The sequence below is a fragment of the Pseudomyrmex gracilis genome, unplaced genomic scaffold, assembly GCF_002006095.1.
Source record: "Pseudomyrmex gracilis isolate BER0280 unplaced genomic scaffold, ASM200609v1 scaffold_35, whole genome shotgun sequence".
NCBI classification, from domain to species: Eukaryota; Metazoa; Arthropoda; class Insecta; order Hymenoptera; family Formicidae; genus Pseudomyrmex; species Pseudomyrmex gracilis.
The window spans coordinates 1-118,793 of NW_018020619.1; the positions used below are offsets into that span (position 1 = coordinate 1).

At 35.8% G+C, this 118,793-nt stretch overlaps 7 protein-coding genes and 1 long non-coding RNA gene across 15 annotated transcripts; 5 read left to right on the forward strand and 3 right to left on the reverse strand.

Moving 5' to 3' along the window:
* Positions 1-544: 544 nt before the first annotated feature.
* Positions 545-49,610, forward strand: LOC109852778 (neuronal acetylcholine receptor subunit alpha-7-like; the record flags this gene model as incomplete). The annotated part of the gene is made up of 10 exons (XM_020424259.1): positions 545-619; positions 21,551-21,660; positions 39,078-39,258; positions 40,865-40,940; positions 42,332-42,526; positions 45,095-45,181; positions 46,079-46,188; positions 46,681-46,789; positions 47,828-48,234; positions 48,416-49,610. Coding segments are annotated over 10 exons (1,518 nt in total), but the record flags the coding sequence as incomplete, so codon positions are not given.
* On the forward strand, positions 27,273-28,205 carry LOC109852779. The gene is made up of 3 exons (XR_002250032.1): positions 27,273-27,360; positions 27,486-27,785; positions 27,882-28,205. It is a non-coding gene; the product is annotated as an uncharacterized LOC109852779 (long non-coding RNA).
* Positions 49,611-60,894: 11,284 nt separating the features above from the next.
* On the reverse strand, positions 60,895-64,973 carry LOC109852750 (acetylcholine receptor subunit beta-like 1). Its single transcript, XM_020424198.1, has 7 exons — positions 64,620-64,973; positions 64,107-64,243; positions 63,816-63,970; positions 63,400-63,738; positions 62,899-63,276; positions 62,457-62,787; positions 60,895-61,605 (listed from the first exon to the last, which is right to left on the reverse strand). The coding sequence occupies exons 1-7, from the start codon at positions 64,675-64,677 to the stop codon at positions 61,441-61,443; spliced, it is 1,563 nt and encodes a 520-aa protein (XP_020279787.1). The 5' UTR covers positions 64,678-64,973; the 3' UTR covers positions 60,895-61,440.
* Positions 64,974-69,037: 4,064 nt separating this feature from the next.
* LOC109852749 (homeobox protein Hox-D10-like) lies at positions 69,038-73,206 on the reverse strand. 3 transcript variants are annotated; one of them, XM_020424196.1, is made up of 5 exons: positions 73,149-73,206; positions 72,609-72,909; positions 71,721-72,019; positions 69,221-69,378; positions 69,038-69,123 (listed from the first exon to the last, which is right to left on the reverse strand). In XM_020424196.1, exons 2-5 carry the CDS (start codon positions 72,887-72,889, stop codon positions 69,052-69,054), a joined length of 810 nt encoding a protein of 269 aa, XP_020279785.1. In that variant the 5' UTR covers positions 72,890-72,909; positions 73,149-73,206; the 3' UTR covers positions 69,038-69,051. The 3 variants fall into 3 exon arrangements, with proteins under 3 accessions (XP_020279785.1, XP_020279783.1, XP_020279784.1); XM_020424194.1 differs by having other exon boundaries at positions 69,046-69,141; XM_020424195.1 differs by lacking the exon at positions 73,149-73,206 and having other exon boundaries at positions 69,046-69,141; positions 72,609-72,971.
* A 128-nt stretch (positions 73,207-73,334) lies between these two features.
* On the forward strand, positions 73,335-85,179 carry LOC109852745 (thyrotropin-releasing hormone-degrading ectoenzyme-like). Of its 3 annotated transcripts, none has more exons than XM_020424186.1 (16): positions 73,335-73,413; positions 75,571-75,944; positions 76,074-76,287; positions 77,375-77,713; positions 77,816-77,971; positions 78,124-78,432; positions 78,573-78,762; positions 78,901-79,332; positions 80,218-80,422; positions 80,668-80,921; positions 82,094-82,284; positions 82,515-82,679; positions 82,798-82,953; positions 84,381-84,453; positions 84,604-84,708; positions 85,018-85,179. In XM_020424186.1, the coding sequence occupies exons 2-16, from the start codon at positions 75,773-75,775 to the stop codon at positions 85,078-85,080; spliced, it is 3,024 nt and encodes a 1,007-aa protein (XP_020279775.1). In that variant the 5' UTR covers positions 73,335-73,413; positions 75,571-75,772; the 3' UTR covers positions 85,081-85,179. The 3 variants fall into 3 exon arrangements, with proteins under 3 accessions (XP_020279775.1, XP_020279777.1, XP_020279776.1); XM_020424188.1 differs by having other exon boundaries at positions 84,384-84,453; XM_020424187.1 differs by lacking the exon at positions 73,335-73,413 and having other exon boundaries at positions 74,084-75,944.
* A 1,700-nt stretch (positions 85,180-86,879) lies between these two features.
* LOC109852746 (anosmin-1) lies at positions 86,880-100,338 on the forward strand. Of its 3 annotated transcripts, XM_020424189.1 has the most exons (8): positions 86,880-87,258; positions 89,558-89,682; positions 97,473-97,665; positions 97,804-98,133; positions 98,871-99,067; positions 99,160-99,304; positions 99,425-99,633; positions 99,721-100,338. In XM_020424189.1, the coding sequence occupies exons 1-8, from the start codon at positions 87,198-87,200 to the stop codon at positions 99,904-99,906; spliced, it is 1,446 nt and encodes a 481-aa protein (XP_020279778.1). In that variant the 5' UTR covers positions 86,880-87,197; the 3' UTR covers positions 99,907-100,338. The 3 variants fall into 3 exon arrangements, with proteins under 3 accessions (XP_020279778.1, XP_020279780.1, XP_020279779.1); XM_020424191.1 differs by lacking the exon at positions 99,721-100,338 and having other exon boundaries at positions 99,409-99,492; XM_020424190.1 differs by lacking the exon at positions 99,721-100,338 and having other exon boundaries at positions 99,362-99,489.
* A 777-nt stretch (positions 100,339-101,115) lies between these two features.
* Positions 101,116-107,984, reverse strand: LOC109852747 (carbonic anhydrase 1-like). 2 transcript variants are annotated; one of them, XM_020424192.1, is made up of 6 exons: positions 107,889-107,984; positions 105,181-105,228; positions 104,283-104,438; positions 102,462-102,694; positions 102,129-102,359; positions 101,116-101,367 (listed from the first exon to the last, which is right to left on the reverse strand). In XM_020424192.1, the coding sequence occupies exons 1-6, from the start codon at positions 107,935-107,937 to the stop codon at positions 101,185-101,187; spliced, it is 900 nt and encodes a 299-aa protein (XP_020279781.1). In that variant the 5' UTR covers positions 107,938-107,984; the 3' UTR covers positions 101,116-101,184. The 2 variants fall into 2 exon arrangements, with proteins under 2 accessions (XP_020279781.1, XP_020279782.1); XM_020424193.1 differs by lacking the exon at positions 107,889-107,984 and adding an exon at positions 106,639-106,744.
* A 1,687-nt stretch (positions 107,985-109,671) lies between these two features.
* LOC109852763 (potassium channel subfamily K member 15) lies at positions 109,672-111,983 on the forward strand. The gene has a single exon (XM_020424227.1). The coding sequence runs from the start codon at positions 109,689-109,691 to the stop codon at positions 110,712-110,714; it is 1,026 nt and encodes a 341-aa protein (XP_020279816.1). The 5' UTR covers positions 109,672-109,688; the 3' UTR covers positions 110,715-111,983.
* The last annotated feature ends 6,810 nt before the right edge of the window (positions 111,984-118,793 follow it).

A 118,793-nucleotide genomic window follows, 5' to 3' on the forward strand; every position in this document is an offset into this window, starting at 1 on the left:
TGTGAGATTATCGCCGTTACATCCAAAATTCACGCAAATAGAATTGAATATTATACACATACAAAATATAAGAATTATAGATACACACACAAATATAAATTACAATGTATATAAGAATTAGACTTTTTACACTTTGATTTTCCTTACACTACTATATAAAAAACCTGCTCGCTATATTTTCAATAAAAGCTATTTTGTACGCGACCAAAACGATAATAGCGCAATCTACATTATAAAGAATAGTTTTTTAGTGAGTAAGATATTAGCTATGTTACTGCTAATCCAGTGACAAGTAGCTCCCGTTTTTGTTTATAAGATATCTCGAATAAAAAAACTTTGTAATATTTATATTTTTATTTATCGGAATAGAATTTTTCGGATATTTGTAGACAAAAGCCTGTTTATTGACATCAAATGTGCCATAGTAAAAACATGCGTTTCATAAAAGGTGGACAACTATTCAATAACTATTTTCAAAGAAATCAACTATTACTTTTTGGAATTAACAATTACGTTATAAGTTTGACTACTCGTTTAACTAACTTTAACTAACATTATCGAATTATCATTACAGGACGAGAAAAACCAGTTGCTCATCACGAACCTTTGGCTGAAATTGGTGAGTGTCATTAATTCTTCTTGAGAATCTCGTTTTTTTTTTGTGTCAAATAAAACGAGCCGCGACGTTTTCCCAATTGATCGCTGCCACTTATACGAACAAAACAAGACTTGTTGAATTTGTCTCAGTTATTTTTCAAAAGATCTTTAATGTTCGATCAATTAACCGGAATCTTGATTGATTTCAAGTTATTTTCAAGAGTGCGTCCTGCCACGATTCAGTTATTGTGTTACACATTACTCGCTTTTATATTCGACGCGCCTTATCGTTCTTGCAGAATGGTCGCGTCATGTAAATCAGGCATTTACCGTGTCGTGATGCAAAAAGGTGGGAAACAAAAATATCGTCATAAACTGCACGTGACGTTACTTCATTTACATATGATTGCGTTCTACCGTTACTCTGTTTATCACTCTGTTTATAGCTGTGTTTTATCGTAAATTCATCACGATGTATACGAGTTAGCGATTTTTTTTCCTCCCGCAATATATATCGCAGAAATCTTTCATAATTTGATATCTATTATATGAGGAGAACGTTGCTCGTTACACATTTATGTGTGTTTATATTTCGCGTTTGCAACTTTATTGTCGGATCGTCAATGTTCTCAAAGATGTATGATAGAAAAGTGACGACGACGCGGCGGCGAAGTATCCGTGACGAGAAAGGTCGGATCGGATTTTTATCGGGACCCGAACTATTAATAGGACAGCCGCAACAGGTTACTCCCAGAGCAGCACGAGGGAGTAAAAGACGCGCCCTTATTAGGTTCGCGACGGTGTTTTCTTCCAGAAAGCCGGCGTCCGATCCGCTCGGAAGCGCTTGTTGGTGTTCATTTGTCGCGGCTTATGAAGCAGCTTTGGATGAAATCCCGCGCGAGTTCACACGAGAGATTTGCGTTGACCTGAATTCGACGTCATCGATGACCGATCGTTCTCGACGATTGATTGACGGATTGGACACACACAGACCGCGCCCTTCGACGCAGCTGACAATCCAAACGGCGAAGGTCGTGTGATCTACGTTACGTCGCCATACCGGTTGGCCCTAATTTTGCCTCCTGTGTTCTTAATCTTTTACGACGGCTACAAGTTGATATTCGAGGGATTTGCGCGATGATAAATATTTCATTAAATTTTATCTCGACTTTATTATCATCGTTCAATTAACCAAGATCATCTTTTCGTTCTACAGAGTTTCTGTAGGACGAAAACTACTACATATCTTTGCACTAAGAATAATTTTGGCTTTTTACTTTTAATGTTATCTGTTTCGAACTCTTTCTCTCAACGTTATTTCGTCAATATCACATCGGATAAGTGTGATGTATTTGCAATTTTAAAAATACACTATCATGCGGAGAATATAGAAACGTCAATTTTCTTCCTTCGCTATTTAATCTTTTCCATATTCCGTGAACACGATGACGGCCAATGCATACGGAAGTAACACGCAGCTGCATTTGACTTAAAAAGTCGATACGTTTGCAAAATATAAATCATATCGATATTCAAGGAACATTCGACATTCTCGTGTATTGATGTACACTTTCCGGTGGCATTGCTATCAGATGCACTTGTGCGTCGAATGCACAAGAAAGGGGCCGAAAAATTAAATCTGTTCTCTACGAATAAGAACGATATACCTACACGTTTCTTTTTACCATACTAAGAAGACGATATATTTTTAAAATATGTTTTTGACTTGAGAAATATTTTTCTCGTATTTCTCGAAAAACATAAGGATTCGCGGAATAATTTTCTTGTTAAGCACGTTTTGAATAACGGCTTCGCCGAAACATCAAAATTTAACTTGCGATGTTAATTCAATGTTAATGGCTCACGCGATATGTATTATTTTCGAAAAAGCGCAAATGCTGCAAACGCATTCGACATTTGTATATAATTACGTTCGTTCGAAATTATTAACTTAATCCTTGCGGGTTGTTCATTAAATCACGCACACAACATGCGATATTCAATTTCATATGTCGCGGCCATGACATCACTATTATATGTCCGCCGCTGCATGTAAATTGACGAAATACAAGACGCGATCAAAAACTTGTATTTATATACCGGATCTCTGCCTATATTTTTGTGAACAATTGCGCTTAGTATTCGACGTTTGCACATAAATCCATTTCGCGAATCGCGCATATCAATTTGATAGATCTGTGTTTTATTAACATTTGGTTTGCAAACTGAACGATGAATTTACATTTGAAGACTTGTCAATTTTTACATGTGATGTTTCGCAAACAAAAAATCGAACAATGCTTTATATCTATGTGGCGCGATATCAAAATTATGAAATTCGATTTAATTTTTTTATACAAAAAAAATAAGATTCATCGATAATGCTCGCATTGCATATAACAATAAATAAATTATTAAAACAGGTCTATGGCGAACAATAAGGTTCCTTAATGTAAATGAAAATAAAAAAAAAAAAAATAACAATAATGAATGCGAAACGTTTCGATTCTAACTTGAAGCTTCTTCAGTCGCAAAATTACAGAAATAGCGTGCAAATACAAATTAAAAAAGAAAATTACAAAAAGATGTCAGAGTTGATAAAAACGTGTGAGATCTCATGAGGTATGCTCATATCTTAATGTGTAAAGAAAATTAGGTCCAAAGCGGGAGAACTGGTCGGCGTAACAGTCAAATGCATTAAGTTTTTATCTGAATGTTTCTTTTGTTATGTTGCGAATCGATGTTATTCTTGTTGTATAAATTTTAACTGACCAATAAGAATGATTAAAAACCATGTGATGTTCGAACATTATGTAACAGGTGTGCGTATTTTCGACCGGTGGTTAGTTTACTCGTTGCGCTTGTACCGCCTAAGGCCGTACAGATCTCTGTCGAGAATACACATTATCTTGTTATTTGTGTCTGAACGCCGAAAATGATTGAGTGCTGAAATTTATGTAAACATAGAAGTGTAGCGCGCGTGCGGAAATCTCTCGCTCGCAGAAATGCAATGCGATTCGAAACCGGTGCAGCGACGAGACGGCGCTGTATAAAGTTTCGTTACTTCGGTCTCATCGTCTCTATGTGCAGCGGGACGCAAGAAGGAAACGCATTTACATAATTTTCGCCCGAGCTGATGGAACAGGGAATCCGAAGTAGCGCAACGATACCGCAAACTTGCCCGAGCAACATCACGTGCGAAATACATGCACGAAAATACACACACGTACGCGAAACGCAACACGTACCGGGTGTCTCGTAGTCTGTAGACGCGATTATCCCAAGGCGTCTGTTAATTTCTTCCAATGAATGTGGTAGTTGCGGAAAACTGGCGAAATGGCCGCCTAGGGATTCCATAGACCTTCGGTTAATGGAGATACCGTGTTCAGATCATTTGGGTATCTTCCTCCGAACGGTTCGAAAAGGTAAGCTTTCGCGCTATATGTACGTTGTACATATTACTGCACGTGAAGGCCTTGCTTATTTTTATTTTTATTTTTTTTTAATTTGCACGCGTCGTTGCAATGGCGTTTTTTTTCAATAAATAAAGATGTTCCAGAGTTTTCTTTTGTGGCAAAGTGAACACATTTCGTATAAAATATACATGTAATAAGACTGTTAGTTTTTGAAACAAGATCCTGGAAAGGTGCCAGCAATGTTTTATTGTGTTCGTCAACCATTTTTAATTTGATTGCGTCATTAATCAAATCCTGAGCCAGCGAATCTTCAAACGTGTAGTTGATAGGAGAAAATTTTATGTTATTGACGGAAATATCTTGAAAGATTTAAATGGAACGATCTTTTACACGCGCCACTCTCGAGACATAATACTGGTAGATCGAGAGAGTTTTGGCTGAGTCGTCGCGGCAAGCGATATGTACCGCGAAAGACTGTTTCCGAAAATATACGATCTTTTATTGTACAGCATTTATAACGGGTTCATTAATATTTTTGTGCCGTGTGTTTCCTCATCATTACTGCGAACGCCTCTTCAAGGTGGACGCGCAAGAAAGTCTACGATTGTGATGAAGAAATTTTCTGCACCCGGTGTAACTTCTCGACCGACTCCAGAGGAAAGGATACTCGAGCAGGTAGAACAATATAGCGAGTTTCACGAGTCTCGGCAAGCTTTAATGGGCCGAGCAGTATTATGAGCGAGTCAAAGCTTCCGTTCCATCTATGTATATAGCGAGAGCTATTTCGTTTTTCTTCTTCTCTCTTGAGTATTGCATTCTCCATTTTCCGCGCTATAGTCGCGTCTCACGATATCTTCACTTTGTACATACACTTAGAGACGAAACAGACATGCTCACTTGAAATTTATGAACGCAGGAGAGCAATAATTTACACTCATGCAATTTCGAGATAAAAAAAATTTAGATATATATATACATATATTATAGAATCTATAGATATATAAAATTTTTGTATTTCATTCTTTGACTGAATTATTTACCAACAAAATTGTACCATATGATTTTTTTCGAACAGGTTTTTATCAAACGTCATCTGACTGTGACGTTATCTGGCTTAGATTTCAGCAAACTCAATTTCTCCATATTTGTTGGCTATGCACGATAGATTTAAAATTGGAAAATTGAAAAACACCACCAGAAATCGAAAAAAATTTTTTCGCGCGTTAACACAGAGTGTTCCTTCGATGATAAAAAAATAGAACAATTTTTTAAACGCGAATAGATTAAGTTAAAACACAACACGAAGCGAGATGCGAGCAGCATGAGAATGCAATTTTTGTTTGTAACTTCCTGATGCAAGAATGTTGTGAAAAAGCACTACCGGCGGCGACAGCTTGCAACTGACCTTTTTAGAGATCCGAAACTTTTAACGACGAATTTCAAATAAAAGCGAAAGAAAGAAATACGAGAAAAAAGAAGCGCACGATAAGCATTCGATTAAGATTCGAGTTAGCCATTAACGAGAGTATCTTTTCATTTGAAAAGATCGTAAATAATCCAGTCGCGATATTTATAGAATGAAGTTTGCGATAACGTAATTAAGCGCGCGCATGGACTTTAAATTACAATACTATTTTACGTGCGTGTTAATTACGAGGACTTTCAAATTTGATACGCTGCTATTAATCCATTAGATATAATTGCTCAATTAGGCGTGCAAGAGATAGAGCGATCATCTGATATCAATTTCACGCCACTTTAATTTTCAACGCCTCCTCTCGATACGTCTTATCTTTCCTTTTTGGCACAGGCGAGGATTCGTTTATGGAAGAGTACAATATTGTTATCAAAGAGCCTTTCTCTTCCTTGTCAGATTGGGGGCGACGATACGGGGGGAGGAAGTGAAACAATGCAAAAGAAAGAAATCGATACGCGTGATATTACGCGGATCGCTTTTCAGTGGCCTTTGCATACTGATTAGAAACGGATTTCCCGTTGCATTGTGTGACAATACAACTGACAAACGAACGATCACAAAAACTTACGATCTCTAGTAAGACGCGGCATTATGCGATTCGATACGAATCTTACAATGGGAAGGATCTCTGTTACATATAAAAAATAAATATCAGTAACACACTAGATAGTTTTGATCGGTAATTCATGCGAATTGCAAATAACACCGTCACGTGATATATATATATATATATATATATATATATATATATAGATTTACTTTTAATTCCATCACTTGCCTTAATCGATACCACGTCGTATCTCCGCAAAATTAATTGCAGCGCTCACAATATTGGAACGCGCCGTCGCTTTATTGCTCTTTTTTTTAGCGCTCTTTCATATCGGCAGGAAAAAGCGTGATTTGAAAGGTTCGCATCTTTATTGAGGTATTAATTAGGTCGCTGTAAAATTCATCAAGCTTTCGTCTCTGCCTCTCAGAATATGAAAATTGACGTTATAAATATATCATATTAAAATACACACACAGTAATAATACTACAATAAATAAATTAACAATATAATAATTGACAATATATTTTCAATTATATTTTTACTCGTATATTTACTGTCAGCTTGTTAAACACACGAGCGCATTTCCATAATTTTTCTCAAAACGTTCGTGTTTTTTTTTTACTTCTTTTCATCGTTTTAAACATAGAAGTATATGAATTACAGGATGAGCGTCAATTTCACTCGTTATTTCTTCGCAATTACAGTCATTTCTCTATTGACAAGAGCGCTCTCTTTTTCTCAACGAAGACATTTTTGTGCCTGGACAATAAAGGCGCATACATTTTCTCAAATTTCTGTGCAAATCTGAACCCCGACTGGCTGAAAACGACGATTCGTTTATTTCTATCGCACAGGCTTTGAGCACATCGGAGAACAACCGGCGAGCGCCGGAATATTTGCCGAAGTCGAGGTTAAGCTCGTGTATAGTGTTCCGGTCTATTCTATACCTCTTGCGAACAATTTCAATTATCTTTTGTGTGCAATTCGCCAGTAACAATCTGGAGAGGTCCCAGCAAAAAGACATAAAAGAGCGAACATTTTTTGATCGGAATGTTAAAAAATAGTAAGTTTTATTTTTCAGTGCACTTTATCTGATCATTTTATTAGAATACTTTCTAATATTGATTTTTTAATTGACTTTATAAATTTTTGGATTAAAAAATCTTATATAACTTTAACGTGGAAATAATAAATGGAGAGAAAACTCGCAACAATTTATTATATTTTCTAAGACTGCAAAAAGAGAGAGAGAGAGAGAGAGAGAGAGAGAGAGAGGAATTGTTTTTACCATTGCACAGTCGCTGCGTATCTATATATTGAATGAATTTAATTCAATATAAGTTTGCCGTCGATTGCGTTTGACCGTGCCGATTTGCAGATTTAATGCGCGCTTGCTCATGCGAGATGTGGACGAGGTGAACAATTTTAATAATATCAGTGACTGTGAAAGCAACTGCATAAAAAAATAAGTGATATTTTATTTATCTTTCTTGGTGATATGTATTTTTATTGAATATGTAGGTTTATGTATTATGTATCTATTTTGTAATTAGTATACCCTAAATAATAGCGAAAAACAGCGGAGAATAATTTATGTACGTAGCGTAAAAAATGGCTAAAAATTTTTTTTTTTTTCAATAAAAATTGTCGGTCCTTTTCTTGTTTGAGTTTTATTTTCTGACTAAAACGTTTCTTGAGAACATTTCTTTGCAAGAACACAACGTTTCTTTGAGAGATGTATACGCGATCGGGGACGAATTAGCCAATTTTCTAAAAGTTGGGTAGCTTCTTCGAAGGATCCTCGTTAAAACCTCGCAGTGCAACGGCATATTTAATGCGCACTATGAATTATTTATACTCTACGAGTAGTCACGGCTGAACAAATTAAATCAGCAATGATGTATAGTTCGTAAATATTTTCTGAGCGCATTTAAAAGTATTGCCTAAGCATTTAAGTACTTAAGTGTACACAAAATTCGTGAATTATTAACTATTTTCTAAATTATTTTACAAAGAAGTAGCATAAGAGCGCATTAATTTAGGAAACTCTGTGTGCTGTCACAACACTGATATCTTTAATAGCGCATGAACCAATTTATGTGAGACATTCCAAATGCTGCAGTCAGCAATTTTATTCGGAGGATTAATTACGACGGATTATGTATCCATAAAGTATTTACCTCTCATTATTTCATTACGAAAGAATAGAGTCTCGCAGCAATACTACGTTATGTGCATCAAAAGCGGTTAATTAAAAAACGGCGAAAGAAATAGAGTTGGTTTTCCGTTCCTGAGTCTCGTGGTTCTTCTTTTTACGTTGCGCGTAACGAAATGAAGAAACAGATACGAGTGTTAATTAATATAAATACGAAAGTTAATTAGCTCGGGAAGCACGTTTTTGTCAGCAAGTCAGAAGTTCTGCAATAGAAAACTTTCTGCAGCCAAGCCGTTGAATTCTTCTCAATAAGAGTAAGCAGAAGCTTCTTTGTTTGCTAATCTTGTTCGCCAATTTTTCAGTTAACAAATTGAAACGCGACATTCCGATACAATTTCCTTGCAGCTCTGACAAAATTTGTCTTGATTCCAATTTGCAAAATAAATATTGCCTCAAAATCGAAGAACATATTTTAGTAATGCAAATATAAACTCACGAAGCGAAAATATGTCAAAGAAATTATTTTCTGTCTTTCTCTCTCTTTCTCTCTCTATGTTACATACAGCCTGTTAAAATGGAACATGTCTATTTAAACAAGTGACCGGCAAAATAATTCGTTTAATGTTAACGGGACACGAGTTTGAAGTTTGCTCACGTCGGCGCATACGCGTCCGAAATTTGCACTTGCATCACGCGATATCGGAGAACAGAAACGTTGATTACGCTGTTATCGTCGTTGGTCACAGTTACATACTAGTTTACTATCACAGATCCAGCTCGCATGTCCGCCGAGGCAAGAACGGTCTCCTTACACGAGGGTACCTGTTTTCCAATAGATCCAGATCGCTGAGTTAATCGAGAGTGCATTAACTGACTCTAGAAAATTGAGTTACGCCACTAGCTGCTGGACTTCTTTCTGATCAAAGGATGCCGATATGCTTATAAGCTGTAGGTATAAAATCTCTTGCTGGCTTCGGTTGTACAAACGTACATTGTCATGCTGCGTGACGAGCGTCGAGAAGTTTCATCGAGGATCTCCGATTATCTTTTTGCTTGCCGAAATCAGCGGTGATGTACGTACCGAGTGTGTTTCAAAGCGTAAAATAAAAAAAATTGAAACTAGTTCAGAACGAGTGAAAAAAAGCGCGAGGAAGGGGAGCGTTCAGCTTTTTTTTTTTGAAAAAGTACAAAAAAGAAGGAATTCAGATGACTTTTCTTCTCTTTCTCGGATTTTGTTTGATTTCCAAGGCCGGGATCAAATAGGACAGAAACTATTCGATTCTAGTGAATTCCGCGATCATTCGTCAAGGTCTAGCTCTCTGACAAGCTGTAAATTCAGAAAGTGCGAAGCGCTCGATCTTCACGTGCCAAGCTCGATTTCACTTCAGCGTGCTTTATATTGGTCCCGAGTTACTCAGCGCTTTTATAAGTCTTCATTTACTTTTCTCTTTTCTCTTTCTCTGTCTCTTGTTTGTGTCGTTTGCGCTTACGCGTGTGTGTCGTATAGTGATAAGCCTCTTTTTCTCCGTGTACTCACGGAGCGGGAATCGTTCATCCTGATTGCTCTGAATAACCGTCTCGTTGTTTGCGCGGGATCAAGGTTTTTTGCGAGAGCACGCGATGTAAAAAGAATCTAATAAAGTTTCTTCTCTGCTCGCGTTTTCTCTGATGGCACGAGTTGCGCGTAGATACCTACTTTGATGGACTTCGGCAAGAACGATGGAGCAATCTCGTAACTTCATTTTATTAACTTTATTAACTTTGTATTACATTTAAATTTAGATAATGTAACTTACATAGTGCGCGGTTAATTTCCGAACCTAACAAATAAGATACATATGCGATAACGATGGATGTGAAGCGATTTCAACATAAAGTCTTTCGTTATTTGTGTTTACAAAGAAAAATATGTAAATAAAAATTCAAAATATATTAACAAATTGACTCACATTTGATTAATTTCTTTATGTATACCGCTTTAATTTATTTTATTGTTTTTCGACTCAGTTTCAACTTTCGTATATTGCACTTGACGCTCGCAACCGATGACGTTCTGATTGTTGATTTTCATTGTAATAAAAAAGATAACAACTTATATTGATTAATTTGTTATTAACTTTTTGATTCATGTTGGTAATTTTTTGAAGTTTTATTCAGCAAGTCCACTGAAGAAGATCCTATGCTAGGATCAAAAAGGCTATTTGCATTATAACATTGTGCAGAATATAATTAAAAATATAATTACACCCACTAAAAGAAGAATGACATGAAAGAGCCAGTTTTAAGAAAAGACCAAACAAACTATTTAAAAAAAACAATTAAACATAACGCTTATTGTTCTAATTTGTTGTTTATTTATTCATTTATGTAATGTAATAAACAAAAAAACAAAAAACAACAAGATTAATAGACATATGTCTACTAAAAAAAATGTAAAATTTGGCTCTTTCATATCGTGGTGAGCATTGAAAGAACCATCTAAATTATTTTTGTCAACATTGCTTTTAAAAATTGAGTTTTCTTCTCAGTTGTAATTTTAAAAGTTCCTTTAAAAGTCTGATTAAGAAAATAAAAGTTACTTAGTAAAGTAAAAAAAAATATAGAATTTACGTTGATGTTGGGTTTGTTAATTTTGAAGAGATTGTTTAACGAAATTAGTTTTACATTTTTGTTAACAATTGGTTACTAATGTCTATTAACAATTTGTTTATTAATTTTTTTTTATTAACATTCAAAGTTCTTGTTATAAGGAGTCGGCTCTTTCATATCATTTCTTCTTAGAAATCTCAAAATACAGTAGAATCTCGCTATCTCGAACCTCTTTAACTTGAAAATCTCTATAAGACAAAATAAAATAAAAATGAATCGAAAACAAAGAAGGAAATTGCTTTTTTTGAATACATAGTAATGCTACTTCACTTTACTGTTTTCTTGATTCTAATTTTTTTTTTATATACACAGTAATAATTATTTTTGTAATAAAATATAATAAATATATCTACATTATTCTTGTAAATCGAAGTTTTGAGCCTCTATCAGTCGAAGGACATAAACCTTTATACAGAGTCTCTATAAGTCGAATTTTCGTTTGCTTGACCTCTGTTTCTCGAAAACTTCGATAAGACGAAACCTCTATAATTCGTAGGTTTTATCCTTTCCCTTTTGCGATTCGAGTTACCGAGGTTCTACTGTACACTACAAAATATAAACGCTTTGATTAATAAATATTTACATAATTAAGAGACTAAATACATACATAAAATCATGATATAATAATTTTTGTGTTATTTCTTTACATGAAAATGTTAAAAAACAATAAAATTTATACTTAAATAAAATTTAAACTTACTTTTCAATGACAAAATCTGTACTACGGTGCACCGGCGCCATTTATTTTTAATAATCTGTCAAATGTTTGTAGGTAACACACATCTAATGTTACTGTATAAAAACTCAAACTTCCGTGAGATTCGTTCAGAAACTGCCGAATAAAAAAAAATGAAAATTGCTCTTTCAAAACTTGGTTTTTTCATGTTATTTTCCTTCATATTCAATGCATTAACTTTTTCTTTCATTATTTAAAAATCTAAATATATTAAAACAAATTTCTTGTAACATATAAGGTGCAGTATTTTTGACAAAATAATTTTATAATCTCTCATAAATATAAACAAATTAATAAACTTCTATATATGTATATGGATATGTACTACATATTTTATTAAGAAATGGTACGTTTTCACCGACAGTAAAAGAAGATCGCTATTGTGCGGATCTGTCTTGATACGGATTAATCACATTTCACGTTCAATTGATGTGAAAAGGTTGAGGGACGAATGTCGCAAAACGCGCCATTGTGAGACGGGCGGACCCGGTCGAAAATCCTGCGGATAATGCGAAACTTTAACCGACCCAGTTCTATTCGCGCAGATCGCGATTAATGGGCGCGCCCCGTACGCCCGGTGCATCTCTGTACACGTTATGCGCTAAGGCGAAGTAGCGTATTTACCTCGTCGTGGGTAAATATACGATACGTGCGCCGCGAACACGATTAAGGTGCCGTCGCGCGCGCGCTATATACCTAGCAGCAGCCTTTCGCGCACGAGCCCTGTGCCACGTTACCTTCGTAAATATACTTTTCTGTTTGTCGGTCTAATCTACCGCAGTCGCAAAACGCGCACCACTCGTCGCAAATGCGACAAATCCAGCGACGTTGCGAATTTTAGAGAAAAAGCAGTGATGAAAAGGATTAACTCTGAAAGCGTTCAGCAGAGAAGTGAAGGAACTCGCGCAACGTGACTACGTTACGTTAGGATTAATATTTGTGGAATAGAATGCTGGAAGAGAGTTGTACCTTAAATATAAAAAACAAAATCTTTTTCTGAGCAAAAAAGAAAGAGAGAAAGAAAGAGAGAGAGAGAGGGAGAGAAGAGACTGCATAATTTTTATCTCGTCATATCTCTTCTCTGCTGCGCACAGCGTTGAGCTTTCTGTTTTTCACACTCTCAACAACAATAAAGCGTTTTTCTCACACCACCATGCGGGTTTAATTAAGCAGCAGTGAAAGAACGCAACTTGCGCGGCGTTCCGAATATTAAAATTAAAATAGAGCCTCGATGCCTCTTAATTACCCGCGACTTTTAGCTGCGCCGAATTACAAGAATAGTCGCGCCACGATGGCGGAGCCAACAATTAAAAGCAGTCTTAAAGGGAGATAAACGCGATCGGATGCGCGCTGTTTAGATGTAAATAATGGTTGGCTAACAATCTCTTCGCGTAATTAATTAAATGTCTAATGAAACTTTGTGGCTTCGGTAAGCAAGCGTTTTATTAACATTATTACATGAGATACTGTCATTATCACATTATTTATTGAGTTTAATAACGGCGTGATAAATGAATTACACGACACTTTATTATAATGCCATTAAAAACTACTTGAAAACATGTTTTGTAAAAAAAATACAATGTCCTAGCAATGAGAGACGAAGCGAACTAACGATTGGCGTGTGACACAATTTCTTGAAATTAGCTAATTTTCACAACGGTATAACTAAAAAAATTAAGTGATCGCAAGAAGCTGTGTCACACGCCGCTCACTCGTTTGCTCCGCCTCTTGCTGTTAAGAGATTGTATAAAATAAGCCACTTTTTTTACAACTGATAATCGTGCACGCCTATAGAGTCCGAACCATCGCTTCCCATACGCTCATTGACTTACATTCATTAATTAATATCCCAATAACTATTACAAATTTTGCAAAATGATAAATAAATTTTCTGTTTAAATTGACTCAATCTACTTCCACGCTTTGATTTTGTTATTTGTTGTCAGACACTCTGTATATAGCAATTTTATATTTCTTTATATTTATTGTGAGATGAATTGAGAAATTGAGTGATGAAAAAAAAAGGAAGTGTTAAACAAAATTAAGAAGATGCTGAAGCGACAGTAAAACTCCGATTTGACAGCCATTCAGTCGCCTACGCTATTCTTGTCTCGGTCCGACTAGAAGGCGCTCCTGCTGGACAGTGTAGTAGCTGAGCGGCTGTCAAATCGGAGTTTGACTGTCGCTTTAGCATTTTCTTAAAGTAAGATATTGAACAATGTGGAGATCTATATCAATTATCGTTTAAAATGAAATTACCGATATTGTTCAAGATGGGAATCATTGTTAGTTAGCATTAAAAGTAGATGCATTTCGTTAAAACTGAAATATTTGAGTCCAAAAAGACGAACCGATATCTGTAACAAAAAATAGATGCAGCGTAGCATGTGTCATCAGCAGTGAACTGGTTTTATATATTTGATTCGGCGCAATTGACCGTCATGCAAGATCGTTTGTGATCGATCGCAAGAGGAGTTGTCGAAAGTTCAGAGATGAATTGGAAGTAATCCACAGAATGTAAAGCAGAATAAGATTTAGTTGTTAAAGTATAGCAATTGTAGAAATTAATAAAGTATTAATAATTTTTACAAAGTGATGGTAAAACTTATTCATAAATTGAGGCAATTTTTTACATCCGCTGCTACATTTCGCGCACAACAATTGCTACACGTCTCTAGGAATACTCTTTTACTCTCTTTTATTATGCTATTTGTGGACGTATTTCTAAACGTAACCTTATCCAAGCAAGTATTCTGATCGCGTTTTCAGTTCTCTTGTAATGTGAAATAAATTCTATTTTTCCTTCTTCCGTCGGTAAAGATAAAATTGAGATAACATTAGAGAGATAATGGAGAACGAACTCCAGCACAACACAAGGTTATATGCTCAAGGAAGAAAGCGAACTTAGTGCTTCGTTTGTCAAGCGTGGCTTGAATTTCAACGTCTCGTTAAATTAAATCCAACGTCCGAAGCGGAGGCTCGATGGGTAGGCAAAGCATTGCATAAAAGAGTCGCTTATTTCTCCACGAAGGTTGACTCGCGCTGAAATTGTAATCGTGGTAAATTGTCGTCGGCTACGGCAACCGCCTAATGGCGAAATATGACAACACAAAAAAGAATAGTTTTTTCTTCTTTTTTGTCATTTTCAGCCTCTTTTATGACCAGATCTAGTTATTAATAAGATAACATACTAAGGGATGATCTCCGATTTGTAGGAGTTAATCCAATTTAACACTTACTCTGCAAACCAGGGTCATTCGTGTCTGCGCAAAATCTACTTGCGTTTATAACTTACAGACGAGGGAAGCGAGAACATGCGAAGACATGCGATTTATGCTTAAGTACATATGCATAATGAGTGCAATGTATCCACTACATTAAATGTGAGATGTATTTATGTAAAAATATATGTGTTACACACAAACATATTTATGGATTGAATCGCTATACGATTTGTTTTCATTTCTTCGTTGTAAGCATGTAGGCAGGGGGGCTGCGCCCCCCCGCAGGTGGAGGGGTTTCGCCCCTCCTTTCTGCTCCCCCCTCGAAAAAAAATAGAAAACGACTTCTGATTACAGCTTCATGTCGATAGTATGTACGTGATTTTTAACGACACTTAATCAGAAGTCGTTTTCTATTTTTTTTCGAGGGGGGAGCAAGGGGGAGGGACGAAGCTTCTCCACCTGCGGGTGGGCGCAGCCCCCCCCCCTGCCTACATGCTTTCAACACAAAAATGTACATGTTGTCGGGAAAAAAGATTTATTTATGAAACTTTTTTTGATCATAACTTTTTTATAAACAATGAGCGACGGCTGAAACTTTTAGAAACGTACTCAGGAAGGTCATATTTACAATATATGTGAACGAGTAGCCGATCGGAGGGGGCTCCCCTATTCTGTATATTTACCATTAAATAATTTAAATTTAGTACAAGAGTATATAGAAAAGAATTTTAAATATGTGGTCTCCATTTGCAATGGCTTACAATGTCTGTCAGATGTACATAAGTACACGGTCGGATGCAAGACAAACAAGTTAAGCTACAAAGAGATCTGAAATGAAACCTTTACAAAGAATAAGCTGGCACCACATTTCTTTAAGGAGCTTCTCTTCTCGAGCTTCCGTTGGCGGAGAAGAGGGAGAGAGAGGGAGAGAGAGTATATACATCGTTTTGGAAAATATCTTGTACTATATTCTTTATACGCTACCGATCTAGAATACGCTGTCAGTTGCAGCGCAACAAAAGCTCGTCGCATTCCTCTTGATAAAAGTGCTACGATGCAAACTCGTGCTACGATGCAAACTCGTGTCACACAAGTGCAACGTTTACGCATCCCGACAACGCTGTTTTGTAAAGTAACGATGTCTTCTATCATCCTTCATCATTCGCCTTTTGTAGAAGCTTCGAAAGACGCTGTAATTGCGTCCCTTGCGAGAGAAGACTGAAAACTTACTATTAGTTGCTAAGCTGACGATCCGTCTTCCTCTCCTAAGAACATTACAAAGCGCGATATTTTGGAGATGTTTCGCTTAATGAACCGAATTTCGTCTAGTTATCCTCTCTTCTCTCTCTCTCTCTCTCTCTCTCTCTTTTCTCTCCTACCTTGACGATTATTTTGTGCTAGCGTGGGCACTTTAATTTTGGCAATAATAGCACGCTTTATAAAACTTATTATCTGAACAGAATTCAGACGTTAACCTTGCTGATAAATTCTTTGGTCTAAACTTAATCTCAAAATAATACGAAAAAAAACTAGTTTGCCTACATTACTACAACAATAAAATGAGAGTAACTGACGTTTATACTATCGATTTTCGTAAGAAAATTATATTTTATTTAAAATTACATTTTAGTCTGCAATTTATGTATATTACTAACATTTTATATCCGGTTTTTGCAGTATAAGCGCATGCTAATAGAGTCAAAACATATTGTCGTAACTTAGTTTGCAATACACGTAGACACTTTAAGAGGTTTCCAATCGAGAACTCAACCGCATAGCAATGCGGTCATTAATTCCATTAGCATCTTGCGAATACAAACCGGAACGATCGCGGTCTATAGTAGGTATTATCATCTTGCTCCACAAATAATCTGCTAGAGACTTTAACGTGTTATCGATATATGTTGCACAAAATATTGTATATTTTCTTATTTTTTCTACTTTTTCCGCTTCTTTTTCGCAAACTCATGTTAAAACACTTTGGCCGGGGCATTTTTTTTTTAAGCAGAATTTGACGCGGATATTCGAAGGGAATTCGCGAAATTTTCGCTCAATTGCGTTACATTGCGTTCAAAAAACTGCTATAACTTTTTAAACAATTGATATTTTTCAAAACACTTTTGATGAAAGTGAGAGATTATTTCTTTACATGATAATTTATACTTTTTAACATGCAATTAACAGTGATTGTCTTTTTTATTTATAAAGTTAACCCTTCGTAGTCAGACGTGGATCTCCTAGACCCACTCAGAAATTGCGCATCAAGGTGGGTATCAAAATTGGCTCTTTTGTGACAAGTACGTACTGCTCACTCTCTTCTGGTCTTATACAATAAAACAGCAATCGGGATTCCGCGAATCCGAGCCACGATGGTAATCGAAATTACTAAAATTCCCGATTCGTGAGTTTAAAACATAGATGCGCGATTAAATCTTCGGAAGAACACCTTTGTCCTTGTCACCCTTGGTCTTCGTGTCGTGCCAAAAAAGCGCGGATTCCTGAAGAAAAGAATTCGCAATTGGCTTGCGATTCGATTAAGCTTCCTCGTTTGTCTTGATCCACCACTGGCTGAGTGTCTCGCGCGAGATAATACCTCGACGCTGTGTTATATCGCCCGGATAAGTAATTGTTGTTACAGAACGAATGATTGTGTGCTATTTCATGCTCAATTTTTACTGCGCCACCCGTTCGGAACGCTTCTTCTAAGACTGAGTATAGCTGTCCCGCGCAACTGGGCTGGTAATGGATGTGGATCATAAAAGATATTTCCTTCAAACTCGTAAAACGTTTCTATACGTTTGCGTTGCCTTGCAAAGACGAAGGTCATGTCAATATACGAAAATTCGCAAACGAAAAAATAAAGGTTTTATTTTCTCGGTGACAAAATGTTCTAGCGAGAAAATATAATATACAGTCGCGAGTTTCTTTAGTTGCATCGTATAAGAATTGATAATGCCATGACGAATATATAGAGAGGAAACTTAAGACTTATGAATATCGCAGTAGCAGAAATTATATAATATGCACACATATTAAACATGCAAATCACTAAGCTACACGGAAGTTTCCACTTTTCGTTTATGTAGACGTATAAATTATTGCGCAGACAAACGTACACACTTCGTGTACTTTTATGTGTTTATTTTATATAAAAGTAAGGACAAAGGGCCAATAAGAGCCTGAACACGGATGTTAGTGTGCGAAAATTAAGAGTTTATTTTAAATATTAAAATCGTTACGTTTCGATCCCAGATTTAAATCATCTTCAAACAATGCCTGTACAAAACCACCAGCAATAAAATACAAATGTATAAAAAAAGAAAAATTTAAGATTACAAAAAACAACGAACTACAAAAACTTACGAAGTTGTTAATACGTTAGATGTCAAAAGACTTTCACATGTCGAACGCAGTCCAAAATTAGTAAATTGATAAAATTAATACGACTGTTACTCTTCTATGCTGAAAGTCAAATGCTCACAAAACGGTAAATAATTTCAAACCAAACTCAGTACACACAGACAGAGACATCTGTTAACAATATTAAAACCGATCGCTCAGAATTAAAGTCTCTTAAACCGGTCGATAAGAGTATTGTATTTTATTGCTGGTGGTTTTACACCAGGTATTGTCTGAAGATGATCCACACCTGGGATCGAAACGTAACGATTTTAATATTTAAAATAAACTCCTAATTTTCACACACTAACATCCGTGTTCAGGCTCTTATTGGCCCTTTGTCCTTACTTTTATGAGATTTTATCAGAGCCTTTTTTCGTTCCTTTCTATTTGATTTATTTTATATATTATTTCCGTTTTATCTTACTATAATTCTATGTATTTTTTTTTATCTACCTTTTTTGTATTCTTACAGTTCATGTAACATCGTGCTCATAAAATGAAAAACACCGTGATGTTTGCGACACCGTTAGGTTTTATAGCTTTCCGTCGTTACCGTCACCTAGTCGTTTTACGCTCGTCTTTTATCAGAGCTACTTCTAGGTTTCAAACACGCGATTTAACAACTCGACGAATCAGTAGCAAACAGTCGCTTCTCTTACAGAGTAATTAAGATTAATTGGAAATTAATAATACAGTAAGAAATTATATTTTGTTCCAAAGGAGAATTTTTGTACGCGCATTGCGGACCGAAAAGAATTGGAATTGAAATTACATAGTAACGCGCGAATTACATAGTAACAATTTCAAGAGTACTTTTTCTTAAGACAGATAAATCGAAATGTTCTTTTTTTTCGTAAAAAATACTGCTTCTCGAAAAATAGGTCGCGTCTCAAAAGACGCGGTTTGTAAATGGCGTTCATCTCGAAAGCCGCCTCGCTTGGAATTTCCGTAACTCGCGAAATCACAGCTTCGAGAACGGAATTCCACTCGGTTCCGACCCCGTGACTTTTATTCTGTATCCGGTTACTTTTGCATCCAAGACTTACCGGCTCTCGTCGCGAGCCGCATTCTTGAGAAACGTTCGCAAAGTGCGAAATGAGATTGCCGGTATTTGTCTTGTCCGTAGAAAGACGGACGGATCATTGCATGCTTTTCATAGAACGATAAGGAAAGATATCGCGTAGAAAAATACGAGCCGTCGTCAAGTCGAATCGTTCATGGCTCGCAGGAAAACCGAGAAGGGCTCGAGCTCTGCGGTCGACAAAATGTTTTCCTTCTTCTACGTTTAGTTTTGTTTAATTTTCTTCAGAGCTATCAAAGAAAGAGTATTTTTATAATTAAAAAAAAATCAAGCTGCAGCAATCAGCAACGTCAACTTCCCGCATCTGAAGTTGATTATATAACAATAATATGCGCGGCAATTCCGCAGCAAAGCCGCTGTTTGCGCGACGCCGAGTCGCGCATACTGTTATTAATTATCTCACGACGGCGCGCTCCATCAGCAGTTAATCAATCGGGGTCAGTGACTAATCGAGTAAGTCCCAAATGTGCACAAAATAAATTGGACAGCAGGATATGTCAATTGGACACAGACTCAATCGGACACGAGTTGAAACTGATACACGACAGTTTCAATCGGACACAGCCCGAATCGGACACATCAAGCAACGGACACACGACAGTCTCAATCGGACATAGTATTGTATTAAAACAAGACTATTTTTTTTTTTTTTTTTTTTTTTTTATGTTCTTTTTGTGTTGTAAGCGTGTAGGCAGGAAGAGGGCTGCGTCCTTCCTCTGCACCTTTTCCTTCTCGCTTTGCATAGAAACCTATGTGGAACCTTGCTTCAGTTGTAGCTACGTTGCTTGTCAACGTACGCTCGCAGCGTACATAGTAATAGCGTACATTGACAAGCAACGTGGATAAACCTGAAGCAAGGTTCTACATAGGTTTCAACTTTTTACGCAAAGCGAAGGAGAGGTGCAGAGGAGAGGCTACGCTCCTCTCCTGCAGAAAGGCGAAGCCTACACTGCCTACACGCTTACAACACAAACAAAAAGTTTCAACTTGTGTCCGATTAATACTGTGTTCGATTGGAACTGTGTCCGATTGATTTTGTGCGCATCTGGGACTTACCCTAACTAATTGAGGCGAATATACAAGGCGAAAAAACCATTTGAGTCTGATACGCGCTTGCTATGTAAATAGTATTATTTGGAAATGCTATTGGGCGTCACGTGTTTCTTTTTTCTTGAAAAGAACTTTGACATGATCCGTCACGCGATCAAAATAATTTCTTCTCGGAAACGAAAAATAGATCCGGACACAAAAATACACGCGCAACGACCTGTTACGGCCAGATCGATTCTGTCTCTTTCATTTCCGCTTCGTCGAAGGAAGAGAGAAAGAATTACAGAGATTCGAAGAGTGAGGAATCCCCCGAACCACGTATACTACCAAGTTCCTAAATCGTTTTGGAGGAACCGCGTAAACTTGTAAGGGAGGTTGTTCGGAAAATGTGTTTTTTTGCGGAGAAAACTTTGGGAAGAATATTAACAAATACGTAACACGACATCATACCCAGTGACCGATTCAAATGCGTTTTCCGCTATATACTAAAGTGATCATCTGCATAATTAAGTTGCTAAAATATTAGCTAAACTTTGCATTGAAAAATGATGAATATTGGACCACCCATAAGAGTGAAGATTAACTTTTATTGGAAGCTTTTAACATTAACTTTCATAATGTATTCTTTTCTTGACGAACTATAAAAGCTACTAGACTCTTGTCAAAAGCTACGTCAAAATTACGTAGGGATAGTTTGAAAATCAAATAAAGTAATACGTAAATAAGAAAAATAATTCATTTGCGCACAAAGTGGGATGTTTGTAATAGCGTTTTGGGGGAAGCGTCTTGTGTGTACATAAGTAGTGGTGCAATAGCAAAAGGACAGGATTCGATTTGCAAAGTTTTTTGAACGAAAATTAATTTGATAGTCTGTAGTGTGCTTACGCGCAACGTAATTTAAAATATTTGTGCAAAAAAATAAAAGTTGCTAAGTATTTTGTGTTCAAAAGCGATCGATAGCGATAACATCATCTTGGAGTGAAAATAGCGAGAATGATTTGAACGTAAAAAAAATCTGAAGAGACGTACGCTAATGTCGATGATAATTGCGTAAAATGGTAGTTTTCAAGATTTTTCAACCAAAATTCATTCGATTCGGAGTTATTTCTAACTTTTAATATATTTGAGATAAAGTTTATAACATTTATTAATTGTAATTTTTGCAAAATATATTATTTAAATATTTTTATTTTGTTTTTTTAATTATAGGAATGGAACGATGTGAACATGAGATGGAATGCGTCGGATTACGGAGGCGTAAGAGATCTTAGAATACCGCCGCATCGACTGTGGAAACCTGATGTCCTTATGTACAACAGGTAATGTAAAACCGTATTTTTCTATATAGAAAATGATGTTTATTTGTTTTCATATCGTATATTAAAGTCTATTCTTAAAAAAAAGACAAAAGAATATTATTTTTAAAAATAAAGACGTATTTTTGAAACAAAACTTGGCTGCTTTATGTTTACGTTTTAAAAGACATCTGTGAAAACTATATATCATATAACATTATATTTTAAGATATATTAATAATTTAATAGTTTACATGTTTACATGCAACAATCAGAAACGAGGAAAATAAATAAAAAACAATATTTATATTTAACTCATTGAACAAATAACAAACAAAGTGATTAAGCGTTTCAATAATCTTATGCAAAATTGATTCTTGCATGTATTGGAATTTACTGCATGACCAGATTAAAATACTTTACTTACCTCGATATATTCTTTTACTTAAGGTAACGTCATGAAAATATACAAGCGTATAAAATATTTAATATAATTATTGCTTTTCAAAATTTTATGCAAAAAAGGTTTTTTTACGTATGACATAATTTTAAGCAAACATTTTGGAAAAAAGAAAAAGACACAGAGAGTCGGAGTAATTACTTGTGTATCTATTATATATCTCATGGTTTTTGTCTACGGTTTAATTAAAATTAAAATATTATCATAAATAAACAAACATACTCGCAAAAGCGGAGTATGCAATATATGAAACATTCTTTGAGTAAAAATACAGTCACAGCAAAATAAGTTAATGAGATATATACGTATAACTGTATTTTTATACAGAGAAGATTTTAAAATATTTTCCCGATTGTTTGAGATTTTGTTTATTTCTTATGATGAAATATTGTGATTGCAATACAGCACCATACAGTTGACACAAGTTTATATTTTAATACTCAATGAGAAAGATATATAAAGTTTATTGCGCAATCGCGATAATTACGACTCGGTAACACTTTATCAAATGATGTTTGCGGATGTTAAAAATTGTAGCGATAGCTTTATGTATTTTTTGTGTAACTTTTAATAAAGCATATTGTCAACACTGGCTATTGTTCGCGGAAATTCCGTATACGCTTACGCTGCTAATATGCCAAATCGCACGTATCGATTATGCGAGCGTGTTTCACATAGTTGCCCTTGCACGGCTGTAACCGCATAATATAATACTAAACTGCGGAGTCGGCTCTCTCGAAACAGTAATATATGATCGCGATGCGCCATGAAGCTAATCGATTAATCAGAGTGCAAAGTGATGTGTTTAAAACGTAACCCTTTAACTTACCGCGATGTGTGTTTTAAAATAATGCGATTATTGTGGGAAAAAATGAAAGATATCGTCGTTAAATTTCATTTTCAAGTCGAATAATATTTTGCTCTCGTTTGCGCAAGTTTGATTTATCAGAAAAACAAAAAAATGCTATAAAGCTCGCACGATATATTATCTGCGAGATACTTTCAACTCCGCGGTGTAGCAAGATAGCGCGTATCACAATTCTATTTATTTTTCAATAAAAGCGACGCCGTGGCGCGTACGTTAATTAGTTAAGTGTGAAGAAGTAGTCACGTAGCAACGTTATCATCGCTGCATCGTTTTTCATTATTTTGTATGCAATCTACCCGCGGGAACGGCGATATATAAGAGCGCAATGTGCGTGCATGCGTGAGAAAGTTTATAAACGCATCGTGCAACGTCCGTCACATAGTTTATGTGTTGCATCTACGTTAAACGCGCGGCCACATAATGTACTGCAGGTCATCGGGTCAGTTTACAAAGACAGCTCTTACACTCCGACTGAGTTGCAAATTAATCGATAAAACACGGTGTGTGTCGCTGAATTATTTTAGAGCGAGCCTAGATGTGTGTTTTCTCGCGGCGGTGCGACGCACAGATTTATTCACGCTGAAAATTATTTACCAGCTTGAGCAGAATTTTCGTTATTTAATTTTCTTATTTTTTGTACTCGCTCCACCTCCAGATAAAATAAAAAAAAAACTTTTATCACCAAAACAACTCGAAACAAAAAAAATAAACAGAGACAAAGCACGAAACATAATCCGCGTCACGTTGTGTTTAAAAAATTTTCGTTTAAAAATTGCACGCAGCTTACGGCGTCGCATACCATTTTTTTCGTAAATTCTTTAATTAACTCTGTCGCGAGAAAATAATACAATAACACGGGGAAAGACTCTACGAAAAAGACTCAATTTGCTAAAAGTGTTCGATACATATAAGTGTGTTCCGATGTGGAGAGATGCATTGCGCTCGCGTGATATATCGTCAGCTGTTGTAGCGTTGTCGAGTAGATGAACTCTTTTTATATACACGCCGAGGAGAATGTGTGTTTTGTCGGGCATGCACCCGGTCATAATCGGTCTCTAGCGCGTATGTAGACGCGGCGGCGCCTTTATGCGATGCATCCCCAACGACTACGTTATTATGTAGCACGAACCGCACAATATATAACGCGCCTCCTCCGGAAGGGGGGTCAGTCGCAAAGATGGTGCCGCACACCTAAGGACTGATCGATCACTTATACCTGCTTTGTCGCTTCGTCACGGCGTAATTCTCTCGTGTTCCACTTTTCATCCAGGTCTGTGCGTCTCCACGTGCACACACTGCCGAGGCGTTTTCCATCGCGCAATTATATTTTGTTATACATAATATAAAAAAAAGAGTATTATCTCAGATCGATCGCTGCCACTGCTTCCATTGCAAAATCAAAATCTGTAAGCGATATCGAAATAATGAAACTTGAAAAATTATACGTAGTGCGTATAATTTTATTAATTTCCATAACATGGATGGAAAAAAAACAAACAAAATGATTTATAAAATTTAAATATTTTATTTACTTTTTTAATTCGTTAATAAATTTGCGAGGCCTACGTGTACCGTGTGCAACAGACTGAATAGCTTATGAACCAATGGAAGAAAGGTGTAAAAAACACTTTCGCATTTTTGTTTACGACGATAAGTATACACATCGCGTTGTGTAGTTTAAACGCGAATTTTACTTGCGAGATGCAGTAAAACGGTTTATGGTTCGACGTTACATCGAGTCTCTCGTTAAAGAAACGCTTATATCACGCACGGAACATTCACCGTTGCTACCCCGGGATAATTGATTATTATTCGACGAAGGCACAAGAACCCGGGCTTATCCGAGCTGACGTTCGAATGATTCATTCGGGATGATAATCATGAATGCTACCGCGTAAAATTCGTTTAGAGCTATTCGTAGAATAGGTGCATTGGGTAAAGTAGAGCGCTGGGCCAACTGGGTCACGCGCATTAAAAACAAAGCCACCGCCACCATTTAAAGGGAATCAGGGAAAGTATCTCCGCCCAGCGGTAATACATTGTCGGAAAACGCTTGCGGCCACGCTATTGTCTTTAAGTAGGTAATGCATCGGGTGTCCGCCGCCGTCGTCGTATTTGTCGAATTAAAACTTCGTCTTGCGATGTGCATTAGCAGAAACGAATGGCCGGCGAACTTGCCGGCGAAGTGAACCGCTTAATGGACCGCTCTCCGCTCGGTTGCCAAGCAAGAACTTCGCTCGCCGATTTTGCGACTTTGATCGCGCGACTTTAACGTTTTTGTCCACTTTATCTTACGATGTGAAACAAATTCAGTGGCATGAGTACTTGAGTGAGTGTTTTCTGACAGTCAACATTCTATATCACAGAAATCTATACACTTTTGAAATAAAAAAATCTCTCTCTCTCTCTCTCTCTCTCTCTCTCTGTGTGTGTGTGTGTGTTGTTGCTGTATATATCTATTAAACGAGATTTTTAACAATATTATAAAACATTTGGATACGCATGGAGAGTCAAGTGTCACGGTTCCAGAGCAAATATCTCCAAGTCGCTCTCGCGGGACACCCAGTATATCCCAGAGGCAGTGTATCAAAAACTGTTCGTATCCATACTTTTTCGCATTCAGTTCACGTTCTACGCTTCATTTATTCATTCGTGCACTTCTGCGCTCATGGGCCATTTCGCTCTTTTCCAACTCTCTATTTATTCTGTTTGACTTTGTTAACGATGACCTCGACCAATACCATCACATGTTAACCATTTGTTAAGTATTATATCGTTCACATAAAAGAATCGACTATAAAAAAGAAGTTTGTGAAGTTTTGAAGTTTTGTGTTTTTTTATTTCATTTTAGAAAGTAGTTGTATATGCCTAGATTTTGCCGATTCTTGGCTGTGCCAATATTGGACTAAACGTAAGGTCGCTTCAACAATCTTGACAATTCCCGCGTGGGTTATTATCTGACGGAGGCGTGCAATTTAATATTGATGAAAGCAGGAAAACTTAGCACAGGGCTAACAGCTTGTGATGTTCTTACAATTTCTTGAAATCTTATGATCGAGGATTGACTGCTGCTCGATATTACGCTTCTTATTCGTTCGTCAATCTGTCACCTCGGCAATTTTTCATGGATTGTCACCGGTGACCGATAGCGTTTTGTGGCACGATAAACGGATGAGCAAGAGCGCACGCAATGATTTTTTTTTTTTTTTTTTCGGAAAATTGCCGGGAACGCGCATCAAAAACGACGATCCTCTGAATTTTCAGATATGCAACGTAGAAAAATATAACGGATTGCTCGGTCGCGTATCAACAGTGATAAATATGCGTGTTTATTTTCCGGGAAAAAGTTTATCAATATCTCAAAAGTGGATTTCCATAATGCGAAATGTGATTTTAGAGGCGATGGCTTTTTGTGACTACCTTTGAAGAAGTGAAGAGGAAAGAAGAAAGAGAATAATTACTCGCGATACTAGCAAAAGAAAATCTCTGAAAAAATATTTGTGTACAAATGAGATGTACCAAGATAAAGTGATTTTCACAAAGATGAAACAAAACACGGATCGCACTGACGTTAATAGAAATGTATTTGTTTACACGTTGTAAACTACGCTTGAACAACGTTTTAAAATTGAGTTTTTCTTGTGCAAACATATTTTGCAAGTCGACGTTTTCATATAAACCGCTACGCGAAAGTCACGTTGATGCGTGAGAATTTTCGCTGTGTATGCCGCGCGATGAGTTTTCGAAAAGTCATAGTCGCATCAGTGCGCGCAAATATTCATACATTTAATAAAAACAAAGATTATGCAAGAAAGAATGAAAATGATGAAACTAGACACATAACTCTTCTACAGCGACTGACGTCGCTCGAATAATTTCATTTTTGCTCGACAAACACGCTCAAACAGATCGACGTTTTGCGTGCGATGATTTATTTCGCCATTTTGTTCAAAGTGCGATCTACAAGAAATATATATTCCATCTAGAGTATATTGTGTATATATATATATATATATATATATATATATATATATATATATATAACGCTTCGCGTAAAATCCACGTACTTTATGCGCTCTCACGTGAGATCAAAGGAAAAGCGAATAGTTTAGCAGACATATTACTTCCCATGCGATCGCGCGCGTCGTGAATTAATGTTTTAGGCGAACGTATATACGCGCTCCTGTTTCCGCACTATACGTTGATGACTTCGGTGCGCATGAACTTGGCCGAAAGCGCCACGTATCTCGCGAATTTAGCTGCAAATGCAAATCACTACTCGTGTTAACCACGAGAAAACGTGACGCTCGTGGCGTTATTTCTACATAATCAAAGGAAAATTGCGTTATAAATACGACATGTAATCACGTGCACACATTGAAAACATTTACAATACGTATGTACATTTACATACATATATTTACAACACAGTGCAAAAAAAAATATTAGCATGTATCGCATTTTGTAAGAATCTTCGCAGAGGAATTGGGCGTAACTCGCAATAGGACGTCTGGTTTTTAGTGCGCTTAAAAGAAATCTTGTCCTTCATAAGTGGAATCGAACTGTGCTGTCGGCTGGCGATAAAAAAGCGCCCGTTTTGTTGTTCAGAAGACCACCGAGAGGAACGTTTGTTCTTTTCCGGCTCCGACACGTCGTAAGATACTCGAAGACGAGCAAGTCTTCTTCATAGAAATTTTATGACCCCTGCGCCACCGGCCATCTGTTCCTGCCACGGTCGTCTGCTTTGCTAGATGCTCCTGTTTTCCTTACAATCGGAAAAACGGGGAAAGAAAAATATTTGCGATATTATTCTTCGACGCGGTACGATCGATTTTAAATAAAATATACATGTATACGATAAGTGAATAACTTAATGGATCTCTTTATATATGGATCTCTTGCTATTTGTAAGAATAGCAAGAACGCGTTTTTGATAGGACGCGGAAGAGCGAGCTAATGGAATATCGGCTGGCGTTTCTCGAGTGCGAAGGTGCATGCGAAAAAGCAATTTTCGGCCGTTTTCCGGAATGGGAGTAAGCCGTGATGAGACTGATTCGGATCTAGTCAGAGCGGTGGAACAAACGATCCTAAGTATGTTAAGCGCATTTCAATACGATACCGGGATCGTCAGTAATCGAATCTTCTGTTCGTTTAAGCGATTTTCCGCCTTCCGCCGCATTCGCATCCTCGCGCAATTAGATATGTTAAGCGTCGCAAAATTATCTCTCTGCGATCTAGGGAATAACGTGCGTAAATGTCGCGAATGTCGAAAAAAATAGTGCGATTTGTTTTTTAATTATATAAATATATTATAAATATGTTACTAACACAGAGATTATACGTACGCGCGTTTATTTTATTTTGCGCATATAAAGTATGATGTTTATTTGTTATGTTTATAATGAGAAGCTGATAGGATTAATGGCAGGTCAATATTGGCAATTCGGTTAATAGAATAAATTGAATGAGCAACTACATCGATTCGTCGCATACAGTCGATCATCAGTGACCCGCGTCCGCTAAAAGACAACCGCACAGACAACCGCTGGGGGGTTGCAAACGAGCCACGAGATCGTCTGCAATTTTAGGGCATCCTCACAGACACAGGCGGTAAGAGGAACGAGAAGGATGTTATGCAGGCGCATATAAAGGAGATATTTCGATTAATATGGCATAAATATCATTTACCCGAGGAAGGACGAGGAAATGAGGATATGCGAGCGAGTTCGAGAAAGAGAGACACAGATAGACGTATCGAGGAGAGATAGGGAAGTTAACAAGGGATGAAGGGAGACGGCGACGCTTCGCGCCGTTTACTGCATGACAAAATGAGTTTACATTGGCCGCGAAGGGATGGCAGGGGTCCGTATAGTAGGGCACATACGTGTGTGGTGGGGAAGCTCGCTGAAGAACGAGGCCGCAAAAGGGGAAGAGGGGTGTTCGACTGCATAGGCGACTTGGAACGGCGCCAAAGGCAATATGCATTAGCCATCGCGTATTTTGAAATTCAAGCCAAAGCAGATTAAACTCCATGCCGATCCTCTGTCCGCCCCGTCAACCGTTCTTCACCCGCCATTCTTTCCCTCGCTTCACCCTTTCGTTACCCCTCTGTCCACCCTGTTCCGACCACTCGTGTCGTGTTTGCCGATACATAATGAATGTCGATCTGTCGACATGCTTGAGCTTTTATGGTATTTCGATCGACAAACGCACGTTTGGAATGCGGCCGCTTGGATGAGGATAATGCGCGTAAATTTTAACAGAGCGCAGTGAGCTTGATCGAAAAATAGAATAATTTTTTTCTGACAGTTAATATTATACAGATAAATTTTGCAACATAGCTTTATTTATTTACAATCTTTTATATTTATTTATTGATTTATTTATTTGCAGTCGCTCAAAATAATCGTCATTCCAATTAATGCATTTCTTTATTCAAATAAATCATATCATTAAAAATTTGTTGCCACTTTTCTTTTGATCTGCGCATGTTTGGTTTTTTATGCTGCTGCAAGCTTTTCATTGCTTGTAAATTTTTATCCTCTTAATTTGTTACGCTTTAATCTGACGTCGTAAGACCGAATTTCATCCTGTTACGAAATTACTTAGATATCTCAGAGCTCTCTATCTTTCAACATTTTCTTTGGTATCAATTCATCCTACGTGCTTTTTGGTCCTCTTTGAGTATAAGCTGGAAACTCAAAGTGATACAAATTTTCCCAACATTCAAATTTTCACAAAGAATTTTGCAAACATTTATTCGCCAAGGCTGAACTAGCTGTACGGAATGGAGCTGTACGGACTGACTCTGTTACAAAATGCGATTTTATTAGGGGAGAACAAAATCACGGCACTTAGCGGAGAGTCGGATCAATCAGCTCAATTACAAGAATTTTAAATACTAATATATATTAATATGTATTAAATATATATTAATTATATATCTTAGTATTACGTGAAGAACGCTATGTATATGTGTCTGTCATTTAAACATTTATGCACGAGAGATGTAGATACTTGTTAGTTCCTGACCGAGGAATAATAGACTTCATTAATGCAGACACTCCATGACTTCCCTCCAAGATTAACTCTTCCTTATCCTGTTCCTTAATGAATATCGCACAATTATTCAATCTGGAAGTCTTTCTTAATTAAGTTGAAAGTCTTCTTAGTTCAAGTCTTTTCCGAGAATTTAGTGGATTACAAATATCGGTTTTTACCACTTAGCAAACAAGAGAAAAAAAATACACAATAAAATGGCAAGGAGAGAGTAAAAGAATTCTGTTTTATTCGCTATTATATGAATTCTTTATTTGTAGTCGATGAGACAAATAGTCCGTTGCGCCCATAGCGCAAATCACTCTCGCGAATGCGATTGTCCACAACAGAGAATTACCAAGATCCGCGGTTGAACCGACGAGCATACCCATGTCGTCTTTTATGATATTTGAATCATCTGAACCCGCCGAACTGTGGTTATCTGTCCGCATAAAGCCAAGGGCTTGGTTACGGTTGCTCTGCCAACAGCCGATTATGCAATCCAAATCAATTTGCTGAAACGTAATAGTTGCATTTCGAACAATTAGCGCTGCTAACCACGCTGTTCCTGTCTTCCGTAACGTTACATACAACGTGATCTTTAGCTAAATCTTTATAAAGCTAAATACGGTTACGCCATATTATACATCTTTAATAATCGATTTTCATTGCATTTCATTTTCTTTGGTGTGTGTAGAATATCGCTTTAACGTATTGCAACGAAAATAGATGAAATGTTTACATATACAAATCGGGAAATGTATCAACAAAATTAAATTAAAGTAACGCTCACACGATATATATTTGAGCAACGAGATATTTATAAATCTGTATTCATGCATGCGCGATGTGTTGAATTAACGCATTCATGATGTACGTATGTTAACGTCATACTAACTTCCTATTTCACATCAGGATAGTTGGCGTCCTTCGCTTCTCTGCTTGTTTGTGCGCCAGTTCATCATGTTGCTGCAGTAGTTCCTTTGATATTTATGATGCATGTAAGCGTATTATGAAAGCATCAAAAGAAGTTACACGCCGTAATGGTACATTACAATACATCAGCGTATATCGATGGCGAAGGTGTTAAAACAAGTTATTTTGCCTATCAAAAGCGATCGATCACTCGTCCGACGAGCTTTTCTCAATTCGATTATCATCAGCAATCGCGCGTCTTCCGCGTTCAAATTGTCGAACGGGCAGAACTAACTTGATGCGCGTCTGTTCGTAGCTTATATATATATATATATATATGCGTTTGTTAGTTATTGGGATCTAAATCAGTACGGCTGTGCCGCTTAACTGGGCAGTAATTACGCATCGGAACGGATCGCGGACTTCAGCAGAATAGCGGATGATATATCGGTGGCGCGGCTCGTGCCGGAAAGTTCGATTCGCCAGTATGCAATTCCGAGAGCGCAACTGTTACTCTCTTCTTCCTCTTTCCCGCTACACTTTGCACTCTCTGTTTCTCACAAAACCCATTCACCCCTCACGTTTCCATCCGACGAAGATTAAGTGGTTTTCGGACTTAGCGAACAGCACAGCGGCGATATTGTGGATATCAGCGAGCAGCTGAAAGTCATTCTGCGAGCGAGATGGATATATGATGCGCGATAAATTATGGGGCGCGAATGACAGCGGAGTCGATGCAAGGTAGATCTTGTTGTGTGTACATGGTACGATCTTTACATCGCTCGCGGTCAGAGGTTGCCTATTATTATGATTATTGCGCAAATGTTAGTAATTTCTAAAAGTTTTGCAGTTGATTAAAATCCAAATGCTATTTGAAAAAAAGTGAAACACACTGTAAAAATATATAAGTACTTATATATAACATTACTGAAAAAATTGCTCAATAATATCTCATACATTTTAACAATTTAAATAATAAATTGCTATTTAAAAAAAAAGATGTGAAACACATTGTAAAAACATATAGATGGTTATGTATAACATTATTGAAGAAATCGATCAATATTTCATACATTTTAATAATTTGAATAATAAATTGGCCTTCAAAGGAGATTGGTCGCTTCAAAGTTATGTATATATGAGTGACATATAAGTCATCTTATTTTTTTTAGCTCTGTACTCAAACTGATTTATACATCGTTGGCTTTGGTCGTTCTGCAACATCGTGTATTGCGCACTGAGAAAAGTGGGTCGTAACAAAGAGCTTGGTGAAAATCGATGTTTTTTCGCAAGTGGGTTAAACGTTTGTACTTCGTGCTTCATTATTAGAGACTATTAGCGGTTCACGTAAGCAATTAAACGCAGGAGTGTTTAATTTCTTAAATGAACGATATGCGTTCAGAATTGCATGTTTCCCGACGATACGCGTTACTCGCAATATGTGCATTAATTGCACCTTTTTGTCGCGAACGTAACTGCAATGTGGAACCAGCATCAAAATTGATTAGTCGTCGAATACGATGCGTTCAAAATTACATTTTACATACGCCACGTTTGAGTTCATTTCTCTGTTACTAGTAGTAGTACTACATATTTATATAACGTATAATTAAAAATATTGGCATAAAAATATCAAGCACGAGTGAAAAATTGACGTTTCTATCAATGTCGTTATTAGTCGTATAAAAAACAGAATATCATTCGCAGTGGACAATTTGGTTTCCAATAACGGGACAGAAATTGGCAGTTGTGGCAATTACAAGATATTGAAAACAGACTGTTTCCATAGTACAGTCAGTACTATTTCTAGTATAGACAAGAGCTACTCTGTGGCAATTTATTGAGAAATGTGATTGCCTATCCACCAGGTTTGGCTTTGGTTAACCTTTTGCGGTCTTAGTTCTTTGCGGATTATATCTGACAATAATAACAGACAGTTTGGTACGTGTATTGTCACTTTTTGTTGTTGCATTTTGATTGTTAACAAAAGTGTGTGCCGTATTAGATTATATAGAGACTTCGTACTTAGAAGATAGTCGTTTTATACAGCAGTTTAACATTCTCTAGTATTTCTTGGAAACTTCTCACGATGATGTAACTATATTAATGATCATTGCGTATTTTGTGTCATAGTTCGTAGCGACCAGAATTAAACTTTGCGGGAGTGTTTAAAGTTTACAGCGCGGTTCTGAAAGCATCCGCTTAGATCCCGTTTTAGATTAAATGGCTCTTGTATCATGCAAAACTATGCGCCATCAAACGCATGCCTCTTTTACTTACGCTACTCTTATTTTATATCGGAGGATACTGAACCTTCAGCAGAGCGCGAATAATTCAGCTTATACGTTGAAGTCATTATTCACGGTTGAAACGTTGCGGAAATCTCAGTTATACGAAATGATCTCGCAAACATCTCCGCGAACTGTCTCGAGGAGCAGCAAGGCTTTGCCAAATGCTGGAGCGATAACGGGATTACATCGCGAAAAGAGATAACGTCTCGCGAGTAAGTCTCAGATCGACAATGGCGACTTCGCCGCCGCCGGCAGACGAAACGGCAATTTTACTTCGGAGCGCGCGCCCCCATCGTGTAATTGCCGCAATTTTGATTTAATTGTTATAGCGGATAAACAAACCACTCGCGAAAACACGAGGATTAATGAAGTACGGCGAAAGCGTAATGAAACGTTCGCTGAACGCCAACTCGAGAAAACAGAATTCTCTCGCGCAACTCGCCGTGTAGTATTTCATTTGTTTGAGAAACCATAAATTTTCTCTATTGTAATTCCTTATAATTAGTATCTACACACACATATTACACGTATTATACATATATTGGTAAATATAAAGTAATAACTAAAATATTGTAGCAACGTCGTTTTAAATAAAAATGTTTGACTCATAAATTGATCATAAATAATAATTTATTGAAGTTCTCTGCCTAATTTTTAAGCTATATATATATATTACAGGTATATATAACATATAATGATAAAACATTGAAACTGTAACTAACGATTGCTGAAGTAGAGCTAGAATTTAATTTTAATGGTTTAGTTATCTCTTTACAGTCTTTAGTTTTTTTGTGGACTTATTCACAACAGAGAAGTAGTAACATTCTGTTGAAAAATCAAAGCTTTGCAACACCGATAAACGTGCAGTGTTCCATGCAGAAAGATTGATTGCATGTAGGTGAGTGAAACGCTTGCATTGCGGAATCAATATGCTTGCTCTTAGTTTTTTACCCTATATACTATTTATTGCGCTCTTGTTTGCCATATTTGCTACCGTATGCGAGTTAAACGAACGGATACGCGCTCAAAGGAACGCGCGGCCAATTTTTCTGTCTCTCAACACTTTCCGAGGACGACGCTTTTGTGCGGAAACCAAAGTAGTAAAACTGCGCACTACGCAATCTGGTATGACGCCAGAAAAACAGGAAAAAAAATTATGTTAGCAGTAATTTGCGTGACACTACTGTTTGCAAACATAACGATGGGTCTTTTTCAAAGTTTCATGACAATGTGTATCGATTGCTCAATTGAGTTGATTGAGCTTAACCAAATAAAATGCCCGTATCATTTTTCGAACAAAGTGACAGAGAATTGTCTTAGGATGTTTATATAGCAAATCTTTTTATTGTTATATGTTAAAATATGACAAGAAAGAGAGAAAAAAGCATTAAGGAGATCCTAAAATGAGTTTTATGCACACTAATCTTTTTTGCCTACACACATTAATAAATCCTTTCTTACAATTGAAGTATATACAATAAGAAATCCGGGAAGTCCAAATTTATATAACAAAATTATTTTAAATTTAAAAAATGTTTTACAAATTTTACTTTTTTCTCACCCCCCCTCCCCCCTTAAAAAAAAAGATTAGTGTGCACAAAAAACACAGTTTTGTCGATAAAACAGATCCACTTTTAGGATCCCTTTAAGAATATTTACATTGTAGGATATTTATCCGTGGACAAAAGATTATGACGATGGGATCTGAATAAGATGTACGCGTTTCCTACGTACGCTGACTTGCGCGATTCATTCGGACAACAAAAACGAAATGAAAGGCAAAACACACAGTTCGTTAAGGATGACGATGGGTGTGGCGCTGGGGTGTACCGCGCGAGATAGTTTTGGGGGTATAGTGAGCACGAGGTGGTACAGAGGATGGATTCGAAAAGAATGAAATAACGGATTGGGTTGCAGCCAACTGGCCCTGTTCCAACCAATCCTTAGTCGCTCGGATACGACCGGGAGTGTATTATATATACTATTCAGCCGTCTTATATTCGCGGAATCGCTCCGATGCATCCCATTCAAAATCATATTTCTTCGTGAAGTCGCCCTCATCAAAAATCCAAAGAAGGAGGTATAAGGCGTGCAGAGTGGAGCGATTTGATCTCGGTATAGCTTTCTAGTGTGACGTTTTACAAATAAACTTTTGTATATAGAAATAAAATCCGTCCCGTAACATTAGATGCGACACTTCTATATGTAAAATTTCTATGTAGTACTTCTACATGGAAAAGTTTTGATAGTTCGTAAATTGATTTTACGCGATCATTTATAAAGTCTGAGAGTTTTCTACGAATTTAGATTGTGACTCAAATCTAGAATGCAATACTTGTGCATCGAGTCGACATCTGCAATATGAATATGACGTTCGTAATCGCACATTTGAACCGTTGTGTTAAACGTCTGAGCAATTTTCATTCACGATTACGATTCCCTCTCATGCGGCCGCTCTCTCTGAGGAGCGATTAGTAGAGAATAGTAAGAATGAAGAATGATTGTAACGTATATATGGGTGAATCGATTTGTAAGAACCTCGTGACTGTTTCATTAAGAATTCCGGAACGGTGCTCGAAACGTTGCATTCGCGATAACGGGTTCATTCTTACGATAAGTAATATGGTGCACGTGAGAGTATTCAGTGAACTAAATGCAGAGGAACGAACTTTGGCGAGAGATGATATCATTATGAAAAATCATTAATCTTTGAACGATAGGATTGGATTGAGAGCCTGAGAAAATCACCAGCGATTTTTTCTATGCGTACATGTCGTTGCGACAGTAGTCTTTTTTAATAAAACGGAAACGTTTCAGATCTTCTTTTGGTTGGCAAAACAACTCAAACAGTAATTCGTTGTATAATCTATTCACATGTAATTACTTTTACTCTTTGAAACAAGAGCCTGGAGAAGCCATCGACAATGTAGCTTTGATTCTCACGCATCGTTTATTTCATATAGAATATTGCAGGAACCGAAATTATCTTGCGTGTATTTTTGTCAAATTACGTTCTCGAATATTTAACGGTTGAGAATTTTCACAATACGAGATTGTATATTTGTGCGACCGTTTTATTGATAAATATGTTATTGATAAATATGTTTCTCGATTTTTTTCTACTCAATGTATGTTGACGTCGAATTCGAACAATGAAACAACGATTAACGATTAAAGACATAATGCTGAGAAAAAACAAAAGGTCCGTCGATGAGGGAAGACGAACAGATTACGCGCTCCGAAACGGACTGAGTATCGCTAACACAAATAAGTTTTTATATTTAATTAATTAAACTGAGAAAATTTTAATAAATAATTTTTTTAATATAACTAAATAAATCCGAATCCGAAAGGATCCTACAATATATATATACATATATGTATATGTATATATGTACATAAAATATTGTAAATATTGATTTGTAATTATTACTTACGATTGAGGAACTACATATATTTAAGTATTTTTACATTTTACAATATTTATAAATGTTAAAATAATATAATATATAACTTACACATTTGAAACTGATATAAATCTCATAAAAAATATGTTTTTAATATGTGTACATAAAAATATATAATACATATAATACGAAGTTTATATTACATAAGCATTTTATATGAGATAATGTAAAAAGGAAGACGCAACGTGCAAACTATACGCGCTGTGTAATGCTAAAAGACTCGATATATATAGTCACAAGAATTCCGCAAGCGAGCTTTTCTTGCACCGTTCTTGTTATCATACAAGGCACGCATTTGATGTAGAACACTATTTTGCAGAATTTTGTAGTAACGCGGTTGGAGCGCGCGTTGACCTCTTCCATCAACATTTTCTCGTCAATGTGAGCTTGTGTATGCTTGATTAAATAAATGAAGAAACGAAATATACAACGTGTTCTGTTGAAAATCTACTATATACAGCTCAGTAGAAATTGTTGTACCACTGAAAATAAAAGACTGAATTGTACTTGATCTAATTCTTTTTGGTGTGGACCAAACCACAATCTGTAGTATGAAGTAATTGTACATTAGATATTCGTCCAATTTTATAATTATTATATGATTATATTATATAATTGTTTAAACGTTATTACCACATTGAAAAACTTTCCAGTACAAGAATATATATTCAATAAAGCTTTAATTAGGAGCTGATGTACGCTAAACACGGTCTTAAGATTTCTTTTACTATTTTAAGATTGACTTAAATACGCTTGAATAGACAGCTGTTCCACGTGCAACTTTTTATGTGGTAAATTTCTTACTTGCATTATTAAGCGGAAAGCTATCATGGAAAGTCATTAAGGAATTTAAAACTTCCAACTAACTCTAAGTCGGACGAGTAATCAAGGCGTGGGTGAAGCGATATACGATAAAAAAGAATTTAAGTAAGCTATTTTATCTCGAAGATCAGAATGTATGTGTCTTGTTATTGTGTAATCGCTTTTTTCAGATCTCGCGGTGGCCAAGAGAAAACTTTCAAAAAACAGAAAATCATTGAAAAGATGTGCTTAGATAACTAATTTGAAAAAAGAATCTGTCAATTCGTCACGAAAATACATTCTAAATATTAAAATTGAGTAAAGCTATGTGTTTCTAGTAGTTTTATGAAAAAAAACTCAATTTCTCTTAACTTACGTGCAAATTGTATTTATCTTTCTACATTCCTTGTTTAAATATCCGTCATGTTAGAGCTGCGTTGAACAGAGTGTTGAACGTCTTCCCTCAAACGAGTCTGGGGAGAAGTTACAAAAATAAGTGTCGCGTCAATTGGCGTCAAGATATATGTGAAAAGTTGAAGCGTTTGTTCTGCTTGTTATAACGCAAATGGAACGGAATCGAGGGAATATAGAAAATACAGGACGTCAAAGGCCTGAGGTAGACACTCATCCATAATTAGCTTCTCCTAGTCTATTCGAGTCTACTTTAACGCTTCGGCACCTGGGAGTTAATTCCTGCGTTGCTGTAAGTTGCGACATAAACTTAAGATAGCACAAGAAAAGTAAGGATGGGTAATGCAGTCGGTAAGCGTTTTGAAAAAAGAAGACTTTTATGAAAAGAACTTTTTTATTATTCATAGATAGAAGTTAGTAACATTTACATTTGTATCTTTCTATTTGTTGTTATATTTGACAACCAATCTAAACCTCTTCTATATTTTGCGTGCAACAGTACTGACATTCGTTTTATAAATTAGAATTATATCGCTGTTTGTTAGGTACGGCATTGTTCTGTTTTATGTGAAAATGGGGTGAATTAACAAACTATTTTATTAACTGCGTCATATAGTGATTATAAAACAGTAGGCAGTCGCTCATCTTCTCGGAAAGCAGGCATTGGGGACAACCGAATTATCTCTAAATTATTGCAGGGAAGGGATAAACCGACGGGTTTACTTTGGGGATATCAGCGAGCTGGTACTAGGTTCTGTGCCCACGTGTTGTGTAATATTGTTCAGTCTCCTGAGTAAAGAAAGATGGAAGTCCCACACGTGTCTCCCGAAACATTTCAATCACGGAAACTGTCCGTTATAAGAGAACCAAATGAACAAACAAACATATAAATTGCATGCGAATTTAATTTCACTAATCAAATAAATTGCGGATAAAATTACATGAGTGACGAGAAAGATTTTTATTCGAGAGAAAAACCTCATATTTTATTCATATTTTTAAGAAAAATGCGAAGAAGATATAAAAAGATGATATTCACATATATAAAAAAGAAACGTTTAAAGTTTTATGCGGCAATTTTTTAGATTCAGGTTTTACAACGTGTCGAATACATCAGGTTATAGGACGCAATCAGCTTGCAGTATTACGCCGTCAAAAGGTTAACCCGAATGATTGTTCGTTCGTTACAGCGCCGACGAGGGCTTCGACGGCACTTATCCGACGAACGTCGTCGTAAAGAACAATGGGACTTGCTTGTACGTGCCGCCCGGTATATTCAAGAGCACTTGCAAGATAGACATTACCTGGTTTCCCTTTGACGATCAGCGTTGCGAGATGAAATTCGGCTCCTGGACATACGACGGTTTTCAGGTGAGCACAGGGGATAGGCATTACCGGAATTGGGTCAACCAATTGTCATTTTCCCGATCGGTCTCGATATGTTCGCTTTTACGCCTGGCACAGACGTCGAACTTACAAATTTTCCAATCTGTCGAAAGCACGTCGGTACGTCTCGAGATGCGGAAATAATTTAAACCGGCGCGGTGTCGAGGAGTTTGATTAGAACCTGAGAACGGATAGAGGAGAGAGTATCTGGAAAAAGAAAAAAAGAGATAGAGGAGAGAATCTTCACTGTTTGACGAGATGTGAGATTCGTTCGTTTCGTGAGCTTCCGAAAAAAGAGAGCGAACTTTGAGTAAACTCTTCCGGTCGCGTAACAACAGCGCCGCTTTTTCGTCAGCTCCGTTGAAAAGTAGCTTTCTCGGGATTGCGTCCGTTTGTCTGAACGATACTTATTGGTTATTCGCTCGGAAAATAAAAGTCTGTCGCGATTTTATGCAGGAAAATAAATATGTAAAATAATGTGATCAATATAATATACACAATATATGAATATAACTTTCCGTTTTAATATTTAATTCATCATTATTGATGATTATTTCAATAATATTTATATCACACATTGTATATAAATAATCAATAAACTATTCTGTGATCGTCAATTAATGATTTTGAAACATTTGTGCGACACGATATTGCCTAATTACTGAAACAATCATTTTCGCAGCGCAACGGTAAAAATTTTACATCTCAATGTCATATAACGCATCGGCTGCAATTTGCGCAGATCTATTTAGTGCCCAAACGTGCATTTCCGCCGTGCGAGCAATGTACCCGTCGAGGCTTCAATTGTGGAGCGTGCAACTTCGGAATAATTAAAATTGAGGATGCGAATTACACAGTGCCAGGCAATTCGAGAACGCTCGAGGGTTCATTAAGGAGGACAATAAGCAGAGAACGAAATGGAAACGCGGGACGCAAGGCGCGAGTACGACAAAGGGAATGCGCCACGATTTTCTCCGAGTCCGGTTCGATCCGTTGAATACAAACGAGATGCAAAACAGACTTTTTGGTTTGATCGGCCATTTTCACTTAACAATTCGCTCGCAGATATTAATTCGTCGTGGGTTTGAACGTTGAAATTGGCGCGAAAAAATTTTGCATCGATATTCAAACGCGCAGAAATTGCGGCAGATTTGCGAGTGAAAGAGAGCCTCATATTGGCCTGTGTAAATATGCATGAATTCGCATGAGAAGCATCCAACAGCGCTATATGAAGTCGATAAACTAACAGAGACAGCACAAAGGAAAAACAAAATTTAAGAAAGAGAGATGTTCTAAATTGTACAAATTAATTCATGTGTCACATACAGAAGCGTCGCAAGGTGACGTGCGCTTTATATATATATTATATATAAGAAATGCTTATATATATAAGAAACGCTTGCGGAATATATATATATATTCCGGAATATATATATATTTCGCAAGCGTTTCTTCGAGCAAGACGACACGACCTGTATCTTTGCCACACCCGGTAGAACAGATTTTCTCCCGTCGCTCCCAAAACAGTCGTCTTGCACGCGGCGCGGTCGCAATAACTTACCTCTAATCGAGTGTCATAAATTGTCGACAGTTGGATCTGCAGCTGCAGGACGAGTCCGGGGGTGACATCAGCAGTTTCATCACTAACGGCGAGTGGGATCTATTGGGTGAGTTTTTACAGTCCTTATCGGGGACTGCTGCCATGCTCGGATAAAGCTCTCCGTGCCGAAAGTGATTCCCCGGCCGATTAGCAATTCTAAAGTCTTGCACGGGCTACGGATGGATGATCAATCGTTTCGCAAATCGGAAACGGTATTGATCTTTCACTTTGTCCTCGTCAAAATCGCCTGCATCTGGGTCACGCGAGACGTCGCAAGCGCACGTCCAAAGTTTAGTGTTTTCTACAGCGAACACGTCGGATGATCGGTAAAGTGTCGCGAGCGAGATTGCAGCAAAGCGTCTCACTTGATTCGAAAAGCGAATGATAGTCCATCACAGTCACTGAATAATCGCGCGGAAATCTGCTGAACGATTGGAAGCGATCTCGCGCGCGCGTTACATTGAACATCCATCTCGCATTCTTCAGAATAAGGATTTGTTTTGCATGTTGTATGCATGTATGTAGATATATGCGATGCGCGAATAGCGAATCTCTGTTTACGCGAAATTTACTCAGATCTACAAGATTGCAAAATAAAACACGAGATGTATACATACAGATAAATACAATAATATATAAATAAATATAATTTATACATATATATATATACGTATAAATTATATTCTACAAAATAATTACTGACATTGTGTAATATTTATTTTGGTATATATTTATCGCGAACGTCTTTATCGTTCAATAATGTAATGTTTTGAAAATAAACACATATAATATCCGATAGTGGAATTGCGGTGCAACAGAGTACGGAAATATCCGGTCTGTATATATCACGAAAAAAACATCGTAATAATGATATATTGTTCTATTACGTGTAATTCTTTCTCTCTCGCCGTTGGTGTATTCACTGCTATAAGTGAACTCACAAGAAATACACGTAGCGTTTTTATTGTTACTCCAATAACAAGCGAGAACAGAAACATCCGCATATCTCGCGTATTTCTCGAAAAATTGTGCGATGCATTACGCGTGGGAATAACGTAGGTCGATGTGCACGTGTAATGTATGTGCCGCGGTTATGAGACTCGCGGTAGAAATGTATCTTAAGTAACTGCAGCTGCAACCGAGTGCACCAGTTTGTGGATACTCGGAGGAATAACATATAAGATAGAATCGTTCGGTTTTCTTTGTCCCGTTGCAAGGGATAATTCAGGAAAGAGAGTAAAGGAATTTTTCGCTTCCGGCAATCTTTTGTTGCGCTCGAGTGCGCACTTGTTTTTATTAGCAAAATGCATCGATTATCCGTCTAAGTGCGCGGCGTCATATTTGAGCGTTCATAGACTGAAAATATTTTATGTCAAACGTTCTATCAAACGTTTTAACATCATAGTATGACTAATATAGTATTATTGTTAATAATCTGATTTTTTTTTATCATCACAGGGGTGCCTGGTAAGAGGAATGTAATTTACTACAATTGCTGCCCAGAACCATACATTGACATCACCTTTGTCGTCATCATCCGGAGACGCACACTTTACTATTTCTTCAACTTGATCGTGCCGTGCGTCCTGATTGCCAGCATGGCCGTCCTTGGATTCACCCTGCCGCCCGATTCTGGCGAGAAACTGTCTCTCGGCAAGTTTTAACTACGATGCAAAGCTCCGATTGCCCCCGACGGCTCGTGAACGCTCCCGCGATTAGGCGCGCCCCTGTTTGCTAAAAGCATCAGACGTTTGCACGATTAGGTCGACCTACTTCCGGCCGGCGGACTCTCCTGCATATCCGGGCAAGAAACTATTTCGCTTCGCGTAGGTCGCGTCGTCGCAAATTTCTTCTGCAATCGGGGTCTTCGCGGAAGACTTTATCGAGTTTCGACGTGAAAATTAGCATCGATAAAAGTATTGCACTGTATGAGACCTCGGTTCGTTGAGTCTGAACCTCAAATGCGATTTCAAGTTGCTGCGCAATTCTGTGAAGAAAAGTTGAAAATCGCGAAAGTACAAATTGCATGTGCACCAAATATGTATAACTGAACAGTCATTCCCACATTAGATCAAGTTTATTGCGAATTTGTTAGTTTAATAGGCCATTAATTGAATTATTATATATTTTTTTCTTTAACTTTTTTTCTCTCTCTTTAAAAAGTTTTAACTAGATTTTCTTTGTTAAATATATATTATTTATTACAATATATATTTTATTACAATTAATTTTAATTACATGCAACCTTGTTAAATTTCAAAACAACATCACACTGATAAGAAAGTTTCAGTCAAAATATTATTTTTTGTCGTTCGATTATTTGTCATTTCCGTGAATTAGGAATAAAACACTTTATTTCAATCTTTCTATATCTTACTGTAGTAAGGAAATCTTAAACTGGGTCTGTTTTTTCGACAAAACTGGATTTTTTGTGCACACTAATCTTTTTTTGGCTGTATGGATTGATAAATCTTTTCTACAATTAAAATACATACAACAAGGGATCCGGGAAGTCCAAATTTATATAACAAAATAAAAAAAATAATAATAGTTTTAGAACATTATTTTAAAGTTTGTTATATACATTTGGACTTTCCGGATTCCTTATTGTATGTGCTTTAATTGTAGAAAAGGATTTATCAATCCATATAGCCAAAAAAAGATTAGTGTACACAAAAAATCCAGTTTTGTCGAAAAAACAGACCCACTTTAAGATTTTCTTACTACAGTAAGATATAGAAAGATTGAAATAAAGTGTTTTATTCCTAATTCACGGAAATGACAAATAATCGAACAATGGCCAACTAATAATATTTTGGCTGAAACTTTCTTATCAGCGTGGTGTTGTTTTGAAATTTAACAAGGTTGCACACATTGAAGAGGAAATCCTGCTTCCTAAAGCTCACAAATCGCGCTCGGCGTATAATTCCAAATCCTTGCCCGCTTCTCATCCGTAGTACTGTGTAAACGCCGTTTCTGTGATTAGAGTCCGGCACGCGAGTTCGCAAAGGGCATTTACACGATTAGATTTCGCCCCGATTTCGATTGAAACTGCGTTTCCGCCGCGCAAACTTCGCCGAGCCTTCTATTTCGATCGTCAAGTTTCTTCAAGCGTACAAGCGCGTTACTGAATCCGCACTGAATTCGGAAGCGATTGTGACAATCGGCGTCGCCGAGGCGGAGATACGACGACAATGGAATGACAATGTCGAGCAATTGGGATCGTCTCCGTCGCAAGTTCCCTCGCAGCTCATAGCTATTCATAGATCGAGACGCGATAATAATGTCTTTTCACAAAGATATGTTTCTTTAGAACGATCGTCTTAACAGGAGTGGCTTTTATTAGGAAAAAAAGAATAATCTACACAAAGCAACTTTTTATATTTCCATTTATCTCATTTATTTTGCACACTCTGTCGTTATTTTATTTAAAAAAAACTCGAATAAACATTACAATTTAATTGGACAGTTTTTTTCTAATGTAAAACTGAACCACTTTGATGTATTTCGTAGAAACCGGTATTTTCATAAACCCAGAAAACTTAGTATTTTCAACGATATCGATAAAAGTGTTCTTCGACATGATGAAAGAAATAAAAAATATTTTATTTTACAAGCGGAATACTTGAGAAAAAAAAGAAACAACACGATTCGATTGTGATTGATCTTCGCGTTTTTCAGGGAACTTTAGAACACTTCTCAACGCGTTATCGTGAGTCTCGAAGCTCGAGCCAGGTTTGATATTCAGATGAGGCTCCTGCCACGGATACAGTGGCGTTTTGAAAGTCTAAATAATTTCGAAGTACCTCTTAACGCGATACCACGGTTTGCAAATAAGCTTAAAACACAAGAAGCGATGGATAATTAGTTTCTAGGAACAAATTTTTTCTTCATTGTTTAAGATTTTAATCGTTATATGGGGGGAAAAAAAAACTTATATTAATCTTACTTGTTTTAAACACATTTTGATTTTTGCGTCAAAAAGTATCTTTTAATTATAAAAAGGACAAATAATTTTTGTAATAAGTCCGGTACTTTTGAGCGATAACAAGAAACATCACATTGTTTCTCAGGATGAGAACTGAAGGATTTTCGAGGATGCAAAGTTTTTACGCACTAAGGATCGAACTCTCGGAGTGTTCAAGGGCAAAAGATTGACCTCTTCTTGACCCCACTCGACTTTAACGATATTTAATCAATGCCAATAAACCTCTTTTACAGGTGTAACCATTCTCCTGTCCCTCACTGTGTTCCTGAATATGGTCGCCGAGACAATGCCAGCGACGTCCGATGCTGTGCCGCTTTTAGGTGAGCGCGATTTAAGTGATTTTCAATATGATTAATTTTTCAATATGAGAAAGCATCGACAGATAATTGATCATCCATATTGCGAACCGTTTGTGTGGGAAAAGGGAGGGAAGAAACGAAGGGAATGTTTACCTGTATTATTTCAGGACAATGTTTTTTGTTGAATTGATCTGTAGCAAGAAAACTCGAATTCATTAATTCAAAACTTAAACAATACACGCACATATTGGAACACAATTTATTATATTCTCTACTAGATATACACACATATAATATCTCTTATTAAAAGAAATATACAGATTTAGTTTACGAGTATGTAAACTTCGTGAAGTTAAGCATTAAGAGGATGCTGAACCGTCCTGTTTTATCCACATTTCTTATTTCTATTCTTATTTTGCATTCATTGATCGGAATAAAAAAAATATGCTAAAAAATAGAAAACTCAAAAAAAAATAAAAAAAAGTTTATCAACTGTTACTAAGTGGACTCCATTTTTGTATATAAAATTGACACTTCGTATATATAAAATTGACAGAATGAATTCAAACAAGTTAAAAATTTTCCATTCTACAGACATAGACGAATATTTTGAACGTTTCAGAAAAAAACTTTGAAGCCTGTAAAAAACAGGAGTACGGAAATAAAATTAATGCAGTTTTAGCAGAATCGCCGGAAAGACATACGCCTAACCTTGTCTCTATTATGTCATCTATTCTTGTCTTAGTTTGACTAGAGGGTGCTACCTACACCCCCTGACAGCGTAGCGGCTGAGCAGCTGTCAAATCGGAGTTTGACTGTCGCTTCAGTATCCTCTTAAACCATGTCACTTTGTTTCTTACTTATTGTTAGTTGTTAATCCAGTGCATTTGTAAGTCTTATTCTTTAATTTGTTTTCAGGGACATACTTTAACTGCATCATGTTTATGGTAGCCAGCAGCGTAGTCAGTACAATTCTCATCTTGAATTATCATCATCGAAATTCTGACACTCACGAAATGTCTCAATGGGTAATGTCTTCTAATTGAAGCAATTGCATTTATTAAGTTTACTTAAATGAATCGATTAGAATAGCATTTTTAATTTTTTAATCTTGAAATATTTTAGAGAGAGAAGAGTAATTTGTTAATTTGTTCTTGTTCGCACAAAAGGCTACGACGAAAATCAAGTGTCAAAGCTCGAATCAATCCGTTGGCTGGTATATGACTTCCGCATGTATCGGCAGATAATTATGCTTTTAATTAAATTCAACGTGCGCCATTCTCTTTTCATCATGGATAAATCCAGAATTTTGTGAATGAATAATTAAGGGCCAATGCGTACCGCGATAATAAATCATGCCGCGAAAATTGAAGTTTTTGCCAGACGGACATCACGTTAATTAGGATGTAAATTTCAAAGATTTATAATATTTTGCGCGATCGATTTTGCGAAATGTATGCACATACGCTTACTACGCTAAATTGATCAACACAACGACTATATTGACAATTGAACCGTAGGTCAAGGTAGTTTTCCTGACTTGGTTGCCCAAAATACTCCGAATGTCAAGGCCAGGACAAGAAGAGGACAAGGAAATACAAAAGTCTCAGAGACCATCTCCAGTCACAGGTAAGAAAATTTTATATAAGAGAAAGAAATAAAACAAATTTAAAAGACACACTAACTTTTTCATTTTGGCGCGCTTGTGACAAAAGTGATTGCTGTGGAACGTGTCGCTGACAACTCGACGGTGATATATAAAGTGTTTACGATGCGCTCTGTTAAGTTTTCTATAAAAGAGAAAAAATAGTGTTGTAACAAATGTCTAACAAATTATTAATAATACTAATAAGTTAACTCGCTGATTGGAGATGCGATTCAGTTCGCTTTTCAGTCGATAAACTCGACTTTAAAAGAGACCCGCCCAGAAAACTTCGACGGTGTGGATTCGAGAACTCGGGACCTTTCATTCGCAGCCCTCGCACTCAAGCCGCAAGACCACTGTATCGGTCCTGAGTTTTCTATTCTATAAACTTGTAATATAAAATGTGATATACGTATGGGCGTATACATACACCTACTCTTTTCGTATATACGTGAGCGCCTATCTGAGTGTCTCCATTTTTCGACAATATATATATGTTCTTCGAAGCAACAAAATTAACTAAGTTTGACAATTGAATTGATTTTTATAAATAAATATTATCGATCGATACGACTCTACGCTGGATGTCTTTGTATGCAAATATGTTTTTTTGGAATATATTTTTCAACTTTTCCTAAACGTATAAATTAATACACATAGAAAATCGATTTAAATTTAATTCAAAAAATTCACACAGGATGCTTGATTTGCATCACGAATATGCGAAATACTCAATTTACTCCCCCCCCTAATGAAAACTAAAAAATCCATTGCAAAAAAGACACCTCTGCCATTACTTAAATTTACTTCGAATTTCTATGTGTATTAATTTACACGTTTAGGAAAAGTTAAAAAATATATTTATATTTGCATAGACATCCAGCATGTAGGCTCGTATCGACCCTAATACTTATTTGTAAATTGTCACAAGCATTTAAATTGTTAAATTCATTTTTGTTTTACATATGTATTATAAATTATATTTTATTTAAAATGTTTGTGTTTTGGAACACGTGTTCTAGGTGCGAGCAAGTCATATGGTGACCTAGAACTCCACCAGAGGAGTAGCAGGTCGTTACTGGCGAACGTTCTGGATCTGGACGACAACGCGTTGCCGTCTCACAACAATCTGCTGAACAACGTGTACAGCACACCCGGACCGCATCAAGCTCATCCGATGGGCCACAGCTGCAGTCACATACACACGACGCCCCATCACCATCATAGCCGCGCGCCCACGACTCCGCACCATCAGCACGCGACGCCGTTGCCGCACTCGCCGTATCCTCCTCCCGCCCATGGAATCTCGCAAACGCCACATCATCATCCAATTCCACCGAACGCGTCAACGCAGCCGGTCGAGATAGTCCAGAACACGAGCTTCTGGGACGCGCGTTATGAGCTCGTGCTAATATTGAAAGAGATTAAGGTAACACGCATCGTGATCCAATGATATTCAGCGACACATATGGTCTTTCCAAGATTAAGACTGAAAACTATGTTCGAATAGCTCGCTCTTGTGCCAAAAATTGCTTTTAACACGAAAGCAAGCTATCCGAACGAAACCGAAATCGGTACAGTCATTACGAAGCAACGATCTCCGTTTTCAGATAATAACGGATCAACTGAAGAGCGGAGATGAGAACACGAAGATCTCGAACGACTGGAAGTTCGCGGCGATGGTGATCGATAGAATGTGCCTAATCATTTTTACTCTGTTCACCATCATCGCTACCATCACCGTCCTGATGTCGGCGCCGCATATTATCGTCACGTGATTCAGAAAAGCCAGTCTGCCGGCGGTAGTGCCGGGACCGACGTGGATTGCGCGCCGGTCGCCGTCGACGTCCTTATCGTTAGCCGGACTCCGCCGGACCGGGCTCGAGGTTGCACGTCTTCGGGTTCGCATGCCGCTTCGTTTTGGTGATCTGCGCGTTAGGAAGAAAGCAATACGGGGAGTAACTTTGTTTTTCTTTATAATATATACATAACAATACCAATAAAAAAAAGGGATAAAAATAATAACGCTATCGATAATGAGATAAACGATAATAGTACTAATATTAATTACGTAATAGTTACGGTAAATTTTATCGTAAAATTATTATTCTGCGTGAGGAGAAAAGCCTTAGCGAAAAACACATACACAGTTTTTAGACGGCGCGGAAAATCGCGCGAATTAGCGAAGAACGAGAAACACGTGTATATATATATATATATATATACATATATATGTATACATATATTATACACTTGGTTTTTGTTGTAACTTTGTTACACGCATCCCTAAAAGCAGTCGACATGACGAAACACCACTTTATATAAATGAAAATGACTGCTGACATTCTCGCGAACGAATTAGTGAATGGTCTTGTAAGAAAGTTCAGTTTTCACACACGAGTAATGCAGATCGAATTGAGAAAAGCGTATTTCGACTCTGTCCTCTGCGACTGCTTAGGGATGTGACGCACACATACGTACACACACACACACACACACACGCGCGCACGCGTACACACATGCACATTATGCGAGCAATGATACATACACACACACAGAAGCGTAATTTTGCGCAGTGAATTTTAAAAATATCCAAAATTAATCTCATATAGAAACCTCCGAATATATATATATATATATGTATATGTATATGTATATATATATATATGCAGGAATATTATTGTTAGGAGTAAAAGACTATTATGTGATGACTGGCAGTCCAAATAAGTCTTGCAATATTTTTACGAATTTGCATTAAGATGTATACCTATATATATGTATGTATATGTATATATGTATGTATATATATATATATATATGTATGTATATACACATATAAAATATATATAAAGCAACGTAAATTTATACAAAACAATGTAAAACCCGAAAACTCAAATGAGAAATAATACGCGCTCGGAAGTGTGGATATATATAAAATCAAAAAAAAAAAAAAAAAAAAACGTTTTAAATACTTGATTAATATTTACGGGAAAATAGAAAACCACAAACGAGTAGTGTTAAAAACAATTCGGAGATTGCTATATGCCAATCGATATTGGTTTTCTATGAGATACCGAAAGAAGCGCTCAAAAACAAAACGAGAGAAATGAAACAGTAATCGAAAGAGATAGAAAAACAACAGCAAAGAAAGAGAGAAGAACACAGGGTTGGATTTTTATGGATAAAACGCACACGTTTCATTCTCAGAACACACGACGAACTGCCAAGGTAATTATTTAAATAACCAAGAATTTTTTTATCCGTATCATTAGTATGTAAAAAAATCGACGAGGTGATTTAATAAAACGGGGGATTTGTACTCTACAATTTACGTGACGGTTATGTAACATAAATACTCTTTCGAATAAGTCGCGATGAAGATCCGAAGGACACTGTGAAAAAGAATGCGGGAGAAGTGAGCACAAAGGAGACAATGCGCACAGAACAAGCTATGTATTGGTCGATAAACTAACTTTTGTTTGCAATGGTGTGAGAAGATTCATTTTCCGAGAAGATTCTTTTATCTGTTATTCTTTTATAGCGACAAACAGTTTTTCTACAAGAAACAACAAAGTAGAAATGAGTTTTAAGCGTATTTAAAAACATTAATGTACATTATGTGTGTTCTTCGTTTCAATTCACGAAATGCTCGAGAGTTGTGGCACAAAAAAAATTGTGGATGCGACGGAGTCGCGACTAGTCATGCTAGGCAAGAAGAAAGCGATGTGGGATGGCGACCGATAAAGAATAGAAGTGTTACTCTTGCTCACGTACAGACTCGTAGACGGACACGGTCGACGAGATGTCGGAGAGATGAACTCAAATCGTATTGAACATTTTTTGCGGCAGCGAATACGCGACAACCAATCACATCGCGCGTTATCTCTTAACAAATACTATTAAAAAATTATTAAAGTATCGTTAACTTGTTGTTGATCATATTGCGTGGGCAGGATTACGCATAGACGTAAAATCGTAAAAGAACGGTGTTTTGATCTTTAATGTGCGAAGAAGAAAAACGATTAAAAAAGAAAAAAAAACAATACGCAGAATAAAAAACGTCGAGTTATATTACAATTGTATAAGGAGAGTAGAGTATATATTATTATATAGACGAGAGAAAAAAAAACGCGATTAATAATTGTGTCACTAGTTAACACGAAATCAACCAGAAATTTGCTAAAAAAAAAAAAAAAAAAGACGTATAGTTCGAAACATCGACATTTTAGTGCCGGCACAGTCCGCTCTTTGTACGATAAAAATCGCCGTATGTTCCGGCGACTTTTATCGTCGTAAGAAGACATCCGGTTCCATCGTTCCTTTTTACGTGCGTTTGCTGTAGTTCAAGTTGGTGGAAAGGTGACTAGCAACGTCGATTTATTACGATTATCGAGCACACAGTAGAAATCATTCGTCATTCGATTTTTATATACAGAGACAAATGTGGCTAAACTTCACATTCTCATTTTGTCTAATTGCAAATTTTTATTTGAAACGACGAGAGATCACTATTGACGTTCTCACAAAATCACAAAACAAGACTGTTTCTTACTGATATAAACAATTTGTTGATATTTATTGTCAGTAAGACACGTTTCGTATTCGAAGTATAGCCACATTATGTTCAAATCTTGATGAAAAATTATTTTATCGCTGTTGCGTTGAAAGTAGATATGTTTTTTCTGTTTTAAGAAAAGTCCTCGCTTGTTCGCTCGGATCTAACCGCAAATTGTTATAAGCGCGTATCAAATCGATAGCGAAATTAATTATATCGCAGATATAAAATTAATTAATATAGAAGCAGCGATATTATACATGGATTACGAGTCCTAGAAACATTACGGGTATCAAAAAAATTGTGTTAGCGAAGCAACCGCGTGATCTTAACGTAATTGAAGGGTGTGTTTAACAATTAGATAGATACAAAAATTAATAAATAAATACTTACGCGCGAGACAGTACGCGATACTGATATAAGAGACTCTATACTTGTTCTATAATTATAATTAATTGTAAATGTGTATTATCACACATATCGTAATGAAATTCACGTCGGAGACAGAAAATTGCTCACTGTAATTCGTCGCTAACGACTGCTGGTTTATTTTCCTATAAATTAAATAAGCGCATCGCGAGCGACGGCAAGAACAACAAAACGTTTTTCCCTTTGCGCGGAAGTAGCTAGAGTATCTTTATAAGATACACAAAATATATATATGTATAAATAAACAAAACAATCGCAGGATTTTTTGGTATTGTACGTATTGCAATTTCGCAAATAAAGAGGAAAAGGTTTCAGAAAACAATAGCTGATTAATCAGCAGCAATGTCCATCACGTTGAATGGTTTTGAAATCTTTTTCTCGTCATGGCGCAAATTCGCCTATTTTACGGTATAACAAAACTCGAACGCGTATGATATTACGGAAACGTGAATTATATAATTTTTAAAAGGCTTCTTTCTCACGATTTCTATGACAAAAAAATCGAAAAGAGAATTAAAAATTGCCATCGAAGAATTTTGAGAATTCAGCTCGAAGAATTTTCGAACATCAGAGAATTCTTATAAGAGTAAAATTTTTTAAATTAATAACAAGCGGAACGTGACATACACTTCACGCAAAATGTTTCCACCTCCTTGAACTCGATATTGGACAGTCCTATGAAGATAATGCAGCAAACGTACTCGGATATGGCGTGATCCGCCGCTCTCGCAGTCGAGAATAATCGTGATGAATAGTCATAAGTTCGGATAGACTCTTAGAAAGGGGGACATAATGTATGTAAACATGCCGTGCATTAAAATTAAAGCCAGCACGAATCGTTCGGTTTTAGTCTTGGCAGATTTTCAAAGCAAAGAATAAAGTTTTATTTTTAGTTAATAATAAAAAAAAAATAACATTTTCCCCCTACACATGTTTTTCAGAGAAATGTCTGTAAAAAACTTTTGACAAAGATTGATACGGAATTATCTTTTGAGTAATATAAAATTTTGCATGTGTGTGTGTGTGATGTGATATGAATTTATACATGGCTGATCTCGCTAAAATCTCTCTGGATTACATAGATCTTTCTGTCGTATTAATTAGTGGAACTTAGATGAGAGCGGCGGTGGACAATGAAATTCTCGTACAAACTTAAATACTTTAAGCAAACGAGCGAATAATAAAATATATGTAAAAAAAAACAAAAAAAAACAGAGATAGCAAAAAGAAGGGAATCAGATAAGCGGCATTATATCGTGATTTGCGCCTTTAAAAATCGACAACTTAAAACGCGCGGGGCTGTTACGTAAAGTGTACTCTTGTAATATAAACAAGAAATAATAATAATAATAATAATAATAATAATAATAATAATAATAATAAAGATAATGTTAGTGATAACGAGTAATAACAATGATAAATAATAATAGTACTATCACTCTATTAATAATAACACAATAATAATACTAAAACATATTAGATATGAGACTTCTCGCCTGTACGAAATCGTTGAAATCTCCTTTTTACGACAGTATATTATACGATTAAGTCGACTTTCGCGAATCGAATCGTTTCCGATTAAACGAGTAGTAGAGTTACGGTGGACAGAAGAAAAAAAAAGGAAAAAAGACAAAACAATTTAAACAAATATACAAGTTAAATAAACGAAGATTAATAGGTTCATAGGGATATTGCAGTAGTGTAGATGTACAGGGTGATGCGACGAAAAAAGGAACTTCGGCGAACGCGATTGAGCGATTTTTCGAACGTCTCACTTATGCGCATGTTAAAATAATTCCGTTAAAATTAATAAACGTATTTTAAAATATGAGAGTTTTGTCTCGTCGATTTTGATGCGCCGCCGCTTCCGCGTCGTGACACACGTTGAAATTAAACCCGTATATCCAAACATAAACTCTTTTTTGTTGAATAAAAAAACTATTCGTAAATATACATAATACACTCGTATTTTTGACATACGGACTTTAACGAGTTAAAGTGATAAAGCGAGTTTCTAGTCTCTTTCACTCGACTTCACGTTAATTATCCAAGTGTTGTTTTAAAGACTTACCTAAGATTTTATCTATGATAGAAGTAATTACGATTGCTCATCGATTATGCCTGTCGTTTATGTGTCAAGACAATCCCCCGATGACTCCAAGTGGCTGATGACGAGAACTACTTTTCGATATATATAATATGTACTACCTCTAATTTTAACCGCGCGCGAGAAAAAGAGAAGAATATCGACGGCGTAGACCGTTGAATGTAACTTATTGTAAGGTCTATTATACTATATAGCGTGTGCCGAAGTCTTCCGCCATTAGTCGCCTAGTGCAGCTGGACGAGTCTTCTCGGTTGTAATGCTCTCCCGCGAGATAAATCGCCATTAAGACAAATCGCGCTAAATCTCCACACTAACTGTTCCCATTTGCGCTAATATCGCGCCCAAGGGAATATAATTAAAGCTTCGGCGATTGCTCGCAAAAGTCGTTGCAACTCGGCTCTCGCAGCTGCTCAGCGTTAATAGCTCGCTGTGATGTAAATGTGTAGTCGAAGCTCTAGTGACAAATTCTACGCTTGTAGATCTAGAATTGAACTGGCCGCACGATAGGAAGCGACAGGCGACGGAAGTGAGACGAAACTCAACATAATGCATTTATATTCACGCGTTTACAACTAAAGAACCCGCCGAAATCTGAATCGCCGAGCGAAATCCGCGCGATTGCGACAACGCGTTTTTACGTATAAACGCACAAAACTTCAAAGTCGAACTGACTAAAAGTGAAGAAAGAGAGAGAGAGAGAGAGAAGAGGAAAGGAGAAAAAAAGAGAACAATGTGAAGTAAATAAATTGTTCAAACTTACGGTAGAAAAAAGTAATTGACGAAGTTATACTAACAAGTATTGGATAGTAAGATTAATACTGTTTTGTTACTAATGTAAAAAATAAAAAATCAAAACAATTATGTTTTTTAGACTTATCGTTTGATTTTGCGGAGACGTTCGAAAGATCGATGATCGCGCGCCCGTTCTTATTAAACCCGCTCTTTATACATACATGTATTATATATATTATTATACGCGATAAAGATTTTAATTATATTGACTACACGTATAGCGTGTAAGTTGCTCGAGCTCAGCCCCGTTGTTAAATTAAGTGAAATGAGATATATCGTCCGCGTAGGAATTTGCTCGTTATATGAATCGCGTCGTTCTGCTCGTCGATCATCGCGTTAAATTCTTGTAGTATAAATCTTAACAAATATGACAAAAGAAATAAATTTGTTACAAACGAAATATTCAAATATAATTAAACATAAGTTTTGATGAAAAATCAAACAATTATTAAAAAAAAAAAACGATTGTTTCTTTTCAATATCTTTGCACTTAGAGAAAAACATGCATTCTAGTTTTGCGTTAAATTGCTCTCGATGGAACAGTCGCATGAAGAGATAGAAAGCGTTTCCATTATAAAACTCCGCTGTCACACTTACGTTTAATGGCTTGTGAAGTCATCACACGACAGCCAAAACGACGCTATTCGTAACATCGCACGCAGCGCGACACGGATTTCAAGTGTCACATTCACATCGGCGAATCATTTTTTCTTGCTCGGGACGAGATTTGCGGGTAAATCCCACTGATGCACCATCGTTTGTAAAGTTACAATGCTCGACCGTCCGGAGTAATCGATTATTCAAGTGCGAGCTCATGGAAGCGAGGAAAAAAAACAAAGTAAATAAACATAGGCACGTGCAGGTATCTTTCATTACGATGGTGGTAAATTAAGTAATTACATAGACTAACTGATTAGATAAAATGTAAGTTCAAGTGCCCAATTTTTAGCTAAATCCTCAAAGCGTTGAACAGAGCGCGTTATAAGGCAAAAGTGTATGCTCTAGAACAGAAACTTGATTAACAAAAACGATCATACAAAGATAGTGCAGAGGTCACGCATGCAATTAGGATCAAATATAATTTAATTAAAAAGAAGTGGTTTTTTTATTAAAAAGATATAATAAAATAATTTTTTTAATTCAGAAAACATTTCTATCGATTTATTGTGTTGAGTTTAGTAAGCTCTATTGTTGAAATAAAATAATATTAATAGTATATGTGTAACGGTTTTATTTATTATAGTCACTATTGTGAATTGTTATTTAAGCACAAAATACGTATGATATAAAAACATTCGGTTTTAATTTTTTTTTTTGAGTCTTTAAGTAATTTGCAAATTTATTGTAAACAAAAAGAAAACACAGGGAAGAGAAAGAGAGAGAGAGAGAGAGAGAGAGAGAGAGAGAGAGAGAGAAAGAGCGAACGAAACAATTCTGAGTTTGATGTGTACATATTTTGCGTAAAAATTTTGAATACTGCAGTGAAAGAAAAAGAAATATGCAAAAATAGAAAATTACAAAATAACAGATAAGAAGAAGGAAACCACATCACAGCCAAATGAATTTAAAAATAAATTTTTACAGAGAAGCAAAACTAAGTTATTTCCGGCAGATAATACGCGTTCCTTTTCGTTTTGAATCCTCGTTCAGCTAATTCGCCACGCATGATTTCATAGAACACTGTTATCGAACAAACACAATTGAGAAAGAGATAAAAGAAACTTTGCGCTAGATAAATAACGCAGAATAATGAGGAAAAAGATTAATTTATCAAAATTTACCACAAAAAAAGAATAAAAATGCCAAAGAAATAAATAGAAAAAAAAGAACGAAACTATTAAATACATGTATTCCCTTTCTATTAAACCAAAACATAAAATTATATATATTTAAACTATTAAATGCTAAAGTCATATTCATAATAATGAATAAAAGAGATGATTAAATAATCAATTAATTGAATATTGAAATTAGCCTGTGTAATCAATAGTGATGTAGGTATATTCCAAAACAGTAATTATAGGGGCGATTCTCAGAGATAGTCTATTAGCAGCTAGGGTCGAATTTTGTCGAGATCATTTTCTCTCTAAACTAAACGGTGTGAAAAAGAAAAAGCAGTTACACCTAACTATCTCTTGATGCTAAACCCTATTGAATTTAACGGACATAAAAGCAGCGCTTCCATACAACACTGATTTTATATATATATATATATATATGTATATATATACATATATGTACATATATATACATACATATATGTATACATACATATATATATATACATATATACATATATACATATATATAAAAAGCGCGCGCAATCTCTTCTAACTCTCTTCATTTTACTTATATCTTTATTCCCTTACGTATTTTAAAGAGCAAACAAAAGAATCGTCTCGTATTGTCCACCGTTGCGCCAGTCGTTAAGATCGACAATAGTGCGCGTTATCGATCGCCATCGAGAATACAAGGGGGCGAGATATTAAAAAAAAACTAAAAAAAGTTACTATGTTTCCGTAGACCCCCGTCCTGACGGGAGGGGGTGAAGCCGATGCAATTGAGAGAACTGAACTCACTCGATCTCATTTGAATTTTAATTATGCCTCGACAACAGCCTGGTCCGAATAATAGTAAATTCATACCGTTGGAGAGTGTATGAGAGCGTTGATAAAAAAAATTTGTTATATATTTCTATGCTGGGCTCTTTATCGAGGCAACGTTGATCGATATGAGAATCCCTGTTAACTGGTGAGCACTATAATCGCCGCATTGTAATATTATTAACATTATTACGTTATTATGAAATTGTTGAAATAAATGAAATGAAAATAAACGTCTTCCACATTTCCTTTTCTTTCTCCAACTTCTTTTACGCACTAACACTTTTAATCTATTACATATGATTTAAAATCAATCCAAAATGAAGAAGTAGTATCAAAACGGCCAATGGGAACCAAATGCAGAATATTATGCAATGATAATATTCGATGAAATTCTATAAAAAATGTTTCGACTTTATTTCCAAGCTCTCTTCAGTTGAATTAAAATTAAGAATACAATATAAAGATTAATTGTCAGATGTAAGAGAGATACATACATTAGACAATGTTTATGTAAAGAATTACAAACCAGCAAGTAACAATTAGGAGCACGAAGTAGATTACATTTTTACATTATTATTTATACTGCTTATGAGTCGAGAATAACTGTCAAAAATTAAAATAATACCCTGTATTTCCATTGGCTGTTTTGATACTATTTCTTAATCTTAGATTAACCGTCAAAAAACCGGAGGTCACTCCTCTTTTTATCTCAACTTATTTATTTAAAAGTAATGTTATCGCACAACAAATTGACATGATATCAATCAAGACACGTAATAACAATACACGTAAAAGCATAAAATTTGATAAGTTTTATTGTGTTATTATTTATAAAAAGAACTATTTTTTTAGTTCTTATATTAAAATTTTTTTCTTCGTTCAACATACGGTATAATGCAGTATGTATTATATATAATTGTCATACTATTTATCATGCACCATAAAGTACAAACATTTCGGCTTAACAATATTAATTTTCGGCTCTTATACTTATATGCGCAAAATAATATTTATTCGCTGATAATTTTTCTTTTCGCAGTAGATAAAAGACATATGCATCGGTTAAAATATCGTCTATTATCACTTTTATTAAATCATTAATTTCTCTAACGAATAAAAAATGTCAGCCAAACAGAAAAATTTTTGTACAATGAGAGAATTAGATTAAAACACAGTGTGAAAAGAGAAGAGGTGCTTGATTTCTTTAAACTTTAATTATTGTCCTAAGAATAACATGAGCGTATTTTCTGATTTATCAAACGGAATATCTCTAAGATAAGCTCTTCAGGCACAAACCAAAACACAGATTAATAACTGCAAAGTAATTTTACATTTATAATTAACCAAAGTATAAATAATAGAACTTTTAATAATTTGAATTAAATATAATTCGAAAACACAAATATCATTTGCTTTTTATCATAAATATACAACTCTCAAACCTACTGTGATTTTTTATTATATTCTACTTCTCTCAAGGAAGACATGTGTGACACTGCGTTATCAATAATTAACACATTATAAAATCTTACTGAACATAATAAATTATTTTAAAAACAGAAGAACACACATAATAAAATATAATAAGAACACATATAATAAAATTTATATAAAACTTAACTTAAAAAAATCAGAAATTAAATAAATTAAATAAAATTACATTTCTGCTAGATGTGTTAAAATTTGTGCCTAACACAAATCATATTACATCTAAAGATGTTTTATTAAATGTTTTGCACTTTATTAAATACTCTATCATTATCTTGAGATAAAATTAAAATTAATTACTATTTGCTAAAACAATTACAATAATATATTTTCACAGCAGGAAACTTAAACATTTTTAAATATCGTCTTAATAACTACAACAGTGAACAAGATAAAATATTTATACGCACAATAACTTGATTCATTAAAGAGTTTGTTCGGTAAATTATAAGTCGATCTCGACACTAAAATTGGATACAGAGTTGCGTGTACAACAAAGACTATGTAGTTTGGGTCGAGTTTGGGTCCAGAGTGAACAGTCATGCGTTATATATTAATTGATAAAGAGAAGTACTCAAGAAATATAAAAAGATTTTAATTGCCAATTTAAAGTCTGGCGAATGTACGAGATCTTATTCCTCCTCAGATTTCTCTTTCTCAGAGCTTTCTATAAAAACTATTGTTGGTTGCTCTTGCTGGCATATGAATGTCTTTCATACAGTGTTAAAAAAATTTAGTATTTCTTTGTCCAACAAATGTTTACACGACTGTTTTTTAGGTACTTTCCACATGACTCACAATAAATCTTATCCAGTAGCTGCTTCGAGATGATCCCGAACCAGTTTACTCCAACTGATACATTCGCCTCTCGTTCATCTTTCCCCTTCCTTTCCAAGGCGAACTCTAGAGACATTGCTGTCATAACAACCAAATCCGAATTTCTCTTGGATGACGGCATAGATCGCGTCCAGAGACTTAGCCAGGTTAATAAAATTGTACGAAATATATATTTTAATGGTTTTGGTACTGCCGTCAACGGAAAGATGCTCTAGAGAAATTAGGAAAACCCACTAATACATAATCACAATAGCAAACTTTGCTACAAACAGCTTTAGCGCTCATTTTATAAATGTGCTTATGGAACTTTTTAAGTTTTTAATGCTTTACAATTGTAGTCGTCGTTTTAGTGCTGTTTATCCGGGACCCAAAAAACTGAACGTAATCCTTTGTGAGTTACGTGAACCGAGTATCGATAATGCAAAGTTATAAATAATATACCGTGAGATAAAAAAACTTGCAAACTGCATAAAATTCTATAAAACAGCAATTATAGTTTTACCATACATAACAAAATTTTCGAATCTTATAATCGACTTCTTTCTCCGCTGTACTAAAAACGTTTCTGTCAGAGACACATGTGATTGCTCGACACTTTCTCTATATGAGTAAAAAGTTGATTTTACTCACAACGTTTCGCGTCCCCACAAACACTGCGTCAAACTCATCGACGTGAGTGTCGAGATCGTCGGAATTTTATTAATAAATACTTATTACATAGATAATAATTATTATTATAGATATCAAACGCGAGCTCGGTTACAATGGGACTGGCAGCAGCGCGCGATTTATTATTAAAAATTATTACTTCAAATCCTATATCTAAACCTGTAATTCCGTGTACTTCATCCACATGTATGTAGATGTGCGCGCCTTGGAACACCACGATATATAGAACTTTGATATCGAAAATTTGATCGATATTGGTCGAAGCTGGCCATAAAATCGCGATCACTTAGGTCAGACAAAGAGATCGATTTATTCGTATCTGTTTATTCATATAATTGGTAAAATTTCTATTAGTGTCAAATGTATTTGGCAACTCTCAAACTGGAAAACAGAAAACACACATTTAACGATAAATTGTGTGCCGATATATGAAGTGTAATAAACTTAATAATTATTAACTATTAATAAAAAATAAGGCAATTTTTTATTTATACATAATTTTTAATGTTAAACGTGAGTTTTTGTAAACGTTTAAATAAATTTTAATATAATAATAAAGAATAATAATAAAGAATAATAGAAATATTTATTATATCATTTTTCTAGTTATTTTTTTTTAATTAGATTATGCGATTAGTAATATATTCTAAGAGATAATAGTATAGTTGACTAATTGTAAGTTAAGTTTGTGCATATCTCTCATCACCGTTATATTAGTATATTACAATCATCTCGACTCGGCGTTCCATTCATTATAGATTTATGTTTCTCTGTGTACGATATATAACACTACATAAGCGGATTTTCTCGTTCAACATTCCGCGTCGCGGTAGTATTATCGACGAGTAATGACGTCGGGGAAGACAATACAATTGCAGAAGCAGCATAAGTATAATAATGCTAAGACAATCATTATTTTCATAATGTAACGTATTTTTGATTGCTCGGATTTCTCTACAGAAAACATGCGGATTCAATTTTATTTTACAAAGAAAATTCATTGTAAAAAAATGCATAAAAAAACAAATGGTAATATTAAAAATTATTAAAAAATAACTACAACGATAAATTATTCATACAACTAACTGCATAAAATCATTTTCGATAACGATGGCACACTGTTATTGCAATTTGTGTCGAGCTTAAATCAGATTACTTTCCGCGGTAAAGTTCTATGATTTTATCCTGGTCCACGAAATCGAAAATGTGAGGTGCATCCATTAGTATACCGATTGTGCCAGCGGTTGTCACAAAAAAAAAGATTACAAGTTGCAAACGGTCGATCACCATTGCGACGTATTTCCAGTCTTCTCTCGTCTGGAAGAGAAAAGCATAAAAAAAAATTTTTTTCGAGAAATTATCACACATCATCGCGTTATACAGTGTTTCAGCGAGTTTGTTAAAAATTGTTATATTCTTTGAATAAAACTGATCAAATTGTGATTAAACTTTGCAGAAACATTACTTTTGAGATGACATTTTTTTCTTACAAGTTCAAGGTTATTCAAAGTCATTACGTTTTTTTGCTGATTTTGAGATTTGAAAAATGAGTCGGCGTGATTGAAGTTAATTGGCTAAGCGCTATGATGTTATTTCGCCGAACTTGCTTAATTTGATAATGAGTCAATTCTTAATATCTAAACTTTTTTAAACCTAAGATGCTTATTTTTGCTAATGAATTTTTTTCGTCGAATTTTTTATCACTAGCCAGATAAGCGGGAATATTGCGCAAAAATGCTCAAAAATTATTGTCAGCACAAATAAGATCAATTCTTACGATGTGTTGACTGCTATCAAGATATAATAAAAAGTCAGAGTTTTATCGAGCAATTTTCCTGTTTGTCGTGAATTTTCAGCAATGAAAAATTCTTGAGACATCAGAAATAACTCAATAGACTCAAGAGACTCTGCGAGATTCAGCATAACTTTCAAATGACCTTAAAAGTACGTCATAACCTCAAAATCAGCCAAAAACGAAATGACCTTGAATGATTTTGAAACTTGTAAGAAAAAAAATGTCATCTCAAGACTAATGTTTCTGCAAAGTTTCGTGACAATCTGATAAGTTGTTCAAAAGATATAGCGATTTTCAAGGGGTGCAAACTCTCGCTGAAATACCTTGTACAATAGCCAACTAAATTATTGCGAATGTAACAATTTATTCTTACTTGAATGTACAAATCCTCGTTCCTAAGATGTTCCGCTATGAATTCCACTGCTTCAGTGGCTTTGCTGGCTTCTGGGCTGAGTAACAGCGAATCCGAACTTTCAGACCCTCTTCTGTCGCCCATGCCTTCACCTCCACCAGCGCCGCTGGAGCTGCTAGTAGTGTGATGCACCTTACGATTAATTTTGCAATTCGGATGATGCAAATCGGATAGCTCCATCACTTCCATTTTCGATTTTGCGAGAGAAGCTGGCAAATGTTTCGGTACTTCGGTCGGACTTCCGGAGTATGTAGAAGCAGGCAGTGTTACATTCGGTATCTCCATCATCCATCTAAAGATGTTTAGTTTATTGAAAGTTGTTAAAAAATTTGACAAAAATAATATATAATAGAATCTTAATATATAATAAAATCTATATAATAAAAATAATCAGTTTGCACACCTCAGTCGTGTTTTTTTCGGCCGCCTCATGAACAGGACACATGGTAGAAATTTAAGAAAAATTACGCGTATGAACTGAGGCATTCTATGGGTTCTCGGACCACGGAAATTCCAGTTGATAATGACTACGGTCACAAGAATACTGACAGTATTCATGATGAAGGTGAAAAGCAGATATTTGGCTATCAGTGGCAGCACTAGCGAGGTCGGCGGCAGTATTTTGCTGACCAACAAGAGGAACACAACCAAAGACAGAAGAATACTGATGCCCAAAGTGACTTTTTCACCAGCCTCTGCGGGAAGATAGAAGACGAGTACGCAGAGAAAGGAAATCAAAACTGTCGGCAGTATCAAATTCACCGTATAGAAGAGAGTTTTTCTGTCGAAACAATAGAAATGTTAAGAATAAGTTATGAATTAAATTTTGTAAGTTTTATCATACAGAAAAAAGTAAAAATATCACGTCGTTAAAAACTACGATTGACAGGATGAAATTTTGCACCTGCGGATAGTAATGTAGAAAGTGATGTCTGTATCCGTGGGCGACTCTCCCTTATAAATATTAAGATACGCCGGCACTTGAATGATGTCCCACGTGCCGCTCTTCCAATAATCGGACAAATCGACGAAGTTCTTGTCGTTGTAGAGCGCGAGAGAAACCTGATCGCCGTTGAATGTCCACGAGCCGAACTTCATAACACACGTCTGTTGATCGAAGGGGAAGTACGTAACGTCGATCGTGCACGAGCTTTGATAAATCGCTGGTGGCACCCAGAGCACTTCGCCGTTCGGATATATTAGCACATTGCTTTTGTAACGAACCTCGTAATTGCCATCGGCGCTATCAAAATTAAGTGGATATAATTGACGGTGTATTTTATTTGTAAAAAAAAGATATTCTATATTTTGTGCACATACTTATTGAACAACACTATGTCTGGTTTCCACACTTTGTCAGGTGGTAATCTGAGAACACCGATTCCGCCATAATCTGCTTCGTCCCACTGTAACTGATAGTCCATCCACACAAATCTCAACCATACGTTAGATTTCATAATCTGATTCTTCTCGTTCTGAAAAAAATCAACAGAGTGATAGAAGGACGCGATATAAAAATTCAGACAATAATTCAATAATTGAAATGTCAATATCATCTCTCTCTCTCTCTCTCTCTCTCTTTAATAAAGTAAAAAATCAGGAAGATCTTACCACATTGATCAACTGCACAAAAGCGAGGCCAAACCTCACGTGCACTTTCTCTGTCATATTTTGCACTGGTCGGATGAGCTTATTATATCCTCTGAACAAATCACGCACCAATCTCTCCTCATCCTCAGAGCATAAACCTACAAATACAAAACGTCATTAAAATCAACTCGGTAGATGAAATCCGGAAAATCGCGTGAACGAGAGAAAGAAAGAAAGAAGAGAAGTATCATTTAAATATATACAACTTGCACGTCACTTTGACGTATATTCTCACCTCGATTTTATCTATAAAAACTATGTTACTAATTACATGTGTTTAGAGTATAGTTTATGTCAGAATACTACAGATTTTTAATACAAATAAACGCATTTATCGATAAAAGTGAGGTGAGAATATAGGTAGATCTTGATATTACGCACAACACTGTTGCCTTGGCTATTAGAAATATCCAAGTACTTCCTTCCAAAATGCGTAAACGTTATTAAGTTTCGACTATAAAAAACAGTTCTTACCAATGCACAGAATTGCTGAAATCAGGAATAGCCGCACAAGATGAATGTAAAAATGCATTTTGGGCGGGTTCGTTGTTGTGGTCCCACCCGAGCAGCAAGCACAGTCGCCGTAGCAACTACCGCCGCCGCCGCTATGGATCAATATAGGAGCGCAGACGCTGCCTAATAATTGTATTTTCTTTCTTGCAACCTGACATGTCGTATCTTCTTTTGATAATTATTTATGATTTTCGTCATCGTGCACTCTCAGAATCTTAGGAAAATTGTTGTCGAAGATGTCACATCGAAATTATGTTCACTCGGGAAGAAGCACTACTGTCTGCAGTAAAATTTTCAAAGCTTTGGGATAAACTGAAATATTGGAAGAATTGATAGCTAGAGGTATAGGGGTTGCAGAGCGTTCCTGTCAATTTACTGTTTTACCAAGAAAATCTGTTTACCTTTCAAGTTAAAAAAAAAGCTCTGGACTCTGCATATTAGATGTTCATTACACGTTCAAACATCTTTTACGTTCTTATGAGATCTTTCGAAGTAATTATTGAAATATCCTAAACTTTCAATATGAGTCCAAGCAATAATTTACTTATTTAATTTAATTTCAATAATTAATAAAATAATTCTAAATCTCCTCGTTCCGAAAACTTCAATGATTTACTAAAAAATTATCAGGAGAACATAGCAAAAAAGTGATAACTAACAACGAAGTTTTAAGTTAGCGGAGCAATTCTGAAAATTCTTAGAAAAAAATATCAGGCAATGCTTGGACTTAATTAATCATTTTTGAGATGCTTTGTCTTTTCTAAAAATGTTTGAAATTGTTTCTTCCACTTGAGTTTTTGTGCTATTTCTTCGTTAACCCTTTAGTGTCTTCCAAACCCATCCACAAGTTTTAAACCGGTATCTACTAGGTGTTAGTTTAGCGCGACATCTTAAGGCCATAAAAAATAAACTTTAAATTTTCTATTAAAATCAAGAATATGTCTAAATATTGATTCATCGCTAGAATATTGCATGTCAAAGTTGGGCGCTAGAAAAATGCATTTTTCAAAATACGTCCCAAAAGACCCATTGTGAAAATGTTTTTAATTTTACAATTTTTAGAAGACACTTGTATCCCTGAAAGTATGAAATTCTATACAAAACTGCGTTGGAATGTTGCAAAAATCTTAATTACAAAAAAATTATGAATTTTTAAACAAACAGCCTGTTTTGAAAAAAAATTGTCAGGTTTTTCTTTAAACGCTTATATCTTCAAATCTATTAAAGATTTTTCAATCTGTTTCTTTTTTGATCGACGCAAAATCGTTCAAACTATGTGAACCTGACCGATCAAGATATGAACTTAACCGATCAGAATGTAAACCCTAACCGGGCAGAATGTGAACCTACTCGATCCAGATATGAATCTAACCGGTCATAATGTGAATTTAACCGAGCGAGAAAAAAACCGGTCAGAATATAAACCTAGCCGATCAGAATGTAACCCAAACTAGTCAAGATGTGAACCTAATCGATTGAGATATAAACCTAACCTAACTAATCAGAATATAAATTTAACCGGTCAGAATGTGAATCTAACCGGTCAGAATGTGAACCTAATCAGTCAGGATGTGAACTTGACCTATTACTATGTGAATCTAACCGATCGAGATATAAACCTAACCCTAACCTCTAATCTAACCTAACCTAACCCTAACCTCACAAACTAACTCTAACCTAACAAACTCAGATATAAATCTAAACGGTCAGAATGAGAACCTAACCTAACTAACCTAACCTAACCCTAACCCCAACCTAACCTAACCTAACCTAACCCTAACCTAACCTAACCTAACCGACTTTGATATGAATCTACTCAATCAGATTGTGAACCATATCGACTTAGATATGAACTTAATTAGTCAGGATGTGGACCTAATCAGTCAGAATGTGAACCTAACCTAACCTAACCGACTTAGATATGAATTTAATCAATTAGGTTGTGAACCTAACTAACCTACTCTAACCCTAATCTAATCGGTCAGGGTGTGATTTCAACTTGTCAGAATGTGAACAGAATGGAACCGCACGCTGTGGATATAGCGCGGAATAAAACCATGTCCACGTTTGGACACAGCACACACCGACGCGTCGCTCGTGGACATGGTTTGTAGTTGCTATCGTGCACCACCCATGGACATAGCGCTGACTTACAGGGCAGAAAAGGTATTGAAGTTTTTTATATGGCTCTGGCCACTCTCAGTCTTCTTTCTGATTTAAGAGTTTTTGAGGGATTTAATTCTTAATTTAGGGAATTTTGAAGAATTTCATGACTTAGATTTGGTTAGGTTAGGTTAGGTTAGGGTTAGGTTAGGGTTAGGTTATATTTGGTTAGAGGAAAGTCTTCAAAACGGATTGGCAACACTGCTTTCAAAGATAGGGTGCTTTCCAACAGGCGACACTGTGTCGCCTGTGTACGTAGTTGGAAAGCACCCTGGCTGCGTTCGGGGAGCACGCTATCAGCGCTATTGCGTCACTCTATCTTTGTTTTACATCTAATGAGCAGTAAAGATAGAATGATGCAACAGCGCTGATAGCGCGTTCCCCGAACGCACCCCCTATCTTCGTACTTCGTAGCTAGAAAGCACTCACAGACATAGACTGCGAACTAGTTCGATCAATACAGGAAGATAAAACAAACCTATTATCTCGTTCTTTGGAAACGATTAAATTTATAGAAACTGATCAAAAAAAAAGTCAAAAAAGCCTTCAAAGCTGATTTAATTATAGAAACAAGAGAAAAAAATGTACGTCGATCGGAAGGATGTTATCGAACAGAATTATCGAAAACAATAAATAGAATTATCCAAAACAATCAAAATCTGTAGATACTAATACTGAAAATAATATACTAATATTAAAAGAAGAAGATTATCAAGATCTGTGTACTAATATCAAAGAATTTGTGTAAAAAAGGAAATTTTTAAGGTTAGACATAACCTCTAATAAACCATTTTTGTTAAGATATTTTTTATATTATTTTTATTTACCTTTAATTTACTTCTTCAAATATTTGCTTATATTGATTAGATTAGTTATTATATTTATTGTTATTAATTTGGTTTTTTGTCTAACATAAGTTAGGGTAGATAGTATTATTATCATACAAGTATGTTTTTTACAGATAAAAGTAGTTGCTAAAATTGAAATAAAGTAAAAAATAAAGTGAAAAGTATAAAACGTAATCTTGAGAAGTTTGAGAAAATAAGAAAATTTACAAAGATAAATAGTTTGTGATCATCTAATCTCTCATTTTATGAAAAGCAAACTAAATAATTTTAAACAATTTAGGACAATTACAATAATGCAAGTAGCAAGATTTAGAAAGGTACATGTTTAATTACCAGAAAATAATGTATACATGTATAAGTTTTTCAATTTTATTTACAGATTGGAAAAAGTTTTGAAGATATATATATTTACAAGCATTTAAAAAACAAACTAATTTTAACTAGAGATACTGGTTAAAAATTTTTGGGTGAGTTTAGGAAGCCTATGTCAGTTCCACAAAGAAGTAACTTGAATTAGGTCAGTTCCACAAAGAAGTAACTTAAATTAGGTTAGGTTAGGTTACATCATGTTAAGTTACTGTCTTTTTTTTATCTCATACAGTAAATGTGATTTTTTGCCACATATTCATTTCACTTAAAAAGTAGCGCTTTGAATTCTTTTGTGACCACATACTTGCACAGAACTACAGACCATCTTGAACTGAGAAACAGAAAAAGCAAGATATCAGATGCAAAAATGCTGCCCATAATATTGAAAATTACAAGAAGTATATTAAATGATCACTCAACAAACTTGCTACTTTGGAAAAAAAGTTACAAGAGAAAGGAATTAGCATAAAAGTTTCAGCCTGTAAATGTACTGTGTAAACATAAATAATAAAAAATATAATTCAGATTTATTCTAGCTTTGTTTTGGTTTTTATCGAATCTTTAACGCGTATTATTCAGCAACACTAGGGATTTTGTAACACGAGACCTCTATGTAAAATGAATTTCTCATATCACTATGGTTCGCACTCAGTCAATGATGGCCTATTTTACACCGATCGCTTAATACGCGTATTAAGCACTATATTCGTATTAAATCGGCTTGGTTTCAATAATGCAAACGATGTCATATTAAGCTTGTACGATATACGCCTTCACACGCATTGTATCAAAATCATATGCGCGTATCAAGCACATTTATAATAATGAAAACACCAAAACTATACATTGGAAAACAAATTTTATTTGGTTCGCGTACCAAAAAGATGTACGGTGCAACATAGGCCAGTTTCATCGGCTGAGCAGACGACTCAATCTGAAGTTCCGGAATTTGCTCCTGGAACCAAAATTGGCCATACTATGAATCTTGTTTATAGGACCACTAGACCAATCTTCTACGACGTAGTTGTTGTCTCCTGCAGATTAGCCATATTTCCTTTCGTTCGCTTCCATTTCATACGTCTATTCTGAAACCACACTTTCACCTGTAAGAACACAATTAAATAATATATAAAACTGTAATAGAATTTTTTATATATTTCCTATATACAGTGTATAAAGTACCTGACGTTCTGTCAGATCCAGCGCTACGGCAATCTCGTAACGACGCAAACGCGTCAGATAATTACTGTGTGCGAATTCGCACTCGAGATGTCGAACTTGTTGCTTTGTAAACGCGGTTCTTTCTTTCCGCGGTTTCTCGCCTGTTTTCTTTATTAATTCTGTAATTGAATGGAGCAATAATTGTAATATTCAGAGGATGTCGCAATATGTATACAATAATATGTGTACGTATATAATGTACGTGATGATGGTAAATTGTATGTAATTTTTTTAAATTTCTTCTTTACAAAGATTAAAACTGATGATTTAAATTACAGATCCCGGAATCCTTCTCGCGTTAGGAAACTGATCCAGTTTCCTTTCGGATAGTGACATAACGCGCTCATCATCTGGCTCGATCTTGCTCGCGTGGAAAGTCGCGCGGCGAGATTTCACAGCTTGCCGCTGTGGCGGCGTCAGCTTTTTGTCGCCGGTCAGATTAAAATAGTCGCATGTATGATACGTTAGTGCGTGGCTACACAGATCTCATCTGCTTGCGAAACTCGCTTTCGCCGGGAGCGCGTCTTTTTACCGCGCGGCGACACGTGGAGACTCTCGGCCTCTTGAGGCCGAGCCTTTAGTTTCTGCTTCCGTACCGCTATCAAACAACTCTAACTATCAAATGACGTCAAACATGAGATCTCGTGAAATTCTCATCAATAGTCACTATCGGAATTATTGGTTTGAGTATAAATCAGATACAAATGCTGATATTTGTTGCAAATTGTGTCTCGGATGAAAATTCAATTTACTTGATATGCATATTTATTTTGCATCTTTACTCTTATCTCACTTTTATTTATGTTTATTTTACAAATACAAAGTTGGAGTTTTACTTTGAAGAACTTGCTACTGTGTCAATAAATCAAGTAGCAGAAATAGAACGTATCAAACAAAGTAATAATAAGAGACACGCAATACGACATTTGTTACGTAAGATGTACATCCAGATAGGTGTTTGATAAATATTTACGTTGCACTGGGCTTATTATGGCCGCATTGGCGACCGTCTAAAGACATAAACTTTCAATAGTATTGTCAACGATTTACGAATGATGAAATGTGTTACAATTTGAAATGTTTCAAACTAATTTATTGCACACAGCTGTGCGCGCGCACATTTTGTAGAATTTTTATGCTACACATAATCCAGTGGAAACGTGTAAAGCCCCTTGCACAATGGAAGGAATAGCGATAGCGATAAAAATAACACAGTTTTTAACACAGAATTCCAACTCGTCGGAAATTTTATCGCTATTGCTTATTCCGATTTTCTGATCTGCATTGATACATGTGTAGTTTTGTATGTTAGATTCCGCTGTTCCTACCTTTATTTTTAAATATAAACTCTTTACAACTGGTATTATTTCTATCGCTATCGCTATTCCGTCCATTGTGCAAGGGGCTTAAGTGCGCTTGTGTGCGATTGATTTGAACCGGTGACTGGCTTGCGCGTATTCCGATGTACTTTTGGTAAGAAAAAGAAGGATGCAAATATGAAAAATCTAATAAATATCAATAATGACAAGCAGGTAAGCACTCTGTATGTGATATTATCTGTTTATGCAAAAATTATTGTAGTCGATTGGGAGATTTGGACTTAATACATAACCTCAATATTTTTTAAGTTTGCGTTTAAAATGATTCTTTTCAGTTTAAGATACCATTTCTGTGTGTTTGTTAAACATTTATTAGAATGTGAGATTTTGAAAAGGTAAATAAGATTGAATCAGTTTCAGATGCTATCCTGAATGAAAGAGAAGCCAAGAACTTCTAAAGATTGTTACAGCATCTTTGTTATGTTAAAACAAACCACTCATTGGTGTTTCTAGGATTATACAATCATGAACAAGAAAATTAACAAGCAAGATTCAGATTCGGGTAAAAAAGTGCATGTTTTCCAAACTGATACATTCCACACATACACGTGAGATTTAATTTGTAATATTATGTGTTCCACAACCTTGTACCTATCTAAGATTTTATTTTTATATCACTATAATTTTTATAAAGAATTTATAAGGTGTGTCTAATATGATTTTGTATCTCTCATTGCAAGCAAATTCTAGTTTTGTTACAATACTTGGCTATTATGTGGAATAAAAACCTTAATGTGTTTTATTTGTATTATTTATATTGTTGTTGTCTTTTTAATATATATATTCTCCTTCTTCCCTCAATATCCTTATACATTTCTAATATATTGGGAAATACAAGTTCCATATTACTGGACGTCAGAGTTTCGAAATTAATTCTAACGTCAAATTACATTTTCTTAAGTAAGAAAAGTTAAAATATTTGCACATTATTAATTTTTTAATCAGGTTTAGTAGAATGTATACATATATATACAATATATGTATACATTCTTTAAATGTAAAATATATATATATATATATATATGTAAACCTAATTTTACATTTAAAGAATGTTTATTGAGAATGATGAAACATAGCTTTACCTCGCTCTCGTTGGTACGACCGAGAATTTTGCTCAAATGAATTCGCAAACTTTTCATTATGCTGCGCGTTTTGCCAAGATTGATATTTGCCCCCTTGCTCGTAATTCACAAGTGTGTTTTGCAAATGTGGCATCTCCCAGGCACGAAACATCGTTCCCGTGTTTGTTGTAATTGTTACACGACGATCCTCATTAGTCTCGTATAACTCTTCGGATTTGTTCGGAGATATCGCACTCTTTTCGTTTGCTTGATCAATCATCGAATGATAATTCGTGGCATTGTGTTGGCACTGTTCCCATCTTGCGCGATAAAATAAAATATCTTGATAAAAAAACAATACGCGAAAAAAATGTATGTATTTGTACAAAAATGTATTTATACAAAATAGTGTAAATTTTCTATTTATTTTGAAGAATTACAAAACGATAAATTAAAACACTTTTCTTATAACTTTTTTGTGACTTACATATATATTTCTGGATACACCGAAAAAATGATATTCTCGTAAGTAGAAGATTTTATACTTAAAAAATCTTCTTAAAGATTTTAGATGATATTCTTCTGAAATTAAAAATATATTCTTTATTTAAGAATATATTCTTAATTTAAGAATATAGTCTTTTTCGATAGTGAGATATATATGTTTTTCTATAGAGGGTTTTTATATTCTAATCAGTATATATTCTTATCAATATTATTATTTAGAGGATTTTCCTCTTAAAATAAGAAACTCTTCTTGGCGCCTATTTTAGTATAAAATATACTTAAAGTAAGTGGGATATCCTCAAAACAAGAATACCATTTTTTCGGTGTACATATTTAAAAACTGTAGAAGTTAAGCAATACTTTCATGCATGTTGTCAATGTGTCTACTGTACAAACTCTTACCTGCACGTGCGATAATTTTGACTGTCAGTGTTCGAAATTAAATTCGTAACGTAAGGTGGAGATAATAAACGAATAGTGTCATCGGTTGCAATGTCAAATACACTGTGAGCGTTTGACGGGTTACTCCAAGATTTGTGATACCAGGATGTCTCGCAACCTGTTGCTGATTTTGCAGTCTGAGCTTCTACGTGAAGAGAAGACGGCGTCGGCGGCGTTGGTGGTAATTCGAAATTCTCGGACGTCCGATGATTGTTCAACATTGTGTCCTTCGACCACGACATCTCGACTAGCGCAATGACCACTAATTTTGAGCAGTTTTTTTAAAAACTGTTTGTACATTCGCTATTTTCGCGAGCGTCGAAAGAGAAAATGAAAAAGCGAAGCTGAATTAACAAATTAAGATTAATAAAACTAAAAAAAAAAACCACAAAGCAATTAAGCGCAATAAAATTATAAGTGACAAATTTGTAATGCATTTAATAATTTAAGCGTGTCACTGCAACGTGCGGTAATTTATCCGCAATGAGGAATGTCACTCACAGCACAAGTTTATCTCATAGAATCACTCTGCGTGCGGATCAGTGCGAATTGTCTTAGCGCTCACACGGAAATGTCAAACGAACACATGTGACGGCGTGGTCATAGGGCCGCAAGAACGTCATGGAGAACGAGAAGTCGTAGGAGTAGGGCCACGGAAGCGTCTTCTGTGTGTTTCTCTCCGACGTTTTTGGGACCAATCTCCGAACATTGATCGTTCCTCGCAGCTGAAGCCAAGTGGTCGATGTTCGCCAAAGAATTCCAAATGGTAACACGCAAAGGTGGTTACTGAGTGTTTTACTCTTTGACATTTTACTGAGAATTAAGAGAATTTTAAAAGACAACGTACAAAAAACATAAGCTTCGCGAATACTTTCCAAGTGCAAAAATTATTAGATAAAATAACATTTAAAACAAATGCTGAAAATTTTCAAACATTTTCTAAAATTATTTCAAAAATTGAAAATAATAAGTTTTATTAAAAATTAATTATTTTACACTTTTTAAGTTAAATATTTATTTATTTATTTTTATATTAATTTAACAATATAAATTGATATTAATTAATTTATATTAATATTATTTATATAATATTAATCCTAATTCTCTGTAAATGTTTTTTTCAGTTTACAGCCTGTAAACTTTGGACATTTGTCTGACGCAATTTTGTTATTAGTTAAAATATTGCAAAAACTCTGTAAAAATTTATCGGGTTTTATACAACAATCTATATTAAAGAAATAAAATCTATATTAAGAATTATTAAATCTATATTAAGGAAATTAGTTTTGATATATTTTTTTCATTGTTTAAATATTTTTCCACTAAATAGTTACTAAAATTTTATCATTTTCAAGAATCGCAAGGATTTCCGGAGTTTACAGGGTTAGTGATATTAATATTATTTATATTAATTTATTTATATTAATCTATTTGTGACATGAGACTAGCTAAGTTAAATAGCACTCACTTTTTTTTCCTTTACAATTTCTCTCATTTTGAAACCTAATATTCACTTCCGACGGAGCAAGTTATGTTTATGTCATGTCTCGTTATGTCACATTAGAACAGAAGAAATGATTTGACAGCTTCGGCGCTGTGTTAAAAATGCAAAGATATTTAATAAGACTGAAGAATTATATATATACATTATTATTATTAGTTTTTTAACAGCTAATTTAATAGTTGATAGCATATCAAAACAACACGAGTTTGAATCACAACCTATCAAGAAAAGTGGGTGGAAAGGATGCGACATCAGAGATGTTTTCTCTGTAGAGACGATTCATTCACGAATTTGTCATCAGTGTTTCATTGAGAATGGCCGTCATTATTCCATCATCACGAAGAGCGTAGGTCAATCTCGGTGAGAACCCACCTAAGAAAACACGGGGATGAAGAAGAGAGAAAGAGGAAAGGAACAAAAAGTGGCGGCACCCGATCGGATGCCGGCGCAGCATTTCGAGGGGTCGACCAACTCCTCCTCGAGGGTCGCGCGTCTCCATTAGTCATCGACATTGTTTGGCTTCCTTTCTCGAATGCTCTCGCGCCCGTCTCTCACACGCGCACGATGCCGAAAAAGCCTCGACGAGAGAGGCCCACCACCTCGTCCAGCACTCACCTCTCGACACAGGAAGAGGAATTCCCTGAAACACGAGATACTTCGAGCTGCCGCTTGAAACGATACCAAGAACGGGAACGCCCGCTCGGAAACGCATTTCCCGCGTTTCGTATGCAGCCGGTTTTGCCAGAAAAACTTCCGTACACACTCAAATATATGAAACATAAAAATATCCTACCGTCCAAAATTAAAACAAAAGCACAATTAAACATGCAAGTTTTATTTAAAAACATAAGTGTCATCGGAGAATCTACGTAGAAATGTTGTACCATTCAATGTGTGTCGAAATTGCGTGTTTAACTAATAATGATGATGTCGAATTGTTCGAAATCGAACATAGAAATAGAAATCTTCTCTTTCCTACGAATTTTATTTTTCGTACAACAGATACACCCGGACAATATTTCATAAATTTACGTCTTTTTTCGAAGCATCAAAAGTTTTGGGAGACGTCATGTCGAAAAAAAAAAAAAAAAGATCCCACAATGATCACTCGTTTGAATATAAATTCGTGAGTCTGGTTTTCTCATCAGCAGCAAGATTCTCATGCAACTAATTCAAAAGTTGGATGCTGATGGTCGACGTATCTAGTCGCGGCTAAAGCACATCAAGCGCGCATTAGACACCCACGTGCTCGTGACGACTACCCAAATGGTCTGCTTGAACGAATTCATCATCTTTCGAGAATAAATACACCAATTATGGCGCGCGTTTTGTGAAATTAAACGTTTGTCTCTCAATGTTTCGCAGCATTTTCGCATATCTCTTTCTGAGATCAGCGGATTGTTTTTTTTTTGCTTGCAGGCGACGTCGTCTCTTTGATGATCCGTGATATGCGCATTAACAAGCAAAACGACCCTGACCTTCTCTTCGCTGCTTACCGGAAGTCTAAACATTGCGTGAGATGTGACGCTCGTGTAAATATATTATTCTTAACGGTGAATATATTATTTTTATCGATAGCGGCCGTCTGTGCAAAGTGTAAGTTTGGAATGGTGGTACCACGATGTACAAGTGCCTGTCGGTGTATTTTTGGCGGTCGCATCTGGTCGAAGCCCTTGACGTGTTTTCTGCCTTTCGAATGCAGTCGCCGTTAGTTACTCGTCGTAGCGATGCTCGCTCAATCGTTAGATCCTGCACCTGTTTACCAATAAGCATGGAGAATCTTCGAACGCAAGGTAAAAGATAAAGGGGGTAGCGCCCCAGGTCTTGACGGAGGTGTGTCGTTTTTGCGAAATGCGAATAAATCTTGACACAAAATCAAACTGCATTCACATACGCAATTCGCATTTAATTTAATTTTTCAGAGATCCCGGATTATGTCAGTCATCACAAGCTGCGTGTGAGAATGGTGGTGGCGATATTTATTTGCGTGACTAGTTTGATCATTATTCTCTGGTTTGTAAGTTCGTTCATGGAAAATAAGCGAAGTGGCAGACAGGAAGAAGCGACGGGCGGAAAGTTCGACGAAATATCCCGTTTACAGCGACTATCCGACAAGATTTTGCCATTGGAATACACGTAAGCACGATGAGCTACATAATAAGTGAAAAATAACAAAACAAGAGAGATTTTTATATTTCTTACAAATTTAATATATTTTATATTTGTAAAACTTTGATCAAGTGAATCTGCTAGTGACAAACAATGAAAAATCCGGCTAATACAAATCAAAATATTGGATGTCTGTGTATGAAAGTGCGGTTTTATTTCAATCTTACGGTCCTTGTATCGGATCTTTTTCAGTGACTAAATTATATAAAAGATAGGTTGCATCAGATCATAATTTAAATGTTTAGTGGTAATATAATAAATAAATTGTTAAATAAAACTTTAACGATGAGATAAAATCCAAATTCTCATTAACGCAACGATAATCGTACACGATGGCTTTGTAAAAAGTTTTTACAAACTTCATTATATAAAATAATCATAATTTTAGATTTGTATTGAAAAAGACCTAAACTAGAGGTCAAAAACGTTTTACAATTTCACAATAAATACCAAGCTTACATCTTACACCATTACATCCGTGTCTGCTACAAATAGCCATTTGTCCTTCAAATTTTTTACAAACTAGTTTTTTAAATTAAAAAAAGATTTATTAAATGTTGTGAAACATTAACGACAGAAAAAAAGGAAATCTTTTGTATATTACGGTATTTACGATATACAAATATATGATATGCGTTTTCTCTAATTTTAGACTTAGAATCTGAAACAGTATGCGATACATAAAATTGACAAAGTTTATCGTCGTGTTAATCAGTAGTGACTGACGGTGAGTTCTCCGTCTGTGCAACACGCGTCAATCATTCTCTCGGTGATTGACATTGCAGACTTAAACTAAAATACTTGCAGTCTGTGTGTAATTTCATGTATACGACTTGTCGGACTACAATAAAAAATAACGTTAGCATTTGCAGCAAAATAAAATATAATATAATTACAATAAAATATAATATAACAAATATAATATAATATGCGTTTGGAAGATATAGCATAAAATATCTCAAACTCGAAAGAAAAAATATCGCTTAAAACACAGTTTTTATTTTTTATTTTATTTTATTTTATTTTTTTTTTTTTAACAAATTTGCGCTTACAGATTGAAAATAGTGCCGATACTAGAAGAAGAAAATTTCACGACAATTGGCGACGTACAAATTCAATTTTACTGCATGATCCCGACAAAGCACGTACGTTTTCATGCTCGCAATCTTCTTATAGAAGACCTCAGTGTGAAAAAATATTCTTCCAATTCACTAAAATTGATCAAGAAGTACGTCGCTACGACCAAAGATGACTTCATCGATGTATTTCTTCTCCAAATGTTAGTTGTTGGACAGATTTATGTTTTGCATATAAAGTATACAACTCCGTTACATCAGAAAGCAGAAGGATTATTCCGAAGCTCATATATCGATAGCGATAGCGAAAAAACGAGGTACCGTTAAAACGTGATATCTCTCACAATTTTATTTAATATTCAACATAACTCGCACGTCAAATGTGCATCCTGCCAGAAGCCAATATATTTTCCTTCTAGATGGATAGCGGTGTCCAACTTTTCTCCGAACTACGCTCGAACAGCCTATCCGTGTTTCGACGAGCCGTGGATCAAGACGCCATTTCGTATTTCTATCGGCAGAAAATCCGACATGCGATCGCACTCAAATTCGATGTTCAGAGTCACTGAGGAAATGTAAAAATAATCTATTCAATAACTGTATCTTAAATTAATTGTATACACTTTTTGGCTGTTGCAATTGCTCTCTTGCATGTTTGATCACGAGCGTTGATTTTATTATAGAAACGAAATTTCATTTAGAATGTTATCCGGTTCCTTTTCTTCAGACACAATATGCCGGGATACGTGTGGGACCATTACGAGAAGACTGTACCAATACCCACTTACGTAGTCGCCTTTATGGTCACCGACTTTTCCGGCTATGGCGTTAACGTTGACGACCGACCGTCGCATACGATTTTCTCTAGAAAGGAGTTTGTGAATAACACAAAGTACATAAGCTACCTGATACCGAAAGTGCTTCGTTTTATTCAAAATTTCACAACGTTTTCTTGCAAATTGGATAAGGTTGATGTAATCGCAGTTCCCGATCTGTCTTACAGCGCGATGGAAAACAGCGGCCTTATAACATTCCGGTAAACAAACTGTTTGAAATGTATAACACTTTTGGTCTCTTCTCAAAAATTTAATATTTTTATAATTACATCATTTGATTTTGGTACATGTTGTACCTATATGTCAGTTAATCAAACGTTGAAGAACTTGAAATTTTTAGAGAAGACGCTATCATTATAAAAGAAAGTAACGATATCACGTTACCGGATTCTAAGAAAGTAGTGGCTAATATCGCAGCGCACGAGGTCGCCCATCAATGGTTCGGTAATCTGGTAACGCCGAAATGGTGGGACGACGTGTGGTTGAAAGAAGGTTTCTCCACATTTTTCGGATACTTAGCACTGAATGTGGTAAATAAACAGCAAAACTTTAATGAGTGACGTTGCTGTTTTCTCAACAGTCTAACAAATCCCTACATCATGCTTATTACATGTATATTGCGTTACATTTATCAAATGGCCGCGAGATTGTTCTGCTTGATCTTTCAGATCGAACCCGCGTCCTGGGATCTGCAGGCGATTTTCCTAATGGATTGCCACGACGTGTTTAACAGCGATGCCGACCAAACGGCACACCCGTTGCACATTGACCTGAGAAAGCTGAGCGGGCTCGTCGACGTCTTCGATTTGACGTCGTACGTCAAGGGTAATTGCATGGCGCGCATGATCTATCATTTTCTGGGCGAGCGGATCTTCTTCGAGTCCGTGCGCCGCTACATACGCACGTACTACTATCGTAGCGCCGATCAGGAAGATCTCTGGAGCGCTTTTCAGGCGGAGATCGACAGGAGGACGGGAGGACTACCGGTCTCTCCGAGACTCGACATGAGCGACGTTATGAAAACCTGGACGTATCAGGCCGGCTTTCCTGTCCTACACGTTCAACAGAACCGTGAAACCGGTGTGATCGAGCTTAAGCAGGTGCGCCGATGTTTATCACAGATCGATCTTCAAGCGCGTTTCTTCATTCTCTCTCTTTCTCTCTCTCGTGTTTCGTCGACGACAAATTATTTATCGATCGAACGCATTTACGACGGTATTAATCATCGTTACTCTCTTAACGAGAAAAAAGGAAGATAGATGTGCTTTAATTTCACGAATAAATTATACAGTGTTTCTGCACATCAATGTTCTTTACTTTCGGTCGTGATTCCTTTAATTAATCTGAAGTTGATTTTCTCTCGTTACATTTAATTGGCTTCAATATTCATATATGCTCGAAATTGTTTTCTACATTCTTAAGAAAAAGAAAGTACGCAATTTGTATTTAAAAACCAATTAATACATCGTTTGTTAAATATAAAATGCACACTATTTTTTATCTTCCATATACCACAGGTTTAATAACAGTTGAAAAAATATATAAAAATCATAATATAGATAATACAATTCTCTTCTATTAATTTATTCGCCAATCCACATGTAATTTCTTTTTTATTCTCACGGTATACGCGAATGAAAAAAAAACTTGGTAGAACTTAGTTACTATTTGGCCAGCAAGAAAAATGTGCTAAGCTCATTGAGATTTTTATCTCGCTAACAAAACGTTTTATTGATGAATCAAAACATTCAGTAGATTCAACAATTTTTCCAACTGGCCATATAATAGCAATTTTTTTCCGTAATATAATTTAAAAGTCATTACTCTTATGTAACATAAAAATTGACATGGAATATATTACAAACAAGTTTTCTGGATAAAATATCCCAATTTATAATCGTTGTCGTCGCAATAGATAACGCCCGGTGCGAAGTGTTTGCAATGTATGGTAAAAATTGCTTGATTATGCTATGTTTGTGTTTCAGGATCGCTTTTATTATTACGGTCTAAATAGTATGAGCAAAGAGTTATGGCACATCCCGTTGACGTGGACAACCGAAAATGAACAGCAATTTAGTAATACCCTGCCGAAGGCATGGATGGTCGAAAAACGCATGAAAATTAACGACATCGTCCTGAACAGGGCGAATTTTAGTAACCAGTGGATTCTGTTTAATATCAATCAAACGGGTAATATTGTTGTAATATTGACGATAAAAGCCATTAATTTGGAAATAAAGACACTTTATTATTAGTTTGTAATTTATAACTTTACGTTATTATTCAAATTATATATCTATATGTATACGTATTGTCCATTATGAATCTTGGAGAGATATTACAAACTGAGAAAAATCTTAATTAGCACAATTATTTCGTTAAGATTACATACCAGTCTTTCCCAGAGACTTGGATTTGTTTTATTTCTGTCGTAGCTTTGTATCGCGTCAACTACGACGCGGAGAATTGGAAACTGTTGACAAGGTCCTTTGAGACGCTGCCGGAAGTAGCGAAAGTACAGCTGCTGACTGACTCGTCCGCGATGGTTGATGCCGGACTGCTTGATAAGATAATCATGTGGCGTATTCTTGAAAAACTGGAAGCAGAGACCGGAGAGATGTTGTGGACACTCGCGATACCCTTGTTGACCACCATTCACGACCGTCTCTGGAAGTCGAGCGCATTCGAGGTAATGCACGCAATGTTTTGTTTTGTTTTGTTTTGTTTTTTTTTTAATTTTTTGTCAAATATAATTAAGCAACGCTGTTACAACATTGTGCGTGATAATCTCGTTTAATAAAAGTAATGACGCGCAGATATATACGTCATATCTATAAAAATGCTATAATATTCGCCATGTTTTTCTAGTTTCTGCAATTCCCGAGCTCGTTCTTCCGAGATCATAGATTCGCGCGAGATTGCGCGGGCAATGGCGAGCACATTTGGTTTTATTATTAATTTATACGGGCACGGCGCGCGTGATAAGATATGCCGGGTGTATAATCGACGCCGCCGCGCGCGATCTAAATCGTCCACTATGCAGTATTCTGTCTTATGTCGTTATTATGCGCAGTTAAGGCTTAAGTATAGCATTATAAAAGCGTATGATTATCCTTGAGACAGATATATAAGCGATCATCGGTGAGGGCCCCTGTTTGGCCCGTCGTTACGATTCGGCATTCTCAATTAGGTCGGAGAACTCAATCATTATTTGTACCGAAATACGAGGCGCACGGGTAACATTTAATTAAGCACTTGCGCCGTAACTGTTTGCCGTAACAGTTCCCTCTTTTCACAGAAGCCATTATTGCAAAAATATACGAGATGAGAGAAGAGCGTATAGAAGGGCCCTCCGCCCGCGGTTTCTCTTCTCGGTCGCACCGCTGCTCGTTCGTAAACCTAACGTGCCAAATTAAATAAATACGCCGCGGCGTATCTCGCCGGTATTTTAATCCACTCGGTTTATTGCTCGTAAATTCTGAATAAATGGAATTACTCTCTTGCGCCGCGCGCGAATCAACCGCAGATCTCCGTAATGTCGCGATAAATATCGACGCCGACTACTTTGCCTTGCTTCTCGTAATTTCATAAGAGGTTTTTTGATGTTTTGCAAACAGGTGAAACAGAATCCTGAAAACGGGAGAATAAGTATTTTCTCATGGAAAAGAGGATTGAGTGGATGCGCGCGTGATAGCCTATTTTTGTGAAGATAACAAGTCGAGAGACAAAGAGATTTTGCATCATCTTTAAACATAAAATTCGTTCGCGCTCAATTTAAACGTTCTTTTTAACTTCAAATTTGTTTTTTATTTATTTAGGAAAATGCCAAAATTTAATCGGCTATTTGTTGATTTCTTCCAGTTCGTGATGTGCAAATTCATAGAGAAGGCGTATAACAGAGTGGCACCTTCGCTAGTATCCAAGGATCCCATACTGTGGACAGGATTTGAGTTACGCTTAATGAAATCTGCATGTTTGGCGGGGAATCGGGCATGTTTATCGATAATCCGTAACTTTGCTCACAAGCTGCTGCGAAATAAGACATCGAAATCGTACGTGTCTCAAATAATGCAATCTTAAAAACTGTTTTTACGTATATTTCCAATGAAATCTCGCCCACATTTGTAAAATTCACTTTTATACATCAACTGTTATTTACGCGGGATTTTGAAATCAAAGAAAATTGTATTTGAAACAATGTGGAAATGTACGGAAATACAAACGATATCTTATATCCTTGTCACGCAATTGTGAGAAAGGACCTAATTACCCGATAACCTAGTGTTTCAGAGGAATTTCGCCGTTGGACGTATTGCATATTCATGAAAGTCGCCACGGACGAACAATGGCTGGTTCTCTTTAATAGATACAATGAATCAGCGGTAAATGATAAGGAAAGCCTTGCTTTCGCATTGGGATGTCACGTTAACGCGACTTTATTGCAAAAGTAGGATACACATATATCTATATATAATATCTATCAAGTTACATATATCTATAATAAAATTAGAAAAAAATTATCCTAAAAAAATTCACTTACTTTATACGATAAATACTTACACTAGGTACCTGGTTATGATATTTTCACAAGAGAACGTAACGTTCGCGCACATAGAAAGAATTCTGACATCCGTCATGTTGAATCCACACGGATACAACGTTGCAAAAGAATTCTTATCTCAATATTGGAACAAATTTAACACAAATGCAGATAATGTCCGGTAAGTTAAATAAATATTCGAATAGCTAGAAACTACAAGAGTCCTAATCCAGGAACTCCCAAAAAGGGTGCAAAGGATAATGTCAGAGGAGAGGTCATAATTACGTTACGTGTGACACTAATAACATCACAGGGATACGTTCCAAAATCTTACCTTGGTAACCGAAAACTATAGTACACGCAAAATATAACTATAGTGACGCAAAATAAAGCATTTTAGTAACTAAGGTAGGATTTTGGAACGTACCTCAGTGAGTATGGTGGCGCGGCAATATAGACCTGATGAAATGACGTCACGTAGCAGTATGGCGTTCCGTAAAAATGGCGACTTCAGGTATGTATTTTTGTGTAAGCGAATACAAGGGAAAAGCATAGTTTGGTTTACGGAAAGTTTTGCGTATAGAAATAAGAAAATAATATATATTTATGCAAAATTATATATACATATATATATATATATATATATTAGGGGATGGGAATATGATTTCATATACAAATCCTAAAAAAAAAAAAAACTTGATTAGGTATATATGATTTCACATATAAAAATCCTAAACAACACTTTCTTTTTCTAATATTTATATAAAATACATTAATATTATACATTAACATTATGTCTTAATAATTAATAATAGACAAGAGTGGCAAAAATACGTGAGGAGAATGCTGAGGTTAGCTCGCCAGATAAAAGTTAGTATTGTGTATGCCCGTGCAGATGCAAGCGGTGCAGTATGAAGCATACTTATATCCTACACGGTAAAATTGCCAAATATCTCACTGGGAAGATATATAAGACAACTAACTGAATAAAGAATACAAGAGCTACGTGGTTGTAATTTGCCATATTCTATTTCTTATGACCCTTCTATATTTATATATCCTCACTTATCTTCACTTCTTCTATTTTTTCTGCTCTATGCGGCAGAAAATCCGGCGCGGCTTAAATTTTAGAGTTATCCTTTCTTGTTACTCTGTTGTTGCGATGTATATGAATACTAATAATATGATAATATCACGCATAAAAATATATTGTTTTCTTATTTCTATGCGCAAAATCTTTCATAATCAAGAATATCTTTCTTATACCTATTTGTTTATGCAAGAAGTACACCTGAAGTCGCCATTTTTACGGGACGCCATAGTACTGCACCGCTATTACTGAGTGACATTTCCTGTGACGTCATTTCATGCGTGACATGTTTTTACATCATGTTTTCGAACTTCATCAGTTTCCCGCGTAATGCAATTATGACGTTATTTCTCTCCTCTGACGTTATCCCCCGCATCTCTCTCAGAGTTTCGGGATTAGAACTTTTTATATAATTTCACTACTTGTATGAATTGGTTTTATTTGTTCATCCAGTATTCCGAAAAACCGGGCGCGCGTTTAACACAATATTTTCATTACTGTGCACTTTTTTTCCTCAGCAGGAATGTTACCCTGACCGACACGTTGCGTGTCTTCGTGAAACGCATTCGTCAAGAAGAGGACGTGGAACAGGTAAGAAAATTGCGCGAATGGTGAAATTTAACAAGAATCGAAAAGCAAAAACGATAGTGTTCCTCGAAAACCAAATATGCATACTTAGCTCTTTAAAAAAAAGACTGCATCGTGTTATTATGTAACGTACGCTTTTTCTTTCTTCCCCAGCTACGACGGCTGATAGGCAAGAGCGAGAAGTACAATGTCGAGATCAAACAAGTTATTTACAGAGTTCAGGCCAATGTCGCGTGGTACAAAAAGGACAAAAACGAGGTAACGTGTCGAGTCCGATCATTCAAAAAGTGAAACCAATTTTCACACATGACAGCTAAAAACTGTTCACGATATAGAATTACACACTACTTTTGCTTTAAAGTCAGTGTTTCTTATATATCCTATTTTATCACACAATATAATACTGTTATTTTTTAAATCAAATTTCATGTATTCTTGGTCTCTTTTTCTTTCTCATGTGTTTGTTACATTTATTATTTTTTTCAATAAAATATTTAAATAATAAACAAATTATGTGACAAAAGAAAACTATACAAAGAACAGTAATTTCTTTTTTTATTTTTACAGACTCAGAAGATAGTGGAAATGATTTCCGCAAAACTCACCGAAACAAACAATTGCAAAAGATGAAATTAGGGAGAAAAAAGGATGTTGCAATTGAATAAAGAAGACTTTTACAGAATTTTACTCTTCTCTAGTGTTTTTTAACAGAAAAAGAAAGTACTTTAATACCAGCCAATTAAATAATAATATATTATTAAACCAAAATATTTTTCTTTTCTTCTGTTCTTTATTTTTTCTGTTGTTATGAAATCATATATTTCCGAATATTGACTAATTAACAATATCAAACAGTAGAAGATATCATTACCTTCTACCAAGTACAAAAAGGTATTTATTAATATCCGAGAAAAACTTGTCATATTATCTGCAATGTCGGCGTATTGCCAGCATCTTCATAAATGTATATATTTGAGTATTTGCAAGAAATGGCAAATCCTAGCGAGCACCTAACTGGCCAACGTACCGAGTCGGACTCACTTGCGTGATGCGGTTGGAGAATTGTTAACCTAAGTAAGGGATTAATTTACGGGCAGTTACAATACCGCCACAAACCGAACGCCCTAATAGATTCAGGTCAATGCCACTACCATTCTTCGAAGCCGTTTATTATGTGGGAAGAGCGGGCCTTGTTCTCATGCCACACAGGTCGACGGTAACCTATGTGTGCGGCAACTGGAGGATTGTACCCGCGCTACCCGCGCCCGGGGAACCCGAAGTCGAGATAGAAAGATTTGCCGCGCGAGAGGAACCCTTCTATCCGTGCGGATCTTTCCTTGGTCTTCTTTTATTTCCACCCGCATCTCGATGCAGTTTGTTGGACTTCTTCTTCTCCAAAATAAACTCCGACATTAAACATCATTTACATTCCCTTTCTACATTTTATTCGCGTTGTATTATTAAAACATACACTTGCGCGCGTTAAAATGTTAAACAACGTAGTTAAACACTAATACGATTGAAATGATCGAATCTAACTGTTCGGCCAAAAGTTACCTTTACACGCACACACACAAACACACACACTCATTCTGTCGATCGAAATTATAAGAGTTTCCTTGAAGAAAATTGGTTGGCAACTTTCTCACGCTTGATTCGTTATTCTCTGGGAAGAAGAAATATCTCACGCTATGTTGTTTTGACCAACGAGTGGCGTTCAAGTCCATTTTTGAAGAATGTTTGTAGTATAGGTCACGTAAGACGTTAAATGGCGATCGAGTTGTGGATTAATGCGCATAGACGTCGCAGTCGCTTACAAACGATATTACCAAGTCCTTTTTGTTCTGTTCGAGATGTAAATTATAAAATTTAAATTAACAAACATATGCGCTTCATTTGCGATATGTTAAAAATAAGAAAAAACAATTAAATTTTTTTTGTAAATGAAAACGTTTTACACGATATTGCAAGAGAGAAATGAACATGTCGTTTGTGTTTTAACAAAACAAAATAAAAAATAGTAAAAAAGTTTCGAAAGAAAAGGAGTTTATACGGCGGGGGTCTCTCAAAGGTTCTTTCAGCGTGTGTACTTAAAAGAAGAACGAGCACGAAGATTAAAGCAGAAACCCTCTTCTTTCGAAAAGAGGGGTCAAAGAGCGCTACCGTGTCTCCAAAGGCGACGTGCAAAAAAGAATGAAAGAAAGGAATAGGAAGGAAGTTCTCCCGTGGTCGGTTCGCGCTCCCCGCGTGTGTGCTCCTCACTTGCACGCGTGCGAGCCAGGACCCTTCCTGAAGTTAATGATTCGGTCATTGCGATGGGTGGCGGTGACGATGAAGAGTGGTGGAAACGCGAAGTGGTGTGGTGTGGGTTCTACCGAGTGTAGAGTAGGAGAAGAGTGCGCCAGGAGGGCGAGGAAAGTAAGCTCGATCCCAGTTCGAACGCTTCGGTTCGGTCTTACAGGTTTAGTCTTGAACGGCTTGGCAGATTGTTGTCTTGGTCGAGAGAACTAGGATCGAGAAATCCGAAGATACTATTGTTAGGAGAAGACACTGGCAACTGTTATCAGTCAGCGGAACAAAATCAGCGGGTCGGCGCTATGTACCACCGGCCGCGTCTCCTCTAGAAAGGACGACGCATCGTTCGGTGACAAAAAAAAAAAAACGCGTTTTTCTCGCACAAAGAGAGAAGTTACGAGAAATAGAATTCATCACATAATCGAACATTCTGCCGCTTCCGAAAGACCTCGATGTCCGCAACTATGAAGAGAAGCCAATTATCGCTGCAACTATCGCTGGTCACTCTCAAAAGTACGTACTTACGGACTATATAGATGCTAAAACGTTTGACTGTGTAGCAAGCAGCTTGTGATTTTTGCTGAACGGCTTTTATGTGCAAGCCAAAATTTAAAAAATTTTAACTTAACTAATAAGTACTTTCATAAAGTTGAAGTTTCGAGTTACTCTTCAAAAGGGAAAGTAAGTAAAAATCTCATAACAGAGTGATGAGACAAGAATGATACAAATCTTATAAATGATATACGCGAGAGAGAAAGAGGGAGAAATAAGACCGTTTACTTATTCGTAAACAAAAACCTGAAGGAGATCGACAAGAACCACTCTTATGAACTCCGGTTGTCAAAGTACCGTTTTAACTTAAAGATTCTCGGTAGCACACATCTTCGAAGTATTCTTTGATCACAGAAAATGTTTCTAACGTACTTTCAACTTTTTAACCTAACCGTCATACAAAACTCAGTAGTTGCAACGACGATAACGTTGTTCTTATCGAGCAAGCTCGAATGCTTTTTAACGAGAATCGATAATAATTAGTGGAAGCGAAAATAACGCAGAACCACACTCGTGTGTGAACTTTGGAGAAATCTGTGTTAATTAAGCAATCGTGAACGCTCGAAGTGAGAGTAAATAAAATAATTAAAAGGTCGTCGTGTATCTGAATTTAATGGTCGCTGGTAATCGGAGACTTTTTTTTGGTCAGTCTCTCGAAGAACGGATATAACGTCCTTCGTTAAGAGAAGGCATTGAAATCACCGGGCGTGTGTGTGATTTTCTTTGACGACAAATGTCGTAACACGCGCGATTTTAGCCGCAAAAGACACACACGTTAAATATTGACTAGTGGAAATACACTTGCAAAAATGTGGGAATGTAAGGTGAAATTTAACAAGAGCGCTGTAAAACATCTTGCAAGTATATTGATAAACACTAAATAGTAAAATAAAATTTAAGTTAAATACAAATATGTTTACCGCAAATTTGATATTAAGTTAAATACAAATAAAATTAGTTAAAAAAATAAAATTTAATTTAAATATATTTATCGCAAAGTTGATTAAAGACGATATTAAGTTTGACATTAAATTTAATATTTCTTTTTTTATACTTCTTTCAGTTTAGAAATATTTACAAGGGTTGATTTGTAGCTTATATTTTCAATGCTTTTCCGCTCTGATCTGCACATGATTGATCGCGATCGTCATCGGACGTCTTTTACTTTAATGTCGCGACTTCGTCGTCCGCGCGTTCGTGTATTATTCTGATATCCACATTTACGCGAATGGCGAAAAAGCGGACGCACGATTGCCTTCTGCCTTCTTGTCGACAAGTCCCAATCGGAATTCCGAGGAAGCGCGTGGGATCGGCAGCGCGCAGGTAGCGCATATGCCGTGATCGCGATTGAACGAGCGAGCGAGCGAGCGAACGAGCAAGCGAGCAAGCAAACAAGTGCCCCGCACATGAATCGTACTTTTGCTAAAATGGAGAAACAATCTCCGGGCAACTCGCTCGCCTGGTGCGCCGTGAGTAAAAAGGAACGAATTCCTAAGACGAGCTAAATAGCGCTCGCAGTTAACTCAGCGGGTAGTATACTAACGGCGTACATACGTATCGCGCTTCCTCGGAACTCACCGACGTGGGAGGTAATGCCGATAACAAATACGAATACGAATATATGTATATACATATGGGGAAAGTACAAAATGCTGTCGATGAGCGCACTTTATACGTAAATATATAAAAAATATATATAAAATATATATAAAAAATATATAAAATAACATAATGAAAAAGATTTAAGTAAATTAAATTTTTTGAAATCGCGCACACAAAAAATATGTTGCAATTTTACTAATATAATCAATGAATAAATTCGTGACAATGTCGAAATAAGGCCTGAATGTACAGGAGTCAAATTACAGGATACCAATAACTTTCTGATTATTTTAACACTGAAGAAAACTCAAGTGAGAGTCGAAACGTTTGCGACTTTTTGTATTTTACAACATATTCGTTGCTTTCCAATTATATTAAAGAACTTCTCATATTGCTCGAATTGACCTTGTTAATATTTTTCATATCTTTGCTTTGCAAATTATAGAATGTTAGTGTAAAACAATATAGTATAAGATAATTTAATAACATATTATATTTAACAGGATAAAAATTAATGCTGAATTATATAACTCGAGATACTTCTTTGATCGGCTTCTTTTAAAGCTACATTTCGTATACATTTTGAGCACAAAGAAATGTGTCATATGTATTTATGCACATTTAATATGAATGAGTTGATGGTGTATAATCTGTGCAGAATGGTGGCCGTGGTGGTTACTGCTACCAGGATGTTTGGCATCGTGGACGCGATATGTTGAGGAATACGACTCCATTAGAGTGGCCAGGTGCGATGCTCGATGCGGAGAGAATCATCCTAATGAGGTACGAGAACCGATAATTAATTATCGATTAACTTTTTAAATGCTTGCATCTTCATCAATTTTTGTAATATATCAACAATATAATATCATTTTTTTTTTTTTAAATCTAAAATGAATGTATTAACTCGGCAAATAAGAACCGAAAGCAGAATATAATGCAAATAATGTGTTAAATTCAAATGCATTATTATCAATACGTTTCGTTTTTATTTTTAAGTCGATTTTCAGTTGATAATATAAATTAAATCAACAATCATGATTAAATGCAAAATTTCTCATTAATAAATATAAACATAAATTGTTTTAATTATGTAATTTAATACAAAATGTTGTCAAATTATTATAGTAATTAGTAAAGTGTGCACTGTATCACAGATCAAATATTTTAAGAGTCATGTCTAGAATATTTTTTTAACATAACTTTATCGTGTAAATTTTCACTCTGATAATCACATATAAACTTCTTAATATACGCGCGTGCATAAAAATCGTCGATTTTAATTTTAACACAATAATAATAAAAAAATGTTATTTTTTAAATAGACATCTCACAGAAGAGCATTGTAGAAGCAAATATATGTATTTCGTATACGTGAAGTCAGAAAGAATTAACGTCAAAATAGAATGTTAACCTCGTCGAAAACGATTATTTTATATTCGACGAGTCCGATGTTGATGCTTATGGCATCGACCTGCAATCAGGCGGAATAATCGGTTCGATTAATCAACGTGCTACAACGTACACACGTTCTGCAATCCAAGTGGAAGATTTGATTTCGACATCAATTTTAATTTCGATGGCCGATTCGACACTCGATAGGATCGCTAAATAAACTGGTTTCCCGCAACGCTTTGTCGCCTCCCAAGAGAGTCGCAGACGACGACGATCACGGTCGTCGATGATTCATTCGGGGCTTGTTCGGGTTTTGCGACTTCTCTCGTTCGTGTGTAATTAGTTATGCGAGTCCGAGCGTCCCTGAATCCGCGCCCACTTGAATCATCGTCACGCTCGATGATTTATGAGGTGCCACCAACCGTGGGACTTGACCATGCTAATTCGGTGATCAACAAGGGCGGGTCGATAATGCCATATTTGTCTGAAAAAAAATCTACCGAAAGCTAAAATGTTCCTCAAACCTACTATGTTTATGAGAAGTATCTGCATGTGACTTAATTAAGATTCATCGATGTATACATGCGCATCTGATAAAATTTTGTCGGATTATACTTCCGATACCGGCAAAGACATGATTGGCTTTACTTAAAATAAAACCTCAACGGCATATTTCAATTATGCGATGCGAAGTCCGGTACGCAAAATAATATTTTTTATCTCCAGCAGTCATCATTGCGGGCCGCGTGTCGTTTGTATAGTGAAAATGCTAGAGAGTGCTCCGCACTCGAGAGGTTAATTGGCATCGACTGGACGTTAACGGCAACAACGATTATGAGCAACGACATTCATTGACTTGCCAGTAACTTATCGACAAGCGAACCGCCGCGACGGTTTTATTGCTGATACTTTTTTTGCCGGCATGTATACACATGTCATTACGACACGGCCCCGAAATGATTCCAAAGAATGCCCCTGCCTCCTCCACCCCTTTTGGACGAAAGGGTGAACGAGGAGAGAAATGACGAAGAGATAGCCCTCGAGCTCTGACTGGCGGCTGACTATAAAGTCCCAAAGTAATGGCCTATAAAAGGGTTGCGCGCGGCCAACATACTAAGTTTGGATGCGCGCGCGCCTATGGCGCGCACTAGAAATGTATCTTCCGACATTATCGAAAACAGGTTCTTATCCCGAAGCATAAACGATCAATCTTCCTGGTGGCATCGTACTTCCAACTTCTCGAAACTGCACGACGAAACTTTGCTTTTGATAACTTTGATGTTAATGCCAGTTGATGGTGAAATTAATTATTTTATCTGTGTTTTCTGTATCGGTCCTTCTATAGAGACAATTACGGAAACGAATAATCTCGTCTTGTTGCGACGATATTGTTGCCGAAAAGAGATTTCAACAGATCATTCGTCGGTTCTGCGTTTTGTTCGCGCGTTACGTAATTTTTTTCCACGTCCTTTCTATAGAGCTCGCTGCTTATTAGCTGATGTAATTCCTTTGCCGTCGAACGTTGTTAAAAAAATCAAGCACATTCGCGCTATAGAATGTTGATTATTTGATATCGAATATTGCATTGAGATATTTATGACTTATTGCTTCTTTTAAGTTTGTTTCTTTGTGGTAACCGAAGAAGAATTTGTGGGTGATATGTATGCAAAACTTCTCGTTTATGCATATTATAATGGAAGTCGCGGAGGAGACAGTTGTCGTATTCGCTTGTGACAATTAACTTCATTAGAGCAACTGTCAGTACGAAACTTCATTTTGGAAGTTACGTTTAATGAGCAAGCATAAATTCTTCAGTATCAAAGCGGCGGCTTCTCTTTCAGTATGTTGATGAAAAAAAGATAAACCCCCCCGAGCCGTTATATATACGACAATCGACTTCGTTAGCGCGATCGTTACGTCGTCGGTAACTTCAACGAGAACTCAACTCTTCGTCGATGAGACGTGAATTTCATGGTATCGATCACTCCGCGCCCTTTTCGATTGTTAATTATCGGTGTCGTCGTCGACAAAAAGAATAAGTGAGAAGAGGCAAAGAAGATGAAAAAAAAGAAAAAATAAAGGAAGAGAAGAAAGCGAGAAGAAAACGACGCCGGTGAATCGCCAATGGGCAATATAATTTTCTTAACGACGGCGATCGGCGGCCGACCAATTCTCGCGCGCGATGAACTTCCATCGACCAAGACTGCCTCAACCGATCTTAATGAATACTTCAAACTACGATCTTCGCAAAGTCTTTAATTGGAGTGGCCTACCGATATGTGAGAAAGAAAAAGATAAAGTGGAAAAGAAAGGGAGAACGACGAGCGGGGGAGTTAAAGAGAAACGGAGAGAAGAGAGCGGTGCGATCGGTGCGAATGATTTTTCAGTATTGCCGATCGACACTATCGCCGATCTTTGTACGGGACTACATTAGTCTCCTGCCATACCCTAATCTTCGCTATTACTTCACAACGACCGCGTAGCTCGGAACTTCACGAGGAAGTTCTCTCGGCACTGAAACAGATTGGTGCGCCTTCGGCAAGAGGAAAGAAAAAGAGAAGCAGAGCAAGATCTGGTGAACTTCATTAGCTCTCTTACGTTATACGTTCGGTGCGTAACTCGCGGTTCCCCTAATACAATTGCACACGAAAATGATGAAAAACACCACTTTTTATTTTGTTACAATACAAATGTAATACTTTTCCCGATGTTTTGTACATCAAAAAAAACTTCGAGAAGAATCAACTTCGCGCGTCCGAATTCTTGATTTCAAATCCGATTAAAAATCTTCGATCAAACAACCGTTGTCAGAGGCAACGTCTTTGTCTTATTTCTTCTGCCAATATGAATAGCGCGGCTATTCATATCGAGCGGTCGTAATACTTTGATCTGCGCGATCTGCGCCGGATATCATTCGGCGATCTCGGCGCCCATCAACTAAGTTAATTCTTCGACCGTGACGACGCTTCATCAGATCACGTTCTTCTCCTTCGGCTCATTTCGATTTGTTCTTTTCACCCTGTGAACATTCTGTGAGCCGATTATCACTCGTGTTATGTTGAGCGCCACAAAACCCACCATCATTTCTTTCGATATGAGAAAGAGAGAGAGAGAGTCAGACAGAGCGAAGACGATTGCGGCCAAGTATTATTTCCAGATCGCGGCGCAAAAAAAGTGATTATACTTGAGCACCAAAGATATTTTTCACGTTATCGATCATTATATCTCGGAGAGTTTTCTAGAAACGTTTTTTTTTTGTTGTTGTTTATATCAGTTTCTTCTTGATCGATATATTCCACGGATGTTATTTCACGATAGCATGATGCATGGCAATCCTTATAATATCCAATGTCCTGTTTCGCAATAATACCGGTGATATTTATAGCGTGGCAGACTGCATAATAGTGCTCTTTCTCCATTGCTCTTTATATTATCTGATATTGCCGAGTCACAAAGGCGCTACTTCTCCGGAGAATGGAATTCCAGTCAGTGATAAATAGAACCTCTGATTTAGATCTTTTTTTTTTTGCAACATTAAAAGATCTGCACGTGATAACTTTCTCCGCAATTATTTACGTGCATACTTATCAAGTAGTTTTTCTCTCTATTCGTATTAGTACGTTTTTATTTTTTTGTTTTTCTGGTTTTTTTTGTTTTTTGTTTGTTTTTTGTTTTTTTTGTTTTTTTGTTTTTTTTTGTTTTTTTTTTTTTGCTTTTGCCGAGCAAGACGATTTTTGAAAGCAATTTCGATTGCAAACAGCAGTAGAAATTCGGTATGCTTTCTGCATTCAGATATGTAATACTCCCTTTTTAATTGCAACCATCTCAACTAACTGACAATGGAACGCGGAACGTAGCTTATCTCGATCGCCATGGCGCATGCTTTTACAATTTTTACGAAAACTAGTCGAGATAAATATTTTGCATTTATGTACATGACTGTGCGTTTATGTACATCAGTATGTTAAATACACGTCGCACACATAATTGCCTGTGTTATTGAATGTGTTAAATCTTTAACACGTTGACTGCCACACAAGTTTTACATGTTTTGCCAAGAATAGAATTTTCTTAGGACTACAAGAACATAATTTTCATAATTCTAAGTGTATAATGATAAAATATTAAGTAATATGATTAAATGAGATCATATTCTTATCAATAGTTCATCTTGCTGGTGATTTTCCGTGACTACCATGGCTCTACAGTGCGTTCGATTACTCTTAGATTGTGTTTTCAAATTTGAATTCACTATCAATACTGAAAATCTATAGCTCGTGTGACATATGTCACATAGATTTTCAGTACCGACAGTAAATTTCGGAACGCGGCTTTGATAACGCAGTCCTATTTTTTCTTGAAATGTTTTAACATAATTAACATAATAATAATTAAATTATTAAAATAATTAAATTATTTATCATAGATCAATTTTTATAAAATTTTATGTTTTAATAAGAATTTTTTTTAATTTCAAATTTTTAATTGTTAAATAGCACACTTTTTATTTCACAATGTTCTTTAGTTATTTACGTTGTTCAAAATGTTTTAACCAACGATATTCATCTTAATTTTTAATCGTTCTAAAAAATGTAGTAACGCCGGCCACAAATGATCCATCAGGACTAAGAAGACAAGCGCTAGTCACGAATGACCATTGTAACAGTCAACGTGTTAATGTGCAAAATTTCAAAACTATTGTATCGCCACGCATAATGATCTCAATTTCGAAAACGAGTCCTTTCCGCAAATGTGCGGATCAATTTCGAAAGAAGCGTCGATCCTGAACAGCTAGTTCGTACGGGGTTTGTCGGGAAAAGGACAAGTGTGATAGAGAGATAACGCGCGACATGTGTGTGATTTCGCCAACAATGCCATGCACTACCGACGGTGCGCGATCTTTGCGATGAACTTTATTAGCTGGTCAACGGCCCCGAGCGATCAGCGTCGACGACGCTGCCGCGGCTTAAGTCTGCTTCTCTTCCGCGGAGTGTTCGCTTCCCTTTGTAAAAAGTAGGCCAATAAGTAAGCGAACCAGTTCTCCCGATCGTTCGAATGATGTATGTCGCGGTCGCGACAGTGCGACAGCGAAAATACGCTCCCGTCGTCGTCAAGCAGAGGTGGGAGCCTTCTTCGAGCTTGCGTTGCTTTCCGATCTTCTCTTTTTCCACCGAAATTTATACATTGAAGAAGCAGAATGTTGCCCTTCAATCCGAAACGACGCTCGATCGTGCGACCCGCGCATCGTCCATGTGGACGCTATCGACGAGGCCGCGCGATTTCGAACGTCGATACGCTCCGCACTTTACTTTAAACTTGGACGATTCTCCCCGAGTCGCGCTATTAAGCCTAACGACTCGTACTTTCTGAACGTCATATTATACTTATAATCATACTTCTTATAGCGATCCGACGGAACGCTTATCTCATGCATTCGCCGATCGATTTCGTCGGGCCGGTTTTCTCGCGTCTACATTGTACGAAAATGATGACCGGATAAAACCACGGCAGCAAACGCGCGAAGTCGAACGCATTAAGTTGAAATATATATGGAGGGCCATCTTCGTGGTCCTGACGATCGCAGAACTCGCCTCGAGGGCTCGTTTAAAGGATCCGGACTTGTATTTCGTATCCGAGCAGAATCGACGACCGGCAGTTTCGTAACTATGTAGCAAGAGAGACTGGCTTCCACGAAAATGGCAGGGAAGCTCTCAATTGAGCCAGAGCTCTCGATATCAACGGCGATTTGTTGTAATTTTATTTATTCATGTTTTTTTACCATGTCCTTTTCGGCACCGACCGGGATTGGATCGGATCGCGGATAATGGAGCAGATCGACAGCGTTTCGATTAAGATGGAATGCAATGAAGTTTATATCGACCTTGCTAAATTCGTCCGCTGCAGATGCGGTGAATTGGCAGTTTCGAAGAAATAGTGTTCTACATATATATAAGCCGTTGGCGTATTGTACAAAAGCAAGATTACTGTTAAAGAGGATCCTAAATTGGATTTGTTTTATCGATAAAACTGAAGTTTTTGTGCATTAATTGTTTTTTTTTTTTGGCCATATGAACTGATAAATCCTGTTCTACAATTAAAGTACATACAATAAAGGATTCAGGAGGTCCGAATTTATATGACAAAATAAAAAAAAATTTTTAATTTAACTTTTTTTATTTTGTTACATAAATTTGGACTTATTGCCGGATATCTTATTGTATATACTTTACTTATAGAAGAGGATTTATCAATCCCAAAAAAGATTGGTGTGTACAGAAAATTCAGTTTTATCGATAAAACAAATCTACTTTAGGAGACATCCCTTATGGGATTGCGTTCGGAAACGCCACTCATGTGCATATGATTGTCATTTTATCTTTGTTTTATATCTAACGAGCGAAAAACATAAAGTGCACACGAGTGGTTGTTTCCAAACGCAACCAAATATGAATAATTAACAATACTCCTAAGAACAAATACAAAATTTTTTTTTCATCTTATCTAAAAGTTTCGATGTACGTATTTATTTATTTAATGTTGTGTCTTTCTTCAAAATAATTTAACGAAAATCATATTACTTTATTGACTTTCTTCAATTTTTTAACACGTAATGAATCTTAAAAATCTTTTTTAACATTTTTGTAATTTACTATTTAATAATTTTTATAATGTAATTTAATATAATTAATTTAATGTAATTTGTTTAATTATAATTGTTTATTTCCGTCATATTTAATTTCTCTCATTGTATTTTGCTTTACCACTTGTACAATATATCGCTTTAAAAGCTTAGACAGAGAACGAGAGAAGCATCAATATTTTTCGCGTCATAAACATTCTTGCATCGCGCCATTGACTCCGTCTTCGTGTTCACAAGTTGCGTTACTTCCGGCAATGAAGATGACGGTGAAAATGTCGTGTTACGTTTCGCAAAAACTCAACCACTTACTGTCGCTTCGCGTTCAAGATAAACGCGCTACTTGATTAGATAAGATCATCGCTAACTAGATAGGTGTGTATTTGTGAGAAATTCTTACATGCTTATTTATGTTTTGCGTACTAAGCTTATTATGTTTTTTCTGACAAGATTTCAAGAAGTATTAGAAATATAATGAAATGTGACTTGCAAAGAAATTTTCTCGTCTTGGTTTATCTATCCGTCATATTTTTTTGTGTAGTGCGTGGAAAATTGTCTAGCGTCGAATTATACAAAACCTGGCAATTGTCCCGAGAAAACGTCTATGACACCATTTGAGGCCGCCTGCTTGATCGCCTGTGTCGACGATTCTCATTGTCCGGATTTGGCTAAATGTTGCTCGCACGATTGCGGCGTCACGTGCATGCATCCAATTGGTTTAGAGATTCGAAACGGTGAGTACACTTTGTGTATCTTAGTATTTTTTTTTTTTTTGCACTTGCATTGCTCACGGAAACTCCACAAATGAAAAACAATTTACAAAATCCGCACTGTAACGTAATTCTCGGATCATTATTGTCTATTTACATTAGATCTGCCAACTGTGCCTGAGAATCTTCAAGTACAGCAACAGAAAAGGAACTTGGTGTTTTTGACGTGGCGCAACGGCAGGTCGGGTTTCAGCAACGTGTCTAGCAACACCGAGAATGTTCGATATCTAGTGGAGGAACGTCACTTGGTTGGCCCCAGATATCTGGAGTCCAGACTGAGCTCCTGGACCGTGTGTCATGTGTCGACAAAACCTCATGCAAATCTTCGCGGTCGATTAAAAACAGGACATTGGTATCAATTCCGTGTGGCAGCTGTCAACGGAAATGGATCGCGTGGATATTCGCAGCCCTCCAGACCCTTTAAAACAAAAGGTAAGCAAAGACATAAAAAGATAAAACATTGTCTAGATAAAAAAAATAATAAAACACTTTTTTCAGAAATTAACACGATTTAATAGTGTTAGATGATAATCATATTTCACATTAATATGTAGATATATATTTGTAGATATATTCAATACAATATAAATATATTCGATATATACATTCAATATAAAGATATATTTAATATGTAGAATTGGGATTTCGTCTAATTATAACAATATTTTTAGTATTTATTTTATTTAAATATATTATTTGTTAATTTTAACTCAGAGAAATAAATCTTCGAAGAAATAATGTTAATTTTAACTATATTTCTTCTCTCTCTCGCTCTTTCTCTCTCTCTCTCTCTCATACATTTCTGTAATAAATTACAGATAGTAAAAGTTGTCTAATGTATACCAGTTTATTGATTTGCATTTTTCTGATATTAACATTTATCGATATAATTTAAATGGATACTGTGGATTTATTTTTTACACGTATGACCAGAAGAGCAACCACGTATGATGCCTGTAACATCTAAAAGATTGTTCAAAGAAATAATACGACACTTTATCTTGCATACATTATGTAATTAAGTTATCGTGACGTGTGTTTCTCGAAATGAAGAAGTTATGAATAAATGTTGCAATAATGAATGATTATGAGCTTCATGGCAATTAATAATATCTACGTCATGAAAAAGTGATTTTATCAATAGCATCTTTTATTCGCGTGCGTTGCAGAACCGCGAAATCCAAAAGAACCTCAGAATTTGACCTTGTCCAACGCGCGTCTCGTTAGCGGAAAGCTGCGCATTAACTTGCGATGGATCAAACCGACGTCGGACGTGCCGATATCGTTCTACAAGGTGTTCTGGAGCAGACTCATCCATGGACCAGCGAACGACTCCATCCTAGTCTATCACAAGACGATTCCAAAAGTGAGTTTTTTTTATCATCGTTTTGGTAGATTTTTTAAAAAACAAAACATTTTCAGATTTTTATGTAATTTTTTCGCACGCGCTTTCTTCAGGATAAGACGTGCTACGAGCTGAAGAACCTCGAGCTCAAGTGTCAGTACTTCCTGCAGGTACAGGCGGTGGCGGTGTACGGCGGTCGTCGTCTGACGTCGCGCAAAGCGTCCAAAGTCTTCAACAGCACCGATTACATGGCATACGGTAAAGTATCCAAATTGACTTGTCCTCGGCGATATAGCTGATCGATCCTTCCCTCAGCCTCCCTTCTAAGTCCGGTGTAGTTTCGGGATAACCAACGAAAGCAGTGACCTTTCATTGAAGCCGACGTCGGGAGACGTTCCCGCAGGTGCGAGCGAATTCAGACCGGTCTTCACGTGCGCCGCATGAGCTGTCACCGTGGCGAGGTCAGGGTACGTCTGGTCTGGCCGGCGAGCGGCGACGCTGCGATGTACAACGTCACGTGGCGAGAAGAATCCTGCTCGCATGAAAAAGAATCGGAACAGAAATCTGCCGTCTGGCAAACGGTTCAAGTATGTGTTGATCTTGTTAAAGTTTTCGCATTTCCCTATCTTTTTTGCAAGCAGTATTTATTTGTTGACGACCGATCAATTTCGCAGACTACGCTGTGTGATCTACGACAACTTCGGAACGATTGCACGTACAGCGCAAATGTGCGAAACATACTGAAGAACGGCGAAAATGAAGGTCACGGTACCAGTATAGAGTTTTTTGCTACAGGATGTGATCAGAAACAGCAGAAGCACTCGCGGCGGAAGGCAGCGAGATGTAAGAAAATAACATAACGAAAGTTGTCTAGATCCAGGAGACACTTTTCCAGTCCGTTTGTGGCGTAAATGTGCTATTAGTAAAAAAAGGAGAAGAAAAAAACAAAACGTTCGTACAAAGAAACAACCACCTTATAGAAGTTAGAACATGGTGACATTCTAGCTTAACTTATAAATAAAACTATTTTTGTTACACAGCTCTTGTGAAATATTATCGTAGTAACTTATAATTTTTAATTATATTGCCTAATTCGAGTGACTATATATGTGAAGGAATTATACCGCCTTTGCTTGCTCATTGTATTTGATCGCTCTTTGACATTCCACAAATTATGTTAATAATATTGCATCTTAATTTGTACTTTGATATAGTTACTAGATTTTAATCGAAATAGTTGGCCACAAATTTATTAATTGTTTGGCTTGCAAAATAAACATTTTATTTAAGAAGTTTTATATTTCTTTTATATCTTTTGCTGCGTTCTCTGTCTCTCAACACTTCATTGTTATTATATTTTAAATAGTATTCAAATGACGGCTCGATAAAACAAATTAAAAGAAAAAAAAGAGTCCAACGAGCTTATAGTCCAAGTTGAAGGTTTGGACAATCAAAACAACTTAAAACGCAGTATATTCCAGACATTTTGATCAAATTTTATTGGTAATCATCTTCAGCACTGTATACAATGTAAAAATTTATTATTTCTTTTATTAAATTAACACCTGCCTTTTGCGTTTTTATGTGCAACATTTCTGAGATTAGTCTTTTGTGGTAAAATTGTTCTGTGTCTAAAATCTCAACGTTATCTCATTGGAAATCATGGCCTAAATTGCTACGATATCGAGTAACAATAGACTGCCGTTCGTAATTTTGATAAAAATTATGTTGATATTCTGTTAATCTCGTCTGTAATTGTCTTCCTGTTTGGCCCACATAAGAAGCGTCACAAGAAAAGCAATTGATTTTATAAATTACATTGTTGTTAGAGCCATGTTTTAACTTACCTTTGTGTGCTTTGATCAATCTTTTCAAAGTGTTTAAGGATCTAAAAGAGCATTTAAAATCCATTTTTTTTTTTAAGTTCTGGCTAAATTGTCAGTAATCTCAGAAACAAATGGAAGAGTAAAACATAGTAAAGAAGAGTTACTATATTTTGTTTTCAACTTTATGAGCAGAAATGCGATTGATTTAAAATCCGGAAGATAGAAAATATGAAAAAAGAGTACTTAAAAAAGATACATAATTTTGTCTTTATTTAATAATATTTTTAACACAGGCTTCAGTTCATACTAAAATTAGTTGTGTAAAAATCTGATTAGAAAAATATTAAGAATTGTAAACATTATGTTTGAGGTGAATGAGAATGCGCCATTGTATCCTTGACGATAATATACATTTCTGTCACCGAGTTTCTGCGTGGGTCTAAAATTGGATTTGAGCGGGCCGTCGGGACCGTCCACGTTTTTAAACACGTTCAACTGCAAAGTAATTAAATTAAATATGTTAAGAATTAAAATTATTAGTATTTTTTATTTATAATAGAACGTACATGTAAGTGTGTTCATCTCAGACAGCATAGCATGTCCAAAATACATCTATGGATGCTTTTGCGACACAAGACGTCTTCTGAGATGTCCCATAGATGTATCTCGGACGTGCGTGCCGTATGGAATGTAATTCTATTTGTACGATATATATGAGATGGGGTACATTTTTATATCATTAATTTTAATAATTTAATTCTTATATCGTTAAAGTTAGGAACATTTGTCGAGCGAAAAAATATGTTTTGCTCTTATCAAGAATATTATAATAAAGTAGAAAATACTTTATTATATTATCTTATGAATTTACATCTTAAAAAACTGATAGTCTCCCGTAAAACATTTCCCTTCAAATATAAATGACTTTCAATGACGAAGTACATAGATAAGTACACAGGTAAGTACATAAGATACATAAAGTACTCTTGTTTAAAAAACAATAGTCTTATTACATGTAAATAAATATTACGTGACAAAATATAATCAATTTGCCACAAAATAAAAAATATCTTTGTTTATTTAAAAAAAAAAAACCATTAACAATACGTGCGTATCAAACGCACTAACAGTCTAGTACTTAGTCATTTTTTCCATTATTGCTCAATGGAAACAAAAAAATTTATTTTTTTTTTGCTCGATGAACGTTGCAAACTTTAACGCGACACAAATTTTTAAAGTAAATCTAAGTAAGTAACCTGTTTTTTCGATATCGGAATTTTGTCAGCTAGAATAATCCATATCACAGATTCTTGACAATTCGGCGTGGTTAAGGATCCCTGATAACGGTAATACGACGAACGATTCTCCGGTAGTAATGAAATAGATACCAGTTTTTGTATCGATACTGCACTCTTTCCCACCCAGTTCGATACTAGTTTTATTGCGTCCAAAATCGGCTTCAAAACCGGATTGTCAGAATGATCCAACTAAAATGAAATATCATTAATTAATATTTGTGTTTATGAGCTTTTAAAAGATAAATGTAAAAACACGAAACATGAAGATAACGCACTGAACAATATTTGTACCTCAAACAAGATACCAATAACAACAAGTCCGTTTTTGTGTTCAGCAGCGTTGGTAAAGTTTCCGAATTCTTCGTTATAATGCACTATATGCAGTTCCAGTGGATCACGTACACCATCTATCGTATGCTCGGCGTCCCAGTGAAAGTGCATCTGCTCGAGAATATACGTCGATGGTAGGTTACCTCTTCTCAAGACAATTGGCATGTCAAGTTTATTAAAATCACCAATTTGTACTGCAAAAAGAGTCTCATTGAACATGTATAATATAATATCAGAATAATAATCTGAACAAAACTTTAAATAAGACTGTGAATTTTATATTTGTTTTTAATATAAATATACATACACAAGGTGTCTTTTTTCAATTGCTCCAAGCAAATATCTCAAAAAGCATGGAAAAACATTTTAGACAAAAGTTATAGAATATCAAAGGAAACAGATAATGTTGACATTTGTTTGATCTTAGGGATTATATTGAAAACTCCTACCAAGATTAATTTTAAATTTTTAAATAAAAACTTATGATTTTTATTAAGTATTCTTTTTAAAATTACTATATGATGTACAAATTCAGCCGAGAGCGCTCGCGGGAAACGCGGGCTGCACCGTGTAGGTCGCGTTTCTCTTTGCATGTTATGTTGCCTGCTTGTAGGTGGTTAACAGTCAGCCGCACAAGGAGATATTAAGATTGAAGTAAAGAATCCTTTTTTTATTGCAATCAACGATCAACTTTATGAGTTCAAGTACACATAATATTTAACTTTATGATGGTTTGGTTGAGTTGGCTTCGCGATTCGCTAGAACACAATTATGTTCGCTTGTTTTTAAGGTTGATCGTTGATCGTTAGTCCTGTAAAACCTACGCGACTTTAAGATCGAATATCTTTACGAAAAATCAATAGTTTTTAAATTCTGTTTTTTGAATCGAAAATTGAACAATTTTTTGTCGATAAAAAAACAAAGTAAAAAAATATTCAGTAGTTTCGCAGTTATAAGCGTTTAAAGAAAAGCTTGACAATTGTTTTTTGAAAAAAAAGGGTTTTGTTTCAACATTAATTATTTTTTTGTAATTAATATTTTTACAAAATTCTTACGCAGTTTTGTAGGAAAATTATTTGTACTTTTAGGGGAACAATATTTTCTCCTAACAATTTTAAAATTAAAAATATTTTTACAATAGGTTTTTGAAACGTTGTTCAAAGAATGTAGTTTTTGAGCGCCTAACTTTGACATGCGTATTGTAATGATAAATGAATATTTTGACATATTCTTTTGTCTAGTAGCAAGTTTAAACGATTCTGCTTCAATAAAAAAAAAAAAAATTTCACAGATTGAAAAAATTTCAATAGGTTCAAAGATATAAGCATTTAAAAAAAGCCTTCTTTTCGAAAAAATGCTTCTTTAAAAAAGTACGGATGCTTATTGAGAAATTTAAAAGTGATCTTGGCAGAGATTTTTAAGATAATCTCAAAATTACATAACCGTCAGCATCTATCATTGATAAAAATTTCCTTTGAAAGTTTTGTGTATATTTTCCATGTTTTTCAAGATATTTAATTGAAGCAATTAAAATAGAATACATTGTGTGTGTATAACTGTTCTTATACACATATAACACACACACACACACACTAAAAAACAAATTTAATGTCGCATTATAAAAAAAATTTGATTGTTTATTAAATAAAAACTCAGTAAAAGTAAGAAAGAGAAATCTGCAAATTGTAAAAAGAAGTTACTTTCTGTATGTGTTAATTCAATATTTTCTTTGTTTTGATTTTGCAAAGCCAATATCGCAATATAAGTTTTCATTTCACTTACCGCTGTGGCCATTGTTAATCATCGTGACAGGAACTGCGACATCATAATAATCGAAGTCAAGAGAATCCAAATCGCTTTCTACGAGATCTTTTGTCACAATGTCGATTGGCGATTGTCGCTTTCCTGTTGTACATATTCCCGGCCAGTTTTGCGGTCCTAAGTATTTAAACAATCATACAATCCATGCAAAAATGCAAGTAACATTTATGTCTATTATTTAAACTTTAATATAGTTTTTTTGTGAATTTTTTCAACTAGTGTTTCACGATATTTGCCTAGTATTTTTACGTTGTCAATAGCTTATTTAATGTCAATAATATTACTTTATTATTTATAACAGTACAGTTTACAAAAAATAAATTATTATTGATATATTCACGCTGCAATTAGATGTAATAAATAGTATCAAAGTTTCGTTTGGACAATTAACTTTTTTTTTGTTTCATCATAACGAATCTAGTCTTTAAATACCTTCAACTGACAGTCAAGGTTGCTGTTATTAGATCATTTAATGGCTTGCTTGTGTGTTTTGTACAAGTTAGATGAAAAGAATGCACTTATCGCGCTTGTTGAATGCTTATCGCAAATAGATTTTCTCAAGATTGGAAAATCAGCGTGAAATCATAAGCATGTTCTTGTCTCTTGCAATCGATTTTATCAGTCAATCGTGTTTGATTTCTGTTGTCAAAAGATATTATATATATGTGTATACTCAATCTTTTTGTAAAGCATCTATTCGTTCTAAACTACATAAATAAAGATAATCTAAACTTATTGTCAGCAATGAATTATCTCATTTTTTTTTAGAATTCTTTTCTTTCGTGTACATATATACATAGTTTTATATTGCACAAAACTATATAAAAGTTATATCTCACTTAATATCTCACGTAATTACCATTGTCGTCCGAAAATCCCCATTCAGCTGCCTTTGATATTTGTAGACCTGAAAGTAAAAGTAAATTTATAACTTAATTTATAATTTAAAAGACTTATAGAGCCTGAGAGTAATCTCTACTTATCACTAATTGTTTAAATTTATAACGTTTACAATCTACACAAATTACTTAACAACTACATAGCTAACTTGTATTTTGCAAAAAACCTGTATGCAATATAAAAGAGCTTGGTGTTCGATGTAATATGATAAGTGTTGAAATCAATTCATGCAAATTGACTATATGGTATAATAAAACAATTGCTCAATTTTAGCGTCAGATGCAAATTTACTTGAACGTGAAGTTTGCGAGGAAACGCGTGCGCTATAATAATAATAATCATTTATCTAAACCGGCGTTGATCTTGTACACGCGGAATCAATTTGGCTAGTTCGCACAAGAGAGAGAGACCAATAAAAATAATTATTTCCACGTCACGCAAATACACGACTCGTCGCGAGCACGTTCGATAGACCCGATAGGTAATTGAACGCGTACGACAGGAAACAGAATTGACCTCATTGACCCGGCTCCGGTAACGACGAATTTGTTCGCACTTATTCCCAATTCCGCGCTCGAATGTTAGAAAAATGTGATTGACACGTGAGTGTTGGGAGCAAAGCACCCGATCGTTCCGCCGGCCTCGCGCGGCCGATAATTGAATCACAATCGGTGGATAAACGCCGGCGCTTTCTAGATCAGCAGTCCGGCCGCACACACAACAACGGCCAAATCACTCAAATGACCCGCAGATTTTAATGAACATAATGTACACTTCCGCTGTGCTAGAGATAACGCGCGGAACTAGCTAATCTGAATACCGAAGATATTATCGAAATGTTAATGTGTTTTTGACTCTAAATATTTAACAATAATTTAAACAACCGTAACTACAATTTTCAAAAGAAAAAAGATATATTTGTCACGTTTAAAATATACTGCCTGTCTCAATCGACAGTTAGTTTAGTACTGAGCTGTGTGTGTTGGCAGGGCTTACAATTTGCGTGACATGAAAAAAAAGGAGCGTAGCAAGTAACGAAGATAGAAGCACAAATCAAAACAAGAAAAGAAAGCTAAATATGTATAAAAGCATAAATATGAAAATAAACAAAGATAGAACTGAAGATAAGACGAGAAAACAAGATTGCGAAACAGAATAACTGGGAATTTAATTAGTTCAAATTTAATTATTTTATGGAAAATTATTTTACGGAAATATTTTTAGCAGTGCGTAGATTTATATATTAATGCAAACTTTAATAGACATTTTAACGTTTTATTGGACATGTTATTTACACTTATGTACATTTATCGAAGAATTCGAAAAGAAATCCCGTTTTCTGAATAATTTGCTAAACAAAACGGAAAAGCAGTCGAATGAATGATCTAGTGGGTGAACGCAGCACAAGAACCCTTACCTAGAAGGGCGATTAAGCAGAAGAGACGCATAGCGTGGAGCTACCTGGGACGAACGCGATGAGTAACACACGAGCACAATGACGACAAGTGTACGACTGATGAACGCGACGTAAACCTAACTGCATAACCCCGAGATTACACGAGGAACTATCGCAGATTTAACGTGTATATACTGCTCCACAAAGTGGAGCATTGTGACCATGTGTATTTGATGCGCGGACGTTGGTCCATTCATAGTTCTCTCAGCTCATTACCTATCAAGCCCCCGACACGATTAAGGTAATACATATCTATAGTGAGCAAAGAGCAGTGAATAAAAGATCAGTTTTAAGTTTCTTAGAACAGAGTTTTTCTTTGCGCGGTTGTAATCAAGCGCGTTCATTCATCTCTAATAAAAAAATCGGGCAGAATTCGTAGATAACAAAACAGTTCACTCAATATGTGCTGAATTAATGCATTTAATAAACCGAGTTTCTCTGGAAACCTCGTTTCCTCGTAAAAAATTAATAACAATAGTATTTATTAAATAAAAAAAATATAACTTAGTTGAGAATAAACTATAGATGAGTTTTGAACTAATAGGATATTTCAATAGAATGATAATCCATGGAATGATAATATGCTGTTAGGTCAAAATTTATCTATAGTGGAATATGAACCGCCGCGCGTAAACTGGAGCGAAAATCTGAGTAAAATTATATTCGCGAACAAAGCATGGTCCAAATCTTAAATTTAGAAACGCGGTTTATCTGCATTCCGTCGATCGAATATTTAGTCTGTGTTCTGCACGTACGACTACTATTATGATACTGTATTTTGATTGTTCAAAATAATAATCACTCACAAGTAAAGTTTTTTTAATGTTTAATTTTCCAGAAATTGCACCGATGTTTAATTTATTTAATTTATATATTAATTTAATTTATTTAATTTATATAAAAATTCAGAGGATTCACATATTCGTTATTTATGAGACAAGATGACGCAAGCACAAATATAACAGTGGTGATAGTTCTAGTCACCATATATTATCTTATCACAGTTCTTTTCTCTTAAAAACGACGTGCAAAATCGAGATCATTTTTTTGTCGCGATTTGCTTTGCTTGAGAAAATATGAGATACATAAGTTTAATAGCGTGTCTGTCGCACCCATTTCTCTCATAAAAGAATTTGTGTTCTGATAAGAAAGAAAAAATTGCGGGATGTTTTATCTGTAGAATTTTTCAAAGAAATTGCAAAATGTTTTACCTGTGAAAAACAAAATCAATTTGATCGTCAGGAGGTGACCTAAACCCATTTTCGCACGTAAAGCACCTGTGAATTTATCGAGACACAACTTGGACGACGATCACCGTTCAACTAACAAATTCCTCGTCTGAGAGCTGACATATATATTCAACCCCCGCGTAAGCCGTATCAAACTCCCGCAAAACTGCAATGATCAATTGATTTGGCAGCTGTGCCTTAATCGATTGATCACTGAGCTTTTGAGAGCCTCAAGAAAATCGAGAAGAAAGATAAAAAAAATAAGAAGAGAATTTCTCTCTTTAAAAAAATAGAATATAAAGAATATTGAAGTAAGATATTTTGCAAAGTGTACACTTCTGAATTGTAGAGTGTACACGCGTCAAAAGTTTAAATTATTGAACTGCGTTTGGATAATGTTAGAAATAAGATCATATGTGTGATATATTCGCTCTGTTTCTCGTCATTCTCAATGGATATTATCATTCTCAATGGACGATATATTTATATTACCATTAAGAATCTTTGCATTCAGCAGACGTTTCTCTTGTATATATTTAGATGTCCATTTGTGAAAGCATCTACCAACAGTCGAAAATCACATGTATGTGAATGAAGAAGTAATTTAATTAAAAATAAATAAAAAGTAAATTTATGTGCATAAGATATATTGCACTTTTTTATAATCTATTTATGGTTTTATGATACATATGCATGTGCAATATTAACATTTATTATAAAATTTGTTTCACTACAACAACGTTAGTATCGCACTTGAGTGTACATGTTATATCACATAAAACTTGTCATAAACTGAATATAAAAAAGTGCAATCTTATGCAGAACTACACACGTAAGAGTGATTTATTCCTGAAAGTGGTTTTCGAGCTTGAACCGCTAAATCATTTTTAGAAATTTTTACAGTTCATCGCGAAAACATGAAATATCAAATATATACTCATAAAATTAATATTGTTTTTTTATCTAATTTTCACAATGTTTTTACAATTGCATCTAAAGTATATAAATATTTATTGATAATTTTTGTTTTTTACGTATCTTTTTCTAGTAATTAAAGAAATCGTGTCATTAGTTCCGTGTCACGGAATGTTACTTGGCACTAATATGTGGAACTATTTCAAGTAGCACGCACACGCATTCGCGCGAATTTAGCGAACACTCCTTGATAAAAATAGTAGACTGGACAGGATAAATGTTATCGCTACGTGAGAAACTTCTTCTTCATTCTTTCACTGAATGAGTCGTTAAAAAAAAAAACACAAACATCTAAAGTATTAAATTAAAATAGATCGGTAAATTAACAAGTCTTACTCTGTCAATTTATTAAAATTACAATTACTTTAAGTAGTTAAAAAATATTTTACTTTTAAGAATTTTAAATACCTTTGACTTTATAAAATTTGTAAAAACTAAGATAAAAAATACATTTAATTTCAAATCTATATGATACATACAACTTTACTGCAACATATAACTGAGAAAAGTAATATTGCTGATCATCGCATGTTAGAACAATAATAAATCACAAACGTTTCTATTTCAATGGAAATGACCTATAAAAGTGAAGCGATCTGTGTAGCAACGTAGTATAGGTATCCGTACTTCTTCCAATGGAAGAAAGAAAGAGAGCGAAATCTCGAAAGAAGAAACAAGAAGGAAAAGCGCGAGGCGTTCCGACCAGAAATAGAAGAGCCGTCACGACGAGAGTCAGCGTCGTCGAGTGTCAGCCAGGGTAGTGTTCTATGCGAGTTCCTTGGCCGGTCTAGTAGTTTGTGTCGAAGTATGCCGCGCGGCATCCCAATGAGGTCCTCTCTGAGAAGCCGGGACTCGTCCTCGACATCGACAGGAGTCGATCCTCGCGAACGTGTTAAGGATTGCTGCCGGAAGCTGGTCGCCTTTATGTGCACTCAGGTAGGCGTGGGTGGACTGGTGATAGGCTACGCCATCGTGGGTGCCTTCGGCTTCATAACGATCGAAACCCAGTTCGAACAGCCGGAGCACTTGTGCATGCGCGAGTTCGTACGCAGGGAGTACGCGGACGAGCTGTGGTTCAGCACCGCGAGCAACCGGTCGGTGAACGTGTTCAATCGCACGACCTTCCATGTGGTGTCCAACAGCATCTTGCTTCGCTATCAAGAGAACATCATTAACCTCGTGCGCAGAAAAATAGACTGCGATCACACGCCCAGCGATCTCTGGTCATTTCCAGCTGCGTTAATGTTTTGCTTGTCAGTGTTCACGATGATCGGCTACGGCAGCTTGGTGCCAAAGACTCAATTGGGCAAGGGCGCTACAGTAGTCTACGCGGTACTGGGTATTCCGCTCTACGTGTTGTACTTTCTCAACATGGGTAAAGTGTTGGCGCATACTTTCCGTTGGCTTTACACGCGGCTGCACGAGTGCACCGGTCAGCGAAAGCCTGGACAGAGGATCACCGTGCCCTCGACCGCTTGTCTTTGGGTGATATGCGGCTACATCGTTGCCGGCTCGATCATGTTCGCCGAGTGGGAAGGCTGGGACTATCTGGACAGCGCTTATTTCTGCGTCACCTCGCTCTGCAAAATTGGCATGGGCGATCTGGTTCCCGGCTGGAGCCACGCGGATTCCATGGAAGCCAGCCAGACGAAACTCATCATCAACTTTGTGTACATGCTTTTGGGTATGGGTCTGATAGCTATGTGCTACAATCTGATGAAGGAAGACGTGTACGTGAAGGCGCGAGAACTCAAAGAACAGATGAACAACGCGATGGACGCGGTTCATTACAAGATTGGAACATGTTGCAAGTCGGAACCTACAATGGACTGAGAGAACCGAGAAAGTAAATAAAAAATCAGAATATTGTAATTTGCAACATATTCTGACTTTTGTCAGTTTTCTTTGTTGAAAAAGAAACTGCAATCAGAGAAAAACTGTAACAAAAAGAAAGAAAACAGAAACCGAGAGAAGTTTTATAAATAGAAGTTTTATAAACAGAGAAGGAAAGAAATCTTGTCGGAAGAGTGGATACGTGTTGTATTTTTGCACAACGTCAATGTGTTGTGGCAGACTAGTCATTGCGTAGTCATGCATAATAAGATTTTCTAATGATATGACAGTTTATAATTTTTTAGTCACTTTTTCTTCAAAATATGATCGATATTAGTTTAAAATATAAGCAGTTAAATGTTCTTTATTATATTATTATACCCGACACATTATGCGATATTAATAATACAATTGTTGAGATCTCTACGTGTGCATGAGTGTGTGTCCGATATGTGTGAGATTTATTATTTTCATATTTTGTTAATTAGATTAAGATTTCTAGACAGAACATACAAAGTCAACATTGCGTTAGAGCACTTTTTACGTAAAACTCGAGCCGTAATTTATAATAGCCATAAATAACAGTTCTGATATAGCTATAAAATTGATAACGTGTATCTCGCATCTGCTTTATATAAACAGTATGTTTAAGTTAACTGTACGTTTATGCCACTTCAATGCACTTCTCATGATTTACTGCGACGGACTATTTACATTTACTGATATCGGAGACGAGTCGCTAAACTAAAATTCGATTTTTTAAAACTAATGTAAGCAATAATGTAATTCAAACAAAAAATGTGAAACTGTCATAATACGTATCCTCAATGAAATTAATTTTTGTAATTAATGGAAATTGATTTATTCATAAAGAGTTGCGATTTTGCGATCAAAGCAATTATGGATTTTTTCTTTAGTTTAATTTATTGCAATTTTGTGTGTGAAGACAAGAATTTATGACGTTGCGAATGTAAAATATTTGTCACGAACGCAAATATATATCGACAGAACATACCAAGCGCAAACTAATTATTGTGCGTAATGTATCGATTATGATTGATAATGTCCAGCTCGGAAAATTAATGGTCTACAACACTTCTCTCACCGATGACGATACGTACAAATATGTATGTAGATGAGGATTTATTACGTTATTATATTGTACATTCCGCAAGAGATAATTTGCTCAAACGTACAAATATTGTGCTTCTTATTATTAACAGGTGGACAAAGCCTTCATTACTCATGTATATGTATTTCATTTTTTGTATCCAGATATGTTTTGGTAAAAATATAATTTTGTTAAGTTTTACTATTGCGTTCTTTTAAAAAATGTCGCATTTTTCAGTTGCACATGTAACATCGTGTACATCTACATATATCTGCCTTGAAATAATAACCCAGTAGAGTATATGATTACAGAAATAACCTAGCTCGCTTTCACGTTTCGTAGTTTCCATTTCGGTTTCAACTTGCAAGACTGTTAACGAAACGTAAGTTATATATAAAATATATTTCTCAATTTTTCAGAAAAGAAAAGCTTTTTTTTCAATTTTTATGTATTCTCTTTTAAAAAAGACACTTCAATTATGTGTTTTGTACAAATTTAATTTGCAATTGTGTTAAAAGACTATAAACAGATTATAATATATTACATTTTTGAACATACATTATTTAAAGATACACATACAAAAATTACACTAACAAATTTAACAACAATTTCTTCCGTTTTTTTCTAATTATAAGTCGTCGAACGATTGTACCGACATCTTCTAACATATACACGTATTACATGGAATGTATAGTGCAGACTTCCTGCTTTATCTGCGTTTAGTAAAAAATTGTATGTTGCATATATTAATACATTTATATGCAAGACACGTATTAGTACGTTTTTTCTATAATGTAGACTACAGATCAAGTATTAGTACGTCTTTTGGTATATTTTTGAAAATTCATAGTATATCAATAATTAAAGCAATTTTGTTTTACATCCTTTTTTGACCTAGTCAAATCGTTCAAAAATAGCCCGCATCACTTAGAGTGTGTAAGATAGCCCGCATACAATGTGTTAATAATTGAGAAAATATATTTATTGATCGCAAATAAAGAATATACTATACATATACTGTATTAACAAAGAATTTTTCAATATATAATTTTTACTTCTTATATTGATTTAAAACAGATGTATTTAATAACAAATATATTCAAATTATTACTTATATACTAAAATTACATGTACATACACAAATAAATATTTTAAATATACATATTCTGTTAAATATTTTTTTTATTTAAAAAAAATATAAGACAAAGAAAGAGATTAGATAATTTTGTATGATATAATGCAACGAGTTGCACAAATGTTTTAATCCGCGAAAAAAATTATAATTTATTAGTATCAAAACAAGAATTGTATGCAAAGACTGTGCAAATTGCAAAAAACAACATTTTTAAACTACTGTTTTGCGCTAATTAACTTATTTAAATTTTTATGCGCCAGCCACAGGTGGACATCTAATAGAATTCAAATCAAGTCGGGCAAGCGTTAATGCGTCGTAAATGCGAGCAATTTACATTAACATCGCATTTGTATCGATTAGCTACACGCGACGGTATACAACAATGTTGCGCATTGAACATGTAACTACTTATTTATACAGTAAACTAATTAATTAGTTTATTATTGGTAATATAATTATCATAAAACAGAAAGAAATATTATTATTTTGTGTTGTAGTTTTATTTAAATTGCAGGCAAATAGCAAATGTTTGAAAAACAAAACCGAGTTCCGTCTCAACTAAACGTGAAATTCTGGCAGAAGAAAATTCACGAGAGACTTTCACCTCAATGACAGGTTGGCAACGTCGTCGAATTGTTGAAATTTGAGAATGCAGAGATGTCCGAGCTTACTGGCACAATTTGTCGAGTTGCCCTCACTTGGCATCTAAATTCAAGCCGACTGAAGATCTGCAGTCCTCCAGGATTGCTGAATCACTGCGGAGTCGTTGTTTTTCCTATGATAGTTCTTCACGTGCGAAACTACACGTCTCGTGTGTTTATACAAACCTGAATACTGGTGAAAATCTAATATTAGCTAAAATAAACAGTCACGCGGAAACTTTCGCAGAATCAATCAGTTCGATGTTATGTAATATCAGCACGAATCTTGCATTTCTACACATATATTGAAACAGCATGTAGATAATACTACTCTCAATAGATGTTCGGAATTACAGAACGCGCGCGAAAAGTTGAGTTACTACTGACCGGAATCGCGCGATAGTGAAGAAATATATTTGCGCTAAACTGTAAAATATTTGCAGAAACACATATTGACGGAGATATTTTCTTCTTTGCCGAAATTTGAAAACAGACACCTGAATCAACATCGTGTGCACTTTTCCGCAGAAGCAGCTCCACGTGCGTTTTGCGCAAGGCCGCTCATGATTCTGACAGATTTGTGCGCCCGAAAGAGCCTTCAAACAAAACTCGAAACTTCCGAGACAAAGATCCCGACATCACAGAACAAAGCCAACTTGTACGTGATCCACACGATGTGCACAATAACGACAAAACAATTCGCTACAACGCGTAAAAGGATGTTAATTTTGAGATCGTAAAAAAGTGGATCTGTTTTATCGATAAAACTGACTTTTTTTGTGTATCTTTTTTTTAGCTGAATTGTAAAAAAGCTTAGATTGCAAAAAGCGATTTAAAAAAAAAGTAGACTGTAATCGAGGCTCGAATATTTGTGAATTGAACGACATTGCTATGTAACAGAAAAAAACAAAAAGAAGAGCAGTCGGAATCGCGGGCAAGGGCAGACGGTAGCAAGCGAGCGTGTAGACAAATCGGATCGGAAATAAAATTGTATTAATTTGTACCAAAATCTTGTCTCTCTTTGTTCTGACTTACAGTATAAATTAATAAATCCTTTTTTACAATTAAAGTACATACAATAAAAGATCCCGAAAATCTAAATTTATATAACACAAAATTTAAAACCTTGAAATTTTTTAAACATGTTTTTCATTTTGTTTTATAAAAAGTGACACCAACAATTGTCCATTTTAGGATCTTCGAATTTTGAACCATAGTGTGCTAAATGATAGCTTATAATGAGACATTGATCATAGAAAAATTTCACATTGAGCCTACTCTTTGTTTCGGAGATAAGCGAGGTGAAAGTTACTAAGTTGGGTAAGAAAAGAGTATCGCAACATACGTCACAAGTAAATCTACGGAAATATCTATCGGAAATCACCGATTTTGATGGGACAATTTTACACACTTGTAAAACTATAACAAATATCTCATCGTAAGCTATCATTTAGCACACTATTTGGTTTAAAATTCGCGGACCCCAAAACGAGCAAAATTTCACCTCTTTTTGGTGTTACTCTGGACTTTCCAGATTCTCTCTTTATTGTACTTTACTTGTAGATAAGGATTTATCAATCTATACAGCCAAAAACAAGTTTAGTGTGCACAAAAAATTCAGTTTTATCGATAAAACAGACCCACTTTAGGATCCCTTTAACTCTGTTTTAAATTTAGCTTTAATAAAAATAAATATTACAAATAAATTTCTATACTGTACAAAAGCTGGAAACAAACTTTTTTATTTTTATTTTTTATTAAAAACTCGTAAAATTAAAACTTGATTTTGCATAACTTTACCGATAAATTATACTAATACACTTTTCATATTCACGTAGAAAGCTCGTAGAAAAAAACAACATTTTTAACAAATTCGAATCATTCCTGTAGGGCTCAGTAATATATTATGTGGATTATGATCTCTCGGTAAGCTTTTCGTGTGATAAAAGGGATACTCGTCTCTCTCTCCGTGGCTTTGGAGAGAGCCGGATCACAGTTTGGAAATTCTATAGTGATAACTCGATTTAAACTGAGAGTCAACTCCTGCCGCTGAAACATCGCGAACTGCGTCGGACTTGAAATTAATAGTAACTTCTGTGTTTGGAAGCGTATCCGAGTACTTTGTGACTGCACGAAGCAAAATCTCGACGGTAATAAGTACTTAAGATAATTTTCATCGAGGACACTTTGACTCCAATCAAGTTTCCGCGTCGGTAAGGAGCCGGCTTTAAATTTTGTCCTCTTGGAAATCTAACTTTTATCACCGAGGTTACCGGGCGTTTCCTCAATGCTGTTCTATGTTTTTTTCATCTGGCGCATCACACACACACACATAACGAAGTTTTTATATTTTACGTCGCATTTGCATAAACAAATAAAGAGAGAAAGAGAGAAAGAGAGAAATAGATAGATAGATAGATAGATAGATAGATAGATAGATAGAGAGAGAGAGAGAGAGAGAGAGAGAGAGAGAGAGAGAGAGAGAGATATCCATAAGCAGACAAGAGCGCAAGATCGATGGCTCAATCGCGTAGTTTTCCGGCTTGTATTTTCCCGGATTCTAATTCCGGTGACGGCGGCTGACATTTTTCACCTCGATGTGCTCGACTCGATCACACACGTACGATGCACACACACGAACGCAATGCGAATGTGAACACGTGACACTTCGGACAGTGGTAAATCGGTCAGGCGATTTCACGTGCTCTGTACGAGACCGAAATCGCGGAGAGGGGAGATAGCGACGATGATGGTGATCCAAGGAGATTATTGGAATCATGCCAAGATCCCTTTCAATATGAACCTGCCACGTCAACCCTACATCTCCTCGCGTTTATCCGATCGCTCGACACACGATGTGTAACGCGCACAATGGCCTAGAGAAAAATACGTCGGCCAGATAAAAAAGGCCAGGTGATAGGGACGCCCCGCTTTTGTCACCAGGACTTTTTGCGACGGAATTAAGTATACATCTTGTCAGATATAAAAGGGTATAAAATCGCGCGTAAAAAATATGTGTCGCTCCAACAATACACGTAACATATAATGACGCAATTACATCTCCAAATCTATTAACGCTTCAGAATCTCGTAATTACTTAGCATGTTTTTTGCGAAACAGCACGAACTAATTTGCCAATTTCTGAGACACATCCGTTTGAAGTGCCACAACGATTTCAACATTATATGAATTGAGGAGAAAGTTTAATTCTTGACAAACATCTCGCCAAACTTTCTATTTCCCTTTATCCATCGTTCCTCGCACAGTTTGCCTTTCCTCCCAACTACCCAACTGTCCTTTTTTTCCTATTCTGCGAGTAGAAGATTGGCGTTCGAAAAGTCTGGTGATAAATGAGCTATTCTGAATCGAAGAACGACCCCACTCCGCTCTATCGTCTGTTTTATTCCGGTTCGATCTTGTCTTCGATTCGCGGCGCTCAAGATCTAGGCAAGGTTCCGCACTTCTCTTCATCGCAATCTTAATTCATCAATATGTCAGCACGGCCTCGCCGAAAACCGGATGTTCCGTACCGAAGGCGGAGGTTTGAAGAGGGATCGTTGCGGTGTAACGTTGCCGTACAAAACCACCGATCCATTGTTCTGGCTAAGAAACACCCGTTGCCCTGATCCCTCGTTGGTGTTCTCGATGTACTATAAAATGGCGGGTTAAGTTCATGAACGTTAAATTAAATTCAAGCGGATCTTATATACATCTCTCTCTCTCTCTCTCTCTCTCTCTCTCTCTCTCTCTCTTTCTTTCTCTCTCCGTTGTATCTCTAATCTCATTACACCATCAGTTACTTACGGTAAAATAGAATACGTAGGTATATTTGCATGTATGTGTGATGGAGCGCGAGTGAGAACAGAGAGCAAGCACACTTTGTTTTTTCCTAGTACTATTAGTATTATTTGTACATTAAAAATAATTGTTGTATATTAAAAATATTGCATATATTTAACTTTTTAAAACGTTTCTGTTTAAGTATGTATCCTGTAAACTTTGGACACGATTTTATTATTGGTTAAAACGTTACAAAAACTCTGTGAAAATTCGTGGGACTTCATTCAACATTCTATATTAAAAAAGAATAACATTACTTTTGATATAGTTTTTATTTGTGTGTTTAGAAATTCTTTCTTTAGAACTACAGTTCTAAATTCTTCCACTAATTAATAAGATTTTCTCATTTTCGAGAAGAACCGATTCATAGAATCAAGGTTAAACATTATATAACGTTTTCTTAATAATTAATTTAATTTATTTTTTGTTCGGATATTTTTTTATAAAATATCTGTTACATCATACGCACATAAGCTTCGTGAAGAATATCGGTGCTGACAAGACAGGCGCTTTCTCACCGGGGATAGATTATGAAAATTTATGGTCCTCATGTGTAAAACACACAAAATGTTATTTTTGTTTTGGATGTTTGTCGGACGACAAACACTTTGCCGTGAACTAACCAATTTTTCAACAAGACAATCCGAGCAGCAATAATATGATTAATTATTTTGCATTGTACTCACGACAAGATTTATAATTCAAAGAAGGATTTTCTCCCAGCTGTAATTTCGAAAAATCGAGCAATTAGTGTCAGAAGACAATCTCATCTTGTTAACGATAAAAGCGCTAAATTGTGCAACTAAAATAAAATATTCTCTTCTCGGTAATAATTGTTTTCCTCTTAATAAAAATCCTACCAGAAAAAGCGTGTGCAAATAATCAGAATCGATTCTATCGATCTTGATTGTTGCCTCTTTTCCGCGTTACCGATTGGTTGGTTGGTTGATCGAGTCGAATCGAATCGGCAAGATCGAGAGAGTAAATAATGAAAAGCGATTTTTTGAGACAGTTCGTCGTATATGTAGAGAAAATTAAAAACGTAACTAAAGTCACGTGACAGGAAAGAGTAGAAAAACAACACGTGAAAATAACGTGACTGTAACTTATATTATGTATAACATTAAATAATACATATTATACATATAATTTATTATATATTTATATAATATTATACTTTATATTGTATTATATGTATTATATACATACTACAGAGTAATGTCACTGACCTCCGCCGCGCGACTTTGGCTGGGTCACTGACCTCAGCCACGCGGCCTTGGCGGGGTCACTGACCTCGGCCGCGCGGCCTTGGCGGGGTCACTGACCTCGGCCGCGCGGCCTTGGCGGGGTCA

Coding starts and splice junctions, on each gene's coding strand:
- LOC109852749 (XM_020424194.1), bottom strand. CDS start 72,889: ATGTCGTGGTCGAAGGACACAATGTTGAACAATCATCGGACGTCCGAG. Junction 72,020..72,608: donor CAAAATTATCGCACGTGCAG/GTAAGAGTTTGT, acceptor TTATCGCGCAAG/ATGGGAACAGTGCCAACACA. Junction 69,142..69,220: donor TGGATCTGACAGAACGTCAG/GTACTTTATACA, acceptor GTGTTCTTACAG/GTGAAAGTGTGGTTTCAGAA.
- LOC109852745 (XM_020424186.1), top strand. CDS start 75,773: ATGTACAAGTGCCTGTCGGTGTATTTTTGGCGGTCGCATCTGGTCGAA. Junction 80,423..80,667: donor GTTTAATATCAATCAAACGG/GTAATATTGTTG, acceptor TTTCTGTCGTAG/CTTTGTATCGCGTCAACTAC. Junction 82,285..82,514: donor CGAAATAAGACATCGAAATC/GTACGTGTCTCA, acceptor CCGATAACCTAG/TGTTTCAGAGGAATTTCGCC.
- LOC109852763 (XM_020424227.1), top strand. CDS start 109,689: ATGCCGCGCGGCATCCCAATGAGGTCCTCTCTGAGAAGCCGGGACTCG.
- LOC109852746 (XM_020424189.1), top strand. CDS start 87,198: ATGTCCGCAACTATGAAGAGAAGCCAATTATCGCTGCAACTATCGCTG. Junction 97,666..97,803: donor TGGTTTAGAGATTCGAAACG/GTGAGTACACTT, acceptor TATTTACATTAG/ATCTGCCAACTGTGCCTGAG. Junction 99,634..99,720: donor CCGTCTGGCAAACGGTTCAA/GTATGTGTTGAT, acceptor TCAATTTCGCAG/ACTACGCTGTGTGATCTACG.
- LOC109852747 (XM_020424192.1), bottom strand. CDS start 107,937: ATGGGTTTAGGTCACCTCCTGACGATCAAATTGATTTTGTTTTTCACA. Junction 102,360..102,461: donor TTATTGGTATCTTGTTTGAG/GTACAAATATTG, acceptor ATTTCATTTTAG/TTGGATCATTCTGACAATCC. Junction 101,368..102,128: donor TTCCGATATCGAAAAAACAG/GTTACTTACTTA, acceptor ATTACTTTGCAG/TTGAACGTGTTTAAAAACGT.
- LOC109852750 (XM_020424198.1), bottom strand. CDS start 64,677: ATGCATTTTTACATTCATCTTGTGCGGCTATTCCTGATTTCAGCAATT. Junction 63,277..63,399: donor TTCTACATTACTATCCGCAG/GTGCAAAATTTC, acceptor TTGTTTCGACAG/AAAAACTCTCTTCTATACGG. Junction 61,606..62,456: donor ACGAGGATTTGTACATTCAA/GTAAGAATAAAT, acceptor TTTCTCTTCCAG/ACGAGAGAAGACTGGAAATA.